Source organism: Drosophila busckii, chromosome X (genome assembly GCF_011750605.1).
Source record: "Drosophila busckii strain San Diego stock center, stock number 13000-0081.31 chromosome X, ASM1175060v1, whole genome shotgun sequence".
Lineage (NCBI taxonomy): Eukaryota > Metazoa > Arthropoda > Insecta > Diptera > Drosophilidae > Drosophila > Drosophila busckii.
Genome location: NC_046608.1, coordinates 16277094 through 16397682, shown reverse-complemented (window position 1 = coordinate 16397682; position 120589 = coordinate 16277094). Strand labels below are relative to the sequence as shown.

Genomic DNA, 120589 nt, shown 5'->3' with positions numbered 1-120589 from the left:
TTGCACGTGCAGCTTTAAATAAAAACAAATATTTTTATATGCTAAAGCGAAGCTAATTGTTTATTGTTATTCAAAAGCTGCTATACATTTTTTTTAATTCTCGCTAACAACTGCTGTCGTATACGTAATAAAATTTGAGACTTAAATGTTGAAGTGCAGATAAAAATTGTTAAATATTTAGCTTTACAGTAAAAATAACAATATATAAACTCAATTAATGAATGCTGCTTATTGTTTATTGTTAAATGAAGTGCTTGACGCTTTCTCTTTAATTTAAGCAACGCAACAAAAAATTGCGTAGCGTATACGTAATATTTATACTGCCATCAATATTGCGTATACGCAATAAAAAGTGCAAATTTGTAGTGTTTTATAGCGCGGCAATTATTGTTACAAAAATTAATGTACTTTTTATTTGTTTCTGCAGCAGCTAAGCGCATAACGATGAGCGCGCAATGCGGACAAAGTGAACAGCAACAACAACAACAACAACAGCAACAAAGACAAAGCCAAAAGACATAAGCAATAAGCAATAAGCTATAGAGAAAAGCAAGAAACGATGCTAGCGAGCGCTTAGAGAATCAAAGACTGCTAAAGACTGTTAAACAAATTAAAAGTGCAAGGACAAAAGTTGAAAGCATTAAACAAAAGCAATGAGCAATTGCCGCTGGGCTATGCTGCTGTTGCTGCTGGCAACTTCCAATGCAGCAGAGACAAGCAACAGCAGCAACACGGCCGCCGCCGCCTTGCGTGGCAACTTTGGGTTCCAGCAACATTTTGGCAATATAACGATACTGCATGAGGTAAAGTCAGCGGAGGCGGAGGAGCTGCCATTGCAGCTGAATACGCACGAAGTGTTGCCGCTGAAGCCGTTGAAAAAGAAACCCTATTTACCGTTAGAGAAGGTGCTGCCAGTGCTGGACTACATCAAGCCGCAGCCGCTAAAGGAATACGAACTGCATCCGGTTACTTTCGATTTCAATTTGGGTGACTTGGAGGATCTGGAGCATGAGGTCATTAAAAAAGCTGAGCTCAATAGCGAGGAGCAGCATGTGCTGGCCACAAATGTTGAAGACAACGATACAGTTGTTGTTGACATTGCTGAGCTGACAACAGAAGCAGCAGCAGCAACAGCTGCCACAACAACAGCAACAGCAGAAACAGCAGCAACAACAGCAGCTGTTGCCAGCTCCACGCCCAGTTCACATATTCTAAAGATACTACGCAGCAAGCCGCCCACAAAAAAGGGGCGTGAGCTGCTCAAAGCAAGCGATTTGGATTTACAGCTCAAGACTTTGGGCAGCACCATCAACAGCATTAGTCACTATCTGGCCAACAATAGTGCAACATTGGCTAACAGCAGCAGCAGCGGCAGCGGCAGCGGCAGCGTTGGCGGCAGCTTGGCTGAGTCGCTTTATGGCTCTGCTAACTATTTTCAAATTGTTACCAATCTCTATGATCATTTCTATTGGCAAATCGCTGAGATACGCACAAATGTGCGCAATGCTTGCGCCTTGGAGATGCAAGCGTATCTCACAGCTTTGCATTCGAGCTACGAGTGGGCGCAGCGAGGTGAGTTCATTATAATTACTTAATTAATTAGTTAAATATTTGCTAACTTAGTAATTTCTTATAAGGCTCTATTAGGGCTTCAAATAATTATGTAAAAACTTGTTGGTTGCCTTAAGTATTAAAAATGAAAAGAGATTTTCAACATATTCTATAATTAATATAATTGTTGCATTAATTCACAAACGAATGAATTGTTGGCATTTATTTATTATTCCTACAGCACCTTTCCACTTATTTTGTTAAATACCAAATCAGTTTTATACGATTTACTGCTTCTTTTTTATCAAATTCTTTTACTCATTTTATATAATTTAATTTGTTCTATTAGTTCGTTGCAAATGGCGTCAATGTTATAAGCTTTTGGCTATTTATTATTTAATTATTCATCTATTTATTACATTATTCTTTTTTTATATAAATAATTCAATTCAACGTTGAGAGTTTTTCGATCAAGCTTTGTTTAATATTTAAATAAAATGTTTTTTTTTACATATTTTTTTAGTTTTTAATGTATTTATTTCATGTTTAAATATAAATGCAAGTAAATTAAACTATTTAAATAGTTTTATTCATTTTCAGCGAATGCCAATGTGCTCAATAATTATTTAAACAATTTTCTAACAATTTTGTTTACTTTGAATGCATTCATAATTTTTATTTATTTACTACAAATGTTGTATTAAGTTTAATTTTGATTTGGCAAACCAGTAGAATCGTTTATTTTAGACTATTTAGTATTTACTGTTGAAATGAAACTTTTGCTATAAGTAAATAAATTATATATTAAATTAGTTGGAAATTAATTTGCGTTTTTATAGCAAGTTTCATTGTACAATAATAAATTGTGTAAATTTTGCTATCTTAAACTGAACTTAATTATATGCATTAACTTAATACTATTAAGCTACTTAAACTTATAAACAAAATTGTGTTTATTTTTATTTGCAGCCTATGACGCCTCTGGCCGCTATCGAGGTCAACTGCTGTTCGGCAATGACAAGTGGCTGGGGCAATTGACCTTCTGCCTGGAGCTGAATCGCCAGCAGGGGGAGGGGGAGCGCAAGCACATCGATCTGGAGTTCTTTGTGGCAGACATAATGCTGCACTTGCCGCAGCTGAACTTGACGCAGCAGCGGCAGCAGTTCCTCAGCCTGGGCGAGTGTCTGCCCAAGTCCTGTACGCCACACGATGTACAGTCCGTGTTGACGCTAGATCCTTATGCCAGGATGCTGACCATGCTGGCGGGGCACAATGCCAGCAATGTGCAGCAGCCGGCGTTGCAAGTGCTGCGCGTGCGCACTGTGCCGGGTCCCTATAGCCATTGGCAGCAGCTCAAGTTCCAGGTGTTTATGTAAGTAAGGCGAGTTTGGAAACTGCAAACTGCAAACAAAATATTTTTGATTAAAATTTATTTTGCATACAAGCAGCAGCTTTTTGCTTACACTGCTGCTGGTCATGATTGTGGCCACCTACTATCAGCTGAAGATCGATGAGCGGCGTCTGGTGGCGGCGCCCATACCCGCCATAAGCGCCAAGTGCGATGCGGCGCTCAAAGGCGGCAATGGCAGCTCCGCGGACACCGCCTACTATGGCAAGCCCTTTGAGCTCTTCCAGATGCGTCCGCTGGCCAGCAATGGCATCGTAGCCAGCGATAGCTCCTCACTCGAAATGGACTTGAATGGCAACAGGCAGCGTGTGGCAGAAGTTGCCGCTGCCGCTGCTGCTGCTGCTGCTGCAGAGACGCAAGCTGCGGAGCCAACAACTTCCAATTGCGATTCGCTGGGCAAGAGCGAAATGAATGATTACCAAGTGGAAACGGGCAGCTGTGCGGGTGTTGCAGGCACCTACGAGGCGGAGCAGCCAATTGGTGAGTGAACAGTGAACGCATTGCTTGCGTTTTTAGCTTAAACAAAAAGTCAGTCAAAGGCTTGAGCGCATTTAAATTTAACATTAAGTTCTTAATTCGTTATATAAAAAAAATTTCTTTAGGCTGCACATAAATAAAAACTATTCAGCAATTTGTTTTTATGCAACGTACAATAAAATGAATTTTAATTTAAAGCAATTTGGCTTTGAAAAAATAGCTAAGCTCAAATATTATTATGAATGATTATAGTTTAAAATTTTACACAATCTTCGAAGAAAATATTTAAGACAACGTAAAATTCTAAGCATTTTTTAAATTATTTTTTAAATTAACAAAAATGATTTAGCTATTTATTATACAATGAAATTGCATTCAACGAACATGTTATAGAAAATTACAAAATTAAAGTATTTATATAAAATATATAGAAATTAAAAGCTTAAGTTTGTACGAATTTCTTAGCAACATTTAGGGCACTATTTGTGATGTAACAATGCGAAGTTTTCTTGAATTATTAATGAACATAAATAAGTCATTTAGTATATTTCAATGCAAAATACATTAAATTTGAATTTAAAGGCAACAAGTTATAGACAAACGCTAATTGAAAATATAACTATGCACAATATAAATATAAGTTGCGAATTATATTTACATATTTATGCTTTAGTTTAATAATAACTTATAGTAACTTATAAATAACGAACTTTTGACATTGATTTTGAATTTGACTTTTGAAGCTTTACATCAGCAGCTGTTGCTCTGCTTTGCACTGCAAACAAATGCGAAGGCCATACTAAACATAGACAAGACCAAGGAGGTAAGTTTAGTTGTAAGTAACTAAATGCGGCACTCGGCTAAACAGACTTAATTAATATAGAAATTCATTTATAGACACACACATCCTGTTTGCATGGACTGCGCGTCTTCTCAGTGCTTTGGACGATGATGGTGCACACATATTTGCAAATGTTTGCAATTGGTGAAAATAAGGTGAACTAACTTGAGCTTTAAACTATTCTTAATATAAACTAATTTTAATATTATTACAGTTTGAGCGCGTGATAACGGAACGTTCATTCTGGTATCAGGTCATAGGCAATGCCACCTTCTCGGTCGATTCGTTTTTCTTCATCAGCGGCCTGCTTGTCACTTTGCTGTACGTTAAACAGGAGCGCAAGTGTCCTGCCGAGCATGGAAAATTCGTTAAACGCAGCTGCATGGAAACATTAATGCTTCTCCTTTACCGTTATTTGCGCTTGACGCCCGTCTACCTCTTTGTCGTACTCTTCAATGATTTCGCTGTGAGGTGCGTACTCTATAAAATATTAATTAACATTACTAATCAATCAAAGAATTTTCTAAGAATATTTTACATTAACTAAAATGTAATTAAATTATTCTCCATTTTTTTTTAATAATTATAGCTAATAATAACTATAACTAATAATTACAAATTATGCGGCATTAGGTAAATTGAAAATAATTAATTACTTGAGATTATTCTGAACTAAATTATTTTCATTTTAGCTGCAAGAAAATAAAAGCTTTTGTAGCCTTGCAAAAGTTTTTAATATTCAACAAAAGTTAATATTCAACAATAAAATTTTAAATAAATGAAAATAATTTAAGTAAATTCTATTGCTATTTGCTTATTATTATAATATTTGTATTTGTATTCTAGAATAATAATTTCCATAAAGCCTAAACCAAATTTTAAATTGAAATAATTTAAAGCAAATAATACAAAAAGCTTTAAAAAATTATTTGCAATTAACTATAAATTTGCAATAATTCTGTTCTAAAACAATGCCGCATTCTTTTTCAATTTGTTGTAATTAGTTTAGCCTTAAATAAAATATAAACCAATTATAATTAATTGATTTTAAAATTTGAACTTACAGACAGGGCCTGGACTCTTCGGTTTTCCAGCCTGCAAAAATCGAGCACAACACTTGCCGCATCTACTGGTGGCGCAACATTCTCTATATAAACAACTTCTTTCCACAGCAGGAGATGTGCATGATGTGGAGCTGGTACATGGCCAATGATATGCAATTCTATGTCATGGCCTCACTGCTGCTCGCGCTGTCCAGAAAGTTTGTATTTCACTGCAATAAGCAATAATAATTGATTGATTTAATTAATATAAAATTATTTTTTACAGATACTTTAAGGCCATTGCTGTGACGTTGTTTGTTTTCCTGATTAGCTCCTGGAGCATGGCGGGCATTATATCCTTGCAACATCAGTATACCCATAAGGTGGCGCTGCCCTTTGAGTCCTTTGACTTTCTATACGACAAGCCCTGGCAACGTGTGGGCGCCTATATTGTAGGTGAGTGATCAATTAGCCTTTTAAATAAATAATATTAATATAGTAGCATAAGCAATGAATTTAATTTTTCATGCAAAATCAACTTAAAATTAATTATTTGTGCATTATTTGAGATAAAAGTGGTATAAATTATTTTTAATAATTTATTAAACAACAGTTGATCAGAAACTAAAAACATTTGTATTTGTTTTGTTGCAATATAATCAAAAAATATTATTTATTATCAAATCTATTGCGCGATTAAAATATTACATTTTTAGAATCGAAAACAACATTTTATAAATTTATTTTAAATGCTAACCACAATTTGGTTATAATTAAATTTAACTTTTTATTATTTTCAACTATAAAAATAATAATTATATAAACTATTTAATACTTTAATTTCAAATAATCCCAAAAAATTTTCCTTATTATAATCAATTGAATATTAAGCAAACAATTATATGATTACAAATCTTTGTTTAACAGCTAAGCTTAATATTAAATTGTTAGCCAATGCTACATTTATTTAATGCAAAGCCTTATTTTAAGTTTTATATAAAATTAACATTAAATTACTCATGAATTTCTGGAATTCTTAAAATATCGCAGCATGTGGCAAATCAATTGCATTATTTAAATAAATATTTTTAAAATATTTAAAGTAATACAAGCTCAACTCAACATGAGCTTAGTTAAAATGAAATAAATAATAACTCACCTGCTCTCTCTCTCTCTCTCTCTCTATCTATCTCTTTCCTTATCTCTCAGGCATGTTTGCTGGCTATGCGCTGTACAAACTGAAGACGCCACCAAAAATCTCCAGACGGATGAATCTAACTCTTTGGGCCGCCAGTTTGCTCACACTGCTGCTCGTTGTGTTTGGCGTGTGGGAGGGTGAACTGAGTCAAGTGAGCACAGCCTTCTATGTGGGCGTGGCACACACTGCCTTTGGCTGCGGCCTGGTGTGGATTGTCTTGTCCTGTTGCTGGGGCCTGGCGCCCACAGTGAATGCGATTCTCTCCTATCGCGTGCTCTGGCCACTGTCTCGACTGACTTATTGCGCCTATCTGATCCATCCGATTATAATGTTTATATGCTCGTCGCACATGAGCGGAACGGTGCATCTGAACAATCCGATGATACTGACCATGTTTCTGGGCAATGCTGTCGTATCCTTTGGCACCGCCTTTGTCATATCCGCGCTCTTCGAGGCGCCCGTCATTCGCATACTGAAGATTTGCTTTAAAAAGTGATTGGCCTATATATATATATATAAAATAAATATATACATATATAAAATCGATGCTAGTTTTGTCTTGCTTTTTGTCATAAAAACTGTATATAAATTTTAAGCATATATAATTATATTGAAAATTTTGTAATTTAGTCTTTAGTTGTTAATTTGTTTGGTTTTTGTGCGCGCGTCAAAATAAATAACAAAAAAAAAAAAAAAAAAATAAATAGAAAGAATATTATACAATTAAAGCTTATGTTTTATTTTGCTTTAGCTGAGCTATTAATTAATTAATTAATTATTCACTTAGCATGCTTTTATTTATTTACGTTGCTTAATTTTCCACTGTATTAACATGAATTTAAATTATTTGTTGCCAGTAAATATTATACAATTAAAATCAAATATGCTTGGCTTGCAAGTTAATTAATTCATTTTTTAATTTATTTACATTATTTACTTCCATTAAATTCTTTTTTCTGTTGTTAACATGAATTTCCGTTTGATTTTTTGCCAGAAAAACTCACAGCACATAGCACATAATTTTAGAAAACTTAATTTGTTTCTTATTTGCATTTGTTGTCTTCATTGTGGGCGCATTTGGGATTGACAAGACTTTCTAGGAATTCATCGCTTAACTCCACATGCAAATTGCCATAGCCGAGGTCAGCAAGCTGCGCCTGCTGCTCGGCGGGTACATAAAACCCATGCCCATTAGCCACCAGCTCATCCAGCTGCTGCTCCGGATGCAATACCTTGCGCATTTCCACGCAAAATAAACGCACCGCCTGCTCCGCATCTAGCCGGGCACGCATGCAAGCATTTAGTTCCTCACCTGGGGCTGGGCGCAAGCTCAGCGCTGCATCCAATTGGGCCAGACAGCGTCGGAAGATGTAGCTCTTGTATGCCTCGCGTGCCTGCTCATCCAAGCGCCAATGCTGCTGCAATTGCATTATGGGCTCTTCAACCGGCGATGCCATCATTGGCGCCATCTGCTCCCAGCCCTTGTATAGCATATAGAGAATAACTATGACGAGCATGCCCACGGGCAGGAAGAGCGACATGTCCAGCTTGTGGTCCCAATCCATTACAATTTGATCGCCAGGCGGAAATGGGATCATGTAAGTTACAGTCATAACCCCAAAGCGTTGCCTTTTTTCAATGAATTGTGGAAATGCTATTCACAATGCCGAGAGTTTTCTGAACATGCCTACTAATTTATTTAAACAAACAACTATAAGTTGTTAAGCAATTAGCAGCCACTAGTGGCACTAAATAAATAGTTAAATTATGTCAAATAATTATAAACACTTGGCTTAAATCCTTTTAATTGTTGCACACTTATGGCAGCAACAAATAATATCCATTAATATGCAGCGCATTGTTTACTAAACTCACTCACCCTAGCTAAGCTCTCGCTAAGTCAAAGCGTGCGTGACCTGCCTCAATGCAGCGACGCCTACGGTCAGTGAGTGAGCGCGCCTGAGTTCATTCGTCGGTTACTTGCATGCATGTGTGTGTGTGTATAAAGTGCACATCCCAACTGAGCAAGCGAGCGTAAGTTAGTGAGAGACGTAATCTACTAAGCTCTCTGGCTATGTGACAGCGCAGCTGACTGAGTGAGCGAGCTCAAGTTTGTGAGTGGCGTGATCTATGGCCTGACTCTCGCTCAAACGTTTGCGCTCAAAATTCTTGTGCTTGCATTTTGAGCATTGCACTCATTGATTTTATGTGCTCTTCATTACAAATTGAGCTTGAGTAAACTTAAAAGCGAATTGAGGCAAAACACGCATAAACTTGCAACTTGCGTTGAGCGTTTTTTGAATTCTTAACGGTTTTAGCTGCTGACTCAAGTTTTTGCTGAGTTGAGCATGTTTCAGCAAAGTTTATTACAATTTCGATTTGCTTGTGGCAAGCTGCTTTATATTTATACATTTTTTATTATTTTATTAGCCTGCGCGCACGAGCTTTAGTCTTATCAGTGAACTTAACTAATTAAATTTGTAAACAATTAGGGCAATGCACGTTCAATGGCTTGCAACTATAAAAGGCGCTAGCAATGGCAACAATGGAACAACAAACTCCGAAGCAATATGGCACAAAGTTTAATAATTTTAGCATTGCTGGCAACTGCAGCTGCGGCGCAGGATTATTGCGATAAGAGCCTGTGCGGCGAGGACCAAGAGCATACTGGTTGCAACCACAATGGCGTAAGTGCAACAATAGTTGCAACAAAATAGAGCTTAAACCATTTTTGAATGCTTGGCAGCAATTTGGCGACGCTTGTCCGGCGGGCGCCAAGCTGCTGCAACTGGATGCAAACGCGCAGCAACTGGCGCTGGCGGCGCACAATGAAGTGCGTCAGCAGTGGGCCAATGGCGAGGGCAATGTGGCATTGAAGGCTTGCCGCATGCCCACAATGCGCTGGCATGCGGAGCTGGCCAAGCTGGCCGAGCTGCATATCAAGAGCTGTCAGATGCGCCACGACGAATGCCGCAACACACAAGAGTTTGATGCCTCCGGACAGAATCTTTATCTAACCGGCACCACCAGCAAACAGCCACGAGATGTCAGCAGCTTGTTGCGCGAAGCGGTTGCAAATTGGGCAGCTGAGGGCGTTAATCTGACAGCTGACATTCTATCTAACTATCCCAAGCGCTATCAAGGACCGTAAGTGCACTAAGCTCAGCTATAAACTATTATAATTCATCACTCGCTCCTCCTACTTGTGGCAGCGTCGTTGGTCATGCCACCGCGTTGCTGCAACAGCTAAACACTGACGTCGGCTGCGCTGTCGTCAGCTACAGGGAAAATGCATTTAATATCTATTTGGTCTGCTGTAATTATGCCACTACCAATTTTGTTGAGACTCCAGTCTATACTAGTTGCAACACAGCGGCCGAGAAGTGCAACACAGGCAGCAATCCTGTTTATGCAGCACTCTGCTCTCCGCAGGAGCAAGTCAATCCAAATCTATAACTTGCTGAGCATCTGTAAAAAAAAATTCATATCAATGCTGCATTAATTCCAAATGTTTTCAATTCAAAAGATGACCTAAGCAACTGAAATTAAAGATGTTTAGCTCTAAAAATCTATAAAAAAAAAAATACAATACATAATTTGCATAGAGAATAAAAGAATAGCTCGACTTTGTTATACACTTAGCCTTTGACTTTGTCTAAAATCTGAAAAAGAAAACAAATTTGTATCAAATATTAAAAAAAAGGCGCAGAAAAGTTTGATTTTGTTGCAATGTTAATTATAAAATAATAGTAATAATAATGAAAAAAAATTAGCTACATATCTTTTGCCTACTTTTGCTATTTTATGCTAATAATGTAAATAATTTGTCATTGCTTTTGTTTAATTTATTTAGCGCATTCTCAATTTAATTATAGTTTTGGGCTATAGAAAATTTTAGATTTCATTGACGCATGATCAATAAATTTATTAAACAATGTTTAGCATTTTTTTTGTTTGAGTCGTTTAGTATAAAATACAAAAAATTGCATAAAACACGCGACGACACGGAACCGGAACACAATAAAATTTATAGGCTACACACACACACGCACAGTGGGTGGGGTGGAGTGGTGTGGTGTCTGCCGAAATGAAAAATAATACTGGATTACTTGGCCACAATGGTCTTGAATATGGTGGGACGCTTATGAGCGGGCAATTGATTATTACAGTAGCTCTTAATAGTCTCTAGATCGATTTCGGCATCCGGCGAGACAATACAGATGACGCCCAGACGCTGACCCCAGAGCTTATGTGGAATGCCCAGAACGGCGACATCATTGATGCTCGGATGCGAGATGAGCGCCTTTTTAATCTCCGAGCCATAGACTTTGTAGCCGCCCACATTGAAGACATCGCTGCTCTTGCTGAGAAAATAAAAGTTGGTATTCTGATAGGTGCAGATGTCGCCGGTTTTCAAGAAATAGGGCGAGCAGCCCTGCTCATTGGCGCTGCCAGCACAACGCAGTGGATACAGATGCTCGGCAGCAATCTCCAGCTCGCCCACGGCGCTGCTTAGCGCTTGAGCCTTTTGCTCCGCGCTGCAGCTGATGAGCTGCTTGCCCGCGCTGTCCAGCAGACGCGCCGTGATGCCCGGCAGCGGCGCTCCTAGCGTGCCCGGACGATACTCCAGCGGATTGTGTGCGTCGTCTAGCGTGGGACCCATTACCAGACCCGTCTCCAGCATGCCGTAGTACTCATAGATGCTCTGGCCTGTAATCTCGCGCCAGCGATAATAGACCGACTCGGGCAGCAAACTAAAGCCCGTGGCCATCAGTCGCACCTTTTGCTTGCAGTGATTCACAATGTACTCCACCATGCGCTTGTCCTGCGCAAACATTTTGTCGTACTCCGCAATCAGACGCTTGTAGATGATGGGCATGGCCAGAAAGATGTTGATGCGCTGCTTGGATGGACTGTTGATGCCCAGCAGCGAGCTCCAGGCATTGTGGCTATCGAACTTTTGCTGCAGCAGCAAATTGCCGCCGACGCTGAGCAGCGCGCCCATGGCCGCGTGCATGCGATTCATGGACATGATGGGCAACATGCTGTCGCTGCCCACCAGGCGCCAGGCGCTCTGCAGGCAGCGCATTTGCGCCTCAATGTTGCGATGACTCAGCAGCACGCTGTTGCGCCCATTGGCCGCATTGGGCGTGTAGAGCAGCATGGCCGGCGCATTGGCATAATAATCATTGGCCAACGTGCTCTCCGGTATGAGCGCGCCATTCAAGCCCACCAGCTGCTTGGCATACATCGCTGTGGAGGAGACGCTCTCCGAGCTGGGCAGAAAGCCGTGATCCACTATGATGCTCGCCGCCTGCAGCTTCTGCGCCATCTCCTGCACCAGTGGCTCGCACTCGAGCGTTGCTATCAGCAGTTTGCTCTTGCAGTCCGTCGCCTGGCCCAGCAGCTCCTCGGGCGACTGATTCGGCTCCAGCGGCACCGCCACCTGCCCGGACATCCAGCAGCCCCACTGTATCACAATCCACAGTGCGCTGTTCGAGCTCAGGAAAACCACATTCGACTGCGAGGCGCTGCCTGTGGAATTCAAATTCATTTTATTAGCTCAATAAATTAATAAATTAATCAATTCAGGCAAACAATTAATATAATGTATATTAAGTTAGTTATTACAACAATTTCGATGTTTAGCATTTGTTTATCTTCGAATTTGTGCATATCTTTTTCAATTAATTTGTTAAGCATTCAATTTTATATTTTTATTTATTTTTAGCTAACACATTTTGCTGATAAATTTTATATTATAATTATGTAATTTCCATATGCATAAATTGCTTTATTGCTTCAATTAATTTTCAGCATAAGCTTTAAGCAATACTTTACTTTTGAAATATGTTTTCAATTAATTTATTAGGCAAAAAAATTATACAAATTAAAATTACACAGCTTCTTGTTTAATGCTGCAATTTTCTTTTTTTTTTTTAATATTGCTCTATGATGTTAATGATCTAACAAATTTTGCAAATGCATTTCTTATACTAATAATTATAATTTGTATAGTTTTATTTTTAAAATCTTCTTAAATTCGTATTATAAGCAGAATTTTTTCAAAGACTAATACTATAGTATACGTACTAGTTATTTTAAATAATAAAAAAAATGTTTTTAAATATATCTTACTAATGTTAAATATTACTAAATTAATTTGATTTACAATTTTTTAAATTTACTAATGTATTTAGTTCATATCAGTATTATACTTTTTTTTATAAAAGTTCTATAATATTTACTAATGTGTTTATATTTTGCGCACTTTTTAAATTGTTTTGGAATATATTATTGATAAACTTAATTGATTTTTGATTTAAATGTTGTTGCTTTTAATTTACTTGATAAATTAATTTTTTAAGTTAACTTCAATAAATGGAAAAGCTGTAAACTCACCACAGAAATTCGATATCTGTATGGCCAGCTTCTTGGCCGTTATATAGAGCTGGAAATAGGTGAACTCGCCATTGAGGTCCTTGACAGCTATTTCATCTGGATAAAGCATGGCCTTCTTAAATGTGGGCACCACAAAATTGTTGCGCTCATCTTCGACGAAACTGTTGCGCAGCTTCTCAATAAAAGTGTCCTGGAGAGAAAGAAACGCATAGCGGATTAGATTAGATTATTGGGCTTGCAACTTGGAGCTCACCTTATGCACCAGATCGGCCGAACAGAAACGGACTAGGGGCCGCCACTGGAATCTTTGCATGCGCCGCAGTGACAACATATTTTTTTGAAAATGGGGAGTATTGAAGTATTGATTGTAATATTGGTTTGTTTTGAGTCAAAATGATTTGAGGTCAAGTCCCGAATTCAACGAAATGGATAAATAAATTAAGTTTGCAATTTTTTTTTGTTTATAACACACAACTCACAGCTTGCTAGAAAGTGAAAAGAACAGTGTTGTAAAACGTACGAGTTTGATTTTCAATTTTTTGTTGTTTTTTTTATTACAATGTAAATGGTTTTTGTTTTTTTTATTTACACATTTAAAAGGCACGACACAAAAAATTACATACATAAGTATATAAAAAAATAATGCTGCAGTTAAAAATTAAAATTTTAAGTATATAGTTTATAATAAACGCCGTTATAAATATTTTGGTACAAGTCAAAATACCAAAACAATAAACATTTGTTTACAACAAAACTAAATGGCGATGTTCGTGTTTTTTTTTGACAACTTAATTAAGCATAATTCACAATAAGTATAAACTATATGTATGTATGTGTGTGTGTGTGTATGCATGTTAAGTATGTGGCGTATGTACATGTAATTTTAATTCGAAACAAATTATATTGTATAATGGAATTGCTTGCTGTTTAAAATATTTTCTTATATTCGTTTTTAACACATGGCCAACATTAACTGTAATTACAACTGCAAAATTGCATAGTTGTTATATTAAATGTTTATATTTTTAAATGCCCTTGCGCATTTAACAAAAAGAATCACAGCTTATGAATTTTACACAAAAAAAAAATTATACATAGCATTCAAAACAAAAGAACACAAAACAAATGTTTGTAATTTTGCGAGAAAAAATTAACAACAAGCAATTAACAATTTGCAGCTGAGATTTTTTACAATTTATAATTTGTATAAGAGCAGAGCAAGAAACAAAACACAATTCAATTTAAATTATATGGCAAATGTGGAGCAAGACATTAAATGCATTCAAATTATATAAATATTTTTCAATTTCAAAGTTAATTAATACAAAGCAATAATTTTGAGCAGCTTTAGTTGCTTTATAAACAAAATATATACAATCGATTTATATGGGTTCTCTTATTAAAGAAAATAATAAAATTGAACACATTGTGCAATTATTTGAATTATTATTTATATCATTATTATTGCCTATGCTCAAAAAGTATTAGAAATTGCTTGCATTTAATATTGCCCACAATTGTTTTTAAAATTCTAACAATTTTGTATTAAGTATTTGCATATATTTTATTACATATGCTGGAATTTTCAATAATTAAAATAAATATTAGAGATTCACTATTTAAAAGTTTCAGCAGCTGCTGGTTTGAAGTCAAAACAGTTTTTGGAATTTAAGCATAAGCTTTTTATAATAAAATATTTATAAATTATTGTTAAATAAATTCAAGCAGTATCAAAAGATTCGCTGGTAAATTTCAAATTAATTAAGTATGTTAAAAGGACAATAAAATATTTGTTTAAACAATAACGCATAATTTTTGAGCATAGCTTAAGTTTGTCTTGCGCTTTCTCTCCTTGTTGTCTAACTCTATCCAACTTTTATATAAACAACAAAAGTATATAATAAGCAGAAAAGCTTAAACAACAATATATGCGCGCTCTCTCTCTCTCTCTCTCTTGCGCTCTCACTCTTATACAAAAGTATACTAAAAAGTATAAAATGCTTGTTCAATTCTATTCGAATATTTGTTGATTTAAATGCAAAAGTAAATTTATGGCTGTTGCTAAATGTTGTCGATGTGTTGTGGTTGTTGTTGTTGTTCTTGTTGCTGGCTGTCTGTGTTCTCTCTCGTGCTGTCTCTGTCTCTGTCATTTTGGCGGCGCCACTAGACACGCTTGGGTTTGCTAACAATTGTATAGTTGAGTCCATTATAGCTGCGATGATCCAAACTGGCGGCGGCGGCGGCGGCGGCAGCATCTGCAATGCTCTTGTTCGTTGTGGTGGGCGTGGCAGCAGCATTATTATTATTGGCGGGCAGTGTATTATTATTGTTGTTGCTACTGTTGTTGTTGTTGTTATTGTTGTTGCTGCTGGTTTTGCGCAAAATGCCATAGCCCAAGTGACTATCGTCGGCCTTGCGAAAACTTTCGGTATCTGGACTAGCTATCAGCTCATACTCATTTGGCGGCGGTGGACTGCAGCGCAAACGATTTGGCAGCGTTACATTAACAATTGTTTTATAGCCACTGGAAGTCTTATTATTTGGCGATAGAAAATCCAAGCGATCGTAGTTGGCCTCAGCAGCTGGAGCGGCGCCCTCGCCTATATCGATGTCTATAATTTTGGGTGTATTTGGGCTGCTGTTGCTGCTCTGCTGCTGCTGCTGCTCCTTGCGCTTGCTGAGCGAACGTTGACGCACAAAATCATTGTCAGCGACGCTGGGAATGCGCTCACAATGACGCACATCGCCCACGCCGCGCGTCTTCCAGGCCTCGGTAATGTTCTCAATGCATTCGTAGTCACGCTCCAGCGGCAGCTTGCTGCAGCTTTCATTGCGCAGCGGCAAATCCGGCGGCGGCAGCTGTGGCTCTGGTGAGGGCGAAGGCTTCAGTATAACAGCAGAGCCTCCGCCGCCATTATTCTTGCTATTGGCATCCGAGGTTGACGAGGTCGTTATGGCAACGGGTTCGTACTTTACTATATGCTTAAATTTATCACATGGTTGTTGCTGCTGCTGGGACTTGCTGCTGCTGCTGTTGTTGCAGTTGCTCGGCTGGTCCAGCGCTGTTGGCAGCTTGCGTGGCGGCTTGCTGGGTATATGCTTGGTGGGCACGCTTAGGTTAATGCTATTGGCTGAGAAGTTGTTGAGCGAGTCGTTGCTGCTGATGAAGCCATGCAGCGAAATGCAGCTCTGGGTAGAATTGATTTCGAATTCTCCAACGACGGCGTTGCTCGATGGCGACGGCGGCAGCGGACTGCGTGAGCCTGGCTCCATGCAGGCGGCAGCGCTAAACTGATTCTCGCCACACTCGATGCTGCTCAGGCTGTCGCCGCTGATGAGCTTCTTCATCGACTTCATCTTGGCCGACATGCAGCGAAAGACTTCCTGCGGATTGGTGTGATCCAGCGTGAAGACGCCCTCGCCTGTGGTGCACTTGCGTCCCGCCTCGAACGTAAACTTGCCATCGCGATAGCCGTACTTGCGTATAAAGCGATATGGCCACATGGCTATGGTCACATTCAGATCCTCCGATTTCAGCTGCAGCTCCGTTGGCGTCATTTGCAGCATGTACGTCTTCGGTTCGATGTTGCAGCGTATCGACGCCTCCGATGGTATCAGTGTTATTATAAACAATCCATCCTGCAAGCGCAAAAAAAGTTTCTGATTAATTCAAATGTTCATTTAATATTTAATTACAAACACTTGCGTCAATAGCTCTGATTACTTTACTTCTCAGACTGTTGTAATCTTAGAACTTTGTCAACAAAAGCAAACTGGGTGATAAAAAAGACTAAGCTATCATTTTATAAATATTATTACAAAAAGCATTTAGGCATTTATAAATTGTTGAACACAAAACATAGCGAAGAATATTTTGAAGAGATTCATTCAATAAATGATTTAAACGAAAATATTTGAAAATAGTTATGATGATTATAAAATTTAAAAGCTAATACATTAAAAATTTAAATTAAATTTAATATTTTTAAGCACATAAGTAATATGCATATAATAAATATTTGAAGATAATTTTTGAAAAACATAATAAAGGAAATGATTAAAAAATATATAATACTGAACAAGTAAATAAAAAATTTAAATTTAAATTAATTTTTATAAATACATAGAAGAAAACAACTGAATAAAAATTTATAAAATTAAATAAGTAATAAATAATAATAAAATTACATATATATACTTTAGCATTCAAAATTGAAATTAGTTTCAAAATCAAGCAAGCCTCGATTAAGTGCACAACTTTTCAATTTTATTAAGGCAACAAATTTTTACCAAACAAAAATTCGTAGTCATACTTTAGTTATTTTAACTTTTAACAACATGGACGTGATAACGAAAGCACAAGAGCCAGCACCAGAGGAGGCAATAGCAGATGTTAAAGCAACATTAACATATAATATAATCCCAACGAACTCAATCGCGATTGCGGAGGAGACGACGCAGGACGCCGAATCAAACTATTTCGATGATTTGAAAATATATTATACAAGTCTATCGGCACTGCATATCGATAGCTCCTTGAGCGACACTAGTTTGGAATTGTTCTACAAATCGAGCATTACATCGCATGCAGAGTCGGCGGAGATAGAGGTTGACTTGTGGCGCCTGCCGCTGGAGGAGAGGCAATGGCCAAAGGCGTCGCGCACAATGCAGTACAAGGAGTTCATAGATCGCTTGATCGCAGAGCTGTGCGGGAATAGATGCACCAGGCGCAGCCTCATTGTGCAATGCATTGAGATGCGTTTCCAGCAATTTCTGCTCACGGTCTTGTCGTCGTTTTTCTGGCAGCAGTCGCTCATTCAGCTGCCAGTGACGATAACGCGACGTGGCTTGCTCAAGGCCGTCAATTGGCTAACGCAGCCCATAAAGCAAATTACGCCCAAGGAGCTGGTGGAGCTCTTTGCTGTCGCCGTGTTGTGCGAAATTGATGAGCTCAAGGTTCAATGCTGGCAATGCTTCGCCGAAATGATTAAGAAGCGAAATTGTGGCGCTGCCATTTACATGTACTCCAGGCGCATGGGCGTGGCAGTGGAGCGTTGCCTCATCTATATGGTGGGCGTGACACTTATGCCCTTTGTGGCAAGTCGTGAGTTTCGGCGCTTGGATTTCAATCTCATCAAGCGTTTGCTTGCATCCAGCACTCTGACTGTGAATACAGAAATTGAGGTGAGCTAATTTTGTAAATTTAGAATACGATATTCAGTGTTTAACTTACGATATTCACGCACTAAAATGAGACTCTGCTGCGTATTAAGAACTAAATTTTGTAAATTTACGATACGATATTGAGCACTAACTAACGATTATGTTGATTTATACAATATATAAAAATTATATTTTACGATAATTACCTCTTGTGCTTACGATATTCAATTCAATACGTTTAAAGCATTCTATGCAGTCATTGAAATTTTGTAAATTTACTTTACGATATTCACTAACATGTTGTTGCTCATATTCTGATTAAGAACTAAGCATATTTTGTATATTTACGATACGATATTTAGTATTACCTTACGCTATGCAAGCTTACGATATTCACTCTAGCCTTATGCTGTTATTATATTGATTTACACTCTACAAATATAATACTTTACGATATTACGCTTGTGCTTACGATATTCAACTCTCTTCAAAGGTATTCTATGCAGTCATTTATTGGTTAGACGGCGATTGGACTAAACGCCAACACGTTGCGCATTTTCTTATGAAACAAGTGCATTTGGAAAAATTGCCTCTAGTCTTTTTAATTTCAATACCTTTTCGCAAAGACGGCCCCGAAGCGCTTTACTATTTCTCTCAATCCAAGCGCATGTTCAATCGATGTCTGTCAAGCGTTCAAGCCGGGTAAGCATTACAGCATAAACTTTAAGCTTACGCTAATGTTTATAATTGTTAACAACTATTAGCATGCAGCGAGAGTATAAGCGCGGCTGGATTTATGATCCAAATTGTAGCTATCATTGCAGCGAAGCTGCTCATAGCAGACAGCAGTTTGTTACTTATAGAGAATTCATAAATTATTTAAAATATTTGCAAACGCAAGGTAAAAACTATGGCAAGCTTATTGATGGGCAAAGACAAACTGATGACTGACAAAATTCTACGCATAATACGATTTTTAACTACATTTTAATGCAAAACTTAATGTTAAGCCAATTAAATGCTACTATGTATCGATAGTATCGATAACTGACAAAGTATATGAGTTTTAAATAAATGTTTCAGCTAAATTGGAACTGCAAAGGTTTTTATGTAATAAATAAATACATAATTAGACTAAGCGTTACTATCGATAGTTTTATGACTAACCAACTTATACAACATAGAACTGTTAGTTGTTAATCCCTGCGCACTTACAAATGAGCTGCAATATAGATCATTATCCTCCTCGATGGCACCGTGGGCTGCATGTAGACCGCTATTATCGCAAAAGGCAACGGTTTGTAGTGCTGTAACCCAATCCTTAAGCTCCTCATCGCTATTGGTATTCAATGTCAGCTGTCCATTCCGTTTGACAATATGTATTAGCTGAGCTGGCGGCGCTTCTTGTGTGATCTTTACACAATTTTCCAGCGTAAATATTTTTGGATTCTTATCATCTTTATTCTCGCCGAGCTCAAGGCGTGCAATGCCATGACGACTGGCTTTAAACAAAAGGCAATAGCGACTGCATGATTTCTAAAAGACAAATAAATCAAAATTATTATTCAAATAATAAAAGTGCAAAGCTTAGCATTAAACATAACTGCAATTAGGCGAAATTCCACTACGGTCCCTATAAAAAAATGTTCAGACATCTGTTAAACACATCAAATAAATATATAAATATAGCATGAATCCCCCAACACTTGTCATACATACAAAACTACATAAACACACACACGCATACATAACTTAGCATGTGTGTGTGTGTGTGTGTGTGTGTGTGTCAGGCGCGCACACGCAAAACGAAATCACAGTAGACATTGGTTATATGACGCAGCTTTTATATGAAATTATAACTTATAGGCAAACAAATTGTTTATTAAAAAATTGCTAATACTAAATGATCGATTAGGCGCAAACTTAAGCATTTGTTAGTAGTTCTCATAATTAATAAAAATGTTTTGCATTCTATAAATGCGTGTGCGTCTATTTGCATATAATCTATATTTACTGTATTTTCCATTTATTTATTTATGTATTTTTTTTTTCTTTTAGCCGTTTAGCATTTTAGTCTTTCTCTCCCTTTCGCTCACCTTATGCTGCTTCATTTGTATGCAACAAGTATGCAGATGGAGATATATCTACACACACACACTCACACTTATGCACACACACACACACACGCACACATGCATACACACATGTCTCTGCCGCAAGTCCTGTTTAAATGCGCAGCTTTGCCGAATATGCATACATATTTGCAACATAATCATCATTGTGCTGAATAATTCTACATTTTTACACATTGTTTATAAATTTAAGGCTTGTTCTCTTACCTTTTTCGAGATACGATTTAGCGAAAATCCAGTTTGTGTTGGAACATTAAGATATCCAGCTAAAACAGGTATTTCAACATCCATTCTTTCAGTTTTTTATTTCAGTTTGGGTTTTTTTTTTGTCAAAACAAAAAATGCGATCGTTTGTCACTTGGCGTTTAATTCACTTATGCTTAGTCTTGCGTATTTTGTATGTTTGGCACATGCACACTGAGATTCACACTTCATATTTACATTTAAGCGCAACTAAAAACACTTTACATGCAACAAAAAAAAAATACTTGGAGCGATTACTTTATTTATTTATGCGCTTCCAGAGCTGCATTTTATATTATATCAAGCGATCGATAAATGATATAAAAGTTGTGCAGAGACTAGTATTTTTCTTAACTGTGCTCATAAAAATACCATAAAACTAAGATCACAGTGCTACATATGCATATCGATAGTATTTCTTGTCAGTGTTGCCGTACGTTAGTATTTTTACAGTCACCGTAACGCAAAAATGCGCGCATGTCGATAAAGAGTGCTGCCAACTCGCTGCAAACAATCGTTTATACCAATCGATTACACTTGCTGTGCAAATAACAAAAACAATAATAGTTTTGTGCAAAATAAAGTAAATAAATAATGGCGCACGATCGCGAAGTGCTACGCATGATATGGGAAGGACAAATAGGCATATGCTTTCAAGCCGATAGCGATGAAATCGTTGGAATTAATCCAGAACCATTCTACTTGATGGTGTCACGTCTCAGCTATCTACCTTTGGTCACAGACAAAGTAAGTTTGCAAATAATAAGCGAAACACACAAATAAAAGCATTTGTTTATAGGTACGCAAATACTTTACACGCTATATAGCGGCGGAGCATCAAGAGGGTGCTGCCTGGTTCGACTATAACGGCACACCGCTGCGTCTGCATTATCCTATAGGTGGGTGGAGTTGAGACAGCCGACAGTAACAAGTGGGTTGGGAGCTAAGCATGCACCCAGCGTTGCAGTAATCACATTGGGCAGCTGGTTAAGCCTTTGCCTTGTCCACCTGGCTAACGCCTTTGACTTAAAGCTAATTACATTTATGCTCTTGTGTTACAGGTGTGCTCTATGATCTGCTGCATCCGGAGGAGGATAGTACGCCCTGGTGCATTACCATACATTTTTCCAAATTTCCCGAAGACACGCTCGTCAAACTTAATACAAAGTAGCGTATTTGTTTATATTTATATAACTCGCATTTATATAATTTGTTTAAATTGTTAACTTTAAGAGAACTGCTGGAATCGCATTACTTATCCTGCCTAAAGGAGGCCGATGTGCTGAAGCATCGTGGCCTGGTTATATCCGCCATGCAAAAGAAGGATCACAATCAGCTTTGGCTTGGCCTCATTAATGATAAGTTCGATCAATTCTGGGCTGTGAACAGACGTCTTATGGAGCCCTACAGCGATCAAGAGTCCTTCAAAAACATTCCAGTGCGCTTCTACTTTGATGACGTGAGTTTACTTTTTTCATTGCATAAATAACTTAAGGCATATTGTTGAACTTTAAAAGCTTGAGAGACAATAGGAATTTACATAAACAAAAATGCATTTGAAATGAGTTAGTGGTAGTATTAAAAAAGGCATTAAATGTTAGTATTATAATTTATTATAAACAATGCCTTTGAGTTAATTTTATTTATTTCCAATTATTTATTTTGCTAAAAATATTTAAATTAGATTACATAACAAGCTTAGAAAGAATTTTCTTGTTAACAATTAATTTTTATTGAAATAGTTTTTGCTAGAAATATTTTAAGCAGACATTTTCTTATTAAATTAACAAGCATGATTATTTTATATTTTATGTAAGAAACAAATTAAAAAGAAAATCGCTGCAATCGTGGCTATAAATTTAAAAGTTTATAGGCAAAAAAGATTTTTTCCTTGTAAGTTATTAACATTATTGGAAGTAAAACAAATTATTTGTAGCATTAAAATATAGCTTTTAATAATATCTAAATTAAATTACATTATTTGTCAACTACTTTAAAATAATATTTCTTAAAAATGTGCTACAAATCAAAATATTATTTAAGCCATGTCGCCCTTTTTAGCAATTAAAGTAATTGAAAATGCATTACAGCTGCTTGAGCTAGAAAAATTAGTTACGCCTAGAGAGCAAAATTATGATTATTATAAATGTTTTTCTACATTTTGTTCTCAATAGGATTTTACGTACATGCAAAAGTTGATAACGCCGCTAAGCGAAAGTGGACAAAAGAAGAATTTGGCCGATCTGATGGTTGAATTATCGACACCTGTGCGCAAAGCGGGTGAGTTTTTCTACAATTTTTTGCTTTAACGGATTTTCCGGCTATCAATTACCACAAGAGGCACTCGGGGCACTCAAAGCCAAAGCCCAAAGAAAAATGCACGAGCTAAGGGACCGAGAGAAGGGAGAGCGCAGGGGCGGCGGCAGACAAAGCAGAGACAAACGAAACGTAAAGGAAGAAAAAGGTGCCAGTCAGTCTGGTGTGACTTATGTATAGAGAGAATTTTTCTATTGAAACGATGCCGAGAAGAGACCTAAGGGCAACTGCTGCCAATCATGCTTCAATTCATCAATGTCCAGTCAACAATAACAACAATAAAAACGTAGGAGGAACATGGCAATGGCGAAGAAGAAAAAAAAACGATTGAACAATAGCCCCTAGGCAGTCAGTCTATCTCGCTCTCGCATTCTCTATAGAATCGATGGCCATTCAGCCTTTAAGCGAAAACTGCTCGGAAAAATGCGCTACAGTAAAAACTTTTGAAAAGAAAAATTCTTTTCAAATCGCTGCTGGAGAACTGACCTGCGGCGCCGGCGCAAGACACAAGTGCAAGCGAGAAAGAGAGAGAGAGCGCGAGAGCGAGTGCGAGCGACTGAGCTTAGACATTTGGGAATTCCATAGACGAGAACAACAATAGGCGGAACTAAATACCTGCGGCTACGGGATTTACGAATTACGAAGTGAGGCAAGCATCTTAACAGAAAAATGCTTTAGAATATTGTTTTGAGAAAAATTATTGTTGTTAGTATGTAGTAGTAGGCGAAGTAGTTACTTCTAGTACTCTTCGGCGTTTCTTTTCATTGACAAAGCAAAAAGTGCTTTACGGCTAAGGCTAAGGGTATTTCCCAGCTCTCTCTCGCTCTCTCTCTCTCTCTCTCTTACACTCAGTGTAAGGTGTGAAATTTTTATTTGCATGCTTCGCCCAAAATGCGCTGTCGGAATTTCCCATTTGAAAGGTGAGAGATGCAAAAGATCCTTTTTGTGTCCTGCCACGTTGTAACACGTATTTTCCCAAAGGTCATCCAACGTGACAGTTGCAACAAACTGTTGCTCATGTCCTTGATGCACAAATACACACACACACACACACACACACATATGAGCGCAGTTTTGTTATCTTAAGGTGCATTGCATCCTCCAGCTAAAGCCTTAAGAACTTCACTGCTTAAGTGGGCCATGGAACATTTCTCTTCCTCTCTCTCTCTCTCTGATTAATTCTCTGTGTGGGATTAAGATTACAAGTTAATTATTGTCTGCCTTTAACTTTAATTGCTCCCAGCGTCATGCAAATTGTTATGGCTTCAATTTATGGCAGTTTCTTTCTATTTTAATTAAAACTAACTCTAAACTTTTAGCAACTTTTTAAAAATTCTAGCTTCAAAATATTTAAAAAATTTGAGCTATGAATTTATTGTGTCCGCAACAGTTTTACTTAAATTAAAAATTTTATACGATTTTCTAAATGATTTCTTTAGAGTTTTTGATCAAATCATTTTACGGTATTTAATTATCTCATTTGCTTATTTCTACAGAATTTTATACAAGACCTTCCATACTCTATTTTAAATTATTTCCTAAGCACTAAAGGGCTATAGTTTTTGATATAACATATTTTAAATAAATAATTATACATATACTTATTTCTATAGAATTTTATAAAAAAAAAAACACTGCTATATTTTTGTGCAATTTAAAAATCTCTAGGCTTAGCTCTAGCATATAATAAATTAAGGGAAACGTAGAATATTTTTCTATAGATTTTATAGTATAATAAATAAATTAGCTAATTATCTATGCTAAATACTATTGGCTGAAATATATAGCATTTTCTAATGTTTCAAATGCATACAATTATTAATTTCGTAAACAAGTCTATATTTCAATAGAGCTCTATTAAAGATTTGCGCTGCTATATATCGAGGCAATTTAAAAAACAATGCGAAAAGGAATTTAGATGAACATAATACTCTCCCCACAATGCAGAACGTTGAACGTTGCTTATGCAAAGGGAGCCGCCTAGGGAGCTGGGGAGGCATAGTGGATTGGAGGAGGGCAGTGGGGGAGGAACTTCATGTAGTCAATTGGCAATTGCAGTGAGCAGCGCAGCGAGTGAGCAGAACTTCAATTGTATCCGCATCCGCCATTGAAAACGCCTACAAATCAGACTAGAGTTGATATAAAAAGAGCGAGGGGTTGGGGCTGGGTAGAGGGGGTGGGTAGAGTTTAGACTGGCTGGCACGTACGCTGGGCTGGCGGTCTCCCCAGGCCGGCAGACACGCATAGACATGCATATGCAAGTGCGTGCATGTTGCGTATTTGTAATGCGTGCATGTTCATTAGAAAATTTGTATTTAAATTGAAATGAAAATTTTCAAATATACAAAAAAAAAAAGAACAGAGGCGCAACGTAAGAAAAAAAATGCATACAAGTTGCTTCAAAGTAGATTCCGAGAAATCAAAAAAAAAAGACCAAAAGCAATAACAAGCTAACACACAAGACGAAGAAGAAGCAGCAGCAGCAGGAGAAGAAGAAGAAGAAGAAGCAGCAGCGCATCTAAGACGCGTCAAAAATAAAAGAAACGTAACACAAACTCCAAACGCATTTCTTTTTTGGCTTGTCTGCTTTGGATTCTTTTTTTTTTTTTATTTTGTTGTTGTGCGTTTTGCTTTCATGATTTGCCGCCTGTTCTTTTGCTGCTTTTGACGTTGACTGCGGATTTGGCGTTCACCGGAAAGCAGCGTCAGCAACGTGTTGTTGTTGTTCTTGCTGCTGCTGCTGCTTTTTTGGCGTTGACGTTGGCGTCGGCGGCTTTTTGCGTCGCTCTCGCTCTCTCGCAATGTTTGCAAGCGTCTGTGCGTGCGTGCGTGTGTTTGTGTTAGTGTGTGGCCAACTAGCGATAGTCAAAAGTAGTTAACTGCAAGTTTGAAAACTTGTAAAAAATAAGCTAATTTAAAATATTGCTTATTGTTAGTAAATTTATAAAAATATTCCAAAAGTTTACAAATTGTCAAAAGTAGCTAAATTAATTTTTGAAAACGGCTAGCATTAAATATAAGCGCTAAATAAATAGCTCAAAAATACACATTTTGTCTGAAAGTAGCTAAATGAATAATAACTAACTATACAATACTAAAATCATTTTAAATGGTTTACCTATTTCATATAAAATAATTCATTGGATTAATAAATATTGGCAAATAGCTAAAAGCAGTTGAGTTAATTTTAGAAAATTGCTACAAGCTGTTAATTTAAAATATGTAATTTAACAATATTAACATATTAACATATTGGTTACAAAAATAAAGCCTACATAAATATATAACTAATCTAATAATTAATTAGCTAACTTAATGCCGCAAAATTTCTGAAACTGACTTTCTCAAACGTAAAAATAGTTGAATTCAAAATAATTAATTTTTATTGTGCATTAAAAATAGTTCAATAGCTTTATGCAGCTAAATGAATTCCATAGAATAACACAAAATAATTAATTTTTTAATTTATTATTGCTAAATTAATGAATTAAAATAGTCTAATATGACTACAGATAAAAAAGCGAAGCCACAGCTGAGAATTGCCAAAGCGGCAGCACTGATGTTTGTGTAGGTTGTGCCTGCTCTCTCGCTTTCGCGCGCTCTCTTTCTCTCTCGCTCTCTCTCTCTCTCTCTCTCTCTCTGTCTGTCTTCGCATGTGTGAAAAGGAAGTTCTGAGATATCACCTCCGCTTATTTGTATTTTACACCTTCAGCTCGCCGCCGTCGTCGGAAATCGCACCTCACGCTCAGTTCACAGCTTCGTTGCTGCTGCTGCTGCTGCTCTTGTGTGTCTGTGTGTGTGTGTGTGTGTGTGTGTTTATCACTTGGCTGCTGCGCTCTCTCGCTCGCACTTGTGTGCACACTTGCTGCTCTCGTATCTTTTACGGTCAGCAGTTTTCGTTTGCTTTCCCCCCACCCCACTCCCCTTTTCAGCTGTTGCATTTGCCACCTTTGCATTTGCTTAGACCCAATTTCGACACATTTTGTTTTATTTTATTTTAGTTTATTTTTTCTGTTCACTTCTTCGTTTGCATTTCGTCAATCAGACCAAACAACAGGACACAGGCACACACACAATGTGCACTTGTATATGTGTGTGTGCCACGCCCTTTTGCATTTTGGGTGGGCCCTGCGGCAAGGCCAGGCGACAGCAGCAACAGCAGCAGCAGCTGCAACTGTTGCCAGCAACAAGTTGCTGCTTTGCTTTTGACATTCAAAAAAAAAAACAAAATCGAGAAAAGGAAACAATTGCCGCTTTGAAGGCAGCAGCTTAACATGCGATTGTTTATTTTAAGGATTAACAGCATTTTCACATTTATTTTTTAAATACAAAAACTAATTTGAATAGCGCAGGCAAACTACGAGAGATAAATTAAAACAAATATATAAAATAAAATAAAAAATAGCTTAGTTTTATTTTAAGCAATTAAAAAATTAAAATATTTTGAAATATATTTATGAAATCAATCAAAAAATTAAATAGAGCAGTTTTATAAAGATTTTTCAACAAAATTATGTTTTTATTCATATTTTTGACTCGAAATGCTTAAACAAAAAAATTAAAAAAGTCTTAAAAGTTTTTTAAGCATTAATAAAGTGGGAATTTAAAAAAAGATTATTATAACACAAATAGTGTTTTAAAATATTAAACTCTACGTATTATAAATATCTTTAGTATTATATCTTTTAGTTTTGTGTGCTTAAGAAAAATCAAAATTATTTTAACAATAGCTTAAAAGATTTGTTGTCTGAATTTTTCAACTTTTTTTTGATTTGACTATTGTTCGATTTTAAAGCGTCGCCACATCCGGACAATCGGGCAATTGCAAGAAAGAGATAGAGCGACAGAGAGTGAAAGAGATACGCTGCTTATGTGTCTGATGTCAGCAGTTTACCCCTGCCCCGTGCTCTATACTTCCTGTGATGCATATATACATATATATCTATATATATATATATATATCTGTTGTTGTTTTGGTTAAAAGTTGTCCACTCGACGCTTTTCGGGGCCAAATTGGCAATTGCAACAACTTTGTTGCTGCGTCAAAACAAATTTGCAAGCTGAGAAGCGCAGAGAGTAGAGTGGAGAGTGGAGAGAGAGAGCAGAAGAGCGTAGAAGATTAGCAAATTTTACTTTTTGCCACTTGTCCAGGCGTCACTGAACTGTAATAATAAAGACGTTGAAAGCGGAAGAACTTAGAGCCAAAAGATATGATAAAAACGAAAAGTACAATTTTTGATATGCTGTCATTCAAGTTCAATATACCAAAGAGAGAGAGAGAGAGAGAAAGACAGCTAGAGAGCGAGCGAGCGAGTCGGCGCTAATTTGCTTTTTATATAGTACGTACTTTTTATGGGTTTATAAAAAGCACAATCGATTAAATTATTATGATGATTGGAGGGTACCTTGCTTATCAGATACATTTCGCATTGCAGTGCGTCTATTTATAGGCATGAGCTATGACCAGATCCAGATCCCCAGTGGAATGGAAAATGAGTTGACTTCAAGTTTCAGCTTTTTTTTTGCCTTTACAAAAGACTTGAATTGGCTGCAATAAATTGTTAGACGCTTTGGCGCCAGACAGTTTGTGCTAGAATGTTCTCAATGTTGTTTTCATTTATTATTGTTATTCATTGTTTATTGTCATTATTAGCATTCACGTGCCACACGCTTAGATTATAGCTATATGGCATATATATATATCTGCTCTGGAAACCCTAATCAAACTAGACTATGCGCGGAATTTATTATTTATTGCTCACACACACACACACACACAAACAACAACAGCAACTAATAATAATAATAATCAATACTTATGTCTTAATGTATTGGCGTCTATAATTCTAAATTAATGTGCAGTGAGTTATGCAACAAAAAGTAATTTTATTTATTCTTAATAAACGATCGTTAAATCTTGAACTAGCTTCATTTTGAAACTTGTTACTCTAAGGATCGTTGTAATAATATAGATAAATATTATATAGCATAGAAGCTATATAGATACTGATCCTCTAACGATCATTACCATAAATAATTTATAACTTTATAACAAAAGTATCTCTAAGCTCTTGAAGCTGCATTTTTGATAATCGTATAATATAAATAAACTTTGCTGCATTTTAAAAACTGATTCTCTAACGATCGTTACAATATATATTATATAAGCTTTTCCTTGAATTAATATAGTAAAAACTTTTCGTAAATAACAAAAGATAAACGAAACAAAAAATAAACTTTGCTTAAATCTTAAAAGTAGCTTCATTTTAAAAACTGTTACTCTAACGATCGTTACAATATATATTATATTAATTTTTTTGAGTAAACACTAAACTCTTGAAGCTTTATTAACTGATCCACGTTACAATAAATAATTTAAAACTTTTCTTAAATAACAAAAGTAACTCTAAGCTTTTGACTGCTGCTCTAACGATCGTTACAATAAATAGATTATGAACTTTATATAGTAACTCTAAGCTCTTGAAGCTTCATCAACTGCTGCTCCAACGATCGTTAGAATAAATGAGTTTAACAGTTTGGAATAAGAACTAAAATTGCTCAAAGAAATTTAAGTAAAACGTTTTGAATTGTTACCGATTGATCAATTAAAGCTTAAAATGTATATAAGATTTTGCTTATAAATAAAAATATGAATTTTAGCAGCTGAACTCAACGCTATAAGATCGCTTTTGAAATAAAGCTAGAACTGATCGTTATAAGATTACCGAGAATAAAAACTCGAATTTGAAACTTTGAATTTGAAACAATGACATATATAGACTGAGTGGCGTATATAGAAGAAAGAGAGAGGTGTGTGTGTGTGTGTGTGATCGATTCGTATCAGCAATGAATTACGTATCGTACATTGTTCAACGTACATGCAGTGGCTCGACGTATACGTAGATTTAGACGTATACGTCTCTACTTGAACTCGACGCGTTGCACAAATCTTATCGCGTGGACACACTCACTTCGCTTCCCACTGTATATATATATATATATATATATATATGTAATAATCAGGGCATTATCAGAGCTGTATGCCATAAGTGCTTAGTATACACACACATATATATATATATCAAGTGATATGTTATATATGTATGTGTGTGTACTAGTTATTTATGTGCTGAAAGTATCTGCAAAACGCCAATCTATAATTACAATTTACCAAGCTATAATTATATATGACGAAAGTCAAATCCACTTGAGAACTTAAAACCGAAAACTCAGCGATAATGTTTGCTTTGATTTTAATACTAATCAGCTTGGCGCCAAAGTTCCACCAAAGTTTACAAATCGTAAAGATAAAACTATAAAATTTTTGTAAACGCTCTAGCTACTGATTTATCACCCAAACTCATAAACTTATCACTTTTTATTCTCTTTTTTCTTTTTACAGTGGGATTTCGCACTCATGGCATTGATCTCCATGAGGAGACGAATCTTCAATGGATGTCCGAGCATTTGAGCTATCCCGACAATTTTCTGCATTTATTCGTCGACTATAAAAGCGCCTAAGCAACAAAAGCAACAACAACAAGTTTAAAGATTGAAATTAACCAGTGAGCGTCTTTTGGTTATTTTTTTGTCTCGATCTCTGCAACGATCGACAGGTTTAGCTTTAGTTTTAGCATTTAGGCTCAATGTACAATATTTTATGCATGTACGAATATTTATTCTATAATATTTAGCTTCATTTAGCATTTATACATATATAAAAACAAGCAAAATGATAACAAAAAAATAATAATAATAAATATGTATTTGTTGTAAATAGAATGTTTTTTTTTGTATTATTTCAAAACTTGTTCAAATTATAATAATTTAGATTTCATTATGTCTTTAGCCCATTCAAAGTTTTTTTTTATTAGGAGAGCAGCAGAGTTCCAAGTACCAGGCCGAATGCAGCGTATAAAACTTCCAATCGAGTCGAAATCTAAGCTTAATATTAATAAAAATAAATAAAATAAAGTTATTATAAATAAAAATTGTTTTATTTGTTAAGAAATTAGAAAAAAGAGAACTGGAAGCTGCATTTTCGAATAGATGATTTTCGATTTTACAATTTAAGCCTTTGCCAATAACTTTTTAGAGCCAAACTGCAAATTCGAGTTCCAAACTTCGAACAGCAGCATTTTTCGATTTTAGAACTTAAGCCTTTTGGCAATAACTTTTTAGAGCCAAACTGCAAATTCGAGTTCGAAAATTCGAAAAGCATTTTTCGATTTTAGAAGTTAAGCCTATTAACTTTTTAGAGCCAAACTGCGAATTTGAGTTCGAAAATTCGAACAGTAACATTTTTCGTTTTTAGAATTCTATTTTGCGAATTAAAGTTCGAACATTTTTTTATTTTTATTGCATATAAACACAAAATTTGTATGGCAACAGTTTCAGTTATTGACAATGGCCTATTCAACTGCTTCTGCCCCTCAAAGGAAGTTTAAACAAATAGAAGACTTGAGCGCTTATCAGTTAAAAAAAAAAAAAAATATATATATATATATATATTGTTAATAGAAGCCGCGTGCGATTTTTATCCGCTTGTCAAAGATAATGCGACCTTACACAATATTTGCAACAAAAATAATAAATATATATTTGTTTATATATGTTTGTCGTTCTGAAGAGCATGAAAATGTCAGCGCGCTATGCTAAAAATAGATTATGCCCACTTGAGTATGATTAATATGATTATCAATAATTATTATTTATCGTATATACTTAGACTATACCCAAAATAAATAAATAACAAGTGCAAAATATTAGTTGAGCAACAACTTAATGTGCGCTTAGTAACATTGATGGATACGCTTAAACGATTTTTGCATGAACAGACTTATGCACAACATATATAGTATATATATAAAATTATAGCTAATTGTTCTTTTTACAGACAGACAGACAGACGATTGAGCATATATTTGTTCATTTAGTCATTGATCGATACGTTCACTTTGCTCTCCAGCCAATCGAATCTTGTGGAACAATAAACAATCGTTCTATATGCCAATCGAACTGAACTGGACAATGCATCAACCCAAAACAATAACGATCAAGTGGCTGATCGTGGTACTTACCAATTCTATTACTGTTCGCTATTTGAAGTTCTAGGCTCAAGTGATCAACTAATAAAATTACTAAGAATCTATAAAAAAAAAACATTGCAATTTGCTTTAGCAATCGAGCATCGAGTTAAGTTTAATTAACAAAATTCTTAGCAAATTTTAAGAAATACCAAATTGGCCAAATAACTTTTTTAATGACTCGTAAGATTCAATTATTCAGTTTTTCGATAATTTGTAAAAATTACGTCATGTTTACATGCTCAAAATCGCTTTAATATAAAAGCTGTAAAAAATGTTATAATGCAACTTTGTTCTTAGCAATAATACGAGCATAAAACTGCAAAGTAATTAAAAATCAGCTGATTTTTAAGCAAGCTATGACTAAAAAGCCTGAGCTGCCGACTAGTTTTTATATTAGGCTGTAACTCAGCGAAAAAAATTAGCACAAATAAATTTTATGGCTTTTTGGTTTTAAGAGACGCTAAATAAATATTTTAAATTTTAAAATGATGGATTAAAATAATATTATTAATTTCAGAATGCAAAATGTATTAAAAATCAATTAATAAGTAAAATATATAAAAAAAAATTAATAAATAGCAAGCATGCTAAAAAATAATTTATTAAAAAAAGTTAAATATGCTTATTTTAAAATAAAAAACAAATATTTGAAATTTTAAATCATGGATTAGAAGTTTAGTTGACAAAGTTATTTTTATTAATTTTAAAATTTAAGTACGCAAAATGTATTAAAAATCAACAAAAAATAATTAATTAAAAAAGTGTGTAATATGCTTAATTTAAAATAAGCAGTAATCATTACTAAATGGCAGCGAGTCCTTAGCTTAAGCAATAGCATAAACTACTAGGAGCAGCTGCCTATAAATAACTGTACTACATATATATATGCATATGTACTATATAGCTCAACTATCTGGCTATAAAGGCAAAGCTATTCTTGTCAAATCGCTGGCTGGGTATATACATATATATATATATATATACTATATAGCCCAGCTATAGATGCCCTCTAAGCAACCGTCGCTGCAAATTCAGGTGATATTTTCTTCAGTAATACACAACGCCCCACCCCAGCCCCCACCCAAGTACAGTGCCCACCCTTTTGGCAATACGCTTTGATTACTTAGTAATTGGCTGCAACGTTGTGATGCAAATCAAAAAGTGTTACGTGCACATGATCGCAGCAGAGCGAGAAGAGAAAGAGAGAGAGAGAGAGAGAGAGAGAGGGGGGGGGCAGAGTTTGGGGCATAGCGTGAGCTGAGGGTTGTTTTTGTATGAAAAATCTTGTCACGTGGCAACACCAAATGGGGCGTATGTGTGGGCGTGGCAGTTGGAACGTGCCCAAAAATTTACAACAGAGCATAGAGAGCATACGTTTGGGTCTAAAGCGAACGCAACAGCAACAGCAACAACAAAATTCTTTGGCAAGCAGCAGCATTTACACCAATACACATGCATGTGCGTGTTTGTGTGTGTGTGTGTTTGCTTGTAATGCAAAAATACAAAACTATGTGCACAATGGACTCACTAGGGCTGCCGCTGCAACACTTGCGCGCCCCCACTCCCGTCTCTCTCTCTCTCTCTCTCACTCTCATCAATAGCAACAGTGCCAACACCATTGTCGCTTTTGTCTGTTGACGTTGACGCTGCTGCCAACGTCCGTCCGTCTGTGTATGTGTGTGTGTGTGTTTTTCTCGTGATTGGCGCACACATTGGCAAACGAGAGCACTTTATTTTTAAACGTTTTAAAAATACAAGCATTATAGAATTTTGCGGCTTAGTCATAGACAAAACTAAATGTGCCACAAGCAACAGCAACAACAACAACAACAACAACAGCAGCAACATTAACGACAAAAGCAGCAAAACACAGCAGCAACATGCTCAAGTAACTTAAGTTAACTTAATTTAGTTTAGCTTAACTAATTAACAGTTAAAAATTCATTGGCTTGCTAACAAATATTTTATTGCCAGATGCTTTTATTTATAAATGTTTTTATCTTTTAGTGCAATTTTTTTAGAAATATATTTTTTTATTATTTGTTTTTACAGCAAATTTATGCCAGTAAAAATTTTAAATATATTTTTTATTGCCTATTGCAACTCAAGTTAAAAATATGCAATGATACAAATAAAGTTTTTAAAATGTATTGAAAATGTACTCAGTAATTAAAAATTTACAGCTGAAACTTTAAAATAAATAACTACAATATAAAAATACATAATTTTTTGCCTTTTAAGGTAAAAATTGAAAATGTGAAGTTTATGTATAATTTTAAGATATTATTAGTATAGCTAAAAATTAGAAACAAATATTCAAGACCAACGTAAAAATAATCGACTGCAAGAATATATATATATTATAAAAAAAAATAAATAAAACATTAGAGGAATATATATATATATTTTTAAATTTTTTAACAGTATTATACTACAAAAAAAATTAAATAAAACGTAAAACACTAAGCTAACTTAACTTAATTTAATATATATTTTTTTAAATATTTTTTTTTAATAATACTAACTTGCTAAAGCATATAACTTATATTTCTATTATACATTTTTGTATAAAAATAAATGAAATTTGCTTTATGGTACTTACTTTGTATACCCTATATATGATATAGTATATTTTGTATATTTGGTATATACCGCACTTGTAGCCTTGTAATTCGCTAAGCGCACAAACTACAGCATTCAGTTTTTATTTTTTTCTTTGAACAAAGCAGCGGCAAATCGATGAATCGTTCTATGACACACACACACACATATACACACACATGCATACAAAGCTGAACTAGCCATGTGATGAGCTGGCCAACATGACACACGCAATCACAAGATCAACAGAGATTATTTTACCTACTAAATGTAGTAAGTAAATATTCTTTTTTTGATCTACAAAATCGTACTGGGGGGTAAAGCATCTATATACGATTTTCTTCTATATAAAATAGAATCTTAGCAAGCGCAGTTTGCTTTGATTTTTAAACAATTGTCACAATATGTGAAGAATTCTTCAAGTCGGTACCGCCTTTAAATTCGTTAAGATCTTTAATCTCAAAAGATCACTCGCTGCTGCTTTAGCATATAAATCAACAGTTAATACTTTAAGATCTCAAGAAATACCCCCAGCCAAAAGTAAAAACTCGCAATATTGTTAATTTTTTTTAGTTAATTGAATAATGTTTTATTTGTTTTTGTCGTTTTTTTTTTGTTGATTGTTTTCGTTTTTTTGTAATTTTTTTTTTTCTTATGATTTTTTCAATATATAAAAATACTGTATTGTATATATATAATTTAAAAATGTTCTTGCAAACTGTTGCACAAAAAAAAAAAACTATTTCTTGTATATAAATATATTGTATATATATAATTATATTAAATTTTATTGTTGCTGTTTGTTTGCTTGTAAAACATACATACATTCATATATAATTAATGTATGCTATATATATATTATAGTTAGCTACAAATTCTTTACGCGTCAGCAGTTTTTAACAATTTTATTAAAATTTTGTTTTATTTGTTCATATCACAAGAATTTTCAATTTTTTTCCAAAAAAAAAACATACACATATATATTTTATACAATTGCTTTGTTAACTCAATTAAATGGGCAGGCCACGCCCACAAAAAACAGTTACAATTTTTTTCTTAACGGCCATGACAACAAAATTCATATATGTATTTTTTATATATATATATATTTATGTTAAAGCTTTCTCTTACAATCGTTTTGAATTTCGTTTACTCAGTTTTATCAGTTGCAGTTTTTTCTTCTTTCATTTATTGTGTTAAAGTTATTTTAATTTAATTAAAAAAAAATATGTTTGTAGGCGTAAAAAACTCATTGCTTGCAAAATGGAATTTTCTGCAACGAATTTTGTTTACGCGCTGCATTTAAAATTAGTTATTTACAACAATTAAGTGTTAGACAAAAAAGTTAAACATAATAATTATAATAATAGCAAAAAAAAAATATGTGTATATATGTTATGGCTTACAAATAATTTGTGGCTTATGCATAAACAAAAAAAAAATTACGCAAGAAAAAAAAATAACTTAAGTTAGGTTAAAGTTAAAAATTGATATGTGTGTTGTATTTTTTTTTAATTTTTTATTTTGGAAGTAGTTTTAAATTGTTGCAAGCTTAAGTTTAGAATTAACAATTGACAAAAATATAGTTGTTGTAAATTTCTAAAATGATTAAGGCTTAAGTTATTAAATAAACTTACAAAGGCCAGGACCAGGCCCTAGGCCCACGCCCCCTGCGCGGTGGGTTTTGGGTTAATTGTTGATTGTTGTTGTTGTTGTTGTTGTTATTGTTATTGTTATTGTCTAAGCTGTAATGGTTGATGTTGCTGGTGTGACACGAGCAGCAGCCAAGGCGGCCAGCGCCTCCTGATCCAGCCAACGTTGCAGCTGTGTGCGTTGCAGCAACTGTTGCTGCTGCTGCTGTTGCTGCTGCAACGCGCTCATCAGATTGTCGTTGTAGACGGCGGTGTGCAGCTGCAGATTGAGACTGTAGCCGTGGGCAGAGCTGGCGCTGGCGCTGTCGCTATAGGTGGATGAGCTGCTCTCGTAGCCGGAGACGGGCGAGCCTTTGGGGCAACTGAAGCCGGTGGGTGAGAGCGCCGGCGCGGAAAATGGACTGAGCACGCTTTGCGGGGTTGAGGGATTGCTGATGCTGATGCTGCTGCTGTTGCTGCTGCGGCTGGAAAACTGTTGCTGAGGACTCCCGCTGCCAGGAAATGTCAGCGGCGATTGAAAGCAGCTGCTGGCATATGGATGATTGCTCCAGATGATGGGCTCGCGTTGTTTATTGCTGTTGTTGTTGCTGCTGCTGCTGCTGCTGTTGGCGGCGCGACGTTGCTTCTTTTTCAAATTGCTATTGTTGTTATTGTTGTTGTTATTATGCAACTCTTCGTCCTCCGCATCGGCATCGCGTTCGTGATCATCTGGTGTGGCACGCTCTAGCTCCAGCTCCAGTTCCTCCTCCAGCTCTTCCTCTTCAGCGTCCAGCGTCGTTGGCTTGGCCGTCGTTTCATCCAGCAAATATGGCTTGAATAGTTTTACCTGCTTGGCGGGCATTTGACGCTCGTCGACAGTTTCACCCTCGGCCTCCACATCGATGTCGACATCCTCGGCCTCAGTGTCGCTCGGCTCCTCGCACTTGATCTCCTCCAGCTTGCTCAGCTTGTCGGCGGGCAGGCTGCCAGACCAGAGCGTATGGGCGGCACGTTTGCGACAACTCAAGTCCACGCAGGCGCCAGCTTTGAGCAACTGTTGCTGTTGCTGTTGCTGCTGTTCGCGTTGGCGTCGCGCTGCGCTGCTTAGCGACAGATCCATGGGCGCAGGTGTGGGCGTGGCAAGCGCTGTAAGTGGCATATAAGCGGCTGGCAGCGTATACGCATAGGCGAGCTGAGGAATGTTGCTGCTGTTGCTGCTCTGGTTGCTCTGGTTGCTGTTGGGCATTGGCACGACATTTGGCACTTGTTGTTGTGTATTTATTGTTGGTGTTGTTGTTGTTGTTGTTGTATATGGCAACGTATTGGCACTGACTAAGGGACTGTTGTTGCTGCTGCTGTTGCAACTGCTGCTATTGCTGCTGCTGTTGCTGCTGCTGCTGCTGTTGCTGCTAGTCATGGCTGCTACAACGGCAGCAATTTTATTAGCAACTGTTGCGCTGCCATTGGCCGTCGGCAACTGTTGCTGCTGGTTAACTGTTGCTCCTGCTGCTGCTGGCAGCGGCAATGGCACGCCCAGCGGCACAGGCGGCGGCGGTGGCAGCAACTGATGATGCTGCTGCTGCTGCTGCTGATGATGCAGATGATGTTGCTGCTGCTGCTGATGATGATGTGGCGGATGTGGCGCAAAGCCATTGGCCAACAAATGATGCGCATGCACCGCAGCAGCAGCAGCGGCAGCCGCTGCAGCAGCATGATGATGATGATGATGATGCTGATGATGATGCAGATGCGGATACGCATGTGGCAGACTATGAAACGTTTGTGCAGCAAGCTTAACTGGCTGTGGTTGCTGCTGCTGCTGCTGCTGATGCACGCCAGCAACATTTGTGGGCTGCTGCTGTTGCTGCTGCTGCTGTTGCTGATTGTTGGCCACCGATGAGCGTAGATTGGTCTCGCATTGCAGCCACTTCTGTATTTGTCTACGATGAATGTTGTACTTGCGCGCTGTGGCTCGTTGATTGCCCTTGCAGTCGCTGTCGCTGCGATACGATTCGAGCACCTGCAGCTTAAATTGTGGCGTAAAAATGCGACGTGATCCCATCTTGGGACTGCAGGCGCTTGTATTGCTGCTGCTGCCGTTGTTGTTGTTGTTATTGCTTTCCGACGGCAACTGTTGCTGCTGCTGCTGCTGCGGCGTTGGTTCCTTACGCTTCTGCTGCTGCTGATTAAAGCTTGACGTCGCTGCTGCTGCTGCTGCTGCGGCGGCGCTGCCGTTGCTTAACGCACTTTGTTCGCTTTTATCCATTTTGCTGTTTTGTATTCAGTTTTCAACGTATAAAATTGTTTCTTAATTTATTTTGTATATAGTTTGTGTCTATCAAAAATAGTTTGTTTGTTTTTTTGCAATATAATTTATGTACATTTGTTGCTCTTGTTGTTGTTGCTGTTATTGTTATTGTTGTTGTTGTAGCTGCTGCTACTGGCGTGCGACGCTTGCGCTTTCATAACTCGCGATCTGGCAGCGCTGGCATACACACACACTCTCTCACACAAGCACCACACACATATACACAACTTAAAAAAAAAACACGTTAACGTCGTCAAAATTGTTTTTGTTGTTGTTGTTGGTGGCGTTGATTGTTGCTTTAGTTTGTTTCAAAATTGCGCGTTTGTACAAAATAATATAGTTAGTTTTCAATAATAATAATAATAATTGTTGTTGCTGGTTTGGTTTGGTTTTGGTTGTAGACAACGCGACGCGATCCGCAACCGCACGGCAAGGAATCCAAAACACAATTGTTCTGCCTTTCTGCGTTCTACTTCAAAAATACGTTCTAGACTGGCTGGGCCGCAGTCGCTCTGCCCGTCGCGCTGCTCACACTCACACACACACACACACACACACAAGCACACACTCAGGCACACGCGAGAACGGGCTACGAAACGATACGAAGCGAAATGAACGAATGAACGTAGCAGCAGCAGCGCGACAGCGACGCAAGAGAGCCCAACGCCGACGCTCTTTTGTTTTTGTATCTGTGTGCATGTGTGTGTGTATGTGTTCTAATAGCTCATCAGCAGCGTCGCAGCAGCAGCAGCAGCAGCGGCAACAGCAGCAAGTGTGCGAGAGTGTGAACGAGTCAGACACTTGGCTGGCCCCAGACCAACAAAAACCAGTTGTTGCTATTGTTTTTGCTTTTACAGCAGCAGCAGCAGCACAACAGCAGCGAAGCCAGCACGGCGCTGAGCATTGCAGACAAACTGACGACAATCGGTCGGCTAGGTGTCTGCGCCCCTGTATTATGCATGCATACATCACACACATGCACATTGAGTGCTTCTCTGTGTGTGTGTGAGACCCGTTCTTGTTGTGCTTGTGGAGCGACCGCGGCGCTTTTGTTGCGCGCGCTGTTGTTGGAGTTGATTTTAGAGCTACACAGCCGACGCGTCGTCGTCGTCGTCGTTGGACATATTGGACAGCAGGGGACGGCTCCGGACGACGTTTGCTTTGCCCCTCTCTCTCTCTCTCTCTCTCTTTTTTGTTCTCTTTCGCTCTCGCTCTCTCGTTCTCCACTCCACACCGCACAGCAACGTTCCTCCAACAGCGTGCGCTGTATGCGCTGGCCACTCAAAGTCGTCACAGTGGAGCAAACTACATGAAATTGTTTAGAGCTTTAATACAAATTTATCATGCTGCAAATATTATTAATTTTTAATGTGCATTAATGTTCAACTTCACTAGTTTCCATAACAATTTTTGTGGCTACTAAATAAAATGATCATTTGAAAATATTTTACCTAACAACTTGTGCACTTGTTATTAAGTTAAATAACATTTATTTTGTCTGACTTTATCATACAAACTGTAAATAAATTGTTTTATTAAATAAACTTTCAAACTCTGTGCATATTGATTTGCTCCACTGTGCTGCTTTGGCGCACTGCCATAGAGCCACAAAGGCAAACAGCAACAACAACAACAGCGGTAGCGATGAATGCGTACCACGATGCGGCGGCTGCCAACTTGCGCTACAATTTCGCTGGCCTATGCCAGTTTAAATACATACATACATATGTTTGTATGTATGTATGTATATATATATACATGCATTTACGCATACAGCACAGCATGCACATACAAAGCAGACAAGCCGACAGACTGACTGACAGACAAATGCATGCAATATACTTTTGTTTTGTATGTATTAGTGTGAGTGCTGTATAGTCGTGGCTGCCAGACATTCTGGCACTAGGGCCCGACATGTTGCTTTGCGCCTTGCCTTCTTTGCTGTTGCTGTTGCTATTGCTTTGTTGTTGCTTTTGCTTTTGCTTGTGTTTTTGTCGCAGCGACGCAGCGACCAAACGTCAGATCGTCGCTTGAACTTGTTGAGCGCCTAGCCAGCGCATTTTGAGTTAAGTGCATGGCGCAAGGGTTGGGGGAACAACAATCGCTCTCTCTCGCTCTCAGTCACTGCTGCTGCGCTCACACAACTGTTGAATGTGTAATGAAGAGCAAACTGCATTTTTTTTCATTCGCTCATACGTTTGTGTGTGTAGACAGCTTTGTTTTTGTATTCGTTTTTTTTTTGTTGGTTATGGCTGCCGTTCAGCAGGCAAAACTCAAAGACAAAAGGGCATAGCGTTTAACAACTAGAAAAAAAAACGGAACTGCAACTGCACAGCAACAGCAATAACAACTATAAAAACAGTAATACAAATAATAATAGTACATCGCACTTGTTGCAAATGACAAAACCAAAATTTTCTATATGTCGCTGCTGCTGCTGCTGCTGCTGCCGACTGTGGCCTCCGCCGTCGCCGTCGCCGTCGTCGTCGTCAACTGGAATTCATGAATGAAACACACGCATACATATAAAGCCTGTTTATAGCTGTGTGTATGTGTGTGTGTTTGTGATTTTACTGTATGCTAAAACGAATGCGTGTGTATGCAAATTTCATAAATACAAAATAAAAATAAGCAGCAAACTAAAAATTTGAAAAGCAGCATCATTGCGCGTGCGATATGGGCAGCGCTGCCAGCCGCGCAGTAGAGCGCGAGCGCAAGCGAGAGCGAGAGCGAAGCCAAAGAAATATTTAAGATGGACATGGCAAGAACAAAAACAAGAAGCAGAGGAAGGCAAAGCATTGACTCACCTAGAAGGTACTGTGGGCAAAACTGTTGTTGATAGATCTCAGCGTTTGGTCAAGTGTGTGTGTGTGTGTGAGTGTGAGTGTGGAGCAAAGGGGTTTGTGTGGGGCATGGGGGAGGCGAGGTGTAGAACATAGAAGCTTGACGTTTCCCACGTCGTTCTTGCTGCCGCTGCTGCTTCTACTTATGCATGTGTGTGTGTGTGTGTGTGTGTAAATAGCTGGCAGGCTCCAAAAAGCGACGACGCGTTGTCTGGAGCGACATGAAAAAAACAACAATTTTTTTTTGTTTTTTGAATTGCATTTCCAAGTAACGAAATGGAAAAAACTTCAAAACAAAATAACAAAAACAAAAAAAAAAAGAATTGAACGAGCCAGGCTGGCATATACACACTAACACATACACACACATGTGTGTGTGTGTTTAAAATAAAATCAAAAGAATTCCACTTTTGTGGCACCGTCGGCTTCTAAATCAATTTATCAAAAAGAGAAGAAAACAAAAACAACAACGCAAGCAGCAAAGACGCAGGCAAAGAGATAAAAATTGAATATAAAAAAAAGGTAAAGGTAACGTAAAAATCGAATAACCTATACACACAATAGATGCACACACACACACATAGACAGCAGACAGACACATGAATTGATTAAAAAGTTGAAGAAGAAAAACAAAAAAAAAATAAATAAATAAAAAAACTCATGTCTTTGCGCATAAAGGGCGCGGTGTGATCAAGCCTACGGTAGATGTGTAGAGCGGGGAGTGTCAGGGGGGCGCAACGGGTGAGTACTGTGTGGGGCTAAGAGCCCCCAGAGCTACGGCTATGGCCATAGCCAGCGCCGACGCCGTGCTGTCTGCCTTTGAATGCGGCGCATAAGCCCACACACACCAATACCAATGCACACACACACACACACACACACACACACACACACTCAAATGTATGTATGTATGTGTTCGTATATAGGGAGGCGGGGTTACGAGGCACTTGGAGACAGAGAAACTTGCGCGCACGCGCAAAACTCAAAGCCCCCGAACCAACAAAACCTGCGCTAAGCCAAACCAAACCAAACCAAACTGCTTTGATAGCTTAAAAACCCAAATCTATATATTAACACAGTCTATATATATTAAACAACAAAAACAATAACACACATTAATTGCTTAAACTATTGATAGCGCAAACTAATCAGTAATTAAAGCACAAGTTGGGTTTCAAAAAAAAAAAAAAAATTTCTAGCGAATTATTTGTTATACAAATTGAAAGTCTTAACTGTTGTAATCAAGATGCTATATAGATTTGTAACTTTCTATAGAAAATGTTTTAATATTGACAGCATTTCTTAGAAATTTACTTTTTATAGGGTTTTTTTTAGTTTTTTCTTTAACTAAAAGTTAAAATGGAAATTGAATTAACAAAAATAAATAGACAATTGATAAATTTGGGTCGTGTATATTTATTTTATGTTTATAATACATTATAGACCTATTAATAATTAACAATGTCACTAAGTTTAAGCTAGAATTTGATGCTTTTCAATATTAATTTTGTTAATATAACAGTTTTTTTTTTTGGATATTTTAACATATTATTAAATTATTATGAGCGACTAAGATGAGACTAGAATTGATTGATTTAGTAAAATATAAGTTATTTATTTACGGCTACTTTATTTTCTTTTTAAAAACCACAAATATATATAGTAAACTTTACTTAATTTCACCATTCAATTAAATATTTATTTTATTATGCTTTACTTCATTGATAGCGATTGAACCCTGTTAGCCAGTTAGTTTTTACTTGAGGTATACCTAGCTAGAGTTGCACTGGCACAAAAGCATTAGTCAGAGAATTTCAACTGTAAAAACTTATGCAATCATCCAAGTTATAGAATTCAAATGAGTAATGCGCGGGGAGTGTTTGAGAATTTTTTGCAGTCCTTATCAGTTCAATTGGCAGCGAGATAAGCGCGGACTCTTTGTGGGCTTTATATAGGCCCGATTAGGCCTTGATAGCCAGCCATACTTTATGGCTGATCAGTTTTTGCTCAAGCTTTAAACACGTACTAACATTTGTGTACTTAATCTACGTACTAAATAAGTAATACAAAGAGTTTTGAGCATTGAATGCGTATCTCAGTAAAATGTTCTGCTTTTCCCCCTTTTGGTATACAAAACGCACGTGGCTTAATCACGTTCGCATATATAACAATTTTTTATCATTATAATTGACAAGCTAAGCGCATATGTCTGTGCTCTCGACTATATGTCTGTCTATATATTTAGTTTAGCTTAGTTAAAGGCCCAGCCCCAAATGGACTGTGTGGGGTTCAGGTTTAGGGGAATCGTATTACGCAAGCTGCAATTTGTAATCGGAAGCTTGTTTCCAAGCTTATCCCGCTCTCTCTTTCAGTCACAGTTATATATAGTTCTAAATCGACTGCTGACTAACGCCTGATATTTTGACCCCCAATACGATTATCATCAATCACAATCTCCAGCGTGTGCAGCGCAGACAACTTATTTGCTATTAGATCGATTGCAAGTCCATATATAGTTATAAATAAATTTTAAAATCTAATAGAACTGCACTTTAAACACTTGTGTTCTAAAGTCTAAAAGGCATTTAAAAGCTTAAATGAAATACAAATTGCATTAAACGCCTTTTAAAATAATTGTCAAACTATTGAAGCTTTAAAATAATAATAAATTGATTTATTTTATCAATTGTTAGCTATAATATTCGCATAACGTCTGCTGCCTAAAGTCGAAATCTAAAATCTCCGTAAAATTTAAAAAAAAAAAAGATCGTTAGTCCCAGGCTGGTTTGCCTGGAAATTTCCGCAACATAAATATTTTTGAAAACTGAGAGCTACAGCACAAAAAGTACAACAACAACAACAAAATAATAATAAAGGCGGCGGCTGAGGGCTCCAGCATAGTTGGCAGTCCAACCGCAAAAGCTAACCAAAAGGATCATTTGGCGATCGTTTCATTTACAGCACGATCTTGTCCAATTCCAGGTAAACTAACTGAGAGAACAGCCGAGCTGGATGCGGGGTGGGGAGTTTGGGGGGACTTGGTGTACGCTTGGCGATCTCAGGCGCCTAATGGATAGTTCTTCTTGGAAAAGAAAGCGGCCTGGCTGAAAGGAACGCGGTCCAGGCCCATGACGAGAGCTAAAAAGTGTCGACTGATGCGGGAGCGACGGCGACAGCAGCAGCAGCATCGTGGCAGAAGCAGACATGCGGCCGCCGAAGCTGGAGGCGCATAAAAAAATGCGCAGACTCACACACATACACACAACCATTATGTGTGTGTGTGTATGTAAAGGCAAAACTTTTATTAACTTTTCCAAGAAATGGAATTTCTTGGATCCTGTGTGCTGTTTCGCTTCGCTACGACTTTGACTTTAAAATGCGATGCGCGGCGGCGGCTTCATGCGAAGCTTCGCAAATACATACGCATACATATGTACATTTATGTATATGTATGTATATAATGTATGGGCATACAGCTTCAGGTGTGCTTTGCTTTGTGATCTTCCTTTTTTTTTCGCTTTTGCCTGCGGCCTGGGCCAGGGCTAGTTAGCAAACGCCGCGCATTCTTTTGCTGCTGCAGCCAACGACGACGACGACGACTGAGACTGATGGCAGCGCAGCGGGGGGAAGCAGCGGGCAGAGCACGTTGTGCACGTCAATTTGAGTCAATTTCTGTGCATCAGTAAAATGAATCGAACGAAAATGAACAAAGCGCATAAAAAAAATAATAACAGCAACAACAAAAAAACGGCCCTACCAACGCCAACACTGCAAGCAGACCCGCGGACGCCTACGTGCTGCTGTTAAACTGCAACGGCGCTGCCCTGCTGCGTTCGTTTTCAACTCAACTAAAGAAGAAAATAAAAAAAACATAGTGTGTGTGAGTGTGTTGGAGAGCGAGCGGGGGAGAGAGCGACTGGCGCATGATGGCAGACACACTGGCAGCCCGCAGCCTACACCGCCAAGATGCTCTCATTGTTGTTGTTGTAATCGTTGCTGCTGCTGCCCAAAGCGCCACACATGTGTGTGCGCTCACTCGCTTACGCTCTTTGGGGGCTCTCTCTCTCTGTGAAGCTTACGCTCTTTGGCGCTCTTACTGACTCTGCGACTGCGAGTGCGACTGCTGCTGTTTGTCTATATGTATGTGCGCATGTATTTTTAGTACAAGATTGTTGTTTAAACAAACAGGTTTTTTACACCGCAGCAAATAACTCGTCTGTCTGCGCTGCGCTGCTGCTGCTGCTGCTGTTGCTTCTGCTGCGGCGTCGAAAGCAGCGCCACATATAGCATGTGTATGTATGTTATATACGTTTGTATGTTTGTCTGTTTGTATGCCGGCTGCACTGTTGCGCTGTTGTCGATTTTCAATTGGAATGAAGTTGGGCAGACAAAGCGGCAGCCGCTTAACTAATTTTCCATGGCAGCCCTGGCGCCAAAGCAACAAGAGCAAGGCGCATTGCATTGCCAACCCTGGCCATGATCGAACCACAACAGGTTCGTTAATATTGGAAAAGAGAAGGAGGCGAGTGTGAGCAAGCGATCGAGCATGGTGTGGTGAGGTGTGGTGCGGTGCGCTGAGGTGTGGGGAGGGGGACACCGCACACAGGAAACGGCGCAGCTTGCGCAATTTTTGTTGCTGCCCACACGCTGAAACATACAAACAGTTGTAGGTATGTATGTATGTTTTCTTATACATATGTATGTATGTGTATATGTTTGTAGTTTTTGTTAGCTGCACACACCTATGGTGTGAAATTCCGCTGTAAATAGCGCTAAATAAACATGCAGACGTACATAAGTGTGTGTGTGTATGTATAAATGTATGTAATGGATGCAATTAAGTAAAGCGCTTGGCGCAGCATTTAAGCTTTAGATCCTAGCATGCGCAAAAGCTTTTATGCCACGTTGCATATGTACATATTTATGTATACATAAATACATACAATACATTTATACATAAATATGTATGTATATAAGCAACGCATAGGCGAAAAAAGTAAAGTAGCTTTAACGTCGGCGCCTCAACGTCTGCGTCGACGCCAGCAGTAGGCGATCCGGCAAGGTGTACTTCAAGCTAATGTTATTTACTTTATTTTCGTATACGCTCCCTCGTACAGTGGAGCCAACGTGCAAAGCGACATGTTGACAATTGTCAGAGAGAGAGCGAGAGCGAGAGTGCGCGGCTCTCTTAGCTTTTATGTGTGTGTGTATAAGCGTGTGGGAGCAACAAATGAATCGACTGAGCGCCAAAAGCGCGTTCATTTTCAACTCAAAAACGAAAATTCATTTTGTAGTCGTCGCTCTGTCTGCTCCACGCTGCACAATTGCATTTGTATGTGTCGGTGTGTTTGCTTGTATGTGTGTCGCGTTCGTTCATTCACACAAATACGAAAACTGCTGCGCAGCGACAGAGACAACGCTACACAGTCAGGTACTCAGCAGCAGCAGCGGCGGCGGCGGCAAAAAAAAAACACTGACTAAACATTATGGCCTGTTGCTCTTGCTATCGCGCTCAGCACTCGCCACACAATTTGTATGAGTGTGTGTGTTGGGCTCAGTGTGGGCTCTCGAGTGCTGTGTGTGCGCGCTGAAGTGCGGCAACAGCGCAGTCGATCGGCACAGACAGAATGTCGCCAGTTCATGCTACGCTGCCAGACATACTGTCGTCGTTGTTGTTGTTGTTGTTTGTCGCCGTTGCCATGGCTGAGGCCTCGCTGTCGCTACCGCTGCCCGCGCAGTCCATCAAATCACATTTCACATGCTGCGCCGCCCCCTCCTAACCCCCCCTGCCGTGGATACCTTTGAAGCTCTGCTGCTGTCGTTGCCAGGCCAATGCCTGCTCCTCCGCCTTCCCACCCCGCCACACTTCTGCTCTTGCAGCATCTGAGCTGCAGTTTTGATTTTGTATGCAGAAGCTGCCGCTCAGTCGCCCCCATGCACTTTGTATGTACATATGTGTGTGTGTGTGTGTGTGTGTGTGTGTGCATACAGTGCGACCTCGACTTTGGCAACTGATCGATGCCACTGCACATGCAATTTTTATACATAATATACATATTTGTATATAGTTAGTTTATTTAGATGTATTGTAAGAACGTTTGGCTGCAGTCTAATGCTATCGCTATGCATGCTCAGTAATTTTCCATATACACACACACACACACATGCACAGACACTTACATTGGCAGCGATCGATTAAGCTTAAGTGCTAACAAGACCCAACAACAATAAGCAACAAATAAAAATAAAAAAGAGCAACAAGTACTACAACAATAGCTTTGCTATAAAAAATAACTGAAATAAATTACAAGTGTTTATTAATTAAAGCTGAAAACAAGCAATAAAAAAGTACATGATAATATTTTATATATAAGATACATACATATGTAAATCAAAGCTGATCTATTAAATTATAAGTGTTTATGAATGTTGGAGTTAAATAAATAATAATATATTTCTTATATTTTGTAGATAAATTATGTGACGTCTGCTACAAAATAATCTAAAAGGATTGCATTTAAAATTCATCGCATCGTCTTTTATCTAAATCTGAATCTCTATATTCTCAAATATAAATTTATTTCCTGCTTTATACATTTTTTTAACCATTCTGCACTTTGTAGAAGCAACGCCCCCAAATTCGGCAATTTTTCTTTTTTATGTTGAGCGCATGCCGTTGTAAAAATTTTTTTCTTTCTCAGCAATAAATATTACAGAACCATAAAAAAAATATATACTATATAAAAAACCAACATTCTTGTCTTAAAAAAAAAATATTTTTTGGGTTATCAACATTTGGGTAAAAGCCGCATCAGCTTTTTGAGCCTCATGTGGGTGGAAAGATTGCTCAAGTAAAATTATATCGGATATATACAGACTAAGTTTATGCTTACTAAAGTTAGCTTAAATTAAATTTTGCTAACGTGGGCCATATTATTAAATATATATATATTTAGCCAAAATGGCAGCGCAATAACTGAACTACATTAATAATTAAACAAATTTATATATATTTTTTATGTAGGAATTGCATTTTTTTCCTGAAGAGGTATAAATAATTTTAGGTTAACATTAAAACACATTTGAAAGAAAGATATGCAAAAGGGTTGAAAATTGAGAAAAAGAATCGAATAAGCGAAAAAATATTGAACACTTTGTTAACTAATTTGTTATTAATAAATATAAATAAAATAAGAATATTATACAGAATATAAAAGAATGTGAAAAACAGTTTGTTCAAAAATTTGTTTGTAATAAATATAAATGAAATAAATGTATACAACAAAATATAAAAGAATGTGAAAGAAAAATTTAAAGTGAAAATTGTTCGCCTAAAAATATTTATAAGTAACAAAATAATCAAACGCATTTTATTGTATAACAAATTTATTTAGCTTATATAAGTATATTTTATAATTATATATATTAAAATTATTATTTCTAATAGTATGTTTATACGAAAGATCCGTACAAGATATTGGAAATTAAATTAAAAATTTGATACTAGTATTTAAAAATTAAAATGAACTGAACAAATTGTAATTTGGTATTCATAATATAATTTGCCTAAGTCTTGCTTTATAAGTTAATTCGTAGGAAAGTAATAACCTTTGCCTGCTCGAATAGCCATATATAGAGTCCATAGTCCATGTTGCAAGTTCCAGCGAAGAACCTGTCCTGAAAAATGAAGGCCCGTCCCGGTCCGGACCGGCAACATGTGTTGGCCACTGTACAGCTTTAGGCATGGGGCTTTCCCGCAGCAAACAGAGACACATGTGCCTTCGCCTCCGACACTTGGGCTTAGGCCAAGACCTTAACCTGTGTGTCTAACGCTTGGGCCTGAGCTAAGGGCTCGAGAGAGAGAGTCAGTTCAATAACTTGAAACGAAACATGGCGGGCATTTGTTTTGGATTTCCCGTCGGATTAAGCAACTTAGTGCACAATCCATCATCGCAGCGTTTCCTTCAGTTCCGTACCTTCGACACTGCACTTTGCGCACCGTCCGTGTGTCCGTCCGTAGGTAACACCTAGGTACCTTACCGGTACCGCTGCTGCCTGTCCGCCCCTTCAGCCCGCCCGCCTGCCTGTCCCGCTAATTATAATCGTGGGAAAAACCTATCAGACGCAACATTCCTTCTACTTTATTTTACTTGCTTCGCATATTTTTTGTTTTTATTTTTATTGCGGTGCAATATTAGCGTAATCCACTTCTCCGGCCTTTATGGTTGCAATCATAAAGAAGTTGGCTTGCTTTTATGATCGCAATTCCATAGCCTTGCCATAGCCTCCAGGCCAATTGTGGGCGGACCGGGCAGATAATCGTTCGTGTATGCTAAATTTTAGAAAAAGGGTTAACAATTTCTTAAGCGTTCGATTAACTTTTCAATGCGAATTAGTAGCGATAATTAAATAAAAGAATTTTTCATTTAATTAAACATTAAACTGAAACATAATACATTTGCTTACAATAATTTTTATATTTATGCATAATTTATACTAAGTACTATATAAGCAATTTTGAGACAGAACAAAATGTTTTTCATAATACAAAAAATTATTAATAACTCTAGCAATATAAAATAAATTTATAATTAATTAATATAATATCAACAGCTTGTTAAGTAAGAATAAAAAGCTTTAAGCAAAGCACAGTGAAAACAAATCAATAATAATACTAGCAAAATAACAGAAAAATTCTTACTTTTTCAATATTAAAAAGAACGAAAAATCACTAAAATTTATATGTTTTAAAAGCTATGAGAAATCTAAAACTAAAAGTACCATATTTATGATACAAAATAAATTTAAACAATATTCAATAGATCAAATTTAGTTAAAATAAAATATTAATAAAAAGATATAAAATAATTTAGAAAAGCAATGTTTTTTTTTATTTAATATATATAAATATAGTTCTATTGAAAAGCTTGAGACCCTAACAATGCACTATAACAATAGTTAATATAATAAAAATAGTTAAGTTTTAACAAAATAAAATGTAGCTGCAACAATTTTCAAAAGAAAGAAGCTAAATAACTTATATTGATTAAATTCAATTGATTATTTTTTTTTGCATATATTATTAAATTACCATTTATTTCAAATAAAATTATTATATATATGCTTATAATAAGAAATTAAATAAATCAATATTAGTTTTCAAGTTTAGCATAAAAAATATGCATTAAAATAAAGTTAAGTTCACTTTATTAATATAAATTAATATAGAAAAGCTGAAAAACAAAAGATAACTCAACAACTATAAAATAGTAAATTATGTAAATGAAATGTTATAAATTATAAAGTGATATAGGCATATATCTGGGCATGATTTCGTCTCACGTGCTTAACCAACTGTTGACAGGCTAATATGATGGATGGAACCATATCCGGTGTTGGTTTAACCAAAAAAAAGAGAAACACACACACACAGACACATAGAGAACTCAAGTGTTGGTACGTGGGATATGCATATGCAATTTGGCCCAAACAGTTTTGGTAATTCATTAGACAGACTCGACAGGTGGCCATAATTCAATAAAAAGAGAATTGAAAAGTAAAAATTCTGATGCTTTAGGCCCCCATTAGATGCCGCCGCCTAGACACGCAGCCTATGCGTTGCATGAATAATAATATAAGACCCGACTATAGCCATACGGTAGTCATAGTCCATAAATTGTGGCAAAAGCCAGATGGATGGATAGATAGAGGAGAGACTGAATTGTGTCGATGACAACGTTAACCAAATATTAATTAACTACAACCCCCAATGACTGCCAGTTGGCCATAAATCAAACTGCGGTTCCGTTCGACGGCGTTACATTGATTCCACCACAGTAGTGCCCATTGTACTGATATGGGATGGGGGCTTGGATCGCCAAAGAAGCGTTCGAGATTAGCAGACCGATAAGCATCTGACATTTGACGCGATCACCTGCATAATAATAACAAATGCAATAGCAACAAACCCAAATGGCAACGAATGTTTAATTAAAGCAAAGCGCTGACATTTGTCTTTAAACAATTTACGTGCACGTTTATTTTTATAGACAATAGACAACAACAACAATAGCAACAATAGCTACAACTATTTGCTTTCCTTTGCCAAAAACAAAATTCAATACGGCCAAAAGAAAAACTCTTTAGTTTAGATAAATATATAAGATACATTTAAATATCTCAAACGCAAGCAAATGTTATAACGAATTCTTTATGTAAGATCAATTTGAAATCAGCTGTTTTTTGCTAATAATAGCAAAGAATAAATAATATATTACTTTACTTAGTGAAATAAAATAAATTAATTAAGAAACAAACAACATGCATATAAAATATTATATATATTATATATATATATATATTAAGAATAATATATATAAAAATAAAATAACAAATTATAAGATTAGGTCTTTTAATACAAATATTTATATTTGCACACATATAAATATATAAAAAATATTTGGACAAATATAATTTAAAAATAATATAATCATATTTTTGTTGTTTTATATCAATTAATATAAACAAATTATAATTAAATTAAAGTGAACTCAACATATATATTTTAATTTTCTCATACTTAATCTTATTATAAAAATATTTATATTTGTACATATATTTATTTGTTCTTTTTTATTATGCTACATTTATTTCTGCTTTAAAAAGTATAATAATGCATTTCTAATAAATTTTATGTATTATTTTATTTTTTAATATATTTTTGCTTATTCAACAAACTATTTTATAAAGACTTTATGCTACAATAATTTTTGTAAATAGTTTTCTCAAGCTCAATATAAGTGGCTACGATTACAGAGTCTTATACTTGTCTTATACCATGAACTTATATTGAAAAGAGCGTTGCATAAGCTGTCGATCGATTGGTGTATACAGCTAATCAATTGCATATATTTACATACATACATATATACATTGTTGCTGAGATTTGTGCAGTCAGTCACACACACACACACACACACACATGTATGTATATAATATAAATGTGAATACTTGGGCTTTGGTTATAGTTTTGCTGCAGCTTTGGGCATTTTATTGAATGTATGTGTGCATGTATGTATGTACATATATGTATGTGTTTATATGCAGCAAACATAAGACAGTTAGAAGTATGCTTACATACATATGCATGTTGCTGTTGTTGTTAAACCAATACCTTCAAATTCACACTCGTATGAACATAAGTATGTATGTATGTATTAATGTATGACAAGAGAATCCATATCAGCAACGCCAACGCCAATAACAACAACAATTATGCGGTGCCAAACATATGAAACTTCAAGTAGTCATACATACATATATAGTCATATATATATATATATATATATATATATATATATATATGTATGTATATACATACATATGTACATAACAAGTCGCCATATAAAGGCAAACAAACGTGCGGCGACAACAACAACAACTGGCACCAGGCAGGGCCAGGCCGAGGCACAGTCGGGCCAGACAGTCTGTCGCCAGAAAAATCTACACACACCAACAACAAAAGCAACAAGAGCGCGCACACACACACACACACACATAAACGGAGAGCGCGCAAGCCGAAAAACGAGGGCATGCCTGCCTGGCCAAGGCGTTTGTGCTGCTGCTGCTGTTGGGGAGTGAGAGCCACACAGCGTGTGGGAGCTAGAAAGAGAGCGGGAGCGCAAGAGAGCGAGCTAGCGAGGTAGGCGTACGTTTTTCAAGTCGTTTGCGTCGCCGTTGGCGTCGCTGTTGGCAGTGCGCGCGCCTCTGTGTATATCTGGTTGAGAAATCTTCGTTTGGGTCGCAACAACAGCAACAACAAGACTAAGAACAATAACAAGAACAACTAAAGTAAAGCAAAAGTAAAAACCAAAGCACAGCAGAATTCCATTTAGATTATGTGCTTTGCTTTTATTTTATTTTATTTTGTTTTCTTCTCTCTCACTGTGTGCGTGTGTGTGTGTTTGTGAGTGGAGTTGTTGTTGGCGCTTTTGATGAGCGACGCAACGTGTTGTGCGGTTTGGTAGGTGTTACAATACATAATGAACACCACACACACATATATACAGACAAACAAACACTCGAACACACACTTGCACACACGTGTGTGTATGTATGCACATGCATATGCATTGCCCTGGCCAGACCGTACGGCGCGAACAGCCGTCACATAACGTCATCGCCAGTTGGGGGGGCAACGTAGACATGGGCGTCCGCCTACGAAAGGGGTCAGTTACAAAATTATACAAACTTCCTTACAAATTAAATTTTATAGTAATTATTACATTTATCTATTATTATAAATCTACATTTGTGTTGATTTAATATAAAAAAAATTGCTTTGAAAAAAAACAATCAATGTATATTTTATGAATTGTTTGTATGTAATTTGTATATTAAAAGTAACACATATTTGTCAGCCGCATTTTAATTTAATTATTGTATTATTTTTGTGAAATAATTTGTAATATTTTTTTTTTAATAGAATAAATAAAATCATATAAATATTAATACTTTAAAGTTAACATTTTTGCAAGCAGCTTACGAATAGTTTGAGCGTCTTTTTTATTTTTTCTTTAAAGCGCTTAGCGGCAAAGCTTACAGCTGCGCACTGGGCTTAAGTTTAGCCCCCTTTTTAAATTGACAACGCCACTGCTTGCTCAACATACAGAGGCGGCCGACAACTCTGCTGCTGCTTGTTTTATTTTTTGTTTTGGCCTAACGACGCTTTGCGACTCGAGTACGAATTTTATCGCCCACGATTTGTGATGTTGGGCTGTTGCTTTTGTTATTTGTTTGTTTTTGATACCCTATCCTAGACACTAATACCAGCAAACACACAGACACACACACGCACGCACACAAGCGTACAAACAGGGGCTACTTGAGCCCACAGGGGCTGATTGCAGTTGTCGCCATGGTTAGCTTTTAACAAATAACTAAACTAACTAATGTTCCAGATGCGTTTGTTTGCTTATAAGCCCCCTCACACACACACACATACACACAAATAGTGTATCTCACACATACACAACAGCCCCAAGTCTCAATCTCTATGCCAGGCCTAATCCCTAGAGAAACCAACGACAAAATTAAATATACATAAATTCATAAACTTCAGCATATGTACATACTTATGCATTTATACAGTTATATACAGACATATGCATATAGGTATATACAAATTCAAATTTTATATAAAACAGCCAAGTAAAAAATGTTATTAGCTTCAACATAGTGAACTTCAAATTAAAGTTATAAGTATTTTATTTTAAGTAAAGATTCTTTTCGAACTTTCTGCAAATACATAAAACTTAAATATAGCATTCATTTTCAATGATTTTTATTATCTTTTTATTACTATTTTATTAATATGTTATATACTTTGCTATATACTCTGTCAAAATATATACTTTGTCAAAATAAGAAAATTTTCTTTTATAATGCAAGCTGCAGTTTAAAAATTTCCCCCACTTAGATTATAATATTCAAGTTCAGGTTGACGAGGGTCATTAAAAAATACCCCTGGAAAATACTATAAATTTACACATTTTATATACTTGACGTCTAATACTTAATAAATATGACCTTTGCCTACTTACAAATTATAATTTAAGCTACAAATATGTAGAAATTAATGTGAAAAGTGATTCCCCAAAATAGTGAAATCTGGGGGCTGATATCATTGCCTGAGATCAGCTCAAGCTGTAAATATATAACTCATGCATATAGCTATTCCAAAATATGAAACTATTTGCAGATAAGTTTAAGAAAATTACACTCTGGTGGAGTTAATTCTTCTGTACTTCAATTTAATGTTTTATTTTTTAACTGCAAATAATAAATATTATTTGTTCAGACTTGCCTAGAAGTTACTACTGATAAAACAAAAATTATAGTTAAATATAAGAGCCAAAGATCTTGAATCCATAACGTTTTTTTCTATATGAAATATCCACTTGAGTCGATTGGTCAGGGAGCTGTCTCGATTGTGCTCGGAAATCGGGTTGTCGTTGCCTTTCGGGCTGCTGCCACAGTCAACTGTACTAAAGATAGATGCAAACATGAACACGTTCTTACACACAGATACACACTCACACACACACACAAAGACGCAGCAGGCGTAGTAGCATACAGGAAACGTGAACGTGGGGGCAAAGCAAAATGAAGGAACGTACAAACGGGCGGGCGGACATGGGCATGGGTATAAGTGCAGGGCGCAGGCAAAGGCATAATATGTGCTCTGAAACCTAACACTCTGCTTGCCTTGCTGCGAATATTAAAATACCCACTTAAGACCGGCAGTAACAACAACAACCAATGCTAAGTAGTACCCTTAAAAAACCAGACAGACAGACGGTACGACTCCTAAGCCCATCGAAAACGATCAACACAGAGACATTGGCGCCCACATCGGGACTCTTGAGACTCTCAAGTATAGATACTTGAGTTAACTACATGGCTGCAACAGTGTGTTAACATTGCTGTTATTATTAACATGCGTGACATTTAGGTTAGGTTAATCCGGTAGGCCACCTTACAGTGGCCTCACATAAACCATCTTTGGTCCTTAGTGTTGTTTAGTTCATACTAAATGTTGATGCTTTTAGCAAACTTCAGCAGCGAGCCAGGACTTAGGCTTGCTGCTGCTTTTAGTGTGGGTATCTCGTACTCGTTTAAGTATTTTATACGTGTTCTCGCAAGTGCCGGACACTTGCATAGCAGGTGTTCTAGGGTTTCCCTGATCCCTGGTTCTTTACATTTCTTGCAGCCGTCCTCTTCTATCAGGCCCAGCTTCTTTGCGTGAGACGCTGATAGACAGTGTCCCGTTCGTATTCCTAGCAGAAGCCTACACTCTTTTCTTTAAAGGAATCTGGTGAGTTTATCATTTCCTGAGTAGCACATTATTCTTGCCGTTTCGCAGTTGGTTGTGCTATTCCAACTTTGTTCTGGCTCGGTTGTTGCTTTACTCTCCATATCGCTATACATATCGCTATATAGAGATCTTAACGGAATTCTGATTTACTCCTCAATGTTTCGTCTACCGCATCTACCGTCTCGTTGCCTTCTATACCTTGGTGGCTTGGTATCCAGTAGATACACACTTTCTTTAATGTATTTAGTTTGTCCATCGCATCCTTGCAAGCCATGACATTTCGGGATGCGATGTGTGCTGCTTGGATAGATTTGATAGCAGCTTGACTGTCTACAAAGAAGCTTATACCGTAGCTGCTGTTGGATCGCTTCTTCAGCTTTTCTTATAGCGAATATCTCCGCCTGAAATATGCCGCAGTAGTTAGGTAGTTTGTGCGAGACCCTCAATTCCGGCCTCGCACAGTATCCATCTACCGTCACTTGTTTGCGTGACATTTACTAAAATTCATTAATTTGTTGTATTAGTAAAACAATTCTTGGCATACTTTCAAATACTTAAGCTGCGCGCCAAGCGTTATACAAATTTGAGCAACGATAAGCGCAAAAAATCGATAACTCTGATTGGCTCACAATTTTCGGTAATTTTTAGTATTTTTGCAGCGGCCGCTGTTATTTGTTGTGCTTTTCAACAGCGGTCACACTGGCGGCCAGCCAGCGACGTTTTTTTTGTTAAAATTAATCAAAAATTGCAACAAACAATGTGCAAACAATAACGTGCGCATAATAAACATAACAGCGAAGAAAATAACAGCCATGATGGCAAACAAATAAAAATACTGCGATGTAATATAAGCTTAGACGAAAAGTGAACAACTTCCAATGGAACTTAAACTATAGATGTATGTACATAAATATATATGCATGTGTGTGTGTATATGTATGTAAATTGACAAATTGTTTTGGTCAAAATATAGTATACAAAGCATAAACAATAAACAGCACAAGGACTGCCGCTGGGAAGCAGCAACAACAACAACACGCACACACATATTAATAAATACAAACAAAGGAGAGAAATTGGGTCGCGATTTTCCTTCGAGCTGTTTTTGTTATTATAATTTGATATTTGTTATGGCAACACTAAACGCATGCTTGGGTAAGTTAACAATAAGAAATATGAATTATAATTATGTTCAATAAATGTATGTATGATTTATATAATAATTGTATGAGCTTCCTCAGATATTCAATTACTTGTATTTTCTTTTCAGTGTAAGGTGCAGACTTTGGCAATAGTTGAACCCTTGCTCCTTAACGAATACTAAGCCAGCAGCCTTTGGCCATGAGCGTTGTTGGCAAGCAACTCAATCCGGTGGCTGCCACTTCCTCCTCCTCTTCCGCTGCTACCAACAGCAGCAATAGCAGCGTCAGCGGCAGCAATGAGACCAATGCAGCAGTTAGCGCCACAGCAGGCGCCAGCGCCTTGACTAACGCCAGCAAGGACTTGTCTGTGACGCCCGAACATGTACTCCATCTGACCAAGATAACAGATGACTACTTATGCTCGGCCAATGCCAATGTGTTCGAAATTGACTTTACGCGTTTCAAGATACGCGACCTGGAGAGCGGCGCCGTCCTCTTTGAGATTGCCAAGCCGCCCAGTGAGCAATTCCCGGATGGCTTATCCGTTGAGGATACGATGCTGGCTGCGGCCGAGGAGCTTACACTAGATGACACTGCCGATCCCAATGCCGGGCGTTACGTACGCTATCAGTTCACGCCCGCATTTCTCAATCTCAAAACTGTTGGCGCCACGTTAGTTACAAATAATCATTGATTTTAAATATTGTATTTAATGGTTTTGTATTGCAGCGTGGAATTTACGGTGGGCAGTCAACCCGTGAATAATTTTCGCATGATTGAGCGTCACTTTTTTCGCGATCGCTTGCTTAAGACTTTTGACTTTGAGTTTGGCTATTGCATTCCATATTCCAAGAATACATGCGAGCACATTTACGAGTTTCCTAATCTTCCACCAGACCTGGGTGAGTATACAGCCTATTCCACTGACCTGAATCTGAGCTGCTGCGGATACTGTGTCAAGGCTATAAATGAACTATGAACTGCATGCTCCTCTCTCCCCAGCTGCTCTAATTAAAGTTCATGTAACCGTTAACAAGTGGTTCGATTTTTATTAGAGATTTTTAGTTTTATAAACAATTTTCTATGTTTGAATTTATAACTCAGAAAAAAATATTGAAGATTAAAGAATAGGAAAATCTTTAAATGAAGATTGCACCAGGACTATATTTTTTTAAAAAGTTTCTTTAGCCAAAAATCGTATACAGTCTTTTATAAAAAATGTAGGAAATACAAAATATTGTGGAATTATACAATATTAACATGGATCATAGTACTGATAATAGTTTTGTAAAGCTTTCAATAATGTATTGAGCAAAGGAATTTTATACTTTATATAATTTTTTACAGTCACAGCTTGACACTTAAAATTTGGAACTCAAGACTAATTTGTTTGTTTTTGTTTCTTTTCTAGTTGCTGAAATGATATCGAGCCCCTTTGAGACGCGCTCGGACAGCTTTTACTTTGTGGAAAATCGACTCGTAATGCACAACAAAGCCGACTACGCCTATGATGGCGGTATTATACTCTAAACGGAGAGCTAAAGAATTGAAACAACAACTATAATACCTAAAAAACAACAAGCAACAAGAACAAGATCTAGTAAAACTAAACATTAGCTACTAAAACACACACACACAACATACACATACACATCATACCAAAGCATTACAAAAAAATATCAGATCAATTCAAAAAAAAAAAATCCATTTTAGCCTTAGCACAAAAAATGTTTTACCCACCATTCCTGTTTAATGTATTTATTATTCATAAACACACACATTAACATTTACACACACACACACATAAAACGCACGCAAATTGTGTTCAATAATGAAAGAATTTTTGTAAGAGGATCAAAAAACAAAAAAAAAATTTATGTTTAAGTGCAATGTGATTTCTTCCCTTGATTTGTATTTATTTATTTATTGTATACTTAAGTAACTTATACATATTACGAATATATATATAGATATACTATATATATATTTGACATATACACATACACACACATACATATACATATATACACAGAAACATGCAGCGTACTTTTGAAACAAATGCCGCATTAGCAATTTATTTGAAACAAACGAAAACGCTTCGATTCATTTTTTACTGATTTTGATTTTCCATTTGATGAAGACCGAATAAAAAAACTGAAACTTTAACTTTATATGTATATTGCTATCTCATTCTAATTTGTGTTTAACAATAAAATTTGTCAGTTTCTATTCGTTTAGGAAATTGGTAACAAGTCCTAAAAACTCTTCTGGCGCCTCCACATGCACCAAGTGTCCAGTGTAGAGCCAATGCAGCGTTGCATTTGGAAAGAATTGTTTCACCTGTGGCCACTCATCGGGTCTGGAGCAGCATAAAACAAGATTTAAATGAAGGCAGCTTTGAGAACTCGGTGGACTTACGTCATATACTTGGAGCGTATGCCGCAAATAAATGTTGTGGGTCCCTTGTAAGGCTTTAGATTCTTAATTACAGACTCATAGTGTCCAAATCCGGTGAGACTATTGCGTAGCAGCTCCACATTGCAGGCCCAGCTGAAGCTGTAAGTCGAAACCAAAAGCAAGCGTAAGGGCAACTGGCGCATAGAAATCAACTCACGCTCCCGTCTCTGGATGCTTGCGTAGATTTAGCATTATAAAGTCTACTGTCTCCTTGTGTATGCGCTTCGACAGCTGCTCTTTGACCTGTTTGCGTCCTTCAGATAGCGGCAGATCGGGCGACACATCAATGTTCAGCATGGCATCAAATATATCCGTCATTTCGCTAAAATCTTTGGGTATGGACACTGGCGAAATATCCAACACTATTAGACGCTCCGTTAGCTCCGGCTGTAATATACTTTGGTGAGCATATTATTAAAGTTAATAACAATTTATAATTTACATAGGATAGTGCAAAATGCATAGCTGTGCGTCCGCCCATGCTGTGGCCCATGATGCACGTTTTGCTTATAGAATTTTCTTTCATTAAGTGCAATATATCCGCCGACATGTGCTTCGTATCATGTACAGTGGTGTGTGGACTAGCGCCGTGATTGCGTGCATCCACAGCATAGATCTGTTAAAAACATAATATTAATTAGACGCTTGACTTTTGACTGAGGCAGAAGAGGGGCATAAAAATAAAATCAGAGCATGTGCCTACGCTTCTTTTTGTCTTCTGGGTTAGCGCGCGACTTAGTCCACGCCAGTTCTGCTTGGAACCAAACATGCCATGCATGGTAATAACTGGCGTTAGGCCAGTATCCACATTGGAGCCCTCGAACTTATCAAAGGCCATCTGAATGGCACCGCTCTGGGCAAATTGACGTTGTTGTTGCTGTTGTATAACTGTCCCATGCCGCAGGTTGTGTGGCAGGCACAGCTGCATGCTTTTCTGCACTGCATTATACAGTTGTCTGTTCGGTAATTTTCCATAAAACTGCTGCATGTTGTCAGAGCTTGCAAATAATAGATAAGAAAAAACTTGTTGCAAACAAAGTTTTTAAAAATCAGCTGTTAAAATATCGACTGACAGCTAAGCATCGATACCATCGTAAGCGTAGCCCAAACTGTGTTGTCCGAAATGTTACAAAAAAAATTAATGTTTTGAGTAAAATGTAAAATAAAAAAAGTTTATATTTATTTAGATTAATATTCTAATGCATTTTGACAGTAAAAGCATGAGTAGCGCCATTTGCCTCTCGCCTTAGTCAATGTTTTTCTTTTGTCGAGTTGGCAGCTCATTTGCATATCGATATTTGTGTGCATGGAAAATCTTTCAAGCAACGCTAATATCGATAGTCGTACGATAGTTTTAGCGGTTTAGCTGATATTTCACATCTCTAATATTTTCTGCAGTTGCGGCGGCTTCGTTTCTGACAAATATAATCTTTCCAAATAAATTGCTCGCCGTAAAACTAACTAAATTTATATAAACATTAGGTAATTGTGCATATTTAAAAGCGTGTTATGGTACTAATAGTGAGTTGTGATATTTTAGGTACGCACAGCGTTAACCAAGGAGAAATTGACGAAGGCACACGCATTCACATACGCACAATTTCACATACATTAACACACACATACACACACGCATTCGCAGCACACAACACAAATACAAACACAGAAGCCTGCTGATTAAGCATTGCCGAGTGAGAGAGAGAGAGAGAGAGAGAGAGCCCAGCGGCCTGCAGCAACTTTTCTATTTGGGTAAGCAGCAACAACGAAATTGTTTAAATTACAAATGCTACCAAACAATTGATATATACAAATATATATATATTTTCAAGTATTCTATTTTTCCCCTCCAACACTACGTAAGTGCAAAATAAAAGTGCTTAAAAGAAAAGTAAACGAGAAAACGAATGTAAAGACAAAGTATTCTGTAGACTGTGAAAAGTTAAACAAAAAGTTGTGCTTGCAAAAGTCTGCATAAGTATAACCTCTACCTTGAGTTCAGTTCGGTCGCGAAAAGTGCGAGAAAAAAAGTAATAAAAAAGGAGCTCCATATGCACTGCAGATGTGTGTGTGTGTGTCCTTGTGTATATATATGTGTGTGTGTGTGTGTGTGTTGTGTTGTGTCTCTCACTCTTATTGTTTTCACTCTGTACTCTAGTCTCTATGTGAGAGAGAGAAAGAGAGCGAGAGGGGGAGAGCACGAGTCGTTTATTATGTTTTTGCATTGTAATTGTTTATTAATTAAATCTTTGCTCTCGCTCTCACATGCGTACGCGTAAAGTCGTTAAATAAAAAATTAAAAAAAAAAATACCGTAAACAGTTAACACACACATACCAACAGTAAAAAGACTGTCGCAAAAAAAAGTATAAAAATTAATACAAATTAAAAAAAAATAAAACAATGAAGGTAAGAATTCAATCAATGGAACAGCAAACTTAACGTTTAAAAGAACATTTATTACTGTCCCCAAAATATAAAAAAAAATCTATAAAAAAATATACATTTAATGCACACACCTAAATATTTAGAAGTAAGCCTTGAAAACTAGTTCAAACTGAGGAAAACCTTTTAATATAAGGAATAATTTATAAATTTTGTTTTAATTTGATTTGAATAGTCATTGTGGTCTGTTTGCAATATTTTCGTCCGAACGCAGTTATATTTTAATTCATTTTTAAAGCAGTTAAGAGTTTTTGAATTTATAAAGAGTTGCCTAATATTTGAATTTATCAAAGCAGTCTAACAAAATAAATAATTAATAATTTTTTTTTATTTAATTGAACTGTAAATTATTCGGTTTATCGAATTTAATGGTACTTTTACTTAAGTATACTATACATGCATATTATATAATTTAAACAACAATTCGATGCCTTGTTGCTAATCCTTTGTGAATTCTTCACAGAAAAGCAAAGTCAGCAATAGACTAAAGAACGCACATGGGCGTCAGGATGGAATCGGATGATTCGGCTTCCAGTTCGGGTTCCAATTCGTCAAGCTCATCACCAACAAATTCAAGACCTGCCACGCCTATCAAAGAGTTAGGCGACGGCGGTGGCAGCGCCGATGGCGGCGGCGGCGGCCACATTGAAAACGTTGGCAACGTTCAAGCGAATCCACTTGGACGTCGCCTCTCGACTAGCAGTTCCTCATCCACGTCCAGCTCGAGCTCAAGCGCCAGCGTTCGCTCTAAGAACAAAAAGAAAAGCTCGAGCAGCAGCAGCGGCAGCGGCAGCAGCGGCTCCAGCAGCAGCAGCTCCAGCGATGAAGAAACCGATGGACCCAGCAAGTCAGCTACGCCCATCAATGTGGCCGCAGAGGCTGCACAAGTTCCAGAAATCACAGAGTCCAAGGAGCAATCACAAAGCGAAAAGCAGCAGCAGCAGCAGCAGCAGCCGCAGCAGCGCAGTCCTAGTCTCAGTCGCAGTGGCAGTCGCAGCCACAGTCGCAGCCGCAGCCGCAGCCGCAGCAATAGCCCCGAGCAATTATATAATCAGGCAGCAGTCGATCTAAACATCAGCCATGAGGATCTGAGCGATGTTAGCGACATAGAAACGTGCGAGAAGCGTGCTCCATCCAAGAACTCAATGCACGCTGATGGCGATGAAGATGATGAGGAGGGCGCGCTGTCCAATGACGAGTCGATGTCGCCGCAGCAAAGCAATGGCAAAGAGCGCGCCGCGGAGGAGAAAGAACAACAACAGATACTGTTCAATGAGCTGGAGCAGAGCGTGAAGGACTCAAAGGTGGTTTAGCTAATAAAAAAAAGACTTTTCTCATAATTGATTTAAACTGTTATATATCTTATATTACTCTTATAATTATAGTTCTTAAATTTTCTATTTATTTATACTTTGCTCTGCTATGATTTATATTTTGTACTATAATATGTTTATCTTTAATTGCAGCCACCGGAATGCGCTAATGGTCTAATTGATCTGGTCAAGGGCGACGATGACGATGCGCTGGACTTTGAGGCCGAGGAGGGCGAATGCCCAGAGCTCAGCAAGGAAACTGACGCCGATCTGGAAGCTGATGCTGATGAGCAGCAGCAGCAGAAGCAGCAAAATGCAGCAGGCGGCGGCACTGCCAATGGCAATGCCAACAACAACGAAGCCAATCAAAAGTCGAGCACAGATCAAACGGATGATGATGAGGAGAACAGCGGCACAGGGGATGGCGCTGCACAAAAGAAAAAGAAAAAAGACGACGAGGAGCTGGAGGAGGGCGAAGTATCGGATGAGGATGAGAAGCGACCCGAGGAGACGGAACCAAAGCCCGTCTGTCGCTTCTATACGCGTGGCCAGTGCACCTGGGGCATGAGCTGCCGCTTTCTGCATCCGGGCGTTACCGACAAGGGCAACTACACCATGTTCGAGAGTCTGGTGCGGTCGGTGCCGATGGGACAGGCTGGTGCTGCAGCTGGCAGCGGCGGCGCTTCGGGCGCCAGTGGAAGTGCAACGCGTGCTGGTGGCAGCAGCGCCTATGGTGCACATGCTGGCAGCGCCGCCGCTGCTGCTGCGGATTATCACGATTATCGCAACGAGCGTCCGGCCATGTTGCATCATCGAGGCGCCGCCGGCTTGCATCATGCCTATGCCGCGGCTGGCAGTGCGGCAGCTCATCATGATGCACGCGCTGGGCTGCTCATCAACGATGTGCCCGTTGTGGTGGAGAATGCCTGGGAGCGTGGCCTGCGCACCGCCAAGGAAATGATGCGCAAGGCGAGCAAGCGCAAGGAGCAGGACATGGACTTTGAGGATAAGAAAATGAATCTAACACTGTCGCCCGATGAGCTGGAAAAGGATCCGTATTATATGAAAGATCGCGCCAGTTCGCCCGGCGTGGTCGTGCGCGGCGGACCTGGTCCAGCTGGTGTGCCCGATCTGCCACCTGGCGCCGCTGCCAATCCTCATGTCAATCCACGTGCACTGCTGCCCGCGGTTTACTCCATGTATGCGCCGCCAGATCGCTATCGCTACATGCCCATGCCCTACGAGGATGTCGATGTCTATGGACGCATGGCTCGCTATCGGGAGCTGCCGCCACATCGCATGCCCCAGTATGAGGACGATCGTCGCTTGCGGCCAACGCGCGAGGTCATCGTGCAACGTGTCGAGGCTGTCGGTCGTGGCGATGAGTGGAGTGATCCTTGGATGCGCTCCAAGTCGATGGGCCGTGGCGGCTCCTATGACCGCGACGATCGCCGTCGTCGCGATCGTCGCAGCTACAGCAGCAACTCGTCCTATTCCAGCTCCAATAGCTCACAGAGCGACACCAGCTCGGACTCGTCGCGCTCCAGCAGCGGCTCCGACCACAAGCGTCGCTACAATACAAACAAAATGTTATCCGCCTCGCGTCGCCATGCGGCACGTCCCGCACGCTCGCCCAGCCAAATACCCAGACGACCCAGACGTTCACCCAGTGAGTAAAACACTTTAAGCTAAGCTTAGAGATTAGTTCATTAGTGGAAGCGAAGTAGTTAGAGTTCGGATAAAGTCCATGGAATGAATTGGAACAGTTGATCTGAGAATAGAGATTTTCTTACGAATTCTTTCTCAGTGAAATTTATGAATTATTTTCCAGTGAAACATAGACATTGAGAATAGTGGAATAGAAATTATGCGCAGCTGAGAGAGAGTTGAAAAGTAGTGTGCCTAGTTTAAATGGAATATTTAATATAATCTATAATATTTCTGAATATTTCGATAGACATTTTATTTTATTTATTAGTATAGTATGAATAGAACATTTAAAGCTTAATAAATAGACATCGAGAATAGTGGAATAGAAATTATAGAGAGAGAGAGAGAGAGAGAGAGAGTTGAAGAGTAGTGTGCCTAGTTCAAATGGAATATTTATATTCCAAGTACTATATTTTTTAAGGGACAAATCTTTAAGCGAATTCAAAATATTTGAAACTTTTTACTTTACCAATTTCAAGGCAATGTTAAAGAAATTGTTTAATTAAAGTAAAAAAGTAAATTACAAATATTACTGAATAATGCGATACAGAAAAAGAGAAATTCATTTAGTATATTATTTATATTATTGCAGTAATATAAGTTTTGATTTAAGACTGGCGCACTTTTTGAATAGCATATAGATAATTAATAGCATGTAGATTGAAAAGCTCTAAAAGCTCATTTATCCTTTTTTTTTGGAGGTTAATTCAACTCACTTGCTCAGCTGCTCACTCACTCAGTTGCTCTCTCTGCTACGCAGTATAAATTTAACCGTAATTTATTACGCATAACAGGTCTAGCTGTTTTTTTTTAAATGCATACGAAAATTATAATTATTTGCTTCATGCGTTGCTCTGCTTTAAATTATAAATAATTTGTTTATATACAAGCAGAGCGCGTGAGCGTAAAGAGTAAGTGCGCAATAAAGAGCAAGTGAGCAGTAATGAACAATTAGGGATGAACATGTTCAGTTGAACAGTCCAGCTCTAGTTGGGAATTAGTTCCTTTTTTAGAGGGACTTTTTTCTCAGTTGTGATAGCAAATTGAAAATTGGTATGTGCAACAAAGGTGAATAGACAAGCAAAACAAAATAGAGAAATGTGTGTATAAATATAAAATTGTAAACTTTTCATTTAATAATGCACAACTGCTGCTGTGAGCATGAAGTGAGTGAATTAAAGTTGCAGCAGCTTAGCATGTATATCATCCCCCCGCTCCGCCCCCCATGTATATTGTTTGTTTTTTTAAGTGCGTTTTTGTTTGCTTTGCAGAGGGCAGCACCTCGCCTGCATATAAACGCGCAGCGCCTGAGAAACGCAGCGCAGGCATGAGTAGTCCTGCGTCCAAGCGCAAGAAGCTGTCGTCGCCGGCGCCCAAGAAGTTCGACAAGCTGCGTCGACGTCGCAGCTCCAGCTCCTCAGACTCGGGTAAGCTTGCTCTAAGAGCTGCCTTATTGAATGTATAATGATTTGCTTTGATTTGCTTAGACTCATCAGACACATCCTACTCAGACTCGGAGTCGGGCTCCTCCAGCTCAGACAGCTCGAGCGGCTCACATGAGACGCCACAGAAGCGTGTGCGTGCCACAGACAAGGCGCTCAATGAGCGCAAACTAAACAAGAAACGTAAGTTGCAGCAAATTGTTGCTGTTTTATTGTTTTAACTGTTTTCTATTTGTTTGCAGCAACTGAACAATCGGCAAAGAAGCGTTCACCCATTTCCATTGAGATTAAGAAGCAATCGAACGTGGTGGGCGTCTCGGCGCTTGCCTCGCCCACACAAGCAGCAGCAGCGGCAGCAGCAGCAGCAACAGCAGCAGCAGCAGCTGACTCGGACAAAGAGAAGGACAAAGATAAGGACAAGGATAAGGATGGCAAAAAGTCGCGGCGTGAGGAGTTGCTTAAGCAGCTGCGCGCTGTTGAGGATGCCATTGCCAAAAAGCGTTCCAAGTTAACCTGATACCCCACGCCCCTCCCAACGCCCACGCCCATGCCCATGCCCATGCCCACTAGAGTCGCTTGCCACGCCTCGTACGCCCATACATACTCGCTTCTGTTCTTTATTGTATTTCTATGTTTCGCTTGGCGGGCGACAACCTGTGGCATGCATCATGATGCACCCTCGCGCCCTCGCTGGGGGTTTCCTCCACTCCTCCCCGCATCCTCTAGAGCAACACATTCACATCGCAATCGGATATTGTATCGGTTGTCAGTTCAAAACAAAACAATTTAAAACAAATCAGAATGCATTTAGGTTTAAACTTTTTATCGTCTCCATCGATTATTACGAACTATATAAAAATACATATACATATATATATATTTATATATATACATAAATATATACACACTTACATATTTTTTTTGTTTCTACTTAGGCTCTAACGCCAATTAAGTATGTACACTGATAACTGATTAATTGTATAAATAAAAAATATAAAAAAAACACACAAAACACGAACACAAAATAATATAAAATATGATCGTTTAACACTTAATACTGTTTATAAGCAAATTCGTGCCCGGATTGCCTACCATGTTTCCATTGCAGTGTTGTTGGAAGATTCTATTAAATATAACTGATTACAAATCTATATGGAATAAAATTAAATTGAATTGAAAATGTTTGACAATACATTGGTTTTTATTCAAAAACAGTTTGGACAAAATTCAAAAAGTTGCAAAAGCAAATTCTTACAAAATGCTTAAAAATTTAAATTGATTTTAGTGCGTTTGAAAAAAATTTAGAAAACTCATTGAAACTTTAGCGCGATTTTATTTAATTAGCGCCCTCTATTGGCGCGAAACATTTGTAGCAACTTTTGCTGATTGGAGCTGGTGAGTTTTTTTTAGTTTTAATAAAAAATAATATTCATAGTGCTAGAAAATAGAAAAATAAACAAATTAATTAATTTTAATAAAAAAATAGTTTTTAAAAATTGGAAATAAATATATATAATTAACTTAAATTAGTTACTTTGGTATATTGGTATAGAAGCGCTTGTAAATATTTTAAGCAAAGGATATAAAATTACAAAAATTAAGCAATAATAAAAACTTTAAATAATTGCATTGATTGATCAAAAAAATTAACTTAATATAATAATTATTAAATATTTAGCTTAGGTTACAAATTGCCAAGATTGGCAAATTTTACAACATGCTATAAATTTTATATGAAATTTTGGTCAGCAACTTTCAAAAAAAAATTATTTATTAAATTAAATTTTTTTATTTATTAATTGTTTTATTTGTAATGTACTTAGCTCTAAACTTTCTAAATTCAAAGTTACTTTAAAAACGCCAAGTTTTATTTTAAGTTTATTATAGATTTAGTTTTTGATAAATTTGTTGCAGCAGCTGGCCAAAATGGCAATTGCTTGCCACAGTTTTATATAACTGCGTGTGGGTGTGTGTGTGTGTGTGTGTAATGCGTGGTAATTTTACACCAGCATAAGTGTGCGTGTGTTTGAGAGTGCTTTGAATAAAACCTATTTAGATGACGAATCGCACAAATTTCGTTCACATCAATGTTTGCTACCAAAAAAACGAAAAACACAAAAAAGGAAAATCAAAGGACACGCATGTGCGTTCAACTCGATTTGGACTATATTACATTACACGCTGCATAGAGCAAGTGTGTGTGTGTGTGTGCGTGTGTGTGAGTGTCAAATTTATAAAAAAAAAATATATATATATTTTTTTTACAATTTCTTGTGCTTGGCTCGTCATCGTCGCTCATTTTTTGCAATCACAGACTGGCAAAAAGCTGTCAGAACACATTGTCATCATCAGCGGGGGCGAATAAGAAACCCAAACACCACCTGTGTGTGTGTGTGTGTTCATGTGTGTGTGTGTGTGTGCGTAATCGTTTGGCAGACTCTTGAGCCTAGGCAATAGCTCTAATAAAGCACAAGGCTCAACCCCAAACGCAAAAATTCTCTGGATTAGCGAATTCCGTTGGCATTTTTTTTTGTTCAACACACATACGCACAGTTGTCCACCACCTTGTAGAACGTAGAAAGGAAAAAAAAAACAATCACGCACAGATTTATCGCATTCATATACAGCTTGATGCGTTATGTGACCAAAATTTTTTGGTGGGCAGTAGTTGGGCGTGGTTTTATATTTTCTGGGGGTTGCTGTATCAAGACCACAAAATGGGATTACATTACTCAAAGAAATTTATTTTGACAGAACTAATATTTTTACACAGATCACACACACACACACACACAGGCGAAAGCGAAAGCAAAAGGGCTGCCTATGGCCCAGTTCCAACTCCTACTCCCCCAGCAGCTGCTTGTGGTTTTATGTGCTTCGTTGAGTTTGGGATTGGATTTGGGCAAACTGTAAGATTTAGCTATGCAAAAGAAAATTTAAAAAATTTATTCGTTTGGAAAATAGTTTGAGCTTTTGTTTATAAGCAGCAGCTGCTAAGCTGCAAATAAAATAGCGCATATAATTTATAGTTTGCATTTATAAATTAAACTTTATAAAAATCTGTGCATAATTTTCCAATTCCAATTTTATAAGCTTTCTATACTCGTTTCCAAGATTATTTATTAATATTTAAAAGTTGTGCATAATTTTTATTTATAAGCAACAATTGCAGGTGTTTCTGGCAATATTGCCAATATTTAATATTAAATAAATAACATGAATATATAAATTCTAGTTTATGAATATCAAAGCTAATTAGTCACATCGCATAGTCAAATTGGAAATTTAGCACTAACGGCAGTCAGCTGTGATTATGGCAAGCAGCTTTTGCATGCCTGCAGCGGAAGTCAAGCGCACGCTGACAAAAGACTAATTGCTATGCTCAGCAGATTGTTGAACTTTGTGAGCATTTCACTTTAAAAACTTTATGCTGTCGCACTGATTTAATTTATGTTAAATTAATTACTTAATAATATAGTTAGAATTGTTGTCTTTTAGCACAATTAAATAGTTTATGCATCTTTTAGACATAATTTTTGTTTCAAACATTATTTTTTTTATGCTAATGCTTGAAAATAGTTTTAGTATGAACTGAGATTACATTGTAGGTTTGAATTTAATAATTCAAACAATAAGTGAAGCTCGACTGGCCAAAATAATCAAAAGTAGAATTAATTAAAGCTACACACGAACTACAAATTCGTTTTAAGCAGCCTAAAATGGCTTAAGACTAAGCAAAGATCTGTCTTTGGTATTAACTAAGAAAATTGCTAGACAAATCAGCACAAACAGCAAAAGAAATACAAGTCTAAGCAATTTAGCAACTATAATAAGCTTAGAATATATGAATACATATATTTACATGTAACTGCTATATAAGATATATACTATTATCAACTGTTAGTTTGTCTAGTGTAGAAAATATTGCAAGCGCACTTTTTATTATTATTTGCATGCCAAACTGCGCGTGTGTGTGTTAGTGTGTGTGTGTGATTTGCCAAGACAACTTTGCTTTGATGCAATATGTACAAACGACATGGCCAACAAGAGTAACAACAACAACAGCAACAACAGTAACAACAATAAAGGACATGTCGTTGTTAGCTGCGACCCTCACGTACGAACTTTTGCCATAACAACAACTGTGGCCATTACGCTCACACACACATACAGACACACGCACACGTACACATGCATAAAGATATGGCGTTGCTTATGGTACTTTTGGACATTCGGTAGCAACTAGCTGGGCGAGACCAATCCAGAGCAGCAGCAGCAGCAGCAGCTCACCTCAAAATGCGCCCAACACCACCCAACATCAAAAGGTTTTTCGCAATGGCAGGTGGCCATGGATGTGGTGTGGTGAGGGGAGGGGAGTGGAGCGGGGGATGGTGTGGTCACAAGCACAAGCTTCAACGACTGCTGTCCGCAGTCTCTGGACAGCAATGGCGTTGCCTTTGACTTGCCAAGCATGGTCACCACCACCACCACCACCAACACACCAACCCACCACCCCTTTGGCCTTTGTGGGTGTATATACATATATATAAATTTATATGTATATGGGGTTGCTTTTTCGCCATTATTGTAACAATTTTGATCAATGGCCCTATTTGGTGCGCTGTCCGCTAAAACGAGCCCAATATCAAGTCCCCCCGCAGCCCACTCCATCCACATATATAAAAACCCCAATAGCAAAAACCCAATATCAATGCCAATCCCAAAAAGCAGCAGCAGCAGCAGCCTGGTCTGCTCATATTCATTCGCATGTCCGTAGCGTTGTCCTTTGTCCTTTTAATGCTGCAGGGTATAAGCTTTAAAACTTGAGTTTAATTTAAACTAAAAATATATAATATATACATATAATAAATATATAAATCAATTATTTTTAGTCGTCATGCTATTTGCCTTTTTAATTATTTCAAACTAAGGATATCCTTTAGTCTGTTATGCCTGCCTGCAGTATTTGTTTTCTTTTTTGTTCTTGCTGTTTTCTTTTTATGTTCTATACATATACATACATATGTATATATTCTTCTCTTTTTTCATGTTTATTTTATTATTTATTTTTGCCGCGTCTGCTGCTTTTCCCGACGCGTGACTGTTATTATTTGTGCTTTGGCCTTATGACCACACACACACACACACACACACACTCCCCCAGCATACACACACACACACACACATAGACAAGCTCACGCACACATATGTGCCGACCACAGGCCATGACAACATTTTGGGCTAATCGAAGTTAACCCTTGGCTGGCTTTGGCAATTTTTTATGCATGGCTCCCATTTGCCATTCAATTCGATTCGATTCCTTTTCGATTTCTCGAACTAACGTTGTTGTCCATTAAATTTACGACACAAAACGCAGTCGAGCAAGCAAAACAAACAAACAAACAAATCGACGCATAGACAAGCAAACAAACAAACAAACCAACACAGCAAGGGCAAACATATTTTTATAAAGTCGCCAATGTTGCCAATAAGACGACGACGACGACGACTCCATGTTGACAAAAATAAAATGAGGGGAGTGTGTGTCTATTCAAAGGGAAAGGGGGAAATGGGCACCACATGTTTGCGGACATTTTATGCATAGGTTTTGCTCTTTGCTTTTGCTTTGAGTTGCCCAATTGAGTAATGACAAGTAACGGGGGCTTCTCTTATTTGGATGAGAGTGTAACTGTAGCTCACATTTAGCACTCAAGACATTGTCACGTGGTTTTAAATCACGCCACCTACGCTTGCTGCTGGCTGCGCTGCTTTCCTACGCTCACACTCTTTAGCTCAGCACGCTGCATTTCGGTTAATGCTAAGAGAGCGCACATATGCTAAAAGCGCGCATTATCTTCAGTTAAACTCCCACTCATTAACTCAGCTTGTCGCTTACTGCAGTTCGGTCAATGTTAAAAGAGCGCACATATGAAAAAAATCAGTTGCTTAGAGCGCGCATTATCTTCAGTTGCACTCCCACTTATTAACTCAGCTTGACGCTCACTGCAGTTCGGTGAGTGCTAAGAGAGCATGCATGCAAAACGTCGTTTGCTTAGAGCGAGCATCAGTTTCAATTTATGACTGTCCCACTCATTAACTCAGCTTGGCGCTCACTGCAGTTCGGTTAATGCTAAGAGAGCGTACATATGTTTAAAGTCACTTGCTTAGAGCGCGCATTATCGTCAGTGAAACTCCCACTTATTAAATCAGTTTGCCGCTGACTGCAGTTCGCTCAATGCTAAGAGAACACGCATGCAAAACGTCGTTTGATTGGAACGAGCATCAGTTTTCAATTTATGACTGTCCTCACTGCAGTTCGCTCAATGCTAAGAGAACGCACGTATGAAAAAAGGACTGGGCCCCCAAAATTTTTCCATTTGAAAGTGAACAGTGTTGTGAGGTGGATCATACGCATGGCCGGCTGGACTTCAAAACTGATGACACATGTGAGTAATTATTTATTTTATAGTTAATATAAGCATTTAACAACATTGCTATATAAAGCAAAGCATAAATAACTTTGTTTGCTTGCTGGCCTCAGGTTATTTGATAGTCAAAGTGCTAACTAAAGTAAATAATTAATATAAACAGTGTATAGTATGTCGCCAGCATAAAGCAAAAGCAGATGCGTTTAACCAGCATAAAGAATAGAATAAAATTACCGCACAAGGTGCAAAATAAATGAATACAAAAATATGACAAAATGTGGTCAGCTAAACTGATGGCGAGAGGGGGAGCAAAACACACACACACACACACACATACAGGCGCGTGTGCTGTCTTATATGAAAAAATTTGTAAACGCTCTTGCGATCTCATATGACGAAACGGTAAATGCAAAACTACAAAGGACCGAACAACAACAAGCGCAATATCAAAAGCTGTGCGTATGTGTGTGTGTGTGTGTGTTGTCAGCTTGCCGCAAGGTAAAAAGCGTAAAGCAAAAAGTAGAAAAAAAAATCAACGCCATTGCCTGTTGTTGTTGCTCTCGCTCGCACTTGCACACTCACTCGCACTGTCGCCTCGCTGCTGCCGCTGCTTTATTTATACTTTACATACTCTTTCTTTTTTTTTTTTTTTTGCATATCACATGCCAGAGCACGGCACATGGTTTTAATCGGGGTGCGGACGCGCGTATTAGCGGGTAGGGGGAAGATAGGGGGTTGGGAATCATCATTTGAATAATTCGACATTTGCGGCTGCCTGGCTACAGGCCTAGAGTTCTCTTTTTTTTTTTTGGTTTCCACCTTTTGCCCGCGCGCGCATCGAATGACGAAAATTTCGTAATAAATAAATAATCCTTGCCGTGTGGAAAACTATGCTGCCAACCAGGTGTATGGAGTGTGTGTGTGTGTGTGTGTGTGTTGAGCGGAAAAATTTGCTCGCAATTTAAAATTATGCTCTGCAGTTGAAATTGAGGCCATGCAAATGCAAAACCCGCATTTGAAAACAGGGTTTCGCCCAGGGTTAGCGACACGGGTTTGATAGTGGGGTGGGGCACACACACACACACATACGTATATATTTTGCAACATCAAAAGCCCACACCTGGCCAACAAGCAAATCCGTTATCAATTGGTTTCATATGTGCTTAAGAGTGCCGCGGTATTAACAATAAGATTAGAGAGCAAAACATTTTAATATTGAAGCGCTGTTTCTGACAAATTTTAAAGTTAAGGCTTTAAGCTTGTCACAAATTTTATTTTAACTTAAAATAAAAAAAATATGACATTTGAAAACAATAAAGAACAAAGCCAAATTTAATAAAATATATAACAAAATTTGTTAATTAAATTAATAATAAATATACAATAATATTCATTATTTATTGGGATAAAGTATTTAACAACAATGAAAACAAATGTTAATGCTTAGGCAAATTCTAAGTAAAAAAATTGCATAAAGCAGAGGAATATTGCTGATTAGTCAAATGTATTAATTTTAAGCAAAGTATGCTTATATAAAATTTAATATTGAACGTAATTTTGTTAAAATTGTAAATTTAAATCAAACGCTTACACTTTCTATTGTTACATTTTGTCATTCCATCTAAACAATGCCAAATTATAATTTTATAATTTTGAGTTTTTTTTTTGCACAGGCAGGGGCAATATTTTTCTGAACCACCACCCCACTGGGTTGGAAAATGAAATATAATTTGCCTGACAGACAGACAGTCTGTCTGCCTGTTTGCGATTTTCGCGTTTTAAAAATTTTTTGAGCAGCCGCAGCCCAACCCCCTGGAAAAAAGGCCTTAACCCTTTTTCAAACATTTTTTTTTTGCAAAGGTTGACTGAATTTTCCAGCTAAATGCAAAAAGGAAAATTGTGTACAGTTGCCGATGCTAAATCCGATTTAGGCTCAACTCATTAAGCACTTGACTAATTGCCACAAAAGATTTGCGCTGGCTGCTGCTAAAAAATAATAAGTGCAAAGATCATGTGTATAATTGTATATAGAAATCTGTACCTTTTTTGCGCTATTTTTTATGGCATTAATCGTCGGCTTCACACCTTAACAGGCACCGCAACAATAATAAGGAACATGCTTAATTTTCACACGCACTTTGAACCTTTTGCCTTGCCCTTTGCTCGAGCATCCGCACAGCATCAACACAGCATCAACATCCCCTAAGCATGATCTAATGCGCTTGTCTCCCTCTCTCTCTCTCTCGCTTTTTATTTTGGTGTAAAAAATACGCTTTTCGACATGAAAACCTTTATGGGTAACAATATAATACACATAATTGCTTTTGAGCAGCATCAGCAGCATCACTCAATTGGCTCATTGCCGGCATAAAGTCAAGGACCCTTGAAATGATCCGTAAAGTATCCCTTTTGTTTAGTTTGTTGTGTGTGTATGTTTTCATTTATTATTTCTCTCATTTTCCACATTTTTTTTTGTGTTATTATTATTTTTTTTTGGTGTTTTGTTGCTCATAAATTGCCGCTAAATGGGCGAGGGGAGGGGAAAGTGACGCTGTCATTGGTTTGTTTAGGGTTTGATGTGTCAATATTTGACAGTTGCAATTGATATTTATACATTTTTTTTTTTTTTGTTATTTGTGCGTGTGTGTGTGAATGTTTTGGCATTGCCTAATCAAAGCTGACTAATTGACTGCTTAATGCTATTTAGTATAGACATATATATTAGTTTGGTTATTTGAGCTGCCAGTGCTCAGTGGGTGGTTAATAATTTAACTTAATTGTTGAACTGTCTACTAATTCTAGTGGTAAGCGTTTTAACTAACTAAACACATGCATAAGTAAAGTAGCGTAAATTTGTAAATAATAAAAAAATAATTGTTAGCATGTATTTATCCTGAATTAATCACTCTTAAGTCTGATTTTATTTTAATATTTCATTTAAATTCAAAAATATACATGCACTTAAAATATATTTTTTTTATTTTAAATAATAAATTAATAATTCTTAGTATTCGTATAACTTATTTGTTTCGTTTAAATTAATTTCAAAACATTTCTGCTAATAATTTTAACTGATGTTGCAGTTTTTTAATTTAATTTATTTATAGGCATTTCTTTTTTTGTTTTTGTTTTCTTATTTACGCGTTGTCTAAAATAGAATATAAATGCATTATTATCATTTAGATTTTTTTTTTATTATTTATGTTATTTATTATTTATTGTTGAAGCTAAGATTGAAATAAGTGCAACAGCTTAAATATATTAACAATTAATTTATGCCATAAATTTAAAGTTTAAATTTAAAAAATGTAGAAAAAACTTAGTTTTAGATCAACTAACATTTTGTTTGATTTATAAATGTATGAAAAATATTCTTTTCAACTTACGTGCAACAGTTTATGGAAATAATGATTTATTGAAGAATTCTTTTGTATGTTCTTCTAGCTTATTGGGCCAGCTGTCTAGCCGCTGCTTCGTTCTCACAGCTGTTTTGAGCTCAACCCACTTTCCATGCACACCCTTTGGCCATAAATATTTTGGCTAGCTCAAGCGTTTCGCTCAAGCGTTGCCATCCTTTCGCCTGTCATGACAAACAATTAAACTTAATCAGTTATCCAACTGACACACACACGACTTCGATTTCTTTCAATTTTGCGAAAAGATCGAAGCCGAAGCCGAGCCGTTACATGTTTTCTTTAAAGAAAATTGAAAGGGTGCAGCTCACTGCTTGAGTTATTACTGTGCTGTTTTCCCTTTTCACTTTATGGATTAACATTTTTACTATTCTCTTTTTATATTTTTTGCAGATCGTGAGAAAGTTTAACCCCTTGGAAGATGCGGATGATGCTGCTTGGCCCATTGCCACATAATTTATAATGATTAGGTACCGTTCACGCGCACAATACCAACCGAAGGAAGAAAACAGTAACAGGCAAAAGGAAAACGAAAATTAAATAGCAAAGCAGCAAAAATGAAAAGGAAACAGTTGCAGGGCGCCTACTTGAGATTGAGATTGGGATTGGGATTGGGAGAGAGCTGCAGCGAAAAGAACACATGAGCGCCTGAGGGTGATGCGGCGACGACTGACAAAACGGAACTGCGTCTCGTCTCGTGACCGCGACAGCGACAGCGGCGGCGTCATCCCCTCAGCAAGGGGCCCTAACAACAACAACAATAACAACAACAGCAGCAGCAGCAGCTCCTGTTTTAGGGTGTCCTAGAACAGGAGCAGCCAGCGCCAGCTGTGCTGTTAACATAAATTTGTTTAATATGCTTAAGCAATTATATCAAGAGCGCATTGTAAGTTGAGCTAGGCAAACAAATATGTTCCCAATAGTTATGTGAGCTGTTTATATATTAAGAAACATTTGATTTTTATATATTTTATTTGCGTATTTATGAGCTGTTATTTATAACAATATTGTTTTAAACATATGCATATATGTTTAACAATTTTTATTTTCATATATTTTATTTTGCATACATTTTATTTATTTTATATATTTAATAATACGTAACTAATTGTTTGATGAACATTTCAATTATTTTATTTTTTTCTGTTCTTGTTTTTTTTTACATATTTATTATTAAATAATGTATTATTTATGTATTTTTAAATTTTTTAATTTATTTTTAGTAACCAATTTATATTTTGGCTATATATTTTTATAGTATTTATCTAAAAATGTTGTTATATATCTTATCTTTTATTTATTGTTTTTCATGTATTTATTATTTTTATAAGCTGCATCTAATCATAAATGAAATAGTTTATTCAAAATAATCAAAATGTAACCAAAATTAGCGTTGCATACATTTGAGGGCTGACAGCAAATTTAAATGCAATTAGTTAAGCTATTGCTACTAATGCTAGTTTATTTAAACCGATCATTAATTTATTGTAATGCATATATATGAAAATAATGCCCATTAGGCAAGCGGCGACATTTGGGCCTTGAAGCTTTGCAATTGGTAAATCTGGCTGCACTGTAGTTATACATCCTGGCCACGTTGTCCTTGTCGTTGTCAATGTTGTTTGCTTAGCAAGTTTTCCCATTTTCAGTTTGTTTGTTTACTGTATTTATTTTCCTTATTATTATTATTATTTTCATGTGTGTTGTCTATCTGCCGCTCTCACTCTCTTTCTCTTTCTCTTCTTGCAGAAAAGTGTATAATTTCATTTATGGCGCTGCCAAATTGTTGGACCGCCCAAGCTCAGAAGCAAAACATGTGGCCAAAAAACCGAAGCAAATGGCAAATAAGTAAGCAAATAAGCAAGCAAAAAAGGCAAAAGAAATGCTGCAACATACACAACAGACCACGGCCAATGTAAAGTGGATAACATTTCGGTTAAAGGCAGCAGCAGCAGCAGCAGAAGCAGCAACAACGGAGTTCAGAGTTCTCCCTGTCTCCCGCTGATGAAGTTGCTACGGAAATTCGTTATTGTGTTACCACAGGCGATGTGTCTGTGTCCCAATGTTATGTTGCCAGCGTCATGGACCGGGCTTGACTACACTTTCACCCACATCCGCGCGCTTAGCCAACAGTCGCAGTCGCAGTCGCAGCAGCAGCAGCAGCAGCAGCCAGCGACAGTCCCAATAATAACAATAACAACAGCAACGCAGCAGCGGCAGCAATGGCCACAGCAAGTGGCAACAATGCACAGTGGGCTTGGGCTAAATGTTTTTGCATTATTTACTTTTTGTTATGTTTAAAATTTCAAAATGCTTGTTGGCATCAAAATTTGTTGAACTTTTGCATAAAATATTAAACAAACATTTTCAACAGTTTCTGTTTAAAATGTTTAATTTTTATAATATAATATATAATATCATTTAATATTTATAATTCCAATGAGCTTTTATTGTAGATCGCAGGCTTAACGATTTTTTTTTAGTGTTTATTTTGTTTTTATTTGTTTTATTTTTTTATTTTTGCAACTTGTATCAATTTGGACTTAGGCTGATCTAAATTTATATCGGCTTGATTGGAAAATTCATTATTATAGAATCCATTATGCATACATATATTTAAAAATGCAATTGCCAATTGTCAATATTGATTATTTATTGCTTAATTTAATTTTTTTATCTCTAATTTCAAATTTGTGGTGTATATATTTGTTTATTTTTATATTTATTTTATTATTTATTATTTTTATTTTGGCAACTTGCATCAATTTTGATATATTTTTAATGAAGATTATTGGGCCGCAATAAATTTATAATTAGCTTAAATTGCTACTCTGACGGTTTTGAATTTTGCAACTTAGTATTTAATAATATTAATAATTTATATAAACGAATAAATGAATTTAGATATTTGTTACACTAAATTGTCAATTTTTGTGACAAATTCATTAAGAGTTCTAACTTTAAACTATATTTTGCACCACTGTGCGCTTGTTTGTCTGCTGGCCCAATGGGGGGAAAGTGAGCAGCAGGGCTACCTTATTTGCCTGAAATAAGAAGTAGCGACCTTTTGCATCCACGACGATATTTTAATATACAAAATATCAAATAGTCCTAACACACACACACATATGCGAGTCGTTGATGTCGTTTGGTCATGTGATGTTGGACGTTGTAAGAGGCAGCAACTGTTTGTTAAAAAAGAAGGGATGAGGGGGTGGGGAGGGTCGGTAGGTTGGCTTGACTTTGAGTACGGCACGTGGGCTGCTTTTTGGTTGCCCAGCGCGTGGGCGTGGGCGCGTCTTTTTGGTCGCCAGAGTATCCAATTCAAGAAAATTTTGCAAACCAACCAAGCGGAATTGGCAAGGACGAGACTGCGAACTGAGAACTGAGAACTGAGAACTGAGAACTGAGCACAGTGAGCAGCAAGCAAACTGAGCACTAAGGCTTAAGCAATGCAAACGGCAACGGAGCAACGTTGACTTCTAGCCCAGGCCTGGGCTGGCTGCTTCGCTTGGGCTTGGGCTTGGGCATGCTGCGGACTTGGTAGCGCCTTTTTTCATTTCCTTTTCCGTTGGCAGGCGGCGCGCAACGAAGCGCATCAACAAGCAACAAGGCAAGCCCACCTCAACTCACGCCCCCCGCACCATCCCACACACCCATCCACCCACAAACTGAAAATACCAAAACCAATCCAATGCCACACACACACACACACACATGTGAGCAAAGGGCGTACGCAAAAATGAACCCCGGGCGCCACCAGACGACGGCTCGACCAAAAAACCCAAAATGCCACCCACCCCACCCACGCCCAGGCCAACTCCATATAAAAAAATATACGGCCCCAACTCCGGGCTCTAACCCCAGCTTCACTGCAGGTGGCACAACAGACGTTGGAAACCTGCGCGCTCCGCTGGTGGTTGCCATATTCAAATTACACTGAACAAAAAATATTAACCAAAATTGCAAATATATTTTATTAAAAAAAAAAAACACTTTATTAATACTACAGCTACTTTATTTCAAAGCTGTTAGTTTTTATATTAAATTGCAGTAATTTTTTAATAGTAAATCTATATATTTTTAGTATGTTTTAAATACTAAAGCAATGTTTAAAATCTAAAGTTAATATTTCTTATTTCATTTCAATAAAAATGTTGTTATCTTGTGCCGAAAGTTTTCTTTTCGTTGAAATAAAATATTAACATTACTTTAAAAATACTTTAATTTTATCTTTTTAAAATATAAATTTAAATTTAATAATTTTCACAATAAGTTTCACATTTTTTTCCAATTAATTTTTGATATTTTTAATATACAATCTGAAATTTTATAATTTTATAATAAATTTTCTGTTTTTGCAATGTATTTTTGATTGATTGCACTCTGTTTTTAAATATTATGCAACTATTATTTATTATTTTAACAAAAAAATTAAAAGCAAAAATCTGTTAATTTCTTATTCTTATTCTTATATTTATTTTTTTTCTGTCACAATTTTTTGTTTACTCAAAACTTTTATTTGCAATCCATGCTAAATTATTATTATAATTTACCTTTCTTTCTCTCAGTGCATATTTGTGTGTGTCGCTGCCTCGTTTACAGCTTTTCCATTTGCATTAGGGCGACTTAGTTCGACCGTATTCAATGCTCTTCAGACGACGACGTTCGACTCGCCTTCTTGACCAGCTCCCATCTCTAGCTGCAGACCCAAGAGCTATCCATCTATAATGTCAGGCAGTCAATCAGACTCTCGCTGGCTTGCCACATTTCCTGATTTACGCCCAAAAGGTAACCTTATGTTTACCCATAGTTTCCCCACTCCCACTCGCCTCCAATTCTCAACCTTCAACTTATTTTTTGGGCTGTTTGTATTGTTGTGGGCAGCAGAGCACACAGATTTATGCGTGTGTGTGTGTAACTTTGAGCTTAGTCTAAATGTATAGACATGGCTCAAATCCTCTGCTCGATAATAATGTGTGCGCATTTGATTTGGTCAGCGGCCATAAATGTTGCTTAAGCTTGAAAAATATTAATGTAATAAATGCAGTTTGTAAGCTTAGAAGAGTTTTATTTCATTTACATGATTTATAATATTTATTGAAAGTGCTTAGAAACAGATATTTTAAAGTATTAGCAGTGTTCAGTATTTGGAATTGATGCTTGAATTTTGTGCATAAACATTTGATGATGATTAAGTGTAGCAATTGTTTTCCTTAATTTGAATAGACTGTTATAATTCTTGTTTTTTTTTAGCTTGAAGGCCTCAGTTGTTCTGGCTGCATTATTGTAATATAGAATTAATTATAAGTAACAATTAAAAATAAATAATAAATAACTAAATTATTGTTTTGTTGTTGCTTGAAAACTGCAACATTTAAAAATTAAATATCTAATTTTGAATATTCTACAGACAGTTCTGTATGAAAATATAATTTTTATGTAATTCTAGAGTGAAATTCTATTAATTCGAACTTAAAACCAATTGAAATACATTTATTTTCTATATTATTTTTATAGCATCTTATATATAAACCAAAACCCTTTAAAACATTTCTCATTAGAAACTAGAAGAAGGCTATCAATTTATATTTATAATTTGATTTCTATTATATTAATACAATTAATTCAAAAGCAAAATCATTTTTTCATAATTTTCTCAGTTGTTTTCTGTTTATTACAATGCTATTTTGTTTTACAAATTTCTAAGCTTTCAATTTAATAATTTGTAACTCAATATAAAGCTTACTAAAGTTTCTAAAATCTTTGAAATATATTACAGCTCTGAGAGAACTGTCCGTGATTTTCTGCTTTAGCAAGCTTTGAATTTATGAATTTTTAACTAAAGATCTCAATCAATCAATTTTATAAAATAATTTTCAAAGCTTTTGCTTTGCTATTTGAATATTTCGTGTCTTAAGCTAATTATTTAAAAACGCTGCGTAGTTCTATTTATTTTTTTAGTATTTCTAACTCTAATTGTGTTTTAATTTTTGTTGTTATTTTATTTTTTGTAATTTTGTTATCTGTTGCGCAAAGTTTTCTGTGCTTTTGAAAAAGTTGTAAGCTGCTGTGGCTTTTGTGTGTATGTGTGTGTGTGTGTTAGCCCTTTGATAAACCATTGGGTACGTATCTGTATTAAATTGGGTGCTTGGTGTGGAAGCTGCTTGGAGCTCTAAATCGATGCGTATTGTTCTAAGCGTTGCTGGCAGAGAATAGAATCAGGTGACCATAAAGCGAACGTAATGGACTTCTGGCATGTGCAGAAGAAGAAGCAGCAGCAGCATGAAAGAAAGAAAGACAGAAAGAAAAAATAACAAGGAAGCAGAAACAACAAAGGAAATCGCCAACTTGCATTTATTGCGAGGCAACTCGCGCTAAGTGTTAGTATGTGTGTGTGTGTGTGTGTGTCTATGAAGAGGCGCGCGTGGGGAGCGGGTTGGTGGTGGGTGGGAGTATGGGTGACAAGGCCACATTTGGCTGCCAATCGCTTGTCGTTGAGCTCAGCTTGACGCTTCTTTGGGGAAGACAATATGCGTTGATATGATGCGTGGCCCATTGCTGTCTGTCTGTGTATGTGTGTGTGAGTTCGTATGTGTGTGCGTGTGTATATTGCTCAGGTTGTTTTTAGAGCGCGTCCAAACGCCTGCCTTGTTGTTGTTTTGACAACATGCGACCAGCAGGCAGCCCCCACCCCCCACCACACACACACACACACGCAAGAAAAGCAAAAAAAAAATACACACACACATGTAGCTGTCTATGTATGTGTTTGTTCCTTGGCGTTGCGCAAGGGCAAAAAATATTTAACAGGAAGAAACCAATAAAACCTAATGATATGAAAAAAATGCAATTTTCTGAAACTCAACCAAGACGCACACACACACACACACACACGTGGAACAATATATATATGTGTGTGTGTGGCATGTGGCATGAAGCACGCTGCTTAGGCTCCGTTTATGCAGTAAACAATAGCGAGCAAAAATTTGTAGAAATTATTTTAAAGCGCTAACTTCATTTTGAAGTTTCAAAATAAAAAATCGCATATTTCTTATAAAGCTGTCAAAATTATTATATTTTGAATATAAATATGTATATATAAATATTTCGAATATAAATAAATATAAATATTCTAACTAATTAATATTGTATCTCTTAAAAAAAATATTATATAAGTTAAATATTGAATTTATGAGTTGTATTTAAATAAAATTGTTGCTTAACAACATTAGTTTGCGTTTTTTTTATAAATAATATATATTTATTTTTTTGTAGTAGAAACATTTTAATTGCAATTATTTATTAGTATATTTTTTAATATTTTATTGCTTTAGTATAAGCTTTAATTTTTGTTCATATTTTATTTTATAGGCAATTAAATTTAGCTGCTATTAAAATTCTGCGCATTAAGTTTTGGCATACTTTTTGTAATACAAAATTTAGTGTAAAATATTAAAAAAACTGGTAAAACATTTTTGGATAAATTTAAAAAAAAAATGCTGAGGTAGATAAAATTTGAATAAAAATATTTTTACGGTAGCAAATCTTTTTTAAAATATTTAAATGCTACAAAACAATTTAATTTATAAAAATACAAAAAAAAAGAACAATTTGTTTTGCAATAAAATGAATATTTGTTAACTCCACACGCCCCCAGCCCCAGCCCATGGCTTGTTTCTATAACGAAAATTGACAACATATTTGGCATAACATTATAGCGAACCGATGCGGACTTAGCCACGTGTAAACTTGAGCAAAAGAAAATACGTTTGATTTTACGCTTCAAAAAATCAGCAACATCAGATGTACATAGTTGATGCTGCTGCTGCTGCTGCTGCTGCTGATGATGATGATGATATTGTTGTTGTTTTTCTTATTGTTGTTGTTGTTGTCATATGTGAAGTTTTTGGCGCGCTGCGCAACATTTTTATACACAAAGAAAATAAGCAAGAAGCTGAGCAGCAGTAAGGAGACGAGAGACAGAGAGAGAGAGAGAGAGAGAGAGAGAGATAAACATGGCAGCCAACACTTGTTTCATGTCCGTCCGTTCGTTCGTTCGTTCAGTTGTCGTCCTGACAACGTCCACTGCCCAGTTGAGCGCACAAAAGAAGCGAAGCGCAGGGCAGGGCCGGGAGGCGGTAGCTAAGGGGGGTGGCTGACATGCTCGCTGCATATGACAATGTATTAACGGGCTAAAAGACAGAGGCGGTGGACTGTGGGGCGCAGGGGGGAGGCGCAGGCGATGGCAGCGACTAAGGCAACGTATGTAAGCAATTTTCCGAAGTACTTAGTCAGCAGCTTTTTAAGCAACCCCCCCAACACACGCACGCACACACACACACACGCACAGCTATTGCCCATTTTTTATTACACACACACACACACATGTGTGTGTGACCGTTATAGCCATGTCCTGTCAAATGATAAGCTAGCAACAGTTCCAATACAATTTTTTCTTTTTTTTTTTTTTGCGCATTTTATATTTATTTATTTTGCGTGTGTGTGTGTGTTGGTCGCTATGCAAATATCCTTTGCTCGCAGGATACTTTAAGCTTTTGCCACTGGCCTGCTAATTCAGTCGATGGCCATTCATTGGAAAATGTTTGATTGATGCGCTTCTCAGCCGCCCGCCCCGCCCACTTTCGTGTCTGCAGCGTTTCTGATAAGCATTAGCACCCCTTTGGCAAATTTTTACAACTGCTGCTGCCGCTGCCCTGGTTCAAGCACTGCTGCCCTGCTCTTTTTACTTTTTTCATTTTTATGATTGCAATAAATATGTATTTATATATTTATCAGTTCCACATATGACATTGACATAGTCTCAGTTTGCTCATCTGCATAAGTTGACTTTAAGCCGCTTCAGTCGGCAACAAATGTGCCTGACATTGATTAGCTGCAAAAGTATTAGAAATTATTAGAAATATTTGCATAGGGTTGCAAAATTTCTGGTTCCATTTTTACTTTTTGAAATTTCGCTATAAGCAAAAGGCTGCAAAAAGATTTTAGCAAAGTAGTGATGCAGTCAAAAAACTAAAAAGCATTTCAAGCTGACTAGCTCCTAACTGGCTACCAACTAGTTACCGTTCTACAGTTTTGCTTATTCGATCAGTAACTTACACCAGCTTTGATTTTATTTTAAACAATAAATGTAAACGCTTTACTTAATTTATAATTCTGCAATTGTTATCGATTGTTATCGTTAGTAAAGAATAATAATATTTCTAAAACAATAAAAGAATGCGCTTTACTTAATTTATAATTCATTTATAATTCGATTATTATCGTTAGTTAGAATAATACTATTAGAACTTATTTGTATTTTATCTAAGTAATTTATATATATGATATTTTAGTTTGAAATCAACGTATTTTCTTTAAATTAAAAAATTAAATAAAATAATTATCGATAACTTTTAATATTAAGCATGCCATGGCAAATGACAAAATAATATCTAGTCTGCTTTGAATTTTGAATTTCCCCAACATTTCGACACTCGCAAACAAACAACTCAAGTGAAAACAACTTCAAATATAACATTAATATATATTGCTAAATAATAAGATAACTTTTGTGTTGAGGATGAGCGAAGCCAACGAGGAAACGTCGTTTAGTCCCGACAAGTTTCTAGAAGAAATGCTAGATCGCCCCGAACTCGATATGCACAACGAAAGAGAAATTAAAATACAGGAAAATCTAATATATATGCTACTGGAACAGCCAGAGTATTATAGCAATAAACATATGGCCTTGGTAAGTTTATAAATTGTTAACTCTGTTAACTGATATATAACTGATATTGCTACACAGCTAAAGGATTATTATGATATGCTGCTGAAGAATCGGGAGAGAACTATTGATGAGCTGAACGCAAAGCGCGTGGAGACGAAGCGTCGTCTGGATGACCTCATGGAAGAGTTTACGGACATGCAGCTGAACTTATAACAGAGCTCGAGCTAGATTCAAATAGATTTAAAGCAAAATTCAGATGAACAGAAAATAAATTTAAACTGCAAAGAAAATTAAAGAAATATCACAAAATAATAATAACAAAAAAAGTGTTTGAAATATTTCAAAAGCTGAAAGCACAAAATTAAATTATTTTATATGTATAATTAATATAAAAATAATTTTTTATACATATTGGCTGGTATATAAAAATTAATTTTTAATAATAATATAAAAATTAATTTTTATATTTTATTTTATTTTTTTTTTGTTATAATAAATATAAAACTAATTTTTATATACACTAGGGCTGGTAAAAAAAAATATATATATCATAAAAATTAATACTATATTATAACAATAAATTAATACACATTGACTGGTACAGTGGTGCCCAAACACTGCTTACGGCAGGGCACTTACTAATACATATGAACAAAAACACACACATATATAAATGAGAAAAAATTTAGTTATCAACTTTTGCACTGAACAAAATCATTGGCAATTTCATTTCGAATAGTTTGGGATCTCTAATTGATAGACTCATATGGAAGGGCACTGTATGTGTGAGCCTATGCCCCCTATTCACAAGTGTAAAACAAAAACAAATGGGCATGAAGTGTATATAAAAATTGTTTTTAATTTAATTTATTTTTAGCTTAATTTTATTTAATGCGCGTCACGTTTTTTTTTTGCACACTTAATTTCGTAAATAAATGTAAAGAAATTTAATGTTGATTTGCATATTATAATAAACTTTAATTTCAATTGACTGGAAAGTTTTAGTGTCAATATTAAAATCAAAAAAAAAAAAAAGAGAGTTTGCTTACAAGTGGAAAGTGTGTTGAATAATTTGTTTACAATTGAGCTAATTGTTATTATATTTGATAGAAAACAAATGATTCGTTATATCTGTTGAGAAAGTGACAAAGAATTTTTACTTGCGCTGCTTGTTGCGCTCATCCAAATTCTTAAAGTATCGGGCGGCTATAGCCAGGAAAGCGTTCTCAGCATTTTGACTAACGGCAGCGGTTCTCGAAGCGGCCAACACTTTGCCAGCGGACTCACGACGTCGCAGCGGACTGCGCTCCTGCTGCTGCTGCTGGTGCTGCGACTGCTGGTGCTTCTTCTTACGCTTCTTGCTGCTATCAGCGCCGCTGGGCCGCTTGGCATTGCGCACTCGCTTCGGATCGTGGTTGAGCCCAAAGCGTGACGATTGTATTTTCCCCATGCTGTGCTTGAATTCGCTGACGGATTTAATGGACACCTCGCTGGCCGAGAGCTTGGGCGTCCGACTGGCCCGCAGACTGCAGCTGCGCAGTCGACGCTGACGCTCGTTGATTTCGCAGACTTTACGCTCGATCAGCTGATCGAGCTTGTCCAGCTTCAGCTGTTGCAGCTTCTGCTCCAGCAGCGTGTTCACAGTCTTGTTAATGGTCTCATACATGTCCAGCTCCTTGGCATCGCCCACTGGGGACGACTCATTGCTGCTGTCCTTGTTCCTCGCCTTGTCCGCATCCTTGTGCTCGGGCCGCAGTTTCTCTAGCGCATCCTCGGTGATGAGCGCGAAACGCAATTTGGGATAACGCTTCGATTGCGTTGGTGCCATTCTGCTTGCGCTCTTCTTCTTCTTCGTCTTGGTTATTTTTTTTTTCTGTTTTGTTGTTTTCTTTAAAAATCGAATTTACGTTTGGCTTGGCTGTGTGCGTTTTTTATTATTGTTTTCAACTTAGAATTTACCAAAGAGTTTTTAATACGTAAACGAAATTTTTTTTGGGTTTTTTTGGTTTTTTTCTATTGTGTTTGTAAATTTCAAAAGGTGATTTTTAAATGGTCACAAACTCTCGGCTCAATTGAAAGCCAAGGCAATGTTTGCTTTGTTTATTATTATTTTTTGCTTCAATGCAATTATTTAGTTAGCATAGTTTAAGTTATAAATTAAATAAATTTCAATTGTATTTTTAATTAGTTTTACTTAAAATTAATTAATGCTCTACTTATTTATTTTGTTGAAATTTAATTTATAAAAATTTATTAGGCACATATTTAATTTTTTAAAATTAATTTGCACATTTAATAGTTATAAATTGAATTTCAATAAAATAAAAAAGTTAATGCTTTCAAATTAAGTTTTATTAATTGTCATAAAAAGTCAAAATTATTTGCTAATAACTAATATATTAATAAATTTAAGATTTATACAAATTGTTTATATAAAATATTTTTGAACATTAAAAGTTATGGTTAACGTTTGATAAATTTAAATAAATAAAATAAGAATAATTTTTAAATATTGTTTTTATACAATTTTTTATAAATGTTAAAGAGTAAAGAGTTCAAAAATATTGCTGCTCAAATGATGTCACTCTTTTTTGTCAGTGTACTCAACTGCTTGATAGTAATTGAGAGCGAGCGAGCGATTGAGAGAGGGACACACTTAATTGTCAGAGCTGAGAGCCGAGCGCTCAGCTGATTGCCTTTGACTTGAGCACTTCCGTTTTATATGCATTTCTTTTATTATGTTTTTTTATTTTTTTTTGATCCATTGTTTTGGTGACATGTGACAGGCTGTACCAACCCAATATTGGCACGCCGTATGCTCTTTGTCCTTAAGGCTAAACCAACCAAATAAAAAAAAGGGGATAAAAACAATGACAAGAGCCCAAAATGCAATGAACACAAGTTCGGTGACAAGAACAGAGACAAAAGCTCTAACAACAAGTCACGTTCACAATTAATATTCAGATTTTCAATTTTTTAAAAAGAAGTACGAAAAATTATACACAAACGTGGCAAGCAATGCACTTAAATAAATTGCAGTAATAAAAAAATTAAAAGTTATAGCATATTTCATTAATTATTGCAAATTAATTTAAAATATTTATAAATATTATCAAAATAAACTTATAGTATAAATAATACATATATTTGCAAATAAAAAATAATCAAGACTTGGCATAAATATTTTAAAAAAAATGTTCAGCTACAAATTACATTAAATAAACTTTGTATTTCAATAAAATTGAAAATATTTAAAGCAAAAATTAATGCAAATTTTTAAAGTAGTAATGCTATAAAAATTACAATTAACAATTAAATATTTATGCCAAGCTCTTAGGCGTTTAAAATCAAATTTAACAGCCAAAAATAAAAGCTGCCGCTTGACTATGAAAATATAAATAAAAATGTATAAAAATGTATAAAAATATAGAAATGTTCGCTATAAAGCTGACAAGCTAATCTAATGAAATGAACTTTGAATTCTTATGCTTAACCCTTTGAAATCGAAATTAAAAAATAAAAAGCAACACTGACCTTTGTCTATAAAAAAGTTTAACAACTGCCTTGTATGAAATTTTTAGTGATTTCTTTTTATGCTGACATGGCTCACCTTTTATTTTTTTTGAAGTTTGGCCTTAAATACGGTTAGGGCTAAGGCAACTTGCAGGCTTCCCTTCTTGACATTACCGTTTGGGTCTTCGGGTTATTGTTCGCGATCTTTGCGCTGCGTCTTGTCACAAGGCACTTCGAACTGTCTTACGAGGCCGCAACCCCAAAAAAAAAAAAAAAAGAAGCAAAGGCAAAAATTGAAAAGCGACCCTTGGACAAATGAATAATGATAATTTTTCAATATTGTTACCTGAGCGTAGAGAGCGCATGGCATATGCATTGCGTTTACGGGATTAACTCGATTTAATGAAAGGGTTACGCATGCATCCCAGGACACGAACTCGTCCTGCAGCCAGATAGACATTCCAATAACGGAACAGCATACATGTTCCCATAAACGCATTTCCAGGTAGTCGCATATGCAATGAGGCTGCATAAAAGGGATGTGGGGTGGGGTGGGGTGGCTTGGCTTGGGTTGGGCAGAAGTGGTTACAAATTACGCTAAAAGCGAATTAACCCTATCGACATAGGCAAATGTGTTGCGTCACTCTCTCGATCATTTTTTTTTTTTTTAACTCAACGGGCCGTCTTATCCTTCGGCGCCCATCAGCTGTTTTGTCCTTTTTGCAGTTGCAGGCCGCAGCTCGAGTGTTTTACAGCTCAACAGCTTCGCTTACAGATCGGACGCTGCTGATCGAGTCAAGTGCCCATCGCCATTCAATTAGCCAATCAGCTTTTGTCTGCCTGCGCATTTTGCTAAAGATCTCTGACTAGATAAGATGCTAGATTAACTAAAGGTGTGTGTGATGTTGTTGTTGTTGTTTTTCTCTTTTTTATGCAGCGCGTTTTCGCTCAAGTGTCGCTTGAAGTGCCGCAAGCTGTGCTAACAATTTGAATATTGAGTGTGTGGCATGCGCTTGATTTTTAAATTAAACATTGTTTTGAGCTCATTTTATTAATGTAAAAAATTGTTGTTTTGTCTTATATATTTATGCAAAATTTTAATTATTTTTATTGACACACAAAAATTTAATTATTCAACAATAATTTATATACAAAAATTCTGCCGCAGCTTTAACTTTAATTCATGACTTTTATATTTAATTTAATTTAATGCAAGAGCTTTATATTTGTTTTGTTTTTGGGGTTTTTAGAGCTTTTGCATAGCTAAAAATGTAATTTTTTATTTAAACAGCTGCTTAAATAATTATTTTATTTTAGGTTTTATATAGTTTTCAATGTATTCTTATTTATATTTATTTAAATAGTGTGCATAGATTTGTCATCAAATGTTTATCGTTGGCTTTAAATATGGTTAAGAATACTTATAATAAGATATGAAAATATAATTTTATATTAAATTAGTTTAGTAAGCAACAAACGTTTAGAAATTTAATTATCTGGCTTTATATTTTATATTTTTTTATTCTATATTAAATTGTATTTATTCTATATTTTATTGTATTTTATTTTATTTTTATCCAAAGAACATTCAGTGTAAACTTAAAAATAATATATTTTATTTATTTCATTAGAAATATTTAGAGTTGCGTCAAGTACTTCAGCTCACTTTTTTCTAATATAAAGTTAATCTAAGCTATTGAAATCATTGAAACAATTAACAATCAAGACCAATGCTAATTTATTTATTTTTTTTAACATTTATTTTTGGCAATTTAGCCTTCAGCTTGTTTATGCTAAATGCGATTTTATGCAAAGCGCTTAGCTTTGTTTAATTATTTAATTGTCTTGGTTAAACTATTTTGATTTAATACATTTTAGCTTAAGTATTTGTTTATTTATAGCAAATAATTAAATAAATGAATGCTTTAAGCGCATGACTTTCATAGCGAGCACGCACTGTAGCTTTGACTGATAAGAAATACTTTCAACTCATCTCGCATTGTGTGTGTGTGTGTGGCAGCAACTGAATGCGTATTGAGCTATGCAACATTAAGGACTAATTGTCAGGCAAAATGCTGACGCAGCAGAAAATTGAACAGCCAAACAATGTGAAAGTGAAAACTTTGGGGTCTCTGCTGCTATAAATAAAGTGAACGGGAAATGGAAATGGGAATTGTATTTATTTTTGTTAAATAATATGGCGCAGTAATAAATGGAAAGTTGGCAGTGGGAGTTGAGCCCAATCTATGGAGTGGGAATGGGCACTGGGACTGGGTGAGTAATGGCCGCTCTGGCTGGCCATTAGGGGTGGACAATCGGGTATAAAAATATGGCCAGACGCATAAAAAGCTATAAAAAGGTGTAGCCTGTACTACGATTTCAATTTCAATTTCAATTTTAACCACTTCAGATGCCCACTCACCAACACTAACGAACCACTGGCCTCGCTCTATGTGTGTGTCTGTGTGTGTGTGTGGGGTGAGGGTGGTTTGGTCCGAACAAAGGGGTCAATTCCAGCCAACCCCTTTTTATATATATATATATATATAGCAACGTTGCCATAGATTGACTTTTATGTTGATAACTTTTGCATGTCCTTGCTCAGCGCTCGATTCTCTTTTATGTGTGTCTGTCGCTCTGTTTGTCTCTCTGTGTCCAGCGCCCGCTATACCCACCACGTTTGCTTTGCGGTGGGAGGCAGCCATTTTGAATTTGCAACACAGCCCGCTTGCCACCTTGCCACACTCGCTGCTGCTGCTGCTACTTCCAACAATTGATTTTAATAACTGCTTGGCGCTGTCCTCAGCCAAAAGCATTTTGACCAGCTCCAGACTACACTGGCGCACAGTGCTCTCTAATTATGTGCGCCGCACAGTGGAACAAGTGCTTGAAAAATCAATGCGCGCTGCGAATTATAAAATAAATACAAAATATTTATATCAATTTTTTTATTTCTACAAATACAATAATAAAAGTTTTCGTTTAAGTTTAAATACAAAATATTTATATGTATTTTTTTTTTATTATTACACATATTAATACTAATAAATAAGCGTAATGCTTTTAATATTGTTAGCATAGCGACTTTATTAATAATTTAGTTAGTGACTGTTGAGCACTAAAATTCAATGCATGAAAATTATGCAATTCTTATTTTCTTTACCTGTATATATTGCATTTTAAATATTAATACATTAAAATTGCTTCAAAACTTTTCGCTTGCAGTTTTTTAAAAGCAACAAAATTGGCATTCGAATATACATACAATTATAAATTTTATTTTAAAAGTATGTCTATACATAATAACATAATATATTTAAATTTATAATTTGAAAAATAAATATATGGCGTATTAAATATTTATGCTACAAATTAAATTGGAAAAATAAATGTATGGCATATTAATATTTATGCTAAAAAATATTTGCCGAATTAATAAAATAGTTTGCATATTTTTGATTTAAAGTTAGAATATGTGAATTTATTAAATACAATTGGCATAGAGCATGCAATTTAAATAATTTAATTATAATTAAAAGGTAGTAAAATCGATATAAATTATTTTTAGCTATAAAAACTAAATACAAATAAAAATAATAATAATAATAATCTTGCTTTAGCTGCAGCCAAAATGTATTAAATTTCAAAATTCAGCAAATAATCGAGCTGTGAAGCCTTTAAACGTATTAAAACAAAGCACAATTTGCTTTAAGCCTATTGTTATAGGGATATATTGAAGCAAATCCTTTGCTAGGTCAATTTACTTGATACACACACACACACATGCGGCTTATTGTGTGTGTGTGTGTGTGTGTGCGAGTGTTAACATAAATCCGTAAATTAGTTAGCTCGAGCACCTGCAAGCGCAAGAGTGAGAGCGTGTGCGAGCGAGATAGCGATAGCTAGCCACATACACATGTTAGCTCTAATAAGCTGCTAACAATACGGTATTGGCAACTCTCTGAGTCTCTCTGAGTCTCGAGCTGCTGTCCAAGTGCTCCATGCATGCCAATGCCATTATACGCGCCACCCCGCTGCTGCCCTCCCCCACCGCAGCACAATGACTGAGCTTAGGCTTAAGTACGTAAGCAGCTCGCTAGCCTAGACAATCCTTTTTCGTTTCGTTTGGTTTCGTTTCGAAGCTGGGGCGGACTCAAAGCTTTGCCATATTCCACTGCTGCCGTATTAAGACAAAAGGTTAAATTTAAATTTGAAATGTTAGCAGCCAGAGCTTCTGAGGCGGCAGCACGTACTATCCAAGTCCCAGGTCCAGGTTCAGTTTGCCATTTGGTGGGGGGATTGAGGCAGACAACGTTGTGTGCGTGCCTCATGACCATACATTGCATTGCCGGCTGGCCATGCTCAGTCTCTCTCTATCTCTCTCTCTCTATCTTTCTCTCTCTCTCTCTATTGCTTTGTTAGGCGTAAGGTGTAGCAGATGCTTTGGATTTGCCGCTCGCTCAGTTCGTGTACATCTATATCCATCTATATATATGTATATCTCTCAATGGGTTAAACTGCGAGGCAAAGAGTTTTTTGCTGCAAAGCTCTGCACAGGGCTGCAATAGTTTATGCATTTTATTTTAAAGCAATAGTTGGCGTTTTTTAAATGCAATTTGTATATTTTGCTTTTTGTATTTATGCATTTAAATATTAAATTAAATTAGCAGCAATATTGCAATATTTGTCTTTTTTGTTAGCATTAGTAAATTAAATTACAAATACATCAAAAATAAATACTTAACATAGCTACAAAAAATAAAAATATTTCATATTAAATATTATCATAAGTGCTGCTGAATTAATTACAGAAATTTGCAATTTGAAAATATTTACATATTTTGTTTATTAATATAAATTAAAATGCTAAAAAAAGTTAGAAAAACTTAATAAATATTTTGCAAAATATTATTGCAAATTTCAAAACAACTTAAATTACTTGAATACATTGTTTTTATTTAAATTAAATTTTTATATTTCATTTAATATTTTAGCATGAAAGCTTTAGATTTATTAAATGAAAATTTGCAATTTTAAAATATATACATACATTGTTTATTAATTAAAAAAATTTTTTGTTGAAATGGAGCTGCAGCAGATTCTCTTTTGTTTCTTTATTTTTCATTTTATAAATATTTTTAAAAATACTATTATTATTATAACTCGGTTGTTTGTTTCTTTTTACATTTAATAAATAATTTTAAAAATATTTGCAAATTTCAAAACAATTTAAATTGCTTTAATTGTTTGTTTTTATTAAAATTAAATTTTTATTATGAAAGCAAATATTTATTTCAAATCTAAATGCATTAATTTTTATATATTTCTACTAACTAGAAAAAAATAAAATAAATTTTTGAGCTTTGCAATAAATGAAATGCAACAATAAACAAAATGATTAAACAAATGTGTTTGGCAGCCCTGGACGCACTGCAGCAGCAGCAGCAGCAGCAGCAGCAGTAAAAGCCAAAAGCCAAACGTGGCCAACAAGAGTAAAAGTAGCGTTGGGTGGTGGGGGGTAAGGACCGAGCGACCGACTACGTATGCTAATGGACAATCGAGATTTTGGTTGTTTTGGTATTTTAAGCAGTTGGGAGAGAGCAGCTTGTGCTCGATTTGCTTTAGTTGTGAGTGAGGATTTGGAAAGCAGGATGAGCGTGCTCTGGACATGGAGCCACATATGCATGTGATACTCATTTTGCTGATTGTGTGATGATGGATGTGCCCCACCACCCACCAGCCAACCACCCAACCACCCAACCACCCAGCACGGCAATAGAAAATAGCGTTAGTTGTCGACAGGCCAACGCTTCTGTGTGTGTGTGTGTGTGTGTGTGTGAAAAGGATTCAAACGATTTAGCATTCGAAATAAGTTGGTCCTCTGCTCTCGACTCTCAACTCGTCGCTCGTCTCTGCTCTCTGCTCTCAGCTCTCCGGTCTCGTCTTTGTTTGCACTATGCGTTGTACCTTGATATGCGAGACCATTAAATTCATAAAATATGCATGTGGATAAACATAATGCCGCCATGTGCCAGGGCGAGTAAATACTTGCGTCAAGATTTGACCATGATTGAGTGTTTGCCATGCCATGCCATGCCCCATGACCCTGTTTTCTTTTCTTTGCTTGCTCGCGTTGTTCGCGGGCCCCAAACATAACTCATACGCTCGATTGGCCAAGCACACTTTTCACATTAGTTACGCTACAACAAGCTCAACAATCGAATCTTTCTCTCAATTTACGGTCAATTCGAGGTCAATGTGCAGGTGTCACAGCTAATCAGGCGCAGGACTTTACCCCCTCCTCCGGATTGGGGTCTCAACAAGTTGCAAAGCAAAGTAAGCGGCAGTAGCAGAGACAGAGAGAGAGAGAGCGAGAGAGAGAGAGAGAGAGAGAGAGAGAGAGAAAGAGATAGAGAAAGAGAAAGAGAGATAGACAGAGAGAGAGAGAGATAGAGAGTGTGAGTGGGTAGAGAGCTACGACTTAATTTATTAAATACTACATTTAATTTGCTTTATTCTATTGCATTTTATTTAAGTTTTATTATTATTTTTGTCTAAAACAAAATGCACAAATATCGAAAAAATTTATTTAAAATATTTAGCTATGATTTAGAATTTTTAACCTGCATAGATAAATAAAGTTTTAAGCGTTACTTTGCATACAAATAAACAATTTCAGTTTATTTTTCAACTTTTTCAATGTTTTGAGTTTGATTTGTAAATTACATGCAAATTTTTGACTCAAATAAAATTTTTTTGTATTGATTTTTAAGCTTACAAATATATAGAATTAATTAACTACAGTTGCAAACATTTTTGTTATCAAATGATTATGATTAAAATGTGAATTTAATTTCTTTTGTTGTTGCTTGCTTACTGAACTTGAAATTATTTGAATATTCATTAACTCATATAAAGTGCAACTATTATATTTGCATATTTTTCTATTTCATATAATATATATATTAATAATATTTTAATATTTTTAGAAAAGTTTTGCGCTAGACTTTTGCTTTTCAACTTGAATATTTTGTTAACATTAAACGCTAATAATGTAAGCACATTTATTTATTATTTATAAAATTTTTTGCATTTATTTGTCTTCACTTACAATTTAATTTTAGTTTTTTTTTTACGTATTTTTATATTAATTGTCTATCAAAATGTTTATACTTGTCCTCAGCTGTTAGTTGAAGCTGTCATATGACTCATTAACACATAAACAGTTTGCAGACAATTTCGCGAGCTAATTGGGGCACAGATTGCAAGGCAATTTATGCTCAAGGGGTGGTGGGTGGTGGAATGGGGAGCGACAGCTGACGGCGTAGAGTTAATAAAAAAAATATTTGTATGCAAATTTAGCGAGCGCTGCGCACAAAATTATAAAATATACAAACACATATGAATAAATATGGAAAAACAAGCGTGGATACAAATAATAATGGCAATGAGTGTTCAAGTGTGTGTGTGTGTGTGTGTCTGTGTGTGCGTGCTATAAAATAGAATAGAATAGCTGTGTCATTGCTGATTTTTGAGTGCTATTATTAAGCATTTGAAATATCATACCATGATGCGGGACACACACACACACACACACAGATATACAAACATGTGTGCCTGTGTGTGTGTGTTGGCGCTTTATCCATTAGCTTATATTAAAATCATTTTTTGCAGACTGTATGGCGTTGGCTACAAAATAAAACCCAAAAGGCCGACAACGCCCACACACACACAAACAGACACACACATGCAGACAGACAGTCAGACAGACAGACAGACAGTCACTAATATATAAGCATATATGTATCTGTATGTAAGTACAACGGACAGTAGCAAGAGCCGCGTACCGAGTTTTTGGTCGCATTGTTTAATGAAAGTTCTTTTTCCAAAAAAAAAAACATAAAACCGCAAAAAGTTTTCTACGTTCTTGTACTATGGGCGAGATGGCTATATTTTTGCTACTCACATTAAGCTAAGCTATAATAAATTATATATTAATTTTAATATTTTTGACTTGGACTGCAGGCTCAGGTCAGCACTTTGTACAAGCATATTACTATAATCTTATCATTGTTGACTAAATAAATAAATAAAATGCACTGAACAATCGTTCGGAAGGACAAGCATTCATTTTTTTTTAAACAATTTTACTCAAGTCACAAATATATTTATTGCTATATATTCTATTATATAGACTTCAAATTGCGCAATATGCAAAAAAAAAAGCTATTCATATTTTTAAATATGCTAGATCCTAACTTGAAATAAGCTAAGTTATGCACTAAATAAATGCAATAGTATATAAATATATAGTAAAAAAAATCTTTTAAATTTTTTCATCTAGATCTGTATTTTTTTTGTTAATAAACTTTATCAAATTTTTAAGTTAGATTGCAAATCAAAACATAATACTTAAAAAAAACCTTTTTCTTTTTTCTTTTATATATTTTTTTATAATATATATATATTAAAGTTTTTAAATATAATATTAGAGCATTATGCTGCAGCTTGCGCAATTTTTTGTTTAATAACAGACCTTAATTTAATATTGACTGCTGCTGTTTACATTTTTGTTTTCTTTTTCTTTATTTTTATGCTATTAACGTTTTTTTTTAATTTAATTTGAAATTTTTTGCAATTCAAATTTATGCATGCAAAGTTGACTAACTGGCCCATTGTGCTTTGTAACGTGGACGCCGCACTCAAATGAGTTGGCTCAGTGTGTGCCACATACACACACATGTGCATAACTATGTGTGTGTGTGTGTGTGTGTGTGTGTGTTCGCTTGTCCTGGGACATTGGCCGCACGTATGCAAATGTGGCTTCAGCTGTGTGTGTTGGGCGCGGCTGGGACTGCGGCTAAAGGCTCTGGCGACGACTGTATGCTGTGGGCGTTTTTCTTCTTCCATGTGTGTGTAGAGGGGGGGTGTGGCATGCATGTGTGTGTGTTGCGACGTGCGGTGTCAGACGGCAGTTGACAGCATGTTTATTTGTTTTCCTCTTCAGCTTTGCTCTTGCCCAAAAAAAAAAAAAAATAAAATAAAACCGCCTATCCAACGCTCCAATTTCCAACCAAAACTTTTCACCTCCCACCACAGCACACCACTATATCTCACACACACACACACACATAGAGAGCGTCCCTTGTGGCATAAATGTAGCCGCTGTCAATCTGTGCATCGTCCAAACTTGGGTCCAGTTCTCAGTATTCTCATTTATATTCGGCAAATGCGAATTCGCCTGTCGAAACTTTAAAGTTTCTTCATATGTGCGCAATTCAACTTCGATTTAATTTTTGCAATTTGCATACAGTAGACACTCGCTAGCATAAATACCAATAATTGTATTAATTAACTGAGACAAGTTAAAATAATTTTAAAATATTGCATACTAGATTTTATTTATTTATTTAATGTCAACTCCGCACAGTCGACGTAAAAGTATAAAATAATTAATTACAAAAAAATTTTCAAAACGAAATTAGTTTTTATTTATTTATTAATAATATTTGTAATTTTACTTAAAGCAAAATTAAATTTTAAATGTAATTATAGAACTTAATACTGAATTTTTACTGCTCAAGCAAGTTTCAAAATATTTTTTATATATAAATTAAAATGTAAAAAAATTCTTAAGAACTTATACATTAATTCTGTTGCTTCAAATATAAAACAAAAGTTTTATAACTTAAATATAAAATTTAAATTCAATGCGCAAAGTAAAATATTGAATTAATATCATGTTAATTTTTTATTTAAAGCTTTTAATATGCGTTCGCCTTTCTTTGCGCTTTTCATTAATTACTTTTGTATTTGTTTGCTTGATATTGTTGTTTTTTCTTATATTATTAATATCAAATTATACAAAAATATACAACAAATTAAGGCAATGCATAATATTTATTTTTAGCACTAAAATTAACGTAGCAACAAAACAATTTGCATAACTGTACCTGGCGTGCTAACAAGAACGTTGGCTACAGCTTTGACCAATGCGGCAATTATTTAAACTCTTTAATCAAAAAAGCCACAGACGAAATCCAACCCCCCCAACCCCAACCCCCTTTGGCGCGTAGCTCTACCCAAGGGCCGTTTTGCACTAATTAATAAGAGTAAATTCCCCAAACGAGTGTCAGACGAGCAAAATGCATATGGACAGAGGGAAACGCACACACACACACGCACATAGATAGTTACGTAAGTAATGGTACACACACACACACACACACAGGAGGAAGAGGCAGAGACAGAGACTGAGAGAAAACTGACAGTTAAAAATGTTGCATAGTTTTTTACGTCTTAGAGAGATAGAGAGAGAGTGTCAACCCCAGACAGACACACACACACATACGTACGTTAAGAGTGTATGCATGTGTGTGTGTGTGCGTATTTGCTTGTGGTCCACTCACAGATACGAATCGCCAAACGTTACCCTTTTTGCTAAATTGGTAAAAGTTCTCTTGGTCTATTCTTTAGCCTTAGTTCTGACCCCAACAACAAAATAACTCGCCCTCGTTTACGTTTGTCTGTCTGTCTGTGTGTGACAACCACCCACAACATTTGTGTGTGTGTGTGTGTGTGTGTGTGTGGACATTCCTAAAATACGAAACGATGCTAATTCATATTCAAATGAATGCGAAATAAACCCCAATCACAATTATTATGAGACATGTTAAATGGACCAAAAGTCCTGCTGTGTATAGCGAACAACAAAACACACGCACACACACACACACACATATGCATAACAAGCTGTATTCACATTTATACGAAAATGAACGCATCCAACCAAAGCAAACAGCTCGCATATTTGCATTTGTATGTGTGTGTGTGTGTGTGTCTGTGTGGCATTTCGCGCATGTCCTTCGAACGGACATATGGCGGACTTGTGAGTGGACATGCATAAAATAGAATGCCACAGGATTTAATTTATTACTGCAACTTTTTAGTGCCAGTTGATTTAATAAAATATAAAAAGCACTTTACGTAATATTTATGCATTTAAAGTATTGAATGCATTTATTTATATAACTATCTGCAATACTTATATATACAATAAATAAATAAATACATTTTGCAGTAGTTTGCACAAATTTTAAATCATGGGCCATTAACAAGAATTGAATTTAAATCATATTAAAATAAAAACTATTGAATTTCTAAATTGTTTCGTTTGTTAGCAAATGCTAAGCTTCGAAGTTTTAATTTACATGCATATTTATTTAATTGAATACATTTTGCAAAAAAATAAATATAATTTGTTATTAAAGTTGTTCAAATGCAGTTGCTTTCAATGCCAAATTTATTCAAAAATATAAAAGTGCAGCAACTTCTAAGCTCAATTAACTTTAATTAATTGTGCAATGCATAATTTTTGTATGCAAAATTTAAAAAACGAATAAATATAAATATTTTTTCAACAACTTTTAAATTTAATAAAAAGACTAAATATATAAATTTTCAACAACTTCTAAGCTCAATTATGTTTAATTAATTGTGAAATGCAAATGTTAAATGTTGCTGTTTACAATTTTAAGCTTAGCATATTTAATTAAGTTGCAAAAGCTGCATATTTATTTATGTTTTCTTATAAGTTTATTATACTTTATGCATTTTTACTTATTTTAATATGAAGCATTTAAGGCAAGTGCTTAAAATAAATTAAATAAGTAAGTAGATCTAATGCAAGCTTCAAAAATTATTGAGGCAGCCTTGAATATTTTTGGCTGTCAAAACAAAGTTATTTAAATAGTTAATTTATTAATTTAATTATTATGCAAACTAATATAATAACTAAAAATGGTAAGCTTATAGTTTATAAATAGTTTAGCTATTTATTTAGTGTGTGTTTAATTTATTAATTTGTGCTAAATTTTTTAAATAAGTGAGCCACGTGGCTGAGCAAAAGTTAATAAATTAAATGTGAACTAAAACAAATGCTGGCTGACATATGTCAAATAAATAAAAGCAAACCAATTGCAAACTGCTGTGTGTGTGTGTGTGTGTATTTGATTTAAAAAATAGCCTAAACGCCCACTGTCAGTCGCTGCTGCCAACAAATGGCAAAACAGAGAGTCCTGGCTGTCTATAGTTCCTGCCATATTGTTGCTGCCGAAAGGACAACGGGATATCAAAACGCAGATACATGCCCTTTCACACCGCGTTATCAGGCAAACGACGACGACCTTGTGTGCATTTGGCTGCATCATAAATAAAATTAGAGCAACCCCCCACCCCACCCCAAGCCTCAGCCGTTGCTGTTGCATTAGCGCATCGCACATCGCACATCGCACATCGATACGCGCGTATCTATCAGATACGCCTGGTGTGCGTGTGTATGTGTGTGTGTGTGCGTGTCTGTGCCTTGTATAATATTGATTAAATTGGTAAAAGTATTTTTTTTTTTATTTTAAATTACTGTAAAATTTCGCACACTCACCCAAACTACTCACCCCACTCCACTCCTCAGCTGCTGCAAATGTTTCACCCTTTTTGCTTTTTTGCTTTTTGTTGTTGCTGCTAATAATATTGACACAAAGGATACACTTCATACAAAAGGTATATCAAGAGCAAGCGTGTGTGAGCGAGCGCGCGTTAGCGTGCTAGAGCGAGAGCGCTGCTTTGATCGGTGAAGTCAATTGTAACACATCGAATTGTTCGCATTGATAGATTTTGATTTATTTGCAGTTATTTATAGGCCTGTCCAACGAGCTAACACACACACACACACAGTCTCTCTCTCTCTCTCTCTCTCTCTCTCTTTCTTCATTTCTCTCTCTGTCGCTCTCACTTGCTCGTTGACGTTTTAGTTACTTTACCTACTTCATAGCGACATTAGATTATCCGTTCTTATCCATGATTTTTGGTTTTTACCCTTTTAGTCACATTTTCTGCAACTAGCCCAGTTTACTGCTTCACACACACACACACACACACACACATAGAGAGACGTCTACGTGCTGCATATGGCCTTGCAATGCGACTTAAGCGCATTTGTCTGTGCGGTCTGCCACAAATTTTTGTTGACTCTACAGCTTGTGGCAACTTCAATATTGAACTGCCTAACTGTAAAATATGTTAGCAGGCGCTAACAGTTATTTAAATTGCATAAGTTATAGCTTAGCAACATAAATAATTTCTTTCAATTATTTTAATTTATATATTTTAATTTTAAAGCAGCGATTAGAACATTGCTTGACTTTGAACAAGCAAATTAAATAAATTTAGCATACAATAACATTATAAATGCTATAAGTATATTTTTATAAATATATATAGATATGTAAAATTTTTATTACGCTTCGTAGACAAATATTTTATAAATGTGCATTTTATGAATGATTGAAACAAAAAAAATTGCTGTACTTTAATAGAAGCAAATTAGAAAAATATTAAATCAGTTAATTCAGCTAATCAAAATAATTCTTTAAGCTTAACATATATATTTATAATTTTAGCACATATATTTTTAATACTAAATATGCATATTTATGCTTAACTTTAAAGTTAGTTAAAATGCATTTATTGAAATTGTTTGTAGTAAAAACTTAATTGTATATTTAATTTTATATACAAATCGTTTGCAAGTGAATTTGCAAAAGCAAAATTTAGCTGTTGACTAATTAATGCAAATAATTAAAGTTAATATGCAAGTTGAACAGCATTCAGTCAACAAATTGCTTATACTACACTTTAGCAAGTATTTTTATTCATTTAAAAATCGATTTTTTTTTTACGTATTTGCTGCAGCATGCTAAATGAAATAAATTAAATCTTAAATAATTATAAAGTAAATCCAGCAAATATTTGCAACATTTATTTACAATTAATGCAAGCAACTTTACTTTAATTCAATATTAATTAATTATGATAATTATTATTTGCAACATTTATTTACAATGAATGCAAGCAAAACGCAACTGCATTTGTTTAATATTAAATGCAAACTAGACAAAAAGCAATTGCTATAAATATGCTATAATTTAAATAAGCGCTGTACTTCAATGCGTATACGTAATGTTTGTTTGCATGTGTGGCAAGCGTCTTTGTGGCAAGCTGCTGACCAAATTATTTGTACAAGCCAAAGCCAGTGGCTGATTGAGATAGCAACAAAGCAACGCAGACACACCCAAGCATACTTATATGTGTATGTGTGTGTGTGTGTCTGTCTGTGTGTGTGTGCTTATTGCATATCCTTAAGGTAATCACATTCACAATATAATAAAAGCATGCGGTGACGGTTACGTTTTCTCTGCGTTTTTCTTTCCTGGCTAACGGCACATTTGTTGCAGCGCCCAAGCCTCTTGCCTCTTGCCTCTTGCCACATGTGGCACAAGCATGGGCAAGAGGGCACTTGACAGTCGACTTCTGTGTGTGCGTGTGTGTCTGTGTTGCACAGTGGGCGTGTGTGTGGGGCAGCAAAAAAAAGGCGACTTCAATGTTATATATGAATTTTTTTTCTTGGTTTTTTTTTTTTGTGATATTTTGAAAAGTTTGTTGGTATCTGGCTACAAGTCCCTTGGGCGGCATTTACCACCCCATTCACAGGGCAGCTGCCAAAGACAAGGCTCGCCATTTACACACACACACACACACACACGCGCACACACACCTACAGCTTCTCGTTTGAAAATTCTTCAAGTTAATGTTGTTGTTGTTGTATTTTTGGTAACTGTTGTCTGTTGTTGCTTTTTTTTCTTCTACAAAATGGACATATGGCCCAGTCCCATATTTATGAGCATGCATGTTCGTATGTGTGTGTGTGTGTGCGGTTTTAAAACCTTAAACAATTTCGGCAACGGCTTGCGAATAGACTGTAAATTGGAAAATTAATGGCCATGTTACGGCTCGTGTATTGTTTTTTAAAGGGTTTCTTCTTTTTTTTTCTTTTTTTGCTTTGTTGTTATTTTTACACGCTCATTTGCTAGCTGCTTTCTTTTTTTTTTTGCTTTGATAGCAAAATAAATAGAAACACTTTCGTTTGTTGTGGCAAAAAATGAAGCAACAATTTTATTTGAATTTGAATTTTTCATATTTATTCTAACAAATCTTGCGCTACTACAAGCTGTGCTAAAATATTTTAAATAAAATTAAGTGAAATTTCTAAATTAAAGATTATGTTATATGTTTATTATATTATTATTGTTCGACAACGTTTCAAAATAAACTATAAAAAGTATGTTTGATTCATTTAGTAAATGCTAGACAAATTAAAAATATTAAAATACGCTTAGCTTAGTTAACTTTAGTTGTGCATTGATTAACATTTTAAGCAAAGGTTGCTTAGATTTTTATAGCTATTACATTTTTGTATTGAATTCAAATCAAAACGTTGGCAAAGAATTTTACAAATTCTATAACCATTTAATGTAATTAAATAGATTTAAGAATTTCATAAAATAATACAAATGAACCATTAAATTTTTATAGCTGCAGTTTGTAAATTGTTAACATTTTTTTAATAATAAAATCAAGCACTTAATACTGCATTTAGTATAAAATAAATTACAATAATATTTATTTTATACAATCTGCGCTGCTTAAATTTTATTTAAGTGCTTATAGTTCTATTGAATGAATGAATGAATTGAATTGAAAATATTGCTTAAAAAATATATATTCTAATGTTTTATTAAATGTTGTTTAAATTCTTATAGTTCACTTGAATAAATGATTTTAAATGATGTTAATGTTGAAAATAATGCTTAAAAAACATTATAATGTTTTTTAAAATTTAGTTTCAAGTGCTTGAATGAAGGAATTAAACATAAGCCATATTAAAATGTTAAAAAATATATTATATTGTTCTTTTAAATTTTATTTAAATTCTTATAGTTCACTTGTATGCATAAAATTAACATAAGCAATCAAAATAATGTTAAAATAAATATGGCAATGTTCTTTAAAAATTAATTATTAAAGCAAAACGTAATCAAACGAAATATTAAGTACAATTTGTTATAAATATAGTAATTTGTTTTTAAGCAATTTCCTTGCGAATGCTAAGCTTGAGCTTTAAGTTTATTTCGCTGAATTATTGACAAACTGAAATGACAATAATAATCTGCTATTTGCTTTTGGCCACACTACTATTATGGCTAAGCAATATGACAATTGAATTGTTTGCTTTATCCATAAACAACTGCAATTTACGAGCGAGAGACAAATACGTTGAAATATATATGTGAATATATTTATATAATTGGAAAGACAAGTTTGCGCTACAGCAAATAGCAAAAGAAAAAAAAAAATGAAAAAGGAAAAAAGGCAAATTTAAAATAATAACAAACCCAAAGGAAAACAACATTTGCAGAATTTATTTTATTTTTTTGCGGTGGGTTGAGCAGCAGCAGCAGCGGTCAGGATACGCAAAGGACCAACACACACACACACACACACACACACATGCACACATTAGATCGTTTGGCATGATATACATTTGAGAGTTGTTTGGACTTTTGAGGGTGGCCAGGACCTTTTATATTTACATGTCTTAAAAATGCTGCAGCCAAAAAAAAAAGAAACATACAGAGCAGCAAGGAAAGGACACAACGAAGTCCAAAAGGACGTTAGCTGCTTTGCATATGTGTGTGTGTGTGTGTGTGTGTGTGTTCTTGTAGTTTTGACAACGCCAAGGCAATGGGGCCAAAAGTTTGCTTTGCATACATATGTTGGCTATGCTAGTGTGTGTGTGTGCGTGTGTATGATTGTGTGTGTGTCCTTTTGTATTGCTCTTGCCAGGGTCCAGAAGCTTATTGGGTTGCCCGGTTCCGTTTCATTAGTTGGACTGTTGTGGCGTTTACCTTTGCACACACACACACACACACACACACATATGTATGCTTGTATGTGTGTGTGGCAACCGAATGCCGAATTGGATTTATACGTGCATATAATAAAAGTACTTGACGGGCGGGCCAAAACACTAAATGACTATAAAAAGCACTTTGAAGAGGGTCAAATGGAGATAAATTTGTATGTGTGTGTGTCCACATGTGTATGTGTATGTGTGTGTGTGTGTGTGTGTGTGTGTAAAGGATATTTGCTTGTGTCTAATGTGTTTTTATTTTCTTCTTGCCTCGTTTTCATCTTACGGGTTTTACGATTTCAACGGTCACTCTCTCTCTTTCTCTATCTCTCTCTGTTTCTCTAGGGGTGGCTGGGCCAAGCGTCAAATGTCCTGCGTAAAAGGGCTATTTGCATGTGTGTGTGTGTTTGTATTTTATGGCCACTGTTAAAGCCTTTGCGGGCAACATGCAACATTCCCTTTTATTTTTGCTTTTCCTTTTTTCTTTTACCAGCGACTTCTGACATCGGTCGACGCTGCTTTTGGACCAATGCGACAGACTCCAAGCCAACCCCACCCCACCCCCCCATTCAAGCATTTGGCCAGGTAACTACCTATATCCATAGCCAATATTTAAATCGAGTGCGCCTGCTTTAGTCCTTTGCTGCTATGACACGCAAATAATGCTCTAAGTTTAGTTAAGTTAAAAGCTGCTTAAGACTTTAAAATTTATTTGTATAAATTTTTAAATTTTAGCCAAGCTGTATATAAACAAATTATAAGTTATGTTTGTTTCAGCTTTGAGCTAACTAAAAATTGCTAAATTGCTTTACATAAATTTTAATTTTAAAATTGTATTTAACATTGTTTGTTTGTTAATTGAAATTTGCATACATAAAAAATAAAATAGAAATAAATTTCAGCTGCTGTTGCAAAATATAGAATAACAAATAAATATGCAAAAGTAGCAAGTTGTGTGAAAATTCAATATTAAATATTTTAAAGCTCAATATATGAAGCATAAGCTTGTACTAAATATTTATTTGTTATTATTTCAATTTACAGCATAACAAAAAAATCCATTGAAAATATAAATAAATAAATATTTTAAAGCTCAATATATGAAGCATAAGCTTGTACTAAATATTAATAGATTAAAATAATTTATATTAAATACTCAATTGACTCAATCAGTTGCAAGCAATAAAATATTTATAAAACTTGCTGTAGAAATTGTTAATTTTTTTTTTTTAATTTAAATTTCATTGCTTAGAGTCTAGCGCATTCGCATTTAAAAAACAATTTGTGCAGCTTTTTGATTTAGTGCGGTTTGCAGCTGCCAAAGCCAAAGCCAAGGTCTAAGCTGCGTGTTGTTGTTGTTGCTGGTAATGCGATACTTTTTGCACAGACTGTGGCCTGGGTGGAGGGCGAACTGGACTTGGCTGGCTGGCATTTCTAATTGCCAACTGTCAATTACTTTTCTTTTGCGGCTATTTTTGTTTCTTTTTTGCTGCTGCTTTTTGCAAAGAGTTATGGCCCCAGCAATTTTCCCCACGGAATACGCCAAATGGACAACACAATTTTTATGGCTTATAAAAAAGCAATAACAACAAATAGCAGCAGCAGCAACAGCAGCGGCAGCAGCAGATACTTGCAGGTAATTCGATACCCGCGCCCTTGACACTCGCGTAAAAATGATTAATTTTTTTTCTTTTTGTTTTCGTTACAGTTTTAAGTAAAATGGAAATCAATCATTTACACACTTTACTCAAGGGAACATTTTTAGTCAAAATGTATATGTTTGGCTAATTGGGGTGCTGCTCTCGGCAGTGCACTTTTGACTTGACCATTGGCCAAGGGATCGGGACGAACGGACCTACGTCTTGTGCCTAGAACGAGTTGGCAAAGTTTTCTTTTCGGGGTGTGCGCTACTCGACTGCGACCTTTTCCTTAATGATTGTCCAGCAGCTTCGGTCATTTGCTCACCTTTGTTATCTTGATGGGCAGCTTGAAGTGCTCTTGAGTCACAACATGACGACAGCGCCAGGAGCTCAAGTTGACGAGAAAATTGAAAACCTTTTTAATTGTATTACATGCTTAAAGGTCAATTAATTGACAAATGCTGTGATGGATTATCTCTCTCTCTCTCTCACTCTAAACTGGCTGACGCTGTCGTCCTTGGACCTTCATTCATTATTGCAAGTAAGTGGACTTTGATCTATTATGTGAGCTCTGGGACGTTTGCTTAGACATAGACTGTAATTAGGAATTAGCTTAGCATTTGAATTTGTAATGCAGGCTGCGTTAGTTTTAAAATCAAAGTTAAAGTTTAGCTTGACTTCTTTATATAATTTATTGATTAGCACTAACAAAATATATTTATATTTTTCATATAATTTTGTTATTTTATTGTAACTAGTAATCATTTTAATTGATATATTTTTATGGCTTCTGTGTATTGAGATTTAATTTTTGCTTTTGCAGCTTGCTTAGTAATTTTTAGACTTCAATAGTTTAATTAAATAACATTTTTAATTAGACTAACAAGTCTGGCATTTTGTTTAGCCATCTAGACTAGATAGCTATATACTTCAATATCGATTGTTTGCTTTTTAAATAAGTTTTATATTTAGCAGTCATAAATGTTATGCAAAATTTTAGTACATTTAAAATAGTTTATAATGTTGTAACTTTTGAGACTTTATGTCTGCTTTAAATATACAAATTTATTTTTTTATTTGACATTGAATTGTAACATAAGCTATTATTTATTTGGTTAATGTTTGGTTTTATTAATTTCATTAATATTCATTTGCTTCTATTTATATTTAATATTTTTCTTAAATGCATTCAAAGATTTGAGGATAGCAGCTTAATTTTGTTATGTGATTAATTCATTTATAAAATACTTTCACTCTATAATTCTATCGAATTTACTTACGATCAGTTCGTTTCTGCTCTACGCTGCTGCAACTCGAAGCAAAAGCAATGCCACAACTGATACACACTCCTATGTTGATCCAAACTTTGCCACTACGCACTACAGTCGCGTCCCAAAATATTGCAACTACTTTGCCTTTTGCCAAAGGGCCACGCCAAATGTTAACTCCCCAATCTGATTAGAATTCTGGGCTAGCCAATGCGCAGACTCGAGTCACTTTGGCTAGGGGTAGCTGCCGATCAGCAACCCCTAAGCACAAGCGCTGCTCTATGTGCGAGCGAGTAGCTAGCATAGCGAAAGAGACAGCAATAGTTACAGCTACACTACTCAATTGTATGACAAAAAGAATAAAAAGATTTGTCGGCACCGAGACTTATTTACATAGTAGCTCAAATTTCTATTGTTGTTGCTTGCGTTGAGTGAAGTAACGTATTTGCATACAGTGAAGCAGCGCTAAGCTGTACAGAGCAGCGATTTTCAAAAAATCAATATAAATTAAATGCAACAATGTGCGATTTAAAAAACATTTCTTAAATGTTAACATTATAAATATGTATGCTATAATTTTCAAATAATTATGTATGCTATAAAATTCAAAAAATAAAATATTCTTTTAAATATTAATTTTTATAAAATTTATTTTGCATATTGTATAAACCTAAAAATTAAATTTAATTAAACACATATACAAGTTTATTATTAAAAATATATTTATTGTACAGATTTTAAATGTTTTTTATATGTATATGCTTCAAATATTTTCATTGCCTACTTTTGCGCATAGACTTTGCTTAGCACTGCAAACTCTTTTACTTTATTAAAAGCAAAGCAAAGGCACTAAGCATATTATAATAATTATGCATATTTAAATACATTTAGCAACAAATTTATAATAAATATAATAAGCTTGAGTTAAATTAAAAAATTTAAGTAAATGCTAAAAACGCCAACAGGCGCAGCTAGTTGGTGAGAGAAGGGAGGAGAAAGGGTTTGAAGCGGAGTATGGGATGGACGGGGGGTTAATTTGACGAAGACGCAGTTGTCTAGACCTAAAAAAACAATGAATGTTGAAAATATCTGTTTGTGATTTGTTTGAAATACTTTTGCGCACATTTAAATATCAAACGAGTGAGCTCAAATTAATTTACACCTAATATGCATACACACACACACACACACACACACACACACAGAGAGACAGACACATGTGAGCAGACAACAATTAGAAGCCAAAAAACGAAGCCCAAAGTGAAAGCAACAATACACACAAAAGCAAAACGGCGTCGGCTTTTGTTGCCACTGCCTTTATATATAGTGAAGCCTTAATATATATGTATGTATGTGTTAGTGTGTGTGTGCACATGTGCTTTAGTCAAAGCTTTAAGCATGAGCATGGCTGACTCGACGCACACCCAACTCAAAACGTTTCTCACGTTTTTGTATGAGAACAAAAGGTTAAATTCGCCTTTCAGAATGGTCAGAATGTTTTTAATGAGATGGGTTCCTTAGGTGGGCAGCACACACACACACATACACACACACAGTCATACACATATATATATACAAATGGCGGACAGGCAGGCGCACTGCGTCCGACATTCTGGCCCATCAAAATGAGTGTGGGCGACCAGAACCAACACAAAGCCACCAATCTGTACATGTGCGCCATAAAGGGTTATATGTTTGTTTGTCTGTGTGTGTGTGTGTGTGTGTGTGTGTGTGCCTGGCTGGCGGCAAACAAACACCACCGGCTAAATCCAGCCGTGGACAATCGGACCGAGGCGAAGCGGGCAAGCCAAGCGGCAGGCAGGAGGAGGCAGCTCGAGTTCGAGAGTTCTTGGCCGTAAATCCACCCGCCGCCGACTGAAGCCGACGCCATTATGCGGCGCATCCATTGCCGTCTCTAACTGTAGTTCCTTTTGTACGTTTACAGCTCATTCTTGCAGCATGTCGCTATGCTTGTGTGAGTGTGTGTGTGTGTGCTTTTCTTTATTTGTATGTGGCTGTCCACTGCTGCTAAATTATTATTTACCTTAAATAAAAATGCAGCTTTTATTATCAAGTAAATATTTAGTTATCAAATTTGAATGCAGTTTAATTAAGAGTATAAATCTCTAAAATCGAATGAGCATTCGACCAATTTGAAGACTTTTAAAGTTAGAAATTTCTTAAAAATTAGCTTGTTTGCTTACTATTTTGCTTTTTTGAGCCTACAAATATATACTCATTTTAACATGCGGTGGTAAATGCCAATAGGATATTTTGTAGCCTTGTTTTCGTTACTCAAAGTTTGAAATTAAGCAAAACAGAAGTTTGCTCATTACTTTGTCAATATAATTTTTTCATTTAGAAAACACAACTGCATAGGCCTTTTTAAAATGTCATGAATTAATTAAGTCTTCAGTCCTAATATTATTAGCTGAGTTATAGGCTCTCAAAGTTTAAAAACTGATATTTCATAGAGAATTATCTTGTTTGCTTACTCTTTTGCTCATAAGCAATTTTCTAACCATACTTTTTTATACTTATAGTTACTCAACAAAAACAACATTTCATTTATAGTTTTAAATAGTTAATAGTTAATGCAAATTTACACGTGTGCATGTAGGCTCAGTAGATTTGAAGAAAAACAACTCAGCTGAAGTTTAACTCAAGTCTGCTCACAGCAATCGTCAAAGCAAAACCCACTCACGCTCTCACTCATCGTACGATGCACAGTGAACGACGCTCTCTAAGCAATGAGCGTCACGCTCTCGTTTGGCCGCAGCAGCAGCGCTGAGCGATCGAGCGCAAGCAAAAACGAACGCAAGACGCGAGCAGCGAAGAGCAGCGAGTCTCGAGTGTGTGTGGGAGTGACTAAAAACGCACGTAGGCCACCTACTCACTCATCCTAAAACGCGCAGTGAGCTCAGCGCTCTCTAAGCAATGAAAGGGTCACGCTCTCGTTCGGCCGCAGCAGCAGCGCTGAGTGATCGAGCTCAAGCGAACGAACGAGTGTGTGGGAGTGAATAAGAACGCACGTTGGCCACCTGGATCAGTTGAGTTTGGACTCTTGGCGATTGAACAAGCAGTGCGCGTAATAATAATTAATAGTTTCCACGTGTTTATTTACAAGCAATCTATGGTGTTGCCTTATAAGTAGGTTTATAACAATTGTTCTCAATATTTCTGCAGACAAATAACAATTGTTTAATAATTGAAAATGTAAAGTTCGCTGAGTTTTAGCAGCTTGCTTGAAATTTTCATTCAGATGGTTGCGTTTACGCCATTTTCACTCAATGCTTCGACGACTAACTGTTCCTTGTATGAGCCTCTCTGAGTGCTTTACACGTTTTATTGCGGTTTAAACTAAGAGAGCCTCAGCATTGACTCAGAGTGTGTTTTCTCTTATTTAACGAACACTTACGAATATCTGTTTGTTTTTATCAACTCTTGTTTCTTGCATATAATTTGCATAAACCTTTTCATATTTTTTTAAAAATACTTCGCTTGCTTTATTTCTATAAAAAGTATAAAAACAAATAAGCTCAATATTAATGCTTACATATTATCCACACACACATTTACGTTGGGAAGCTGGACTTGATCTTCTTGGTGGCGGCCAGCAGGAGCTGGAGTTGCCGGGCAGCTTGAGTGATCTTGGGTGAGCTTCATGACGGCCTTGAACAGCTCCCAACTGCAATTCTTGAAGAACATCATGCCAGGCTGTTCAGATGGATGATCTTGTTACATATGGCGATCATGGACTTGCAATTGACAATGACAATGAAGAGCACATCCTTGGGCATGCGATTGGTATCTCGGTGATGCCCTTGGCGTTGCCTTCGTCAGCGCCTTCCGCACACAGCCAATGAAGCTGTAGCTCCCACAGTCCACATAGTCGTCATCCAGCTGGGCCTCTAGCTGCTGCAGCGCTAGCTCCAGGCGATTCCCAAGCTACTGCAGCTCCACAGTCGTGCTGGCCTGCTGCTAAAAACAAATAACTAAGTAAGTTTGTTTACTAATCCTTTACTACTAAATTCTATAGATGCAATGCTATGCGCTCGAGCTGAGTAGACAGCAGCTCGATAGCAGCACCAAGGGTACAAAAGTACCAAATTGCTGCTTGCTGTTTTTATATTAACCAACCGATTGACTGCATAGCTTGTGTATTCATTTATTCATTCCTATATATTTTTAAAAGTAAATTTATTCAATTATTAATAATTTTAAATTTATTTTACAGCCTACTGTATATTGTGATTATCCCTGAAGCGAACGCAGAACTTCATCAAAGATGTTAACTGACTACTGCAGTCGGATCTACATCCTGAAGAGGTTTTGCAGTTAGCTGGACTAAGGACTACAATATTAGCAATAGCTGCTAGTGCTGCTTGAAAGGATGCTGAATCATTATTTTGTATTTAAATTAATGTAGTAATACATTCTTTGTATTTTTATTATTTATAGTGGCTTGACTTTAAGAATAATTCCTTACTTAACCTTAACCAATTATATGTTTAGTCCTTATTATTATTTATGATAACAATATTTATATTTACTATGTATGTAATTATGTTTGTAAGGCATAGCTGTTTAATTGTAATATTATTAACAAATTGCTTTGACAGTAAATAAACAATTATTATACAGAACACAACTTCTTCTTCTTATTTATATTTAAGGGTATACAGGGCTTCACGGTTTTAGCTCCTGCTCCTTCGTTATCCTTTCAAGCCCAAAAGTACATGCATTTTCGTGCAGCTGGGCATTGAAAAGCTTCATACCAGGATATCCAGGATTGAAGAAAAAATTCTGAAAAAAAAGCAGGGGCTGAGCCGCAAAAAGTGCCCCAAAAACACAAAATGTCATTTTTCTCGGAAACCGTAAGGATTACAAGGATGTCGTTTGGTGTACAGGTAATGCTCCTTGAGAGCATTCAGGATATACCACCCAAAGGACTAAAGTCCTTACAGGAGCCGAGAAAAACCGCTTATTTCTCGTATACAGAAAATAGGCTAATAACTCTCCGAATGCATTGGCAGGATCAGGACGAAACTAAGTGCCAAACGATTCCTTTTTAAAAGGGCTATCTATAAGCCTGGATGAAAGGATATCCGGATCGTCCTTTGTAAGTTTTTGGAGGATAATAGCGAATTATTTGTGATTTTTTGGCATCACTATTTGCGTGTAAGGACTTGGAAAATTTGTTGCAAGTTTGCATGGACAACATGATGAGCACGTACACTTAAGGCTGTTGAGGTAGTTGTTAGTTGTTGTAAGTCAACAATTGCGAAAATTGTTGCCCGCATGTAGCCGTTGTATATTGTTGCCACTTGTAGATGTTGGTTATTGTAATAATAACTTGGCCAATAGCCAAAAGATTGTGTAACTGTTAATTGTTTTATGCTCATATTGATGCTAGAAACAATGTTGCATCATTACAATTTGCATTTCTACAACTTTGGAGCTTTTTAAAGTTTAGTATTTCTTATGCATTTTATTGTTTATTAACAATTTTGTTCATAACTTGCTTAAACATAAAATTGTTTGACACATTTATATTGAATTTTTTAAGCTGCGTTTGCAGCGTTTTTAAATTTGAAATATAACAAACAAAAGGCAATAATCAGTACCAGTATTTTATTAAGGTAAAAAATCAATTATATATGCAAGATTATACAGCATATATGTACATATGTGCTAAGGAGTTGGCTGCGTGCTTGTAGATTTATCAAACAATTAGCCAGACTCAAGCGCCTGAAAATAGAAATATTTAATTCGCATTTTCTATGCGTTTTTTTTTAATAGCAAAAACATATTGGCGCCAAGGGTTGCTTTTGGTCGAGAAACTTTATAATGAGAGCAAAGGGAACACACGCGTGCCTCAAAATATTTACACACAATGGGTCTAACGGGTTGAACGACAGTCTTTGCCTTGGCTTACGACAAAACTTTTTGTTATCGCAACTTACCCCAGGGTGGACGCTGGCCGTTGGTCAACGGCAATGCCTGGCCTTTGGTAATTTGTTGCAGCTACAGCTACAGTATGCATGTATGTGTGTCTATGTGTGTGTGTGTGTGTGAGAGTTTGCAACCCTTGTTTATGGGGGTAACTGGGCTGTGTGGCCATTGCATCTGGCCAGCGTAATTTGAGATTTCTATAACGTGTTGTTGCAACAATAGTTCAGCTGGCAACCAGCACACACACACACACACACACACACAAACACACACATAGACACAGACATGGGCTAACGCAAGTCTGTGTAGTTAGAGATTAAAGGTTAGCACTTGCCGACCTTGCGTAGGCTCTGGTCGCTGCCTCTGCCTCTGGCTCTGGCTCTGGCTCTGTAGCTTGTCTTTGTGGCAGCTTGTGGCATGTACGTGCTTCTAGGCCCATTGTTGTTGCCTCTGCTGCTGCTGCTGTTGCTGCTCTGGCAGTAAGCCGACCAAAGCATATCGTAAATCAAAATGCGCTGCAAATGTTTCCTTTTTATTTATACACAAATTTGTGCAAACAAATTGCAAATTGAGTTTGCATTTCTCGTCTCAACTTGACTGCAAATCAAACGCTTTTAATTTTATAATTAGCAGTTCACATTTTTATAAGACAAAATACGGCAAGCAAATCAAGTAAAAGACAATCGAAAATTTATGACTTGCAATAGCAACTACTTCTTGTTAAGTTTTAGCTTTACTATATCAAATAAATAAATTATATGTGTTTATTTTTCATATGATTTAAAATTTAAATTTTAAATTCAAATAAATAAAATATAAAGCCTATAATAATAATGCAAATATTTATAGTGACAACAAACGTTAAGCTTAAGCAATTTGTATTGATTATATTTATATTATTTATAATTAGGAACAATACAAAATGTACAAGAAAACTTTTTGTATTGCATTAACTAATTAACTTATGTAGAATTTATAAAAATTGATATATATAAATTAATAATAATTTAATTTTAAAATACATACTTTTAAATACATACTTTTAAATTTTATTTTAAATATTTTTTTTTCATTTCTTTTATCGTCGACTGTTCAAAGTTGACATTAAATAAATTAAAAAAAAATAATACTACTGTAATTATGACAGTTGTCTATAACTGTATAACTTTTGCATAATAGGAAATCCTATTGGTATCTAACAATTTAGCTTAACTAATTGCTGTTAGTAATAAATTTAGAAGCGCTGCGCTTGAGCTTAATAAGGGGGGGGGGGGCAGTCCAACGTGTGGGGTGGCTTTAAGTCCGGCCATATGCTAGTGAGTCAATGACAAAGGGGTATGGAGCTGAGCGGGAGGTGGGGGTTGGCTAACCTAGTCAAATAAAACACTTTGTAAAATTTGACTTTGGGCAGAAACCGCATTCATTACTCTTAGCCCTGAAGGATGCGTGTGTGTGTGTGTAACCCTTGCAGGGGAATTTACCGTTTTTAATCTCATTTCAAAAGTCCTATCCACACACACACACAGATGTGGCATGTGTCTATGTATGCATATGGTGTAAATATGAGTATTGGTCCAACTTGGGCTTGGGGCTTGGGGCTTGGGCTAGTGTCAGCTTGGAAAAAGTAAGTTTTGGTCCGGGCTCTCCTTCGTTGGTTCGTTGGTTCGCTCGTGGGGGATTGAAAATGATGGTCCGACAGATTTTGAGAAAATTGCCAACTGCTAAAATTGAAGTGGGACAACAAGTGGGGGGTGGGGGCTGCTTGGCCTGGCAGGCATTCATTGCAAGTGGCTGCAGGGCAAACTGCTGGCTGGGTGGTTGGGTGGGTGTTTGGGTGGTGTTGTGTGTGGCAGCCAACCGCAGACCTGTGCCTTGAGCTGGGTAAATATTTGTGGTTAACGAAAGGATACTTTTAGCTATGCGTAAATTCAAAAAGGCAAATTGGCAACTTTTCCAACGATCCACTCCCATTTGGCTGGCACATAGTCCAAGCTGTCTATGTGTGTGTCAAGATACATATCTTGGGGCAGCACACACACACGCACACACACACACACATATGTTGCCTCTTTGGGGTTTGGCCCTGCGCCTCGGGCTGTGGCATTTTTCGTTTCAAGGCGTTTGCTGATTTCATTAGCATGGTGACCAAATAGATTTATTAATTCGCCTGCTAATAAATAGTCAACGTCATAGGCAAGTGCCAACAAGGACTCAAGCACTCAAAGCACCCAGCACAGCCCCCCAGGGCCAACAATTTTCGAAAACCTACACAACTTGTCACTTGGCAGCGGCAGCGGCAGCGGCAGCAGCAGCCAGTAAAATGCTTAAGATTTTAATTAATAAATAGTTAAAGATTAAATTTAACTTAAAAAGGCAACTTATAATTTTCTTGCACATATGTACTTGTAATAAAAAATAATAATATAAAATATTATTATAATACTTACTACTGTACTACACTACAACATTTATTTAAATTTTAAGCTCGTCAGCATATTTAATTTTTATTACTCAAATGCTATTTAGCGCTTGTTTAAAATTGTTGTTAAAATATTTGAATTAAATTATAACATAAAATAATATATATTTTCAGCATTATATTATTGTTAGCAGCAATAATAAAAAATGATTTAGAGTCAAAAAATACTTTCAAAGCAATACTAAAAGATAAAAATAAAATTTCAGGCGTATAATTATTTTTAGCTAAGCTAATAACGTGTTATTAAATATTTATTTATTAACATTAATTTAAGTGATGATTTTAAGCACTAGTTGCATTAAAAAATATAAATAAAATAAGTTAAATAAGCAATAATTTAATTTAAGTTTTTTATAGCTGCTTCTTAGTATTTTGTCTGTGCTCTAGCTTAATTATTATTAATCATAATTCTGTGTTAATCATAAATAATGCGTCTATAGCCTTGTCATTTAATTTATATGTTTTTAATATAGAAACATTGCTTGGATGTCAAGCTTCATTATCAAATTGACTTGATTTGCATTTTATTGTTGAGCCCAAACAACGAGCAACGAGCAACGAGGAACAAATAAAAGGGTTGCTCGACTCAATTTTGAGGCGTAAAAAGTGCGTTTTTGTTTGCAGCATCAGACGAGGGTTTTAGGGCAAAAAACAAGAGATCAGAGCCCACCACCCAGTTGCGCCCATTGGTCCATTGGTCAGTGCTTAGGAGCAATTAACCTTTATGTTGGGCTGGCTGATCTCTGGTGAGATCTCTGCCTCTGGGATGCTGGCAACGAATTTCTATTTAAATGAAATTTGCGCATTAAATGGGCTTTTAGCTTGTTGAACTGCTCCTGACCCTTTTGGGGTTATTTGTTAGCTTTTTTGTTCGTTGTTTTTTAAGTGTCAATTGGGCAACATGCCAAGCGGCAAGCGTTGATTGTTTTCTTTTTTTTTTTTTTTTTTGTTATTTGGGGGGCTGGGCTGTTGCTACTTTATTTGTTGTTAGTAGACAATTAGCGCATTAGGGAATTTAATTAGCAGCAACTTTGACTTTGGACTTAGCATGTGTTGAATACACACTTTGGAGCTACCCCCTTTGGGATTAGTCATAAAAATTACAACATGCAGTGGTAGTAAATGCAATTCGCAGTCACGCAACGCATAAATTCCTTGTTTTTTTTTTAAATAAAATGTAGCTTGACAGCTTCAAATTTAATTAAGTGCGGCCGAGCACTAAACTAAAAGCCTACGGTAATTGTTATTTATTTTTGAATATAATTTAATTGCATTTACAAACAAATGTTGGCTAACTAAATATGCAGAAATGTTATTTAATAATATAATTTATAATTATTTATTATTTGTTTGAAGCTCAAATCTAATGCAAGCCATTAAAAATAATAGAGAATAAAATATGAGAAAAACATGAAATTGTCAAAGTAAAAGTTTATTGATTATAAATTAAGTTGTGTATAAATATAAAATAAAATAAATTAAATATAATAAAAAAGCGCATGCATGTTAAGCTAGAGAAAAATAATTTTAATAATTAATTAAAATAAATGTTAATTGAAATAACAGTGCTAAGCTAGTAATTAATTTAAAAAATTAATTTAAAAACATTTTTAACTTTAATTATTTGAGCTGGCACTTTTTAGAAACTAAAAAAGTCTTGAGAGCCGTTAATGTTAATTTGAATAATTATTTAAATATAATTAAAATTCAGTTGCATGCTAAGCTAAAGAAAAATTATTTAAGTAAAGAATTAAGAAAAATGCTAATTGAAATTAAAGTCTGAAGCAAGTAAAGCGATGTAAATTAATTTTTTAACTACTGAGTTAGCAGTTTTTCGTTACTAAAAAAGTATTAAGAGTTGTTGCTGTTGATTTGCTTAATGAACTAAGCTAACAAATTAATAAGCTATTAAAAAATGAAGCACATAAAATGTAAAAATAATAATAAATAAAATAATAAGTAACAATTCAAAAAAATTTTAAATGCATGCTAAGTTTTAATGCTTGTGATATAAAAATTAAAAAAGTGTTTAATATATATTAACAAATTATTTTCATTAACAAATCACTTGCATAAAGTCATAAAATAAATTGAATTTAAATTGAATTTAGCGCTAACTTTTGCTTAAAGTAAACAAAATGCTATAACTTGTATTATGGCAATGCAATGCTAAGTTGGCTGAAAGGTCTATGCCAACTGTGCTGGCGACTTTTGCTAGCGACTGTGGGTGGTGTTGGGTGTTGGGTGTGGGGTGTGGGGTGGGGGGGGGGTGTTTTATTTGTTTGCTTTTTGTGTGTTGGAAGCGAAGGCGTGTTAAGGCAGGCGAGCAATTCAAGTGTGTGTGTGTGCCTGATATAGAGGCATGTGCATGTGTGTGTGTGATATAACGGGTTAAACTATATGTATGTGTGTGTGTGTGTGTGTGTGCAAGGGTGAAACTTTTACTGCTTGCTTACAGAGATTCTTTTCTGATGATAAATTAATTTATTATGTTCGAATTGAAGCACACGCTGCTGGGCAAGCTGCAGAGCGAGCAAGAGAGCAATAGACAGAGAGTTGCAGTTGAAGTGCCAGTGTGTGCTTGTGTGTGTGTGTGTAACGTTTTGTAACCAGCCATTGCCATTAGACTAAGCAAAAGTAGCTGAAAGAACCAGATATAGATATAGCACATACACATGTGTGTGCTAGTATGTGTGTATGTGTGTGTGTTTGTGTGTGTGTTTGTGT

The 120589-nt window shown here is 36.1% G+C and overlaps 13 protein-coding genes and 1 long non-coding RNA gene across 17 annotated transcripts; 8 read left to right on the top strand and 6 right to left on the bottom strand.

Moving 5' to 3' along the window:
• Nucleotides 1–653: 653 nt before the first annotated feature.
• Nucleotides 654–7014, top strand: LOC108604972. The gene is made up of 9 exons (XM_017994542.1): nt 654–1572; nt 2521–2923; nt 3000–3439; nt 4180–4259; nt 4334–4432; nt 4492–4748; nt 5344–5538; nt 5607–5776; nt 6530–7014. The coding sequence occupies exons 1-9, from the start codon at nt 654–656 to the stop codon at nt 7012–7014; spliced, it is 3048 nt and encodes a 1015-aa protein (XP_017850031.1).
• Nucleotides 7015–7435: 421 nt separating this feature from the next.
• On the bottom strand, nt 7436–8195 carry LOC108606075. Its single transcript, XM_017995921.2, has one exon. It carries the CDS (start codon nt 8129–8131, stop codon nt 7562–7564), a length of 570 nt encoding a protein of 189 aa, XP_017851410.1. The 5' UTR covers nt 8132–8195; the 3' UTR covers nt 7436–7561.
• A 1147-nt stretch (nt 8196–9342) lies between these two features.
• Nucleotides 9343–9591, top strand: LOC108604971 (antigen 5 like allergen Cul n 1; the record flags this gene model as incomplete). Its single annotated transcript, XM_033294503.1, has 1 exon — nt 9343–9591. A coding segment is annotated over one exon (249 nt), but the record flags the coding sequence as incomplete, so codon positions are not given.
• Nucleotides 9592–10437: 846 nt separating this feature from the next.
• On the bottom strand, nt 10438–13362 carry LOC108605710 (malonate--CoA ligase ACSF3, mitochondrial). Its single transcript, XM_017995501.1, has 3 exons — nt 13174–13362; nt 12921–13110; nt 10438–12053 (listed from the first exon to the last, which is right to left on the bottom strand). The coding sequence occupies exons 1-3, from the start codon at nt 13249–13251 to the stop codon at nt 10624–10626; spliced, it is 1698 nt and encodes a 565-aa protein (XP_017850990.1). The 5' UTR covers nt 13252–13362; the 3' UTR covers nt 10438–10623.
• Nucleotides 13363–14855: 1493 nt separating this feature from the next.
• LOC108607236 (fibroblast growth factor receptor substrate 2) lies at nt 14856–20683 on the bottom strand. The gene is made up of 3 exons (XM_017997914.1): nt 20423–20683; nt 19299–19619; nt 14856–16559 (listed from the first exon to the last, which is right to left on the bottom strand). Exons 1-3 carry the CDS (start codon nt 20504–20506, stop codon nt 15084–15086), a joined length of 1881 nt encoding a protein of 626 aa, XP_017853403.1. The 5' UTR covers nt 20507–20683; the 3' UTR covers nt 14856–15083.
• LOC108607238 lies at nt 17169–19156 on the top strand. The gene is made up of 3 exons (XM_017997915.2): nt 17169–18104; nt 18577–18785; nt 18848–19156. Exons 1-3 carry the CDS (start codon nt 17259–17261, stop codon nt 19032–19034), a joined length of 1242 nt encoding a protein of 413 aa, XP_017853404.1. The 5' UTR covers nt 17169–17258; the 3' UTR covers nt 19035–19156.
• A 297-nt stretch (nt 20684–20980) lies between the features above and the next one.
• On the top strand, nt 20981–30442 carry LOC108605600 (autophagy protein 5). Its single transcript, XM_017995377.1, has 6 exons — nt 20981–21205; nt 21258–21357; nt 21520–21625; nt 21692–21917; nt 22633–22738; nt 30177–30442. The coding sequence occupies exons 1-6, from the start codon at nt 21053–21055 to the stop codon at nt 30293–30295; spliced, it is 810 nt and encodes a 269-aa protein (XP_017850866.1). The 5' UTR covers nt 20981–21052; the 3' UTR covers nt 30296–30442.
• A 5526-nt stretch (nt 30443–35968) lies between these two features.
• On the bottom strand, nt 35969–38361 carry LOC108604970 (G-box-binding factor). The gene is made up of 2 exons (XM_017994540.1): nt 38343–38361; nt 35969–38228 (listed from the first exon to the last, which is right to left on the bottom strand). The coding sequence occupies exons 1-2, from the start codon at nt 38359–38361 to the stop codon at nt 36205–36207; spliced, it is 2043 nt and encodes a 680-aa protein (XP_017850029.1). The 3' UTR covers nt 35969–36204.
• An 18465-nt stretch (nt 38362–56826) lies between these two features.
• On the top strand, nt 56827–58942 carry LOC108605918 (protein unc-119 homolog). 3 transcript variants are annotated; one of them, XM_017995735.1, is made up of 5 exons: nt 56827–57019; nt 57120–57276; nt 57392–57935; nt 57993–58165; nt 58675–58942. In XM_017995735.1, exons 3-5 carry the CDS (start codon nt 57463–57465, stop codon nt 58791–58793), a joined length of 765 nt encoding a protein of 254 aa, XP_017851224.1. In that variant the 5' UTR covers nt 56827–57019; nt 57120–57276; nt 57392–57462; the 3' UTR covers nt 58794–58942. The 3 variants fall into 3 exon arrangements, with proteins under 3 accessions (XP_017851224.1, XP_017851223.1, XP_017851225.1); XM_017995734.1 differs by having other exon boundaries at nt 57095–57276; XM_017995736.1 differs by lacking the exon at nt 57120–57276.
• A 316-nt stretch (nt 58943–59258) lies between these two features.
• On the bottom strand, nt 59259–60876 carry LOC108605850 (protein ABHD11). Its single transcript, XM_017995660.1, has 5 exons — nt 60424–60876; nt 60163–60336; nt 59878–60107; nt 59682–59819; nt 59259–59622 (listed from the first exon to the last, which is right to left on the bottom strand). Exons 1-5 carry the CDS (start codon nt 60706–60708, stop codon nt 59490–59492), a joined length of 960 nt encoding a protein of 319 aa, XP_017851149.1. The 5' UTR covers nt 60709–60876; the 3' UTR covers nt 59259–59489.
• Nucleotides 60877–61113: 237 nt separating this feature from the next.
• Nucleotides 61114–67488, top strand: LOC108606992 (zinc finger CCCH domain-containing protein 18). Of its 2 annotated transcripts, XM_017997566.1 has the most exons (7): nt 61114–61202; nt 61261–61469; nt 62625–63465; nt 63628–65143; nt 66456–66611; nt 66672–66809; nt 66869–67488. In XM_017997566.1, the coding sequence occupies exons 3-7, from the start codon at nt 62659–62661 to the stop codon at nt 67141–67143; spliced, it is 2892 nt and encodes a 963-aa protein (XP_017853055.1). In that variant the 5' UTR covers nt 61114–61202; nt 61261–61469; nt 62625–62658; the 3' UTR covers nt 67144–67488. The 2 variants fall into 2 exon arrangements, with proteins under 2 accessions (XP_017853055.1, XP_017853056.1); XM_017997567.1 differs by lacking the exons at nt 61114–61202; nt 61261–61469 and having other exon boundaries at nt 62556–63465.
• Nucleotides 67489–85970: 18482 nt separating this feature from the next.
• LOC108606174 (maker273) lies at nt 85971–86500 on the top strand. Its single transcript, XM_017996025.1, has 2 exons — nt 85971–86221; nt 86279–86500. Exons 1-2 carry the CDS (start codon nt 86051–86053, stop codon nt 86411–86413), a joined length of 306 nt encoding a protein of 101 aa, XP_017851514.1. The 5' UTR covers nt 85971–86050; the 3' UTR covers nt 86414–86500.
• Nucleotides 86501–87253: 753 nt separating this feature from the next.
• LOC108605994 lies at nt 87254–88228 on the bottom strand. Its single transcript, XM_017995817.1, has one exon. It carries the CDS (start codon nt 88026–88028, stop codon nt 87357–87359), a length of 672 nt encoding a protein of 223 aa, XP_017851306.1. The 5' UTR covers nt 88029–88228; the 3' UTR covers nt 87254–87356.
• A 24263-nt stretch (nt 88229–112491) lies between these two features.
• LOC108606171 lies at nt 112492–113842 on the top strand. Its single transcript, XR_001915427.1, has 3 exons — nt 112492–112578; nt 113017–113427; nt 113666–113842. It is a non-coding gene; the product is annotated as an uncharacterized LOC108606171 (long non-coding RNA).
• Nucleotides 113843–120589: the final 6747 nt, after the last annotated feature.

What these genes read in the sequence shown, in the direction of transcription:
- LOC108605850 (XM_017995660.1), bottom strand. Translation starts at nt 60,708, where the DNA reads ATGCAGCAGTTTTATGGAAAATTACCGAACAGACAACTGTATAATGCA. An exon ending in CCCAGAAGACAAAAAGAAGC is followed by an intron (nt 60,337 to 60,423) that starts GTAGGCACATGC and finishes TGTTTTTAACAG; the next exon opens with ATCTATGCTGTGGATGCACG. An exon ending in AAGCATCCAGAGACGGGAGC is followed by an intron (nt 59,820 to 59,877) that starts GTGAGTTGATTT and finishes TTCGACTTACAG; the next exon opens with CTTCAGCTGGGCCTGCAATG.
- LOC108605918 (XM_017995736.1), top strand. Translation starts at nt 57,463, where the DNA reads ATGAGCGTTGTTGGCAAGCAACTCAATCCGGTGGCTGCCACTTCCTCC. An exon ending in CTCAAAACTGTTGGCGCCAC is followed by an intron (nt 57,936 to 57,992) that starts GTTAGTTACAAA and finishes TTTGTATTGCAG; the next exon opens with CGTGGAATTTACGGTGGGCA. An exon ending in TAATCTTCCACCAGACCTGG is followed by an intron (nt 58,166 to 58,674) that starts GTGAGTATACAG and finishes TTTCTTTTCTAG; the next exon opens with TTGCTGAAATGATATCGAGC.
- LOC108605600 (XM_017995377.1), top strand. Translation starts at nt 21,053, where the DNA reads ATGGCGCACGATCGCGAAGTGCTACGCATGATATGGGAAGGACAAATA. An exon ending in TACCTTTGGTCACAGACAAA is followed by an intron (nt 21,206 to 21,257) that starts GTAAGTTTGCAA and finishes ATTTGTTTATAG; the next exon opens with GTACGCAAATACTTTACACG. An exon ending in CTCGTCAAACTTAATACAAA is followed by an intron (nt 21,626 to 21,691) that starts GTAGCGTATTTG and finishes GTTAACTTTAAG; the next exon opens with AGAACTGCTGGAATCGCATT.
- LOC108606075 (XM_017995921.2), bottom strand. Translation starts at nt 8,131, where the DNA reads ATGACTGTAACTTACATGATCCCATTTCCGCCTGGCGATCAAATTGTA.
- LOC108605994 (XM_017995817.1), bottom strand. Translation starts at nt 88,028, where the DNA reads ATGGCACCAACGCAATCGAAGCGTTATCCCAAATTGCGTTTCGCGCTC.
- LOC108606174 (XM_017996025.1), top strand. Translation starts at nt 86,051, where the DNA reads ATGAGCGAAGCCAACGAGGAAACGTCGTTTAGTCCCGACAAGTTTCTA. An exon ending in GCAATAAACATATGGCCTTG is followed by an intron (nt 86,222 to 86,278) that starts GTAAGTTTATAA and finishes ATTGCTACACAG; the next exon opens with CTAAAGGATTATTATGATAT.
- LOC108606992 (XM_017997566.1), top strand. Translation starts at nt 62,659, where the DNA reads ATGGGCGTCAGGATGGAATCGGATGATTCGGCTTCCAGTTCGGGTTCC. An exon ending in ACGACCCAGACGTTCACCCA is followed by an intron (nt 65,144 to 66,455) that starts GTGAGTAAAACA and finishes TTTGCTTTGCAG; the next exon opens with AGGGCAGCACCTCGCCTGCA. An exon ending in GCGCAAACTAAACAAGAAAC is followed by an intron (nt 66,810 to 66,868) that starts GTAAGTTGCAGC and finishes ATTTGTTTGCAG; the next exon opens with CAACTGAACAATCGGCAAAG.
- LOC108605710 (XM_017995501.1), bottom strand. Translation starts at nt 13,251, where the DNA reads ATGTTGTCACTGCGGCGCATGCAAAGATTCCAGTGGCGGCCCCTAGTC. An exon ending in CGGCCGATCTGGTGCATAAG is followed by an intron (nt 13,111 to 13,173) that starts GTGAGCTCCAAG and finishes CTTTCTCTCCAG; the next exon opens with GACACTTTTATTGAGAAGCT. An exon ending in ACAGATATCGAATTTCTGTG is followed by an intron (nt 12,054 to 12,920) that starts GTGAGTTTACAG and finishes TGAATTCCACAG; the next exon opens with GCAGCGCCTCGCAGTCGAAT.
- LOC108604972 (XM_017994542.1), top strand. Translation starts at nt 654, where the DNA reads ATGAGCAATTGCCGCTGGGCTATGCTGCTGTTGCTGCTGGCAACTTCC. An exon ending in TTGCAATTGGTGAAAATAAG is followed by an intron (nt 4,433 to 4,491) that starts GTGAACTAACTT and finishes ATATTATTACAG; the next exon opens with TTTGAGCGCGTGATAACGGA. An exon ending in CTGCTCGCGCTGTCCAGAAA is followed by an intron (nt 5,539 to 5,606) that starts GTTTGTATTTCA and finishes TATTTTTTACAG; the next exon opens with ATACTTTAAGGCCATTGCTG.
- LOC108607238 (XM_017997915.2), top strand. Translation starts at nt 17,259, where the DNA reads ATGGACGTGATAACGAAAGCACAAGAGCCAGCACCAGAGGAGGCAATA. An exon ending in CTGTGAATACAGAAATTGAG is followed by an intron (nt 18,105 to 18,576) that starts GTGAGCTAATTT and finishes CTCTCTTCAAAG; the next exon opens with GTATTCTATGCAGTCATTTA. An exon ending in CTGTCAAGCGTTCAAGCCGG is followed by an intron (nt 18,786 to 18,847) that starts GTAAGCATTACA and finishes AACAACTATTAG; the next exon opens with CATGCAGCGAGAGTATAAGC.
- LOC108607236 (XM_017997914.1), bottom strand. Translation starts at nt 20,506, where the DNA reads ATGGATGTTGAAATACCTGTTTTAGCTGGATATCTTAATGTTCCAACA. An exon ending in TAAATCGTATCTCGAAAAAG is followed by an intron (nt 19,620 to 20,422) that starts GTAAGAGAACAA and finishes TTTGTCTTTTAG; the next exon opens with AAATCATGCAGTCGCTATTG. An exon ending in ATCTATATTGCAGCTCATTT is followed by an intron (nt 16,560 to 19,298) that starts GTAAGTGCGCAG and finishes TTGCGCTTGCAG; the next exon opens with GATGGATTGTTTATAATAAC.